At 41.5% G+C, this 142,237-nt stretch overlaps 1 protein-coding gene across 1 annotated transcript; it reads right to left on the minus strand.

The window, feature by feature from the left end:
- Positions 1-65,819: 65,819 nt before the first annotated feature.
- LOC147638319 (FGGY family of carbohydrate kinase) lies at positions 65,820-120,706 on the minus strand. Its single transcript, XM_086798245.1, has 14 exons — positions 120,555-120,706; positions 119,215-119,294; positions 102,410-102,527; positions 102,148-102,326; positions 101,975-102,057; positions 101,670-101,854; positions 101,154-101,215; positions 100,671-100,893; positions 100,064-100,183; positions 99,831-99,948; positions 98,986-99,142; positions 67,397-67,469; positions 67,182-67,309; positions 65,820-66,269 (listed from the first exon to the last, which is right to left on the minus strand). The coding sequence occupies exons 1-14, from the start codon at positions 120,607-120,609 to the stop codon at positions 66,147-66,149; spliced, it is 1,704 nt and encodes a 567-aa protein (XP_086654371.1). The 5' UTR covers positions 120,610-120,706; the 3' UTR covers positions 65,820-66,146.
- Between the last annotated feature and the right edge of the window lie 21,531 nt (positions 120,707-142,237).

Consider the following 142,237-nt stretch of genomic DNA (forward strand, 5'->3'; position numbering starts at 1 on the left):
TTCCAGACACCGGGAAGTTCTTCCAACTTTTTGCCTCCAAAGAAACACCAAGGTCCCAACCAAAATCTGGAGTCGGAGAGTTTCAGAAATGAAGGAAGACCTTTCCCTCGAAGTACTTTCTCAGGAACTCGCGTTCTCTCAAGAATGCAAAGGGAAGAGCTTTGAAGTGAGAATAGGTGCTTCGGATATCAGGGGTTTGGGCACCAGCTCAAGGATTGCCCATCTCCTTCTGTGGGCCAAGGAAGCCAGGGTCCCAGAGTTCAGAGACTGACTCCTTCCTATCAATCCAATCAGGGTGCCCCGCGCCAAAATCAGGTTAACCCCAGAAGAGTGCCAGCTCAGCCTGCAACCTCCACTCTCTGAACTTCCTCCCAGAATTGGAACAACCAGAGAGAGAGAGTTCCACCTCAGACTCCAGCAGCTAGAGCAGTCACTATAGCTGAAGAAGTGGAGGAAGAAAAAGGACAGATCTATACAGCAATAGAGCATCAGGGGAATAACCATCAATTTTCAGTCCTCTAGACTCCAGCAGAGTACCAGCTTAAGCAATTCAAGCTTTTGATTGATTCAGGCAGTACTCATTCTTTTATTTCCCCAGGATGTCTACGTAAATTAGTCCTAAATCAAAAATCCGGGAAACCTATGCAAGTGGAATTGGCCAGTGGAAAGATTCTTTTCACACACCTTGAGAGACAGACCTTATTCTCTTTAGTCTAGATGGGAACATAATAGAGTGCTAGTTCAGAGTCCTACCCTTGGGAGTCTATGATGGAATCCTTAGAATGGATTGGCTCCAAAAGTATTAGGCTGACATTCATTGTCTCACAGGAACCATCTCTTTCCTTGACCTTCACGGAAATAAAGTTCAAGGAACTGGAATTTCCGGATCCCCAGTGCTACAATTAGTCAAGGCTTCCAAATTATTAAAAGGGATCAGAAAGAGGCAAGCTGTCTATGTCGTGAAGATGAATCTAGTAGATATAAAATGCAAGGCTAAAGAACTAGAGTGGTTAAGTGAGTATGCAGATGTGTTTCCTGAAAAGCTTACTAAGATGCCTCCGTCTCTAGAAGTAGATCATGAGATCGAGTTACCCCTCGGACCTCAGCCCCAGTAGCCCAACCAGCGTGCATACAAAATGCCAGCCCCTGAAGCCATAGAACTTAAGGAGCAGTTAAGACAACTGTTAGAGTAGGGATTCTTCGGACCCAGTGTCTCACCTTGGGGTGCGCCCGTTCTCTTCAAAAGAAGAAAGATGGAACGTTAAGACTCAATATTGACTACAGAGAATCAATTAACAATTAAGAATAAGTATCCTATTCCTAGGATTGATAAACTTTCGAATCGGTTAAGTGGGACCCAAATGTTCACAAAGATAGATCTCAAATCCAGGTACTACCAGATCAGAATCAAGGAGCAGAACATCCCAAAGACAGCATTCAATACTCGCTATGAACTCATTGGATTGACTAATGCCCCGGCAATATTTAATCATCTTATGTAGGATATTCTCAGAGAATACTTGGATGATTTTGTTCTTGTCTTCTTTGATGATATCTTGGTATACTCAAAGAATGCTGCAAATCATGAAGATCATGTGTGCAAGGTCCTAGAAATCCTAAGGAAACACCAACTCTTTGCAAAGAAGAGCAAGTGTTCCTTCTCTGTTGACCAGGTGGAATACTTGGGATTCATAGTGTCAAAGGATGGGATTTCTCCTGACCCTGCAAAGATCTAATCAGTCATAGAATGGCCAGAACCCAAGACGGTAAAGGAAGCCAGAGGATTCCTAGGATTAACTGGATGGTATAGGATCTTTATACCCAGGTATGCTCAGATAGCATCCCCTTTAACTAACCTTCTCAAGAAGAGTGCCCTTTTTTAGTGGACTGTAATGTGTCAGAGTGCCTTTGATAAACTGAAGACAGCCTTAGTAACCAATCCTGTCCTTAAGTTGCCAGATTTTACCAAACCCTTTGAGGTAGTTACTGATGCCAGTGGGTTTGCCTTAGGCGGTGCTCTTATGCAGGAAGATCATGCAGTGGCCTATGAATCCAGAAAACTCAGAACACATGAGAGAAGTTATGCCGTCCATGACTTGGAGTTACTCTCAGTAGTTTATGCTCTGAAGTTGTGGAGACATTATCTTTTGGGACAGAGGTTCACCTTGATGTGACAGATCATCAAGTGGATCTTCACCCAAAGGGATGTCAACATGCGTCAAAGGAGATGGATGCAGACCCTGTAGGAATTTGATTTTGAAATTAAGTATTGAGATCGGGGAAAGAAAATGTGGTGGCAGATGCGCTCAGCAGAAAAGCCTCCTTGCTTGCAATTACAGTGATCAGTGAAGCAAAGCAGAAAATCATACAGGACAAATTCTTTGCCCCTATTGCTACCCTTCTGATGTAAGAAAGCAAGACTCCTCAGGAAATGAGTCGAGTTCTTGGGTACAAATTGGATGAAGGATACATGTATTATAATAATCGGCTATGTATCCGCAATGATGAGGAAATAAAGGGAAGAATTCTGAGAGAAGCCCATGATAGCCTGATAGATGGACATCCAGGGTTTATAAAAACCTATATGTCTGTGAAGAAAAGCTTCTTCTGGCCAAGACTCAAAAAGGATGTACTTGATCATGTGCGAAAATGCTTAATGTGTCAGAGAGTCAAGGCAAAGAGAGTCAAGATGCCAGGGAAACTACAGCCTCTAGACATTCCTTAGATGAAGTGGGAATGTATCAGTATAGACTTTATCACTGGATTACCTCCAGTGCAATCAGGTTACAACTCCATTTTTGTGGTAGTTGACAGACTAACCAAAGTTGCCCATCTGATTCCAGTGAAAGAAACATACACTATAGTGGATGCTGCCAGAGTTTTTCTTAAAGAGATCTTCAGATTGCATGGCTTACCCAGGAGGATAGTAAGTGACAGAGATCCCAAATTCACATCGAAATTCTGGACTGCATTCTTCAAAGCAGTAGGAACTTTCTTGGATCTCAGCACAGCATATCACCCCAAAACAGATGGCCAGACCGAAAGAGTGAATCAAGTAATAGAAGATATCCTTCGGTCATGCTACGGCAGGGAACCCAAGAAGTGGTTAAGTCATTTGCATCTAGTCGAATTTGCTTACAACGCTTCTTATCATCAAAGCATTGGGATGAGTCCTTTCAAAGCTTTGAATGGACAAGATTGCCTTACACTGTTGACTTGGTCTGGCCCATTGATCAGAGCTGAAATGTCCAGATAAATGCTTGATGGCATGGACCAGCAGATGCAATCAATCCGTAAAGATATAAAGGCAGCCCAAGATAGGCAAAAGTAGTATGCAGACAAAAAGAGATCTGAGAGAGAGTTTGAAGAATCAGACATGGTCTTCATTCGAGTACAACCAAAAAGAAGTTCCTTATCCTTAGAAGGGAAGTACAAGAAGCTCTCTCCCAGATATTGTGGGCCATATGCTGTTATAAAGAAAGTGGCCGATTTAGCCTATAAGCTTCTTCTACCTCCCCATCTCAAGGTACATAATGTATTCCATGTGATTTTGCTTAAGAAATATGTACCCAGCCCGAGTCACATGCTTGATGATGAACAATTGATCTCTCCGATGATACTCCAACCTGAGGAAATCCTTGACATTCGGGAGAAGATTCTCAGGAGGAGCAGAGTCCTCATAGAATTTTTAGTAAAGTGGAAGTTCTTCCCTCTAGAAGATGCCACCTAAGAGAAAGAAGAAGAGTTGTCGAAAGATTACGCCCACTTTGCGATCTCACGTTTTTCAAGTGGGAGAGGATGTAAGATTCCTCCTTAGCCTGAATAATGAATAAGCCTTACTTCAATCTCCTCCCTATTTTTGAATATAAGAAAATATTATTTTTCCTTGTTTTTTCCTAGTGAGATAAAATTTCAAGAGAAATGTAATTCAATATTGAGATATTTTTGGATATTTAAATTCTACAAATATCAAAAATATGTTTCATTGAAACGAAAAATCAAAATAAATTTTCCAAGGTGCATTAGGAATCAATTAAAAATGATTTAAAAGACCTTAGCCTAACCGTCAAGATTTTCTAGAATTTCTGGATTATGGTCCAATTAAGGTTCCTATGGACCAATAAGATTAATCCAAGTGTTGGGATGAGATAAATCTAATGAATAAAAGAAAATACCCAAAAATGAGTAAATGCCCACATAAGATGAAGAGTTGACTGAGTACAAGATTTATTAGTTAAAAATTATGAAATATTATTGAAAAAATGAGATATTTTGGAGTAATCATACAATTTTGACACCTTGGGGAGCCTTCAAGGAGGTGCCTATTTCACACATGTGAATGAGTTTTAAACTAAAAAATATTAAGATATTTTTATCTCTCCTCTCTCCTGGATCAAACCAAATAAAAAAGGGAGCTAAACTGGTCCAAATCTTATCCAAACTCAGCCAAACTGAAGCTAGAAAATTCTAGAACTTAGTTGGACTCAGTTAGTGGCCTCCCTCACCTGTAAATAGACCCTCATTCTTTTGTATTCTCATCTGTGAACTAGACCATGCCAGTACTACCTTTAAATAAGTATATTTTCTATTATCCCCTAAAAATCCTCTATTTTGGAGAGATTGGAGCTTCTCTCTCTCTCTCTCTCTTCAACCTTTCTTGGCTTTCCTCAACATACTAACCAATTGATTCGTTGGGGGCCTCTCTTAAGAATAGAGAATCAAGCAAAACACGAGGTAAGGTGTGACTTTATGGTTTTTTTTCTTAATCTTCTAAATGTTTTTCACTTCTCAACCCCTCTCAAGCTTGAGAAGTATTCAATTGAATGGTTTTTCAATGCAAATGAAGCTCTCTAATGAATTTTAATGATTAATCACATAAAGTTTACATTTATGCTTAATTTAGGATGTTTTTTATGTATATCTCTCTCTCCCCCAAATAATGGTCATTCCTATGACCAATTCTCAATTCAAATGATGCTTCTCATGGAGCAGTTCCTAATTCTAAAATCAATATCTATGCTAGTCAAGCTAGAGGCCAAAGAGATGGCTTTTTTATGCTTTAATATTCCATAAATTATGATAAACTTAGAAATTAAGTCCATAAATTGGATATTGGTCCAAATGATAGTTACTCTATCATAATCCTATTACTAAGTCTTATTCTTTTAGAAAATATTAAAAATTATCAGTAATAGCAGCGGAGCTATGGTAAAATTTTTAAAAATTAACACATAAATCATTTTTATGCATAATGAGAAAAGAGGACTTCTTACCATATTCTAGGATTAGTCATCCTATGTTAAATGAATAATTCTCATCATATCCATGGAAAATTAATTTTTGATGTTTATGCATAAATAGTTAATAAGAGAAAAAGAGGAATTTTTTAGTAATTTCATTTTTATGATAAAAGAGAAGATCCCATGATAATGGAGATCCATGTATTCCAATGGAGAAAGAGAAAAATTTGGAATACTAAAATAATCTATATTTTATTTAAAATTAAAGAAGAATTTTAGATAAATTATTTTTATGCATGAAAAATTTAAATGATGAAATAGGAATTTTCATCATAATTGGAATTCAATCATTTAAATGAAAAAAATGGAATTCTTGTCATATTTGGATTAATGGACTTTTTTTATTTAATTTTAAGAGAAATTTTAGTTAAACTTATTTTTATGCATAGAAAAAAATTAAATGATAAAAGAGGAATTCCCATCATATTTGGAATTCAATCATTTAAATGGAAAAATTGGAATTCTTGTCATAATAGGATTAATGGATATTTTTATGTAATTTTTGAGAGAAATTTTAGTTAAAATTATTTTATGCATGAATAGATTTAAATGAAGAAAGAGGAATTCCCATCATATTTGGAATTCAATCATTTAAATGGAAAAAGAAGAATTCTTGGAAAAAGAAGAATTCTTGGTATATCTGGAATATTAAATATTTTTATTTAATTTAAAGAGGATATTTAGGTAGATTTAAGTTATGATAAAAGAGGAATTCCCATGACATTTGGATTGCACTCATTAAACGAGAAAAAGAGGAATTTCAAGCTTATTCAAAAAAATAGATATTGGTATTTAGGTAAAAGAAAAGTTTTATGATATTTAAGAAAAGAAAGATTTGAATTAATTTTAGGTGTCAAAAGATGATTTTTCACCATAATTCTACCTAGGGAATTAAGGTTGAGAAATTCAATGGTAGAAAGAATATCTTTAGATATTTTATGTGATTAAATCACTAAATTGGTATTTATGTAAAAGTAGATGTTTATCTAAAGAAAATCCTTCTTAGAACTAAACTGAATGTTTAGACTATGAGAGGGACGGCCAGTAAACCTACTTGTCCATCTCTCGATCTGAATCAAGCAAAAACTTCATGACCAATTCCAGTTCCTAAATACAAAGAATAGACTACCGTTGAACTAAACTAGTTTTCCTTTGACCGAAATCACCAATAATCTAGTTGGACAATCAGTCAAATGATGGGTAGATTACCCTGATGAGAGATCAAGGATTCTCATTATGAAATTAGAAAATTAAGGAAAAAGGGGTTTTTGTGGAACCAATCTCAAACTGGGAATTTTACCTGCATAGAACCTCTGTTTTTATTTAAAGGTCTGTTTTACACCAGAATGCTGGAGAAAGCATTGGCATGTGTTTTACTAAGAGGAGGTTCGTGCAACAGCTGGCGGGGAGTCATCGAGGGACGTCGCTCTCTCGGCAAAGCCTGCCGAGGTCTTGACCAGCCTCGGTACAGTTAAAATGGTGCACTTTCGATACGATGGGTGAGGACCGACGAAGCGGTCCCTGAGTGAAGTGCTAGGACACCTAAGGAGGATCCTAGAGGGTTCTGACCAGGTGATGCATGGGCTCACAGTTGCTAGGACACCCATGCGTGCGTCGAGGAAGATTTGGATGGACTAAAAGGACAGATTTTTGTGAATTAAATTTTGATATTAGATCTCGTTGGTTGGCCAGCTGGTCTTCAACAACAGAGAGTCTAGATGACATATTTTGTAACACAATGGACTCAGAATTTTGGAGGGTGATGATCAATAATATTATGATTTCTATTAAAGGATTGTTTTAAAGACAACTGAATCTGTTATAAATAGCAATTTCATATTGGGTGTGTATGTGGAATGCCTATCTTAATTTTTGCATGCTAGGGGGGCCTAGGAACTCTTTTCCTCGGTACCCGGGCAAAACACAACCAAATCTTTTTAAAGGAATCCCACAAATACAGTGGTCGGGGGTGATTGGCTAACCCATGGGCCAGATGGGGTTAGGCTGGATCAGAGGATTCCTACGAAACAACTAAGATGCGATTAGTTACGTTAGTTAAATTAAGTCCTGAGAGAAGACCTTGTTCAGTGGGTGTGAGATCCCTGTTCCCACCGAGCAACGGATTCAGGATACTGGTAGCGGAAGTAGCACTTCTCACGTGGGACAGGGGTCCCACATTCGGAGCCTCACCCACGGATATCCGGATAAGAGACTAATCCGTCGGTTGTTCCAAAACAAAACCCGGAAAAACTTCCTTTACCGGAAAGCACGGGTGATTCCACCAGGAAAACTTTTACTCTAACGTAGTCAAACCCTTACTGATCAAACAGATCCGACTGCATCTATAAAGATTCTTGGTCAGATCAAGGAAGAAACTTGCACTTGGATCATTGGGATCAACGCTTTTTTCCCCATCAAGAGGCACAGCCGTTGATTCCTATCCATAGAACAATTACTATCCGGGATTTACTTTATCTATCGTAGTAACAGAATTTGAGTCTCGATTAACGGATCCATCAGTCCAGCCTAACCCCATCCAGTCCCATGGGTTAGCCAACCGCCCAACCACTGTAGTGATGGGATCCAATTAAGAATTTGGTTAGGTTTTGTCCCGGGTACCAAGGAAAAGAGTTCCAAGGCCCCCTAGCCGGAAGTTCATGCAATTATAAAACTAGTCACACCACTTACACACCCAATATGAAATTGCCTTTTTACAGATTCAACCAAAAACAATCCTTTAATAAAACCATAGTATCACTGATCACAATCTTCCAATTTATCCGGTTGATTCAATTTCCCATCATTCCTTCATCAGAGTATCTATGGCATCATTGGCAACTAGAACGCTCACCACCTGTCCACACAGGGGCCGTTTCAATAGTTCCTAGCCCATAATACTCGGCAATATAATCACTTATCAAGATGGACTCTCGTTGAAGATCAGCAAGATCAACCAACAGATCCATATAAAAAGAGCCATGGACTCATCCCGTTGAGGACCAGCAAGGTCAGTCAACCAGATCCATGCCCGGTTTCAGAAAACAACTCTTACTCCTTGTTCCAATATCTTCCTCGACGCACGTGTGGGTATCCTGGGCGACCCAGAGCCTGAGCACCGTATGGTCAGCACCCTCTAGGATCCTTCGCAGGTGACCTAGTGCTTCACTCATAGGCCGCTTCCTTGGCCCTCATCCACCGTACAACGGAAGCTCACCATTTTAATCGCACCGAGGCTGGTCAAGACCTCGGCCGACCTTGCTGCGCGAGACGTCCTCCATTGACTCTCCGTTAGCAGTTACAACTTTATCAGTTAGGTCTCCACGACCTTGATCACAAGACGGTCAAAATGCTTTCCCAGCATTCTTGACATAAAACAGTCATAAAATACAGTTTATATATCGAATTCCATCTTTCCACATTATCCCTCCTCAATCCACATTACTTATTCCACATTCCCTTCATATGTACTCATTCTCATCCATTCATTCATATCAACGACACATTATATCCCATACACATTCACCTTCATTATTCTTCATACACATCCATGCATACATCCATTTTCACATCCTTATTTATACATCCACATCCACATACATACATCCATACATACACATCCACATGCATACATTCACATCTACATGCACACATCCATACATACATACATCCATTTCCTCATTCCCATTCATATAACCCCATACGCCTTCTCATCTATTCTTTTTCATCACATCCATTCTCACCCTATCACAACCCATATTCATCTTATCTCATCACATACACTTCTTATCTCATCCCATACACATCTTATCACATCTTAACTCTTCTTATCACATCCTAACTTATCTCATATGCATCTTATTACATCTTATCACATCTCATACATCTTATCACATCCTAACTCATCTTATCACATCCTAACTCATCTCATATACATCTTAACTCATCTCTTATGCATACCTCTATGCAAGAATTTCAATTGTGATAAAAGTAATACTTTTATAATAATCATTTTTTTTCTGTAATATTTTTATAATAAAATAATAATTTATTTATTTTTTTCATTTCTATGCACGAAATTCAATATGATGAAAATAACATTTTTATAATAAAATAATCATCATTTTTTTCTTTACAGTTTAATAATAAAATAATAAAATATTCATCTTTTATGCATACCTCTATGTATGAATTTCAATTATGCTAAAAGTAACACTTTTATAATAAAATATTTATCTTTTATGCATACTTCTATGCATGAAATTCAATTATGCTAAAAGTAATACTTTTATAATAAAATATTTATCTTTTATGCATGCCTCTATGCACAAAATTCAATTATGCTAAAAGTAACACTTTTATAATAAAATATTCATCTTTTATGTATAACTCTTATGCATAAAATTTAATTATGCTAAAAGTAACACTTTTATAATAAAATATTCATCTTTTATTCAATTATGTTAAAAGTAACACTTTTATAATAATATATTTATCTTTTATGCATAATATAAAAATTTAATTTTTCCATGATTACTATGAAATTCTTTCAATTAATCTAGGATGATAATTCCTAGAATATGACAGGAAATCCTCTTTTCATGCTTTGAATGAAATTATTTTATGTGTAAATTTTTATAAAATTTTGCCATAGCTCCGCTACTATAACTAATAAATCTCAATTATTTTAAAAGATAGGTTATCTTTAAGGGAATGATTAGAATGATCTCTAATTGGATCATTAACCCTTAATAATCATAAACTAAAAGCATAGATAAAAAAACTATTAATTTATTCTCAAGCATAGATTAATCTTGGATTAAGAAAAGCTTTATGAAAAGCTTCATTTGGATTGAGAATGGGTCATGAGTATGACCATTTCTTAAGTGAGAGAGAGAAAAAACCATTAGAATTAAACATAAATAGAAATTTATGAAATTCTTTACTATCATTAATCAATTAACTTCAATAGCATTCAAAAACCATACCAATTAAGCTTCTCAAGCTTGAGAGGGGTTGAGAAGAGAGAAACATTGAGAAATTATAAAAAAAATCAAAATTCACCATACTTACCTTACAAATTGCTTGCTTCTTTGTTCACGGTAGAGGCCCCCAACCAATCAATTGGTTTAGTATGTTGATGGAGCCACCAATGGGAAATGAAGAAAGAGAGAAGTGTCAAAAACTAGTGAATTATTAAAGAATTCACAGTTCTTGGCTTAGGTGGAGTAGAGTAACAATGTGTAAACACTATATTTTTTTTCAACAAGGGGAGGCTTCTATTTATAGGAAAAATTGAGCTCCTAACCAAACAAACTGATTCTAGAATTTTCCAAGTCAGTTTGGTCACTTTTTGACCATTTTTAGGTTAGTTAAGCTAACTTTTTGGAACTAGACTTGAATGAGGAGAGAGGAGAGATGAAATATCTCAACTTTTATGATTTTAAAACTCATTTAAGCATGTGTTTTAGGAGCCTCATTGAAGGCCCTCCTTTTCCTTACTGATGTGTCAAAAATGGAATCCTTACACTCAAAATATCTCATATTTTTATATTACTCATAGTTTTTTTTACTATTAAACCTTGTACATTTTCAACTCTTCATCTTATGTGAGCATTTAAGGGACTCCCTTTCCTTACATATGTGTCAAATTGAAATCATTATACCCAAAATATCTCATATTTTTAATATTGCTCATAGTTTTTTACTAATAAACCTTGTACATTTTCAACTCTTCATCTTATGTGAAATATGCACCTCCTTTAAAGAACTCCCCTTCCTTACATATGTGTCAAAATGGAATCATTATACCAAAATATCTCATATTTTTAATATTGTTCATAGTTTTTTACTAATAAACCTTGTACATTTTCAACTCTTCATCTTATGTGAGCATTTACTCATTTTTGGGTATCTTCTTTTTTACAAATTGGATTTATCTCCTCCCTACACATGGATTGATGCTATTGGCCCATAGGAACCTTAATTGGACCATAATCCAAAGATTTCTAAAAATCTAGACCCTTAGTCTAAGGTTCTTTATACCTATTTCTAATTAATTCCAATTGCACATTGGAAAATTCTTTTTGAATTTCTGTTTCAGGGGAACTTATTTTAATAAGATGAGATAATTTTCTATCCAAAAATATTAAAAATCTGAATATTCTCTCTCTAGAATATTTTCTCTCTCTATGTTAAAACAGTTAGAAACAAGGTCTTTATATTTCTGAAGAGGGATTGATTACAGGGGAATATGCTGGACATTTTGAGAGGCTGGGGAGGAATCTTACATTCTCTCCCACTTGAAAAACGTGAGATGTCCTCATCTCGCAAACTGGGATAATTTCGCAAGATGCATGAATATGAGACTTAGAGAAAAATTTTAATCAAGATTCACCACCAAGAAAAGTCTTAAAGAGAGCAAGATTCAAAATAAGAACAAGATTTAAACTTTATTCATTCTCGGAACTTATACAGTAAAGATAGAAGAACTCTTTACACTTCCATAAGCCCATCCATCATATGGTCACAAAAGCAGCACTCACAAGCTGCACAAGTATAGGGTAACTCATCTATGGGAATGATTCTGCTGGTTATTGTCGCACCTATCTCAGTGGTATGAGGTGATCTAACAAAAGGACCTCTGAGAGGCAAGCCAAAAACGGGGTAAAGGCATATCTTCTCATGAGGAAGAAAACACGCTAGTAAGAAGACCCGCTGACGCCTTGATCTCATGACGCAGTAGTATCGGGGACCCAAACCCAAAGCTTCAATAACTATGGCCAAGCGGACATTATTACGAAAATGTTGCTGATCCCAGGGTGTTACCCTAGTTATGTCTTGATAGGTCCGCCATTTGGTCTGCGCTACAGAAGTTCCCAAGTGAGGGAAAAGTGAGCGCTCATACTATTCTATAAAATCCTTCTTCACAGACTCACTTGCGTCTTGAAGGTGAGGAATCATTATGGATAAAACTAGTTCTTGTTGCCAGGCCATGAAGGAGATTAAGAAAGAAAGGAGATCGATGGGAGTAAGATTACTGTGAGCGACAAGTAAAAGTTACGACTTATATAAAGGAAGGAGCTAGCGTAACTTAGAAGCCAACGGTAACTTGCCACTGAAGTTTTACCGTCTTTCCATGATTTGGGTTTGGCACATTTTTCTATAGAAGGCATTAAGAACTTTGAGATGAGGAGATAAAAGAAGTTCGTAGGCTAAGTTACCTACTTTCTTTGGTCCACAATATCTGGGGGATAACTTCTTATACTTCCCAAGAGATAAAGAACTTCTTTTGGGCCGTACTCGAATGAAGACTAAAACCTTGATATCCAAAATATCGATTCTCACTTCAGAACTCATCGTTCATAATCCTTAAAACAGGTGGGATTCTTGAGAAGTATTCTGGGGAAAGGTTCTTCCTTTTTTAAACAGAATCTTTCTTTTATTTTAGAGAGAAAATAATTATAAGATCAGAAAGGGAGATTCTTACTCCTGTATACCTCGAAGGCTGGGGAAGAATTCTTACATTCTACCCCACTTAAGAAGTGCGAGATGTCCTCATCTCGCCAAGTAGAGGACAACTCTTTTTCTTAAGATCCAATTTATTCTGGGGTTCCTTATATTCTGGTCAACCCAACAGAATACGGGGATAATCATCCTTTAAATAGAACTCATCATTAAATAACAATTCATTCAAATCATATCATTCATATCTTTAACACGATAATGGTCCATTAGACCGAAAAAATTCCTTCTGAACATTCCTCTACGGGAATTTCAGTTAAGCTAGTCCTCAATTTGTCATCCCTTAACTTGATCTACCGAGTCAAGTGTTAATAGTAGCAATCTGACAACACAATCTACTAATCTCATAGGGATTTGCTGAATTCATTATCATCATTCTAGTTATGAATATCATCACAGAGAGTCGTCCCATTCATCCTCATTGTGGTTTCGCTCAGCTTATTACATTTCAACTAAATTTCGAAAATCATCATTTTTCAATCAGAATCCAAATCAATTCATCAATTCTCAAACAAAATTAAAAATCATATCAACCACATTCGAATTCATCATCTGGATAGCATTAACGCTTATAATTTCAAGTCTTAGATTTACTCGTATATACTGTCAGTAAAGAGCTGCAGTTATGCTCTCAGTATATACGGTAGTCACGGCCCTTGGAATTATAAGGTAAATACCATCATGTCTAGGCCTCAAGCAAGTCAGGGATTCTATATAATTGCGGTATTTCCATGTGAAGACCCAATTACCAATTTACAAATTTCAGTTTGAATATCAAATTGTATGAATTATATCACACAATTACAACCTTTTTGTGCTTCTTGATAAATTTTTGACATAATTGGTTTCTCAGTTTATCTTTATTAGCCAAATGCTCTGATACCAACTGTGAGATCCCTGTTCCCACCGAGCAACGGATTCAGGATACTGGCAGCGGAAGTAGCACTTCTCGCGTGGGACAGGGGTCCCACATTCGGAGCCTCACCACGGATATCCGGATAAGAGACTAATCCGTCGGTTGTTCCAAAACCGAACCCGAAAAAACTTCCTTTATACCGGAAAGCACAGGTGATTCCACCAGGAAAACTTTTACTCTAACGTAGTCAAACCCTTACTGATCAAATAGATCCGACTGCATCTATAAAGATACTTGGTCAGATCAAGGAAGAAACTTGCACTTGGATCATTGGGATCAACGCTTTTTTCCCCATCAAGAGGCACAGCCGTTGATTCCTATCCATAGAACAATTACTATCCGGGATTTACTTTATCTATCGTAGTAACAGAATTTGAGTCTCGATTAACGGATCCATCAGTCCAGCCTAACCCCATCCAGTCCCATGGGTTAGCCAACCGCCCAACCACTGTAGTGATGGGATCCAATTAAGAATTTGGTTAGGTTTTGTCCCGGGTACCAAGGAAAAGAGTTCCAAGGCCCCCTAGCCGGAAGTTCATGCAGTTATAAAACTAGTCACACCACTTACACACCCAATATGAAATTGCCTTTTTACAGATTCAACCAAAAACAATCCTTTAATAAAACCATAGTATGAGGGAAAAGTGTTAATGGATCTAATTATGAAATCATGGATTCCAACCAGGAGAAAAGCTAAAAACTGTTAGCAAAAATCGTAAAAAAACGAAGAAACAAAAACCAAAACTCAAGTCTAAAACCAATTCAAAAGAGAATGTCGGAAGTGCAAAGATAACGGTTGAACAAAAAAATCTGATGCAAGATTGCAAAGGAGAGCTCAAAACCGCATGGTCTTCAATGAGTGAAGACTCAAGTGGACAAGAACAAGGTCTCAATGTTCCCCCCAACTTCACACAGTACACTCCTCAAGATCGGAAGATTGTTCTTCAACAGCCCATGCGACAAAAGCCAAGCATGCCAGGGGTTTCATATGATGGTCCAGAAGATGCAAAAAAAATTGATATCGCTAAGCCAGGAGAAGAGCCTCGCTATGTGTGGATTGCCACAGACTTGTCCTTAGATGAGGAGAAGTTATTAATTCAAACAATAAAGGAGTATCGCGATGTTTTTGCTTGGAGTTATAAAGACCTCAAAGGAGTTGATCCAAGCATATGTCAGCATACAATTCCATTGCGAGAGGATGCAAAGCCTTCCAAGCAACGTCCTTATACTTACAATGAGAATTTTGCACGAAAGATAAAAGAAAAAATAGACAAGCTCTTAGAGGTAGAATTTATCTATGAGATTGAACACACTGAATGGGTCTCCCCTATTGTAGTGGTGCCCAAGAAAAATGGAAAACTTCGAGTATGTGTAAACCTCAAGAAGGTAAATGCAGCTACTGTACGTGATCATTACCCACTTCCAATCACAGATCATGTTCTGGAACGAGTTGCAGGGAAAAAGGCATATAGTTTCTTGGATGGATTCTCCGGTTACAATCAAGTGTCAATTGATCCAAAGGATCAACACAAGACCGCCTTTGCTACTGAAGATGGCATCTTTGCCTATCGTGTTATGCCATTTGGTCTAACAAATGCACCAGCAACCTTTCAGCGGTTAATGAGTCATGTATTCAGGGAGTACCTTAGCCAATTTCTTGAGATCTTCATGGATGATTTATGTGTTCACTCACAAGAGCGTGATGATCATATAGAACACCTCAGACTTGTGTTTCAAAAGTGTCAAGTTTATCGTATATGCTTGAATCCTGACAAGTGCAAATTCATGGTAAGATAAGGAAAAATTTTGGGCCATATTGTTTCTTGAAATGGGATTTCAACAGATATGGATAAAATTGATATCATTGTCTCATTACCTCGGCCTATCAACCCTAAAGGGGTACAAATATTCATGGGACATTGTGGCTATTATCATCGATTCATCTACATGTATGCTGTCCTAGCTAGACCATTATATGCTCTTCTTGTAAAGTTTAATTGGACTGATGAGTGTGAGGAATCCTTTGAAAAGTTGAAGCAAGAATTAGTGACTGCACCCATCTTACGGGCACCAGATTGGAACCAAATCTTTCATGTCCATATTGATGCTTCAAACTTTGCAATTAGATGTATTTTGGCTCAATCGGGAGAACATAATAAGGATTTTCCAATCTCATATGCTAGTCGACAGTTGAACAATGCTGAGAAGAATTATACCACAACAAAAAGAGAAGGTATGTCCATGATATATGCAGTGAAAAAGTTTCGCCATTACCTTTTGGCAAACAAATTCATATTTTTTGTGGACCATCAAGCATTGCTATATTTGGTGAATAAGCCTTGTGCAACTGGAAGGATTGTGAGGTGGTTTATCATCCTTCTTGAGTTTGATTTTGAAGTGGCAGTCCGAAAAGGAACAACTAATATTAGGGCAGATCATTTGTCTCGAATCACCTCTGGCGAAGCTCCTGTGGGTGTGGATGATGATATGTTAGATTCAACACTTTTCCTTGTAGAGACAGCTCCTAAATGGTCTGAATCCATCTTAGAAATTTTGACAAGTGGGCAGATACAACTAGCGGGTCCTAATGTGGACCTACCATTTAAGTTAATCTCAGGGAGATTATATCGTCAAGGTAATGATGGAGTGTTGCAGCATATACCTAACCCTGACCAATATGAGGAGATCTTGGAATGGGCACATGCGGGTATCGGTGGAATCCATGCATCAGCTACTACTTGTGTGCCACGTATATCTCAGGATGGGCAATGGTGGCCTACCATGCATGCGGATGCTGAAAATTTTGTTCGTAACTGTGCTTCATGTCAAATTCAACAGTCAATTCATAATGTCACATTATTCCAAATTTCAACTACACCAAGTTGGAGTAAGTATATTGTGGACTATCTTCAGCATGGTCATACTGATCAAAAAATTCCTAAATATCGAAAGCATGCTATTGAAGTTGAAGTGGCAAACTATATGCTGATAGAGGGCCAACTCTACAAGAGGGGCAAGGATGGCAACTTACGCATGTGTGTATGTGAAGCTGACTACTTGAAAATCTTGACCCATGCACATGCAGGTGTTGGGGGTGGACACTTTTCGGGCAATACCACAGCTAAGTTGATTAGGTGGTCTGGGCTTTGGTGGCCAACCTTACAAATGGATGCCGAAGAATATGTAAAACGTTGTGACGATTGTCAGAGGACCAAACCTCCCATCACAAAGGACAATATGCCATTGCGGCCTATGTTAAGCACACGTGCTTTTGCAAAATGGGGTATTGATTTTGTCGGTCCCATTAAACCTCCAGCTCATCACACGCATGACGAATATATTATAGTTGCAACTGACTATTTGACCAAATGGGTAGAGGCAAAGGCTACAGTTAAAAATGATGCCAGAACCACAGCCAAGTTCTTGTATGAGTACGTGTTTACACGCTATGGCTTACCTATTGAAATAGTTAGTGATCAAGGTGTGCACTTTGTGAATGAGGTCATAGAGTTTTTGCTTCAAGAATTTATGGTAATTCACAAGAATTCTGCACCCTATCATCCCCAGACCAATGGACAAGCTGAGAGTACTAACAAGATTCTCTGCACAGCACTCACAAAGATTGTTGAGGGACATAGGATTGATTGGGAGCAAAAGTTGCACTCAATTCTTTGGGCATATAGGACAGCCTATAAAACATCTGTGGGGCACAACCCCATTTGAGCTTACTTTTGGGCTAGATGCAATTCTTCCCATTGAATTTCTTGTACCTACTCTACGAGTTGCTAAACAATTGGACTGGACTGGTCATGAGCTTTCACAATGCATTGATGAATTGGAAAAGCTTGATGAGACCCGCTTATTGGCGGTAATGGGGATGTATGCCGAAAAGAGGAGACAAAAGCAATGGTATGATAGAAATGTAACAACTGGCCGATTCAAAAAAGGAGACCTTGTGCTCTTGTACACACTTAAGAAGCATAAGAGAAAGCTCAAGAAACGTGGCCTAGGATTGTTTGTGATTAATGAGCTTACTCCAAGTGGTGCAATGCATTTAGAGACACTAGAAGGTGAGCAAATGCCTAACTTCATTAATGGAAGTCGTCTCAAGAAATACAATGAATCATTAACTGAAGCCATGCTTCAATAAATGCATGCTGCACACACACGGAAAGAAGCACATGACACTAGAAGGTGAGCAAATGCCTAACTTCATTAATGGAAGTCGTCTCAAGAAATACAATGAATCATTAACTGAAGCCATGCTTCAACAAATGCATGCTGCACACACACGGAAAGAAGCACATGACCTACTTAAACGTCAGGCTCAAGAAGAGGCTAAAGCTAGAGTTGCAAAAGCCAAGGAGCGTCGCAAGGCTTCTATGTTGGCCTTACAGTTGGCTACTGATGAACAATATGTCGATCCTTTAAATATTCAAGTGTGTCTTCATCTTCATGAGACTACCTACTTTGTCTCTGCCTTAATTGACTCTGGTGCAGATTATAATGTTCTCTCGTTTGACACATGGATAGTCTTGGGACAACCAACACTTGTGCACATTCCTATTGACTTACGAAGCTTCTCAGGTGAAGATAACCCTATAGAGGGAAAATGTGTCATTATGATGTCCATTCAGGATCACCAGATGTCAGTTCCCTTTTATGTGGCAAGTAAGTCCAAGGCAGTGGTAGAGCAAATTGATTCTGATTGCATCTTGGGATCTGCTGCTCCACGAGTTGTATCATGTCAAAAGGGTGGTAGTTCTACCTTACACAACCCACTTTCAACATCTGCTCTTCAAGCTCCAAGATAAATGATGTGGATAATCGATGAGTCCTCAAGTGAGGGCCATGGCTGGCATGTTTCAACTACTCTAGTCACTGCTCAAAGAAGGCCAGGCAAGAAGGAATTATCAATTTGGCTACCCAAAGATGCATACAAACTTGTACCATCTAGCCTAGTTGCTAAGCCTCCTAAAAAGCACATCTTTTCCAAGCCTAAACCTCAGATTGTTACTCGTTGGGTCCCAAAGCATGTTCTTAAAGCACAAGGCTATTATGAGGGTGCAACAGTACTTTGGCTTCCCAAATGCCATGGTTTGCTAGGGGTAAAAGAGTGTATCAATAAGATTCCAAAAGCCACCCTTGGTTTTCCATATCAGTGGGTGCAAAAGAAATCAACACAACCTCTTCAAGATAGGATAGGTGGTTGTGATAGCACCTACAAATCTCCTTGTGTTGACCTTCCCAAAACATGTATTGAATCACCAGTTGTCCCAATTTCTCCTTGTTACACAATTCCACCATCAACTTGTGTACCTACGACAAATCCAACTTTGCGTGAGTCTCCTTTGAGCATAGATTCTAGCACTTCAATACCTAAATCCTCTCATCTTGCTCAAATTCCTCGACAATTGCTAACCTTCCCACCTCTTAAGAAGGACATATCCAAAACCAAAGGTAAGGCATTAACACTACAATTGAAGCTCTTTGGTAGATCAGTGTTTGAATAGTCTCACATTTACTAATGTGGTGGCGGTGTGGGATATATACCAAGGGAGTATGCCAAGTTCTTATTCTCTCGAAGTATATTAGTTATCCTTAGTGATAGCTACCTCTTAGGTATGGGCTAGGTGCTAGGATTAATAAAAAATTTACGAAAAATATGCTCTAAAAAATATATACAAGTGAATCGAGACATGACGTGTCTACAGCCATGTGGAATGCTTGGTAGGACCTGGGGTTGTCTTAGCACCTTGGGGCCGATGCCTTGGTTTCCATGGGGTGAACATTGACATCTAAAAGATTCAGAAAAAGACCTTCAAGGACTCTATCGCCTTGATAGATGTTGGTAGGACTCTGGGGTACATTATGGGCCCTCGAGACCGATGCCCTCATCTTCATGGGGTACTTCCTTATGTCAAAAAGAAAGAAAAGGGTCTGTCGTCCTTGAGATACTTAGCGACCTTTAGATTCTCTTGGCGGAGGTCTCTTGGCCATTGCTTGGGTCTCATTGGGATGGAACCTTCCTCTTTATCATCTTTTACATACACACCAAAAAAAAAAGAGAAAAGAAGAAGAGGTCCAATCACCATTGCTCATATTTAGGAGTAGGTTTGCCACTTAGGAATAACTTAAATACTTGTAGGACATTGAGACTGCGGTCATAACCTGTGGTGTGCAAGCACACTTGCCTTTGCATAGCACTATCTACCACTTAGTCTCACTTTGACTAGTCTTTACTCACCTCTTTTAGCACTCTTTAAAACTCTAATCAACCTTTTACTTGTATGCTCACGTGTGAGATTGTCATTGCTTTTTTTTTTTTTCAATAAAAGGCTTTACTTGTATCCATTGTTTTTTGCAGCTTTTGCTTCTACCGCGCTCGAGGACGTGCGCAAAATAGGAAGGGGGGAGTGTTGCGTGACGAGTGGTGATCAATGCAAGGATGCAACAAAAAGATGCAAGCAGGAAAACAAGTGACATTCTTATTTAGGGCTCTTGTAAAGAGTTCCAAGTTGTAGATGAGTGTGGGAGTGGGCTTAAGAATAATCCCACATGGGAAGTTTTGGGAGTTTTAGGAGTTTTAGTATAAAAAGTGGCTCATTTAAGAGCTTAGGGACACTTTGGGCTAAGTTCATGCAAGAGCTCCTTTGAGAGAGCTACTCTCCCTCTTCTCCATAGAGGTGAAGACTCTTCTCTCACCCCATCTACATCTTTGTATGAGATAAATCTCTTCATTGAATCAATAGTAATGTCATGAGTCTTTCTCATCCTCTTCTCTAATCATTTTACTCTTATGCATGCTTTTAGTATTTGGTTTTTGTGTATGTGGGCTGATTTGAAGCTTTCATGGAAGCTTGATGCTTGAATGTGTGCATGCTTGTAGGAAGATAGGAGTGGAGTGAGGTCTTTCTCTTTGCTTGTGTGCATAGTGATTGTGTTCCTCTTTTGCTTGTATTTGTGAATGAATGGGTGTGTAGGAATGAGGACAAGTTGAGCTTGTGTGTGTGCTTAATCTAGTGTCATGTGATGGTAGCCATAAGCATTCTCTCCATTTGTGGATAAGCTTTTGTGCACCGGTACGGGTTGAATCCCTAGCTCCGAAAGGGATGCAAATCCCATTGGATTGAGCTACACATGGATCATGCTACTCTTGCTACAAGTGAGAGAGTTTTCTGTCTCTCCAGCTCTATTGCTGCATAGATCTGTCCTTTTTCTTCCTTCACTTCTTCAGCTATAGTGACTGCTCTAGCTATTGCAGTCTGAGGTGGAACTCTCTCTCGGTGGCTGTTCCAATTTTGGGAGGGAGTTCGGAGTCTACTTTGCATGGAGGTTGTAGGGGCTGAGCTGGCACTCTTCTGGGGTTAACCTAATTTTAGCGCGGGGACCCTGATTTTAGCGCGGGGACCCTGATTGGACTGATACAAAGGAGTCCGTCTCTGAACTCTAGGACCCTGGCTTCCTTGGCCCACAGAAGGAGATGGGAAATCCTTGAGCTAGTGCTGCCCAAACCCCTGACATCTGAAGCACCTGTTCTCACTTCAAAGACCTTCCCTTTGCATTCTTGAGAGAGACCGAGTTCCTGAGAAAGTACTTCAAGGGAAAGGTCTTTCTTCATTTCTGAAACTCCCCGACTCCAGATTTTAGTTGGAACCTTGGTGTTTCTTTGGAGGCGGAAAGTTGGAAGAACTTCCTGGTGTCTGGAATCTCTTAAAGGATGAGGGAGCTAGATTTGGTGGAACTTTCACGATGAAGGCTTTGGCGAAGTCCTTCGCCATTCTGACAGCTTTAGCCATGGACACTGGCTTGGCATTCTTGACCAGTGTGTCTAAGGGTTTGTTCATTCCCCAAATGAACCTGGCCATAAGTTACTCTTCGTCTAGAGGTGGTGAATACTTGAGTTGAAGAGCATATGCCTGTTGATATTCTTCGATGGTTTTGCTCCCCTGGTTTAGCTCTACCAATTCATTCATTTTGGTTTCTAAGAACCCAGGGGACAAAATCATCGTTCCAGGATTGGGTATTCCTGTCCAGATGGTTGGTGTCACAATGGTTCCTCCATGCCACCCTGGCTATTTCCATAATTTTTAGCCTGGCAGCTAGAGCCATTTTGCTCCGCTCATTGTAGCCAGTGACATCAAAATAGTCTTTTATAGCTTCCACCCATTCATCCACAGCCTCGCCCAGGTTCTCCCCTTCACCTTTGAAGGGTCTTGGGCTGAGTTCTGTGAAGAGCCTTGCGAACGTCGGGGTCAAGCTCTTCCCTTTAGAGAGAGGGTCTAGCTGACGGCCACGGTTTCCTCGCCTCATGATTCTGCCAAGAATGATATATTATTAAATTTTTATTTTGATATTGTCCATGAGATCCTAAGACTTAAGAGGTTCAAAAAATAATTTCTTAAACAAAATAAATGATCTTATTGGAGATCTATGAAATATGTCCAGTAATAGATTTTGCTTTATCAGGTTGTCCATAAACAATGAAAGATCCCTGTCCCCACCACGCAACGAACTCTGGGGTGCTAGCAGCGGAAGTAGCACTTCTTGCACGGGGCAGGGTACATTAGGGAAAAAGGGAGCTCATTTTGGGGCCTTTTACGGTTTGGAAAAATAAGCTCTCAACCAATGAACAGAGGGCCAACGTAACGTTGGAAATTCACAAAAATAAAAGAAAATAGATAAAAGAAACAATATTTTATGTAGGTACAAGCGTGCTACATTAATGTGGAGATTGGTTTTTTATTCTCACAAGATCTTTGGACATGAAGATAGAATCTAGTCTGACATTTTCTCTGACAAGGGCCTTCCCGCTTCCACCTTCCTTTGAACTTTGAAATGTTGTGCTGCCTTTCCTTCGAAAGGTCTACCATTCTACACCACTGCCTCATTGTGCAGCAACCTCTTCTTTTCCAAAACTCCTCCCTTGATCCTGTTTGGCTTAGAGTAAGATGTTTCTTGTCAACTATCTGTCTGCCCACTTTCTCTTTCTTGAAACTTCACTTTGTTATCTTGTTTACATTACTTTGCTGTGGTTACAGATTCACAAGGTCTCCATGGTGAATAAAAACTATGGTCGTTCTTGTGGAAGACGCTCTGTGGATGATAATGCTATGAAGGCAGAATTATACCACACATCCTTACCCCGTCGACCTGCTTCTTCTATTTCTTCGGTAGAGAATTCAAGTACAGTCAAAACGGAAGGAACTTGGGAAAGGTTTACTGTTTCGAAAGGAGCATGGGTGCTCATGCAACCTAGTAAAAGAAAGAGACCCCAGACAAAAAACATTTTCTTGGCATCATGGAAGGGAAGAGTACGAGATTTTAAAATCACCAGAGAGAAGATATCGGTGAAAAAAGTTTTGATTCAGCATGTGTACATGCATAAAGTACTTGTCTTGCGAGACTATCCAAATGATCTTCCGCAACACAGGCCTAATTGTATATTTTTCTATTGTGGTTTTGTTCTTTATGAGGTGCATGGATTTTTAAGACAAAGCTTTCTTTCTTTGCTTATTGATATTCTTGTGTTATTTTATTTCAGATTTATACCCTTCATCGTATGAGACATGGCAAAACATCGATTGTATTCTGGGATTTATAGATGTTTTGCATGGATCGATAGGAGAACAACAATACCAAGGTCGATGTGCAACAGAGCTAGCTCAATCCGGTATATTTTTTACTGATCATTTTTATCAGTTGGACAATGCAAACACACATGATGTGTTAAGAAAACAAGACCTTCCGGCATGGAATTCAATGGATTGGCCTCTCCCACATTTTAGTGTTACAGAGGCATATAGAGCCAAGCTTTTCAAAGAAGTACAGAAAGCTCTGAGGCCCAATATTGCCACAAGGATAATAAAAATTTCTTTATGCATGCCTCTCATAGTTTTTGTAGACTTGTTTAATACCTTTCCAGTGAAGGTTTCAAAAACAATGTTCACAGTTAAAGCAACAAGTCTGGCATGCATGCCACAATTTTTGGATAAAGGTTGGGATAAGAAGACATGTAGTTCAGTGTTTTGTGAGGTTGTCCAACCTTCTATGCAACTGAAGTACATGGTTGCATCACAAAATTTCATTTTTTCTTTTTATTATAAGCGCAGTCGAATGCTAGGTACAAAACTAGTCCCAATGGATCAAGATGAAGATTCTTTTGGTGCAGAAAATAAACTTCTTGATATTGATGTTGTTGAGAATGGTGATGTGCTAGTCAATATCTCATTAAGACAATGTTGCTCCCTAGCTCAATTGCGCAATGACATTCTATTTGAGACAGAAGGTTCTATTTCAAAGGACTTTTTATTTATCTACAACAATAAGAAGGTATACCATGTGACTTATCCTAGTCTCATTAAGCACTGCTATTAGTTTACTTTACCCTATTGTTTCATATTGCTTTTTTGCAGGTGCTCAAAAGAAGAGAGAGTTCAATAAAATGCAAAGACATTGAAAATTTAAAAATTGAGATAACACAGACTCCATAAACAAAGGTATTATATTCAATAATGTAAAATTCTGTACAGAAGTGTTTAATTATATATGTAGAACATATTCTTGACAATAATTTTCTATTTATCTATAGGCTGATCTAGAGGCTGCTCTACATGGTCCAAGCTCACCGTATCATCTTTATTTGGAGAATCTACTTTCTGCTGCTCCATCTTGTCGTGTACAGTCTCTTGGTGCTGCTCCATTGTCTCCTCTACTGCCCCTGGAGCATCTGTTTGCTGCTGCTCCATCATCTCCTCAATAACATCAGCAGCAGGCAGGTCCTTGTTCTTGTTGCTTCTCCTCATCAGCACTAGGTCCTTGTTCCTGTGGCACCACATCTGCATCATCTGTGTCATCAAGGTGTATGACACCTTCTCGGACTTTAGAGCTCACCCAACTCGACAGTAGCTGGTACAATAGGTTTGGGGGAGGCATACTTCAAAAACTTCCAAATTATATCAGCTCTGAAACTATACACATAGTTCGAGTTGAAGCTATCTTCTCTCATCTGCAATGAGATATGATGATTTAGAACACTTTGTACCAATATCAAATTTTTTGAAGCTAAATGAAAATTATTTTTTCTTACAAGCTCTGGCTGTCCTATCTCAAAATAGCTTGAAAGTATATATTTGGCACTAATCAGCACTCTCCAGCCACAGCTACTTGAATCATCTTGTTGTGGTGTCTGGATAGTTGGAAAGATATGTTAGAAACTGTTAATGTCTGAACAAAATAAAATTATTCAATAAGTTCAAAGGCATAGCATGAAATAGACATCAGTAGAGGGAACAACTTTCTACCTCTAAATCTATTGGCTCTATTGAATCCAAAAGATTGACATTAGGAGGACACTGATCCAATGCATCTAGAAGTCTTCTAATACAACTGCAATACATATAATTCAGTTAGTGTGCATTAAATCCAAATAATGAAGTTTAAAGTTAAAAATAGCACACAAACCACTTACAATTTCACCTCTCTGTGTGTGTTTCTAAGAGAGTTGAATAAAAAGCATTGCTTCTGCTGGATGTCAATAGAAGCAAAGCTCCAGTGGTCACTGCATAAGAAAAAAAGCATTAAGAAATCAAAGGCTACAAGAGTACTCAATCTTGAAGAAAAATCCCAAAAGAAGCAGCCACACACATACTTGTTATGGTATGGAAGTAGCAAAATATCAACATGATCAAAATCACAGTGTCTGAACCAATTGGAAATATCCATGGGAGTTTCCTTTGGATCTCTTAACTTGAAGGAAATTGCAGGATCAATAATATAAACTGTATGCTGTACAGCATGGTTCAGCCAGCTTCTCATCATGCTACATTGGACAAAACAATAATTAAGGTAAGGTGTAAGGGAGGAGGTACAATAAGGATTGTTTTGCAAACAAATGTAAAATAAAAGACACTTACTAGAGCATTGCAAGAATGATAGTATCTAAGCAATACTCATTCTTATGAGCCAATGCTGCCAAGCATGCTTTTGTCAAGTCAAAATTATTCTCTGAAAAATCATCTTCAATATGGACAACTATGTTAGGGCCCAGCTCCTGCAACCTTCTCTGTATCTGTAGCTCCATCTGTACAGTCTCCACATCTATAGCAGATTTGGATTCTTCTATCTGCTGCTTCAGTGACTCCTCATAAGCAGCTTTCCCTCTGGTGCTCATTGAGTGGGTCACTTCAACAACCTTCACCTTGTCTGCCTTCAATTTCCTTGTAGGTGGAATTAATAATATGTCTCTCATTTTTATGTCCTGCCATTCCACAGGATGGACCAGCTTGTCATACCTCCACCTCACTCTGGACAATGTGTTGAAGTCCTTGGCCATCAGAGTTACCCTGTGAGCATGGGCTGCTACAAGCATTGCATCTTCAAAGTACTTCTCCAAGTAATCCTCTACCATTTCCTGTAAGGAAAGAATGGCAGTCCTGTTCCACCTGAAACCAAGGTGCCAGCTATCACAAATTTCTCTCACTAGCCTCTGAAAAGGTGCCTTGGGGATTGCAAAGCCTATAGCTTTTTGTTGTTTCCTGATCTCCTTTAGCACACCTGCAGAATGTTTTAATCTCTTGGACTTTTGCTGCAGCATGCTCATTGGCTTCCCCTTCCTGCCATGTGCAACTCTTCCCTTTGGAGGCACACTAGATTCCTTGACATCAGCCCCAGCTGTTGCTGCTGTAAGCCCTGGCCCCTTGCCAGACCTCCTTGCAGTTGCCTTGGTTCTTGCCATCACTCTGAAAAGGTCCATACAAAGCAATGGAAAAAGATCACAACCATGGAGAACATGGAATGATAAAAGAAGGTGATGACAAATTGGATAAAGCAAAATTGAACAATTTGTAACAAAACGCGATTATGATAATTTGAAATTTCTAACAGCTCATCATCGCGTTTTTCTGCAAATACTTGAAACAACATGCTATTGCATCCCTACAGTGAATTCTCTGTCTTTTCAACTATAAACAATATGTATTGAGTTTATGCAAGAAGTATGCAGCCTTGAATAGCCTAGAAAGTTACAAAATCACAATGAAATGGGTGGATGAAGAAGCATTTTCAAATTTGCAACAAAATGCGATTTGGGCTGTTTGAGATTTCTAAAGCCCTCGCCTCGTGTTTTACTGCAAATTCTAGAGGCAGCATACTTGAACATGCCTTTAGTCATTTCAGTGTGTATACAGCTTGGTGCAACATGGATTGAGCCTATAGACATCAAGAAGTGATCAAGCTCTCACTCAACAGGCCCAAATAAAAAGTCTTCCTGCTTCTACATGCAGTGGAGAAAATCTAAGAAATGCATATAATATTTATTATAATATCTAACCTACATCACATCAATCAGTACCTTACCCTAATATACTATTAAACAAGAAGAGAAGGAAATAGATTGTCTTACTAACCTGGAAGCTATCTGCAGGTGTGCTGTGCTGATGATGAGTATCCTGTGCTGGGGATGAACCTCTGCTGCTGGTCTGGATGCTGATGGTGTAGAGTAGGGAGGTAGAGATGCAAGAGAACTGAGTTAGGAGAGTAGATTATTGCAAAATACAAATAAAGGAGTTATTAAATACCACACGTGTGAAATATAGTCGTTTTTTAACACGTGTGGGTCCCACCCAGATCTTTTGGAATTTGAAATTTGACACGTGTGAAAGTCACTTTTTGCCTTGGAAATTGTGCCAATTGATCGTTTTACTTGGTCTTTGATACTATCTTGTGCTTGGACATAGTATAGATATCCATTCTTTCCTGAGAAGTGAGGTGGTGGTCGAGAGTGTTCATTCTTAAACTCCTCCTTTTCTTTTTGTAGTCTCTCACGTCGTTCCCTCTCATCTTGTTTACGGATTCTCTTATGGCTCTTACAGCATTTACGTTTAGGTCGGCTTCGAGGGATCTCTACTTGAACCTCCCTTCCTCTCAAGAGCAAGCATGCCTTTCCTAACTCTTCCTCAGGGATTATCACATCATTATCAAAATCAGAGTCCCATCCATCTTCCTTATCAGCATCATTAGAGCAGATTCGAGTGTTAAATCCTCCACTGAGACTTCCTCTACATGCAGTGCTGTTGAGGATGCATCTTCATAGTACAAAACATCTAGAAGGTCACGTGGTTGTACCATTCATATAGGAATAATGTCATATCCATCTGAGTCACAAAATTGAATTGGCTTAGGTAAAGCACAGGTCGATAATGTTGCAAGGACATGACTCCATTCTAGTGGATCAATTAAGTGCTCAGGGAAGGGTTGTGGAATGTATGCCTCATATGATACACTTCGATTACCCTTAAGTCTCTCAATGTTGAAATCCCTACATGAGGCTCCACACATCCACAGATCTTCTCGCCCATCTGACAATGTAACTCTTGAGCCCTCAGATGAAGCAGAATCAAACTCATCTATTGGAGACCTTGTTACATCACGATATGAGTGATTCTTTAGGTTGACCCTTGTGATGACAGAATCATGTCAGAGGTATAAATAATTGTATCCCCAATCTTGAATCATTTGAAATTGTCGCATGAATGGTCTACCCAATATCACTTCATAGTTTGGATGTTTTCCAAAATCCACTACTGCAAAGGTGTGCTCATATTCAATCCCACATGTGGTGACCAATATGTTCTCAAGCAGCCCAAGGGGATGTTCTAAGCTTCCATCTGCTAGCTGCAAGCGCATCCTGGTACTCCTAATAGCTGGTTTGCTCCACTTTTCCCAAATGGACCTTGTCACAATGCCCACTCCTGCACCACTATCAAGTATTGCAGTTGAAGCTACTTTTCGCACTTCTAATGGGAGGGTAGCATTTCCCTGATTGTCCTCACAAAATTTTCCTACTTTGTTGATAGGAATTGGCATAACATGCTTTGTCTCAGGGTGTATAGTACAATGATGGTGACCCTTTTGTAGCAATACCTGCTCTGACAAACATGTGGCAATATCATTCCACAACTCAGATCGAAGCTTTATCAAATCAAGCAAAGGTAAGGTACAAGCCACTAGTGCCGACAAAATAGCTTGCACGATACCCATATCCATCTCCTTTGTCAACCTTTTATGCATGGAGGGTATCCTCAAGGTTTGAGAACAGTTCTCATATTCTCCCAAATATGATGGTAAGGATTTCATTGTATGCTTACTTCTAGGAGAAACAATTGTTTGAACTTCCTCCTGGATGTTTGGGCGTCTAAAGTTGTTTTCTGTGCCCCTGGTAAAATCCACCTCAGAGAATGGAGGTGAAATAATAGAGAACATATTCTCATTAACTTTCTCATGAACTGCTGCCCACATCTCATTTGCCATGTCCTCGTTAGCATCAATAACTTCATCATTGCATGGGAAGGCAAGGCTAGGTGGTGGCAGAATACCTTCTTTCAATTGGGTGGCAATTTTGGTGCAGACTTCTCGCTATGAGATTGTGAGATGAGCTCACTTTTCATTTCCCAACTTGATGACACTTCTGGTATGGTTTCTAATGTTGGCTTAAGAGAGGTTGGGCCCCGAGGGATCTTCTCCTCACGAGGGTTTGGGTATTCTTGAAGCTTCTTGGGTAGCTCAGATAAAGCTGCAATGCGACTTCTATGAGCATCAATGATGGCATCTAGGGTCTCGTTCACCTTATCCACAAAAACAGAACCCCCAGAACTATCCTCGGTCGTACTAGCCTCATCTTGTTTAGCACTAGGCCCAGGTTGAGGTTGATGCTCCTCATGCACTTCTTGGGATGTAAAAGCTTGATCCCTCATGTTTTGTTTAGAGACTTCTTGAGAACTAGTGGATGCACTCTTGGTTTGCTTGTTGCGGTTCTTTTTCCTCCTAGTGGTTCTTTTTCTATTGGAATGTAGGGTCTAGTCCACTAGATTTACCTTTGCATCCCTAGTTCGAGGTGTCTCATCAGTTTGTATTTCGGCATTTCGTGTCTGTGATCTAGTCATGACTCTAAGTGGCACGACATCCTCATTCTCTGATGAAGGTGGTGATGGAACTGCCCCTACAAAGTTGAGTGAGACCTTTGGTTGAGAGGTGCCTTCCTCATGTGGTTTCAGCAAACAATCCTTTGGGAAGTGTTCTACACAACACCCTAGACAATATCTTTCAATTGGTGGAAACTGTGGTACTGTTGTATTGGATCAAGCTGCTTGCCTTGAGCGATGTGGACAATCACGAGCCCAATGGGGTTCTCCACACTCATAAAACAGGGGCCCATTAGTTTGGCTTCTACTTTCCTTTGCTACCATTGACCTGAGGGGCCTGGAGTCCTAGGTTGGTAGCCGCCTAGCAACATCAAAGAATTTTGTTCCCCTGGTTGAGCCAGTGCTTGGCTTGGATATGCGAGACTTTCAAAAAGAGATTTTCCTTGGATGAATATGATGCATATTCCTCCTCCACATAGCCTGGGTTTACCAAGTCTCTACACATATTTGAATTGTCGTAGTCAACAAACCTCACAGGAGCAGTCCCAGGAGCAGGAGGTTGAGCTCCAAGAACAGGTCGTGCTTGCTCTTGTGCCATCGATGGCTTACATTCAAAATTAGTATACTGTTGATGCATTTGTGGAGTCACTCCACCCCTTTGCTGCTCACGCTCCTGTCTCATTCTGGCAATGCGAGTACATTCCTGTGTGGTGTGGGTAAAGTTCCAAGCACAGGCCTGGCACCACTTCTTTGTGGGTTGGTTTGTGACTAGAGAAGAAAAGGTATTACATTCTTCGGTTTTATGGTTACCGCCACATGCTCCACAAAGATGAGGACCTATAGGTAGTACACTCCTCATTCATTGCTGCTGTTGTTGTGGCTGCATGGGTGGGCGATAGGTCTGTCCCAATCTCCTTAGTACTAGGTTAGCTATCTGGTCTGGATTTACTAGCGCACTAGACCCTGAACTTTGGTCATCACCCCACTGATCTCTAGGTTTCACCTCAGGGCCAAAACCATCTTGGAATTTGAAGTTATCTGTGAAATCCATAGCATCATGGCAACATTCATTGAAATTTGTATGCTTCTTTGCATAGAGATGTGTATGCAGTGTTGAATTTTTGAGTCCTTTTAAGAAGAGAGAAATTAATCGACTCTGGGTGGGCTTCTCATCTTCTGGGCAACGATTAATGTACTGCTTCATCCTATTTACACAATCTCTAACACTCTCAGTCTCGCCTTGCTTAAAAGAGTAGATGTTTGCTACCGTGTCATGTTGAATCCCCATCAAGGAAAAAGCAGCAATGAATCTCTCTTCCAGAACTCGTAAAGAAGATTTGTCTGAAGCCTCTAGTGCCTGAAACCAAGCAAGGGCCTTTCCCTCAAGAGTGAGCCCAAATCCTTCAATTTGCGTATGCTTGTCAGTCACTTGCTCAGCTCGAACTGCTTGCCTAAATGCTGCTACATGGTCATATGGATCTCCTGACCCTTCGTACTTCTTTATCAGTTTCTGAAGAGTTGATGGCCTTACTTGTCTTGAATACTCATCATAGGGCCTACGGCCTCTCACTCTCAGTGGAAATTGTTCCTCTCTTTGGTGAGATGGTCCACATGCATCCCAAATTGGTGTGGGTCCCCTATTACCTGCCTCACCAACCCCCTCCAAAGATCTTGTTACCCGCATTTCAGGAGGTGCATTTATGGGAGGCCGAGTTGGCTCCCCTACCCTCCGATTGTCGTAGTGAGAGAAACGTTGTTGTGGTGTGATCTGTGGTCGCACTTTTGGTGTAGGATAATATCTTGGTGCTAGAGTTGGGCTACTTACAGTGGTCCACTTTGATGTTGAGGGTCCCTCTCTAGTGAACTCTCGTAGGGGAGGAGCAACAGTTTCTCCAAGAAAGGCTGTCTCTCCTGGTTTAGCTGTATTTGTTGAGAACACTTCCATGAATAATGGTTGTCCTTTCCACGTGAGCTCCCGAATCTCCTTCCAATATAAGGTTCGGTATTTATTGGCCCATTTATCAACGATTCCATTCATGTGTCCTGCAAGCTTCTCGACTACCACCACAAGTGCTAGAGGAAGATCTAGCTCTGGCAATCTAGTTGTGGCATAATATCCCTCTAAAGAGTCCTTATAGACCTCTTGAAGTGGGTCATCCTGTAAGACCTTTGTCACTGGAATTTGTCGTACAAACTCCCATTGGTTCTCAGCCCCCCCTGATCCATTTTGCTCTTGCCTTTCCTATCCCTTTCCAAATTTAGATCTACAAGAAGTAAATCATCTATGGATGGCTTTGAGGACTGGGCTTTGGATGGTCCAAGCATGTCCGACTCAATGAGCCAATCATCTCTAGACTCCCTTGCTCTGGAAAGCTTTGATAAGTCTAAGAACTCGCTTTTAGAGAGCTCCCCTAATTTGTCTACATTCTCTGGATGATAGGTGACTTCGTAGCGAACACCATCTCCACCCATGTACATGTTACCCTGGTCATTGACTAGAGGTGCTCTATCAAGATCTGAGAAAAAGTCTGCGATCTTAATAAGATACCGTTGTTGTGGATCCCTAAAGATCTCAGCTCCTTGAGCATTCGTGTAGACATATTGAAGTCTCACATTGAGTGGTAACCCCATAGTGTCGGCTTCAAAATGGATTAAAAGATCTTGTGGGTGTCCTATTTGGGGCTAAGGGATGACTATTTGACGGCCCTAGATTGTCCATGGACAATGAGCTAGTTGTTCTGGAAAGGATATCAGATTGGGATTCGAAAAAAGTTTCAGCAATATTTGCCAAATTTCCTACCGATTGGGTCCCACTTTCCTGCGTAGGTACTCTAGAAGGTGCCCTAGGCCCTATGGCAGTGTCTATATGACGTCCCGACCGCAAGTGCATAAGGTCAAATTTTAAGGTTTTTTTTGTTTTATATATATATATATATATAAACCCTACCTAACCACTAAATGCAACTAACATGAATATGTGTGTAACTATCTAATTTTTTTTTTTTTTTTTTACTAATTACACAAAAATACTAATTATGCAAAAAATTACAGAAATTTAAAAAAATAAAAAATTACAGAATATGCAAAGAATATGGACTCCTTAAAAAACACATAATTTACAGAATTTTTCTTTTTTCTTTTTTCTTATTTTTTTTTCTTTTTTTTAAATTATTTTTTATTTTTTTAATTATTTTAATTTTTTTTGTTTTTATTTTTTTATTTTTGTTTTTATTTTTTTTAATGCAAAAAACATGAAAATTTGTATGCGGGAATAGTAGATTTATTATTATTATTATTATTTTTAAATTAAAGATTAACAAAAAAAACAAAACAAAAAATAAAAAATAAAAAAAATAAAAATACTAACCTTTTTCTTCAGCCACCTTATCCTCTTCGGCGCTCTCTGTTGCGGATTCGACGACGACCTTATCTTCTTTGCAACCACACGTTCTCTGCAGCCTTCTCTTCCTTCGCCTCTGCTTCCTTCTTCTCCTCTTACAGTCAGCCAACAGCCGTCTTGCCTCCTTTTAGCCTCCTTCACAGCCTTCTTTTGCTTCACGTCTCCTCCACCGGCCACGTCAGATGCAGTCGACCACCTCCTCTGCCGGCCTTTGGCTTCTTCACGCCTCCTCGCACAAAGGCCACTTCACCACCAGCAGCTCTTCACCCCCGCCGGCTTCTGCAGCCTTCGCTTCCTTCGCCTCCTTGACCTTCGCTGCCCGGCCTTCGCTGCCCCACTCCTTGGCTCCTCGCTCGCTCGGCCAGCCCTCGGCCACCACCTTCAACGGCCTTTTGTGCCGGCCTCCAGCTGCCAGTAGCCCCACCTTCACAACCACCTCTCACCGGCTTAGCAGCTGCCTTCGCACCGGCTCACACATAATGCATTGAGCTTAATGTATTATGCAAATTTCGTTTCTATTCTATGAACAAAACATGAACACAACAATGAAAACAACCATGGAAAGCATATACATGAATGAGAAAACATTAGCGGGAGTAGATCTCAACCGCACAAGTAAGTACTAATCTATTTTTTTCTCTTCTAATCACTAGCTCCGAGATTCCACACTCATGCTAACCCTAAACCTATAAACAAAAAGAAATAGTGGTAGTAATGCAAGCTTCTCAACCGGTTTTGAGTCTTCTCCCCGACAACGGCGCCAATGGAGAGACGGAAAACTCTCTCACTTGTAGCAAGAGTAGCATGATCCACGTGCAGCTCAATCCAATGGGATTTGCATCCCTTTCGGAGCTAGGGATTCAACCCGTACCGGTGCACAAAAGCTTATCCATAAATGGAGAGAATGCTTATGGCTACCATCACATGACACTAGATTAAGTACACACACAAGCTCAACTTATCCTCATTCCTACACACCCATTCATTCACAAATACAAGCAAGAGGAACACAATCACTATGCACACAAGCAAAGAGAAAGACCTCACTCCACTTCTATCTTCCTACAAGCATGCACACATTCAAGCATCAAGCTTCCATGAAAGCTTCAAATCAACCCACATACACAAAAACGAAATACTAAAAGCATGCATAAGAGTAAAATGATTAGAGAAGAGGATGAGAAAGACTCATGACATTGCTATTGATTCAATGAAGAGATTTATCTCATACAAAGATGTAGATGGGGTGAGAGAAGAGTCTTCACCTCTATGGAGAAGAGGGAGAGTAGCTCTCTCAAAGGAGCTCTTGCATGAACTTAGCCCAAAGTGTCCCTAAGCTCTCAAATGAGCCACTTTTTATACTAAAACTCCTAAAACTCCCAAAACTTCCCATGTGGGATTATTCTTAAGCCCACTCCCACACTCATCTACAACTTGGAACTCTTTACAAGAGCCCTAAATAAGAATGTCACTTGTTTTCCTGCTTGCATCTTTTTGTTACATCCTTGCATTGATCACCACTCATCACGCGACAAGAGCATCAGGGGAATAACCATCAATTTTCACTCCTCCAGACTCCAGCAAAGTACCAGGGTAAGCAATTCAAGCTTTTGATTTATTCAGGCAATACTCATTCTTTTATTTCCCTAGGATGTCTGCATAAATTAGTCCTAAATCAAAAATCAGGAAAACCTATGCAAGTGGAATTGGCCAGTGAAAAGATTCTTTTCACACACCTTGAGACAGACCTTATTCTCTTTAGTCTAGATGGGAACATAACAGAGTGCCAGTTCATAGTCCTACCCTTAGGAGTCTATGATGGAATCCTTGGAATGGATTGGCTCCAAAAGAATCAGGTTGACATTCATTGTCACAAAGGAACCATCTCTTTCCTTGACCTTTACGGGAATAAAGTTCAAGGAACTAGAATTTTCGGATCCCCAGTGCTACAATTAGTCAAGGTTTCCAAATTATTAAAAGAGATGAGAAAGAGGCAAGCTATTTATGTCGTTAAGATGAATCCAGTAGACATAAAATGCAAGGCTAAAAAACTAGAGTGGTTAAGTGAGTATGTAGATGTGTTTCCTGAAGAGCTTACTGAGATGCCTCCGTCTCGTGAAGTAGATCATGAGATCGAGTTAACCCTCGAAACTCAGCCAGTAGCCCAACGTGCATACAAAATGCCAGTCCTTGAAGCCATAGAACTTAAGTAGCAGTTAAAACAACTGTTAGAGTAGAGACTCGTCAGACCCAGTGTCTCATCTTGGGGTGCACCCGTTCTCTTTCAAAAGAAGAAAGATGGAACGTTAAGACTCAATATTGACTGCAGAGGACTGAATCAATTAACAATTAAGAATAAGTATCCTATTCCTAGGATTGATGAACTTCTGGATCGGTTAAGTGGGACCCAAATGTTCACGAAGATAGGTCTCAAATATGGGTACTACCAGATCAGAATCAAGGAACAGGACATCCCAAAGACACCATTCAATACTCGCTATGAACTCATTGGATTGACTAATGCCCCGGCAACATTTAATCGTCTTATGTAGGATATTATCAGAAAATACTTGGATGATTTTGTTCTTTTCTTTGATGATATCTTGGTATACTCAAAGAATGCTGCAAATCATGAAGATCATGTGCAGGATATTCTCAGAAAATACTTGGATGATTTTGTTCTTGTCTTCTTTGATGATATCTTGGTATACTCAAAGAATGCTGCAAATCATGAAGATCATGTGCGCAAGGTCTTGGAAATCCTAAGGAAACACCAACTCTTTGCAAAGAAGAGAAAGTGTTCCTTCTCTGTTGACCAGGTGGAATACTTGGGATTCATAGTGTCAAAGGATGGGATTTCTCCTGACCCCGCAAAGATCCAACCAGTCATAGAATGGCAAGAACCCAAGATGGTAAAGAAAGTTAGAGGATTCCTAGGATTAACTGTCCATGACTTGGAGTTACTCTGAGTAGTTTATGCTCTGAAGTTGTGGAGACATTATCTTTTGGGACAGAGGTTCACCTTGACAGATCATCAAAGTCTGAAGTGAATCTTCACCCAAAGGGATCTCAACATGTGTAAAAGGAGATGGATGTAGACCTTGTAGGAATTTGATTTTGAAATTAAGTATTGACCGGGGAAAGAAAATGTGGTGGCAGATGCGCTCAGTAGGAAAGCCTCCTTGCTTGCAATTACAATGGTGTCAAATCCATTGATCAGTGAAGCAAAGGAGAAAATCATGCAGGACAAATTCTTTGCCTCTATTGCTACCCTTCTGATGCAGGAAAGCAAGACTCCTCAGGAAATGAGTCGAGTTCTTGGGTACAAATTGGATGAAGGATACATGTATTATAATAATCGGTTATGTATCCCCAATGATGAAGGAATAAAGGGAAGAATTCTGGGAGAATCCCATGATAGCCTAATAGCTGGACATCCAGGGTTTATAAAAACCTATATGTCTGTGAAGAAAAGCTTCTTCTAGCCAAGACTCAAAAAGGATGTACTTGATCATGTGCGGAAATGCTTAATGTGTTAGAGAGTCAAGGCAGAGAGAGTCAAGATGCTAGGGAAACTGTAGCCTCTAGACATTCCTCGGATGAAGTGGGAATGTATCAGTATGGACTTTGTCACTAGATTACCTTCAGTTAATTGGATATTGGTCCAAATGATAGTTACTCTATCATAATCCTATTACTAAGTCTTATTCTTTTAGAAAATATTAAAAATTATCAGTAATAGCAGCGGAGCTATGGCAAAAATTTTAAAAATTAACACATAAATCATTTTTATGCATAATGAGAAAAGAGGACTTCCTACCATATTCTAGGATTAGTCATCCTATGTTAAATGAATAATTCTCATCATATCCATGGAAAATTAATTTTTAATATTTATGCATAAATAGTTAATTAGAGAAAAAGAGAAATTTTTAGTAATTTCATTTTTATGATAAAAGAGCCATGATAATGGAGATCCATGTATTCCAATGGAGAAAGTGAACATTTTGGAATACTAGAATAATGGATATTTCTTTTAAAATTAAAGAAGAATTTTAGATAAATTATTTTTATATATGAAAAATTTGAATGATGAAAGAGGAATTTCCATCATAATTGGAATTCAATCATTTAAATGGAAAAAGTTCAGTTCTTGTCATATTCGGATTAATGGATTTTTTATTTAATTTTAAGAGAAATTTTAATTAAATTTATTTTTATGCATAGGAAAAACTTAAATGATAAAAGAGAAATTTTCATCATATTTGGAATTCAATCATTTGAATGGAAAAAGTGGAATTCTTGTCATATTAGGATTAATGGATATTTTTATGTAATTTTTAAGAGAAATTTTAGTTAAAATTATTTTATGCATGAATAGATTTAAATGAAGGAAGAGGAATTCCCATCTTGTTTAGAATTCAATCATTTAAATGGAAAAAGAAGAATTCTTGGTATATTTGGAATATGGAATATTTTTATTTAATTAAAAGAGAAATTTTAGATATAAAAGAGGAATTCCCATGACATGTGGATTGCACTCATTAAATGAGAAAAAGAGGAATTTCAAGCTTATTCAAAAAAACAGATATTGGTATTTAGTTAAAAGAAAATTTTTATGATATTTAAGAAAAGAAAGATTTGAATTAATTTTAGGTGTCAAAAGATGAATTTTCACCACCATAATTCTACCTAGGGAATTAAGGTTGAGAAGTTAAATGGTAGAAAGAATATCTTTAGATATTTTATGTGATTAAATCACTAAATTGTTATTTATCCAAAAGTAGATGTTTATCTGAAGAAAATCCTTCTTAGAACTAAACCGAATGATTAGACTACGAGAGGGATGGACAGTAAACCTACTTGTCCATCTCTCGATCTGAATCAACCAAAAACTTCATGGACCAATTCCAATTCCTAAATACAAAGAATAGACTACCGTTGAACTAAACTAGTTTTCCTTTGACCGAAATCACCAAGAATCTAGTTGGACAATCAGTCAAATGATGGGTAGATTACCCTGATGAGAGATCAAGGATTCTCATTATGAAATTGGGAAATTAAGAAAAAAGGGGATTTTGTGGAACCAATCTCAAACTGGGAATTTTACTTGCATACTGTTTTCATTTAAAGGACTATTTTATGCCAGAATGCTGGAGGAAGCATTTGGCATGTGTTTTACTAAGAGGAGGTTCGTTGTTGCAACAACTGGCAGGGAGTCGTCGAGGGACGTCGCTCGGGCAAAGTTTGCCAAGGTCTTGACCAGCCTCGGTATGGTTAAAATGGTGCACCTCCGGTACGATGGGCGAGGGCCGACGAAGCCGTCCCTGAGTGAAGTGCTAGGACACCTAAGGAAGATCCTAGAGGGTTCTGACCAGGTGATGCACGGGCTCGCGGTTGCTAGGACACCCATGCGTGCGTCAGGGAAGATTCGGATGGACTAAAAGGAAAGATTTTTGTGAATCAAATTTTGATATTGGATCTCGTTGGCTGGTCTTCAACGGAGAGTCTAGATGACATATTTTGTAACACAATGGACTTAGAATTTTGGAGGATGACGATCAGCAATATTATGATTTCTATTGAAGGATTGTTTTAAAGACAATCGAATCTGTTATAAATAGCAATTTCATATTGGGTGTGTATGTGGAATGCCTACCTTAATTTTTGCATGAAACGTCGGCTAGGGGGCCTGGGAACCCTTTTCCTCGGTACCCGAGCAAAACACAACCAAATCTTTATATAGGAATCCTACCAATACAGTGGTCGGGGGTGGTTGGCTAACCCATGGGCCGGATGGGGCTGGATCGAAGGATTCCTTCGAAACAACTAAGATGCGATTAGTTACGTTAGTTGGATTAAGTCCTGAGAAGACCTTGTTCTGTGGGAGGGGATCAGCGGTGGCGGCTGTGCCTTGTTAAAGGAGGAAAAAAGCGATGATTCCATGGACCAAGTGCAAGTCTCTAACCATGTGACTTCAGGTTCAGTCAGATCAGTTTAACTAGTTAAGACTTTGACTTGTTAGAGTAATTCCCCTATAAAAGATTTTCTCATGACGGAATCGCCCGTGTGCCTAACGGGCGAGGGGAGTCTTTCTGGGCTCGGTTTCAAAGGAACCGCCGGGCCAGTCTCTCGTCCGGACATCCGCCGCAAGAGAGGCCCCGACTATGGATCCCCACCCCACGCGGTGTCGACACTGCTTCCACCCCACCGGCGCCCCCCCCCCCCCCCCCGGAGGGGGATCTAACAACTGGTATCAGAGCTTTGTTGAAAGCTAATAAGGAGAAATGAAATCTTATCAGAAAATTGAAATAAAAACTCAGAAAGAGCATTTACATATTGTATTTTCATTCCGTAAGCCTCATTAATGAAGATTTTTAATCAAAGAATCTCATTTTATAGATGGAAGTTCCACACTTATCTGGTGTTCCTGACCTCACCCAGTCACCCAGTCACAAGAGACATGACTACGTTCGCCTTCGAGCATCTCATCTCTTCCGCTACAACTCGAACGAGCCAAGCCAGACTCGCAGGCCATTTCGAGGATCTATATTTTCTTGACCCAGCGGAGAGACGGCAGCACAAGTGGTTTGCAGGGCAATATGTCCACGCCTCTTGTGATAAAAGTGTGCGATGCTGAGACAGAATCTCTCATTAACCATGATTTTAATGAGGCTGAAAGTGATACATGGTGTTATTTTATATCACCCGATGCCTCGAAATTAAAGACTTTCCTGCCATATCTACAGACTCATTAGTCGCTTTATTCCTAAGGAGAAGATAGTAGCTCCCTTGGCAGTAAAGGAACATTTGTATCAGGGTATGTCTATAGCCCAGTACTATTGTCTTATGCGTCTCTCGAGGAGATTTTGACTTCTGGAGCCGAGATGCTCTATGTACATATTGCAACCTTTCTATAAATAGAGAAATGTTTTGTGGAAAAATTCCCTGTTGTATAAGTGATTGTTTATGGACAAACTAATAAAGCAAAATCTGTTACTGGACATATGTCATAGATCTCCAATAAGATCATTTATCTTGTTTAAGAAATTATTTTCTGAACCTCTTAAGTGTTGGGATCTCGTGGACGATATCAAAATAAAAATTTAATAATATATCATTCATGAGTGAGGCAAGGAAACCGTGGCTATCAGCCAGACCCTCTCTCTGAAGAGGGTCAGCTAGACCCTCTCTCTGAAGAGGGTCAACTAGACCCTCTGTCTGAGTGAGGCAAGGAAACCGTGGCTATCAGCCAGACCCTCTCTTTGAAGAGGGTCAGCTAGACCCTCTCTCTGAAGAGGAAGAGCTTGACCTCGACGTTCGCAAGGCTCTTCACAGAACTCAGCCAGGACCCTTCAAAGGTGAAGGGGAGAACCTGGGCGAGGCTGTGGAGAAATGGGTGGAAGCTATGGAAGAGTATTTTTTATGTCATTGGCTACAATAAGCGGAGCAAAATGGCTGCTGAAAATTGTGGAAACAGCCAGGGTGGCATGGAGGAACCATTGTGACAGACACCAACCATCTGGACAGGAATACCCAATCCTAGAATGATCTTAAAGCCTATTAAAGGAAGAGATTTTGTCCCCCCGAGTTCTTAGAAACCAAAATTGAAGAATTTTTAAACCTAAACCAGGGGAGCAAAACCATCGAAGAATATCACCAGGCATTTGCTCTTCTACTCAAGTATTCACCACCTCTAGACGAAGAGCAACTTATGGCCAGGTTCATTCGGGGAATGAACGAACCCTTAGACACACTGATCAAGAATGCCAAGCCAGTGTCCATGGCTGAAGCTGTCAGAATAACGAAGGGCTTTGCCAAAGCCTTCATCGTGAAAGTCCTGCCAAAGCCAGCTCCCTCATCCTTTAAGAGATTCCATACACCGAGAAGTTCTTCCAACTTTCCGCCTCTCCAAAGAAACACCAAGGTCCTAACCAAAATCTGGAGTCGAGGAGTTTCAAAAATGAAGGAAGACCTTTCCCTCAAAGTACTTTCTTTAGGAACAAGGATTACCCATCTCCTTCTGTGGGCCAAGGAAGCCAGGGTCCCAGAGTTCAGAGACTGACTCCTTTGTATCAGTCAATCAGGGTCCCCTGCGCCAAAATCAGGTTAACCCCAGAAGAGTGCCAGCTCAGCCTGCAGCCTCCATGCAAAGCAATCTCCGAACTCCCTCCCAGAATTGGAACAACCAGAGAGAGAGAGTTCCACCTCAGACTGCAGCAACTAGAGCAATCACTATAGCTGAAGAAGTGCAGAAAGAAAAAGGACAGATCTATGCAGCAATAGAGCATCAGGGCAATAACCGTCAATTTTCAGTCCTCCAGACTCCAGCAGAGTACCAGGGTAAGCAATTCAAGCTTTTGATTGATTCAAGCAGTACTCATTCTTTTATTTCCCCAGGATGTCTGTGTAAATTAGCCCTAAATCAGGGAAACCTATGGAAGTGGAATTGGCCCAATGGAAAGATTCTTTTCACACACCTTGAGACAGACCTTATTCTCTTTAGTCTAGATGGGAACATAACAGAGTGCCAGTTGAGAGTCCTACCCTTGGGAGTCTATGATGGAATCCTTGGAATGGATTGGCTCCAAAAGAATCAGGCTTACATTCATTGTCACAAAGGAACCATCTCTTTCCTTGACCTTCATGGGAATAAAGTTCAAGGAATTAGAATTTTCGGATCCCCAGTGCTACAATTAGTCAAGGCTTCCAAATTATTAAAAGGGCTCAGAAAGAGGCAAGCTGTTTATGTCGTTAAGATGAATCTAGTAGACATAAAATGTAAGGCTAAAGAACCATAGTGGTTAAGTGAGTATACAGATGTGTTTCCTGAAGAGCTTACTGAGATGCCTCCATCTCGTGAAGTAGATCATGAGATCGAGTTAACCCCTGGAGCTTAGCCCTAGTAGCCCAGCATGCATAGAAAATGCGAGTCCCTGAAGCCATAGAACTTAAGGAGCAGTTAACAAACCTGTTAGAGCAGGGATTCGTCAGACCCAGCATCTCACCTTGGGGTGCGCCTGTTCTCTTTCAAAAGAAGAAAGATGGAACGTTAAGACTCTGTATTGACTACACAGGACTTAATCAATTAATAATTAAGAATAAGTATCCTATTCCTAAGATTGATGAACTTCTAGATCGGTTAAGTGGAACCCAAATGTTCACAAAGACAGATCTCAAATCCGGGTACTACCAGATCAGAATCAAGGAGTAGGACATCCCAAAGACAGCATACAATACTCGCTATGAACTCATTAGATTGACTAATGCCCCGGCAACATTTAATCGTCTTATATAGGATATTCTTAGAGAATACTTGAATGATTTTGTTCTTGTCTTCTTTGATGATATCTTGGTATACTCAAAGAATGCTGCAAATCATGAAGACCATGTGTGCAAGGTCCTGGAAATCCTAAGGAAACACCAACTCTTTTCAAAGAAGAGAAAGTGTTCCTTCTCTGTTGACCAGGTGGAATACTTGGGATTCATAGTGTCAAAGGATGGGATTCCTCCTGACCCCGCAAAGATCCAAGCAGTCATAGAATGGCCAGAACCCAAGACGGTAAAGGAAGTCAGAGGATTCCTAGGATTAACCGGATGGTATAGGATCTTTATACCCAGGTATGCACAGATAGCATCCCCTTTAACTAACCTTCTCAAGAAGAGTACCCTTTTTCAGTGGACTGCAATGTGTCAGAGTGCCTTTGATAAACTGAAGATAGCCTTAGTAACCAACCCTGTCCTTAAGTTACCAGATTTTACCAAACCCCTTTAAGGTAGTTACTAATGCCAATGGGTTTGCCTTAGGCGGTGCTATTATGCAGGAAGGTCATGCATTGGCCTATGAATCTAGAAAACTCAGAACACATGAGAGAAATTATGCCATCCATGACTTGGAGTTACTCTCAGTAGTTTATGCTCTGAAGTCGTGGAGACATTATCTTTTGGGACAGAGGTTCACCTTGATGACAGATCATCAAAGTCTGAAGTGGATCTTCACCTAAAGGGATCTCAACATGCATCAAAGGAGATGGATGCAGACCCTGTAGGAATTCGATTTTGAAATTAAGTATCGACCGGGGAAAGAAAATGTGGTGGCAGATGCGCTCAGCAGAAAAGAAAATGTGGTGGCAGATGCGCTCAGCAAAAAAGCCTCCTTGCTTGCAATTACAGTGGTGTCAAATCCATTGATCAGTGAAGCAAAGGAGAAAATCATGCAGGACAAATTCTTTGCCCCTATTGCTACCCTTCTGATGCAGGAAAGCAAGACTCCTCAGGAAATGAGTCGAGTTCTTGGGTACAAATTGGATGAAGGATGCATGTATTATGATAATCGACTATGTATCCCCAATGATGAGGGAATAAAGGAAAGAATTCTGAGAGAAGCCCATGATAGCCTGATAGTTGGACATCCAGGGTTTATAAAAACCTATATGTTTGTGAAGAAAAGCTTCTTCTGGCCAGGACTCAAAAAGGATGTACTTGATCATGTGGGGAAATGCTTAATGTGTCAGAGAGTCAAGGCAGAGAGAGTCAAGATGCCGAGTCAAGATGCCAGGGAAACTGCAGCCTCTAGGCATTCCTCAGATGAAGTGGGAATGTATCAGTATAAACTTTGTCACTAGATTACCTTCAGTGCAATCAGGTTACAACTCCATTTTTGTGGTAGTTTACATGCTAACCAAAGTTGCCCATCTGATTCCAGTGAAAGAAACATACACTGCAGTGGATGTTGTCAGAGTTTTTCTTAAAGAGATCTTTAGATTGCATGGCTTACCCAGGAGGATAGTAAGTGACAGAGATCCCAAATTCGCATTGAAATTTTGGACTGCATTCTTCGAAGCAGTAGGAACTTTCTTGGATCTTAGCACAGCCTATCACCCCGAAACAGATGGCCAAACTGAAAGAGTGAATCGGGTAATAGAAGATATCCTTTGGTCATGCTGTGGCAAGGAACCCAAGAAGTGGTTAAGTCATTTGCATCTGGTTGAATTTGCTTACAACGCTTCTTATCATCGAAGCATTGGGATGAGTCCTTTCAATGCTTTGTATGGACAAGATTGCCTTACGCCGTTGACTTGGTCCGACCCATTGATCACAGCCGAAATGTCCAGACAAATGCTTGATGACATGGACCAGCAGAGCAGATGCAATCAATCCGTAGTAAAGATATAAAGGCAGCCCAAGATAGGCAAAAGTAGTATGCAGACAAAAAGAGATCTGAGAGAGAGTTTGAAGAATCAAACATGGTCTTCATTCGAGTACGACCAAAAAGAAGTTCCTTATCCTTAGGAAAGTACAAGAATCTCTCTCCCAGATACTGTGGGCCATATGTTATAAAGAAAGTGGGCAATCTAGGCTCTAAACTTCTTCTGCCTCCCCATCTCAAGGTACATAATGTATTCCATGTCAGCTTGCTTAAGAAATATGTACCCAGCCCGAGTCACTTGCTTGATGATGAACAATTGATCTCTCCGACTCAAGGCCAGATGGTACTCCAACCTGAGGAAATCCTTGACATTCAGAAGAAGATTCTCAGGAGCAGAGTCCTCAAGAATTTTTAGTAAAGTGGAAGTTTTTCACTCTAGAAGATGCCACCTGGGAGAAAGAAGAAGAGTTGGTGAAAGATTACCCCCACTTTGCGAGATGAGGACATCTCGCGTTTTTCAAGTGGGAGAGGATGTAAGATTCCTCCTCAGCCTGAATAATGAATAAGCTTTACTTCAATCTCCTGTAATCATTCCCTGTTTGTGAATACAAGAAAATATTATTTTTCCTTGTTTTTGCCTGGTGACATGAAAATTTCCAGAGAGTGGTAATTCAATATTGAGATATTTTTGGATATATAAATTCTACAAATGTCAAAAATATGTTTCCCTGAAACAAAAATCAAAATAAATTTTCGAAGGTGCATAATCAATTAAAAATGATTTAAAAGACCTTAGCCTAAGGGTCAAGATTTTCTGAAATTTTTGGATTATGGTCCAATTAAGGTTCCTATAAGGCAAACCCACTGGCATCAGTAACTATCTCAAAGGGTTTGGTAAAATCTGGTAACTTAAGGACAGGGTTTGTTACTAAGACTGTCTTCAGTTTATCAAAGGCACTTTGACACATTGTAGTCCACTAAAAAAGGGTACTCTTCTTGAGAAGGTTAGTTAAAGGGGATGCTATCTGAGCATACCTGGGTATAAAGATCCTATACCATCCGGTTAATCCTAGGAATCCTCTGGCTTCCTTTATCGTCTTGGGTTTTGGCCATTCTATGAGACTGCTTGGATCTTTGCGGGGTTAGGAGAAATCCCATCCTTTGACACTATGAATCCCAAGTATTCCACCTGGTCAACAGAGAAGGAACACTTGCTCTTCTTTGCAAAGAGTTGGTGTTTCCTTAGGATTTCCAGGACCTTGCGCACATGATCTTCATGATTTGCAACATTCTTTGAGTATACCAAGATATCATCAATGACGACAAGAAAAAAATTATTCAAGTATTCTCTGAGAATATCCTGCATAAGACGATTAAATGTTGCCAGGGCATTAGTCAATCCAATGAGTTCATAGCGAGTATTGAATGTGGTCTTTGGGATGTCCTGCTCCTTGATTATGATCTGGTAGTACCCGGATTTGAGATCTATCTTTGTGAACATTTGGGTCCCACTTAACCGATCCAGAAGTTCATCAATCCTAGGAATAGGATACTTATTCTTAATTGTTAATTGATTCAGTCCTCTGTAGTCAATACAGAGTCTTAACGTTCCATCTTTCTTCTTTTGATGGTCAAGACCTCAGCAGGCTTTGCCCGCGAGCGATGTCCCTCCACGACTCACGAACCTCCTCTTAGTAAAACACATGCCAAATGCTTCCTCCAGCATTCTGGCGTAAAACAGTCCTTTAAATGAAAATAGAGGTTCTATGCAAGTAAAATTCCCAGTTTGAGATTGGTTTCACAAAAACCCCTTTTTCCTTAATTTTCCAATTTCATAATGAGAATCCTTGATCTCTCATCAAGGTAATCTACCCATCATTTGACTGATTGTCCAACTAGATTCTTGGTGATTTCGGTCAAAGGAAAACTAGTTTAGTTCAATGGTAGTCTATTCTTGTATTTAGGAATTAGAATTGGTCACGAAGTTTTTGCTTGATTCAGATAATCGAAAGATGGACAAGTAGGTTTACTGTCCGTCCCTCTCATAGTCTAATCATTCGGTTTAGTTCTAAGAAGGATTTTCTTCAGATAAACATTTACTTTTGGATAAATACCAATTTAATGATTTAATCACATAAAATATCTAAAGATATTCTTTTTACCATTTAATTTCTCAACCTTAATTCCCTATAGGTAGAATTATGGTGAAAATTCATCTTTTGACACCTAAAATTAATTCAAATCTTTCTTTTCTTAAATATCATAAAAACTTTCTTTTAACTAAATACCAATATTTATTTTTTTGAATAAGCTTGAAATTCCTCTTTTTCTCATTTAATGAGAGTGCAATCCAAATGTCATGGGAATTCCTCTTTTATCATAACTTAAATCTACCTAAAATTTCTCTTAAAATTAAATAAAAATATTCAATATTCCAAATATACAAAGAATTCTTCTTTTTCCATTTAAATGATTGAATTCCAAATATGATGGGAATTCCTCTTTCAGAATTTAAATCTATTCATGCATAAAATAATTTTAACTAAAATTTCTCTTAAAAATTACATAAAAATATCCATTAATCCTAATATGATAAGAATTCCACTTTTTTCATTTAAATAATTAAATTCCAAATATGATGGAAATTCCTCTTTTATCATTTAAATTTTTTCTATGCATAAAAATAAATTTAACTAAAATTTCTCTTAAAATTCAATAAAAATGTCTGTTAATCCAAATATGACAAGAATTCCACTTTTTCCATTTAAATGATTGAATTCCGATTATGATGGAAATTCCTCTTTCATCATTTACATTTTTCATGCATAAAAATAATTTATCTAAAATTCTTCTTTAATTTTAAATAAAATATCCATTATTTTAGTATTCCACATTTTTCTCTTTGTCCATTGGGATACATGGATCTCCATTATCATGGGAATTTCTCTTTTATCATAAAAATGAAATTACTAAAAATTTCTCTTTTTCTCTTATTAACTATTTATGCATAAACATCAAAATTTAATTTTCCATGGATATGATGAGAATTATTCATTTAACATAGGATGACTAATCCTAGAATATGGTAGGAAGTCCTCTTTTCACATTATGCATAAAAATGATTTATGTGTTAATTTTTAAAAATTTTACCATAGCTCCGCTCCTATTACTGATAATTTTCACTATTCTCTAAAGAATAAGACTTAGTAATAGGATCATGATAGAGTAACTATCATTTGGACCAATATCCAATTTATGGACTTAAGTCCTAAGTTTATCATAATTTATGTAACATTAAAGTATAAAAAAGCCATCTCTTTGGCCTCTAGCTTGACTAGCATAGAGTTTGATTTTAGAATTAGGAATTGCTCCATGAGAAGCATCATTTGAATTGAGAATTGGTCATAGGAATGACCATTCTTTGGGGGAGAGAGAGATATACATAAAAAAACATCCTAAATTAAGCATAAATGTAAACTTTATGTGATTAATCATTAAAATTCATTAGAGAGCTTCATTTGCATTGAAAAACCATTCATTCGAATACTTCTCAAGCTTGAGAGGGGTTGAGAAGTGAAAAACATTTAGAAGATTAAGAAAAAAACCATAAAGTCACACCATACCTCGTGTTTTGCTTGATTCTCTATTCTTAGAAGAGGCCCCCAACCAATCAATTGGTTAGTATGTTGAGGAAAGCTCCAAGGAAGGTTGAAGAGAGATAGAAGCTCCAATCTCTCCAAAATGTAGAGGATTTTTAGGGGATAATAGAAAATATACTTATTTTAAGGTAATACTGGCATGGTCTAGTTCACATATGAGAATACAAAAGAATGAGGGTCTATTTATAGGTGAGGGAGGCCACTAACTGAGTCCAACTAAGTTCTAGAAATTTTCAGCTTCAATTTAGCTAAATTTGGACAAGATTTGGACCAGTTTGGCTCCCTTTTTTATTTGGTTTGATCCAGGAGAGAGGAGAGATAAAAATATCTTAATATTTTTGAGTTTAAAACTCATTCACATGTGTGAAATAGGTGCCTCCTTGAAGGCTCCCCCTTTCCTTACCAAGGTGTCAAAATTGTATGATTACTCCAAAATATCTCATTTTTTAGTAATATTTCATAATTTTTAACTAATAAATCTTGTACTCAGTCAACTCTTCATCTTATGTGGGCATTTAGTCATTTTTGGATATTTTCTTTTATTCATTGGATTTATCTCATCCCAACACTTAGATTAGTCTTATTGGTCCATAGGAACCTTAATTGGACCATAATCCAAAAATTTCAGAAAATCTTAACCCTTAAGCTAAGGTCTTTTAAATCATTTTTAATTGATTCCTAATGCACCTTGGAAAATTTATTTTGATTTTCTATTTCAGGGAAACATATTTTTGATATTTGTAGAATTTATATATCTAAAAATATCTCAATATTGAAATACCACTCTCTAGAAATTTTCATCTCACTAGGCAAAAACAAGGAAAAATAATATTTTCTTGTATTCAAAAATAGGGAATGATTATAGGAGATTGAAGTAAAGCTTATTCATTATTTAGGCTGAGGAGGAATCTTACATCCTCTCTCACTTGAAAAACGTGAGATGTCCTTATCTCGCAAAGTGGGAGTAATCTTTTACCAACTCTTCTTCTTTCTCTTAGGTGGCGTCTTCTAGAGGAAAGAACTTCCACTTTACTGAAAATTCTCTGAGGACTCTGCTCCTGGGAACCTTCTCCCAAATGTCAAGGATTTCCTCAGGTTGGAGTACCATTTGGCCTTGAGTCGGAGAGATCAATTGTTCATCATCAAGCATGTGACTCGGGCTGGTGGGTACATATTTCTTAAGCAAACTCACATGGAATACATTATGTACCTTGAGATGGGGAGGCAGAAGAAGTTTATAGGCTAGATTGCCCACTTTCTTTTTAACAGCATATGGCCCACAGTATCTGGGAGAGAGCTTCTTGTGCTTCCCTAAAGATACGGAACTTCTTTTTGGTCGTACTCGAATGAAGACCATGTCTGATTCTGCAAAGTCTCTCTCAGATCTCTTTTTGTCTACATACTGCTTTTGCCTATCTTGGGCTACCTTTATATCTTTACGGATTGATTGCATCTACTGGTCCATGTCATCAAGCATTTGTCTAGATATTTCGACACTGATCAATAGGTCAGACCAAGTCAATGGTGTAAGGCAATCTTGTCCATACAAAGCTTTGAAAGGACTCATCCCAATGCTTCGATATGATAAGAGTCGTTGTAAGCAAATTCGACCAGATGCAAATGACTTAACCACTTCTTGAGTTCCCTGCCACCACAGCATGACCGAAGGATATCTTCTATTACCTGATTCACTCTTTCAGTCTGGCCATCTGTTTTGGGGTGATAGGCTCAGCTGAGATCCAAGAAAGTTCCTACTGCTTCGAAGAATGCAGTCCAGAATTTTGATGTGAATTTGGGATCTTTGTCACTTACTATCCTCCTGGGTAAGCCATGCAATCTGAAGATCTCTTTAAGAAAAACTCTGGCAACATCCAATGCAGTGTATGTTTCTTTCACTGGAATCAGATGGGCAACTTTGGTTAGCCTGTCAACTACCACAAAAATGGAGTTGTAAAACAACCTGATTGCACTGAAGGTAATCCAGTGACAAAGTCCATACTGATACATTCCCACTTCATCTGAGGAATGTATAGAGGCTGCAGTTTCCCTGGCATCTTGACTCTCTCTGCCTTGACTCTCTGACACATTAAGCATTTTTGCACACGATCAAGTACATCCTTTTTGAGTCCTGGCCAGAAGAAGCTTTTCTTCACAGACATATAGGTTTTTATAAACCCTGGATGTCCAGCTATCAGGCTATCATGGACTTCTCATAGAATTCTTCCCTTTATTCCCTCATCATTGGGGATACATAGCCAATTATTATAATACATGCATCCTTCATCCAATTGGTACCCAAGAACTCGACTCATTTCCTGAGGAGTCTTGCTTTCTTGCATCAGAAGGGTAGCAATAGGGGAAAAGAATTTGTCCTGCATGATTTTCTCCTTTGCTTCACTAATCAATGGATTTGACACCACTGTAATTGCAAGTGAGGAGGCTTTTCTGCTGTGCGTATCTACCACCACATTTTCTTTCCCCGATCGATACTTAATTTCAAAATCAAATTCCTGCAGGGTCTGCATCCATCTCCTTTGACGCATGTTGAGATCCCTTTGGGTGAAGATCCACTTCAGATTTTGATGATCTGTCATCAAGGTGAACCTCTATCCCAAAAGATAATGTCTCCACAACTTCAGAGCATAAACTACTGAGAGTAACTCCAAGTCATGGACGGCATAATTTCTCTCATGTGTTCTGAGTTTTCTGGATTCATAGGCCACTGCATGACCTTCCTGCATAAGAGCACCGCCTAAGGCAATCCCACTGGCATCAGTAATAACTACCTCAAAGGGTTTGGTAAAATCTGGTAACTTAAGGACATGGTTGGTTACTAAGGCTGTCTTCAGTTTATCAAAGGCACTCTGACACATTGCAATCCACTGAAAAAGGGTACTCTTCTTGAGAAGGTTAGTTAAAGGGGATGCTATCTGAGCATACCTGGGTATAAAGATCCTATAGCATCCGGTTAATCCTAGGAATCCTCTGGCTTCCTTTATCGTCTTGGGTTTTGGCCATTCTATGACTGCTTGGATCTTTGTGAGGTCAGGAGAAATCCCATCCTTTGATAATTTGAATCCCAAGTATTCCACCTGGTCAACAGAGAAGGAACACTTGCTCTTCTTTGCAAAGAGTTGGTGTTTTCCTAGGATTTCCAGGACCTTGCGCACATGATCTTCATGATTTGCAGCATTCTTTGAGTATACCAAGATATCATCAAAGAAGACAAGAACAAAATCATCCAAGTATTCTGTGAGAATATCCTGCATAAGACGATTAAATGTTGCCGGGACATTAGTCAATCCAAATGGCATGACTGTGAACTCATAATGCCCATAGCGAGTATTGAATGTGGTCTTTGGGATGTCCTGCTCCTTGATTATGATCTGGTAGTACTCGGATTTGAGATCTATCTTTGTGAACATTTGGGTCCCACTTAACCGATCCAGAAGTTCATCAATCCTAGGAATAGGATACTTATTCTTAATTGTTAATTGATTCAGTCCTTTGTAGTCAATATAGGTCTTAACGTTCCATCTTTCTTCTTTTGAAAGAGAACGGGCGCACCATAAGGTGAGACACTGGGTCTGACGAATCCCCACTCAAACAGTTGTCTTAACTACTCCTTAAGTTCTATGGCTTCAGGGACTAGCATTTTGTATGCACGTTAGGCTAATGGCTGAGCTCCGAGGGTTAACTCGATCTCATGATCTACTTCACGAGATAGAGGCATCTCAGTAAGCTCTTCAGGAAACACATCTGCATACTCATTTAACCACTCTGGTTCTTTAGCCTTGCATTTTATGTCTACTGGATTCATCTTAACGACATAAACAGCTTGCCTCTTTCTGAGCCCTTTTAATAATTTGGAAGCCTTGACTAATTGTAGCACTAGGGATCCAAAAATTCCAGTTCCTTGAACTTTATTCCCGTGAAGGTCAAGAAAAGAGATGGTTCCTTTGTGACAATGAATGTCAGCCTGATTCTTTTGGAGCCATTCCATTCCAAGGATTCCATCATAGACTCCCAAGGGTAGGACTCTGAACTGGCACTCTGTTATGTTCCCATCTAGACTAAATAAAATAAGGTCTGTCTCAAGGTGTGTGAAAAGAATCTTTCCACGGGCCAATTTCACTTGCATAGGTTTCCCTGATTTTTTATTTAGGATTAATTTATGCAGACATCCTGGGGAAATAAAAGAATGAGTACTGCCTGAATCAATCTGGTACTATGCTAGAGTCAAGAGGACTGAAAATTGATGGTTATTCCCCTGATGCTCTATTGCTGCATAGATCTGTCGTGACTGCTCTAGCTGCTGCAGTCTGAGGTGGAACTCTCTCTCTCTGGTTGTTCCAATTTTGGGAGGGAGTTCGGAGACTGCTTTGCATGGAGACTGCAGCAGGAGGCTGAGCTGGCACTCTTCTGGGTTAACCTGATTTTGGCACGGGGGACCCTGATTGGACTGATACAAAGGAGTCAGTCTCTGAACTCTAGGACCCTGGCTTCCTTGGCCCACAGAAGGAGATGGGCAATCCTTAAGCTGGTGCCCGAACCCCTGACATCCGAAGCACCTATTCTCACTTCGAAGCTCTTCCCTTTGCATTCTTGAGAGAGACGGAGTCCCTGAGGAGAAAGTACTTCGAGGGAAAGGTCTTCCTTCATTTCTGAAACTCCCCGACTCCAGATTTTGGTTGGAACCTTGGTGTTTCTTTGGAGGCGAAAAGTTGGAAGAACTTCCCAGTGTCTGGAATCTCTTAACGGATGAGGGATCTGGCTTTGGCGGGACTTTCACGATGAAGGCTTTGGCGAAGTCCTTTGCCATTCTGACAACTTCAGCCATGGACACTAGCTTAGCATTCTTGACCACTGTGTCTAAGGGTTCGTTCATTCCCCCGAATGAACCTGGCCATAAGTTGCTCTTTGTCTAGAGGTGGTGAATACTTGAGTAGAAGAGAAAATTCCTGGTGATATTCTTTGATGGTTTTGCTCCCCTGGTTTAGCTCTAAAAATTCATTCATTTTGATTTCTAAGAACCCGAGGGGACAAAATCTCTTCTCCTTATATAGGCTTTAAGATTGTTCGGGTATTCCTGTCTAGATGGTTGTGTCTAGATGGTTGGTGTCACAATGGTTCCTCCATGCCACCCTAGCTATTTCCACAATTTTCAGCCTTGCAAGAGCCATTTTGCTCCGCTCATTGTAGCCAGTGACATCAAAATACTCTTCCATAGCTTCCACCCAGTGACATACTACCGTGCAAACCACTTGTGCTGCCATCTCTCCGTTGGGTCAGGTAAATATAGATCCTTGAAATGGCCTGCGAGTCTGGCTCGGCTCGTTCAAGTTGTAGCGGAAGAGATGAGATGCTCAAAGGCGAACGTAGTCATGTCTTGTGAGTGGGTGAGGTCAGGAACACCAGATAAGTGTGGAACTTCCATCTATAAAATCAGATTCTTTGATTAAAAATCTTCATTAATGAGGCTTACGAAATGCAAATACAATATGTAAATGCTCTTTTTGAGTTTTTATTTCAATTTTCTGATAAGAATTCATTTCTCCTTATTAGCTTTCAACAAAGCTTTGATACCAGCTGTTAGATGCCCCTCCGGGGGTGTCGGCGGCGGAAGCAGCGTCGACCTCCCCCGCGCGGGGCACACTTGGGCCTCGCTTTGCAGATGTTCGAACGAGAGACTAGCCCGGTGGTTCCTTTGAAACCAAGCTCGCAAAAACTCCCCTCACCCAGAAGGCCCACGGGCGATTCCGCCATGGAAAAATCTTCTAACGGGGGAATTACTCTAACGAGTTTAAGTCTTAACTAGTTAAACTGATCTGACCGAACCTGAAGTCACATGGTTAGATCAAGAAGAGACTTGCACGTGGTCCATGGAATCACCACTTTTTTCCTCCTTTAACGAGGCACAGCCCCCTTGATCCCCTCCCACAGAACAAGGTCTTCTCAGGACTTAATCTAACTAACGTAACTAATCGCATCTTAGTTGTTTTGCAGGAATCCTCCGATCCAGCCTACCCCATCCGACCCATGGGTTAGCCTACCACCTACCGACCAATGTATTGGTGGGATTCCTTTATAAAGATTTGGTTGTGTTTTGCCCGGGTATCGAGGAAAAGAGTTCCCAGGCCCTCTAGCTGACGTTTCATGCAAAAATTAAGGTAGGCATTCCACATACACACCCAATATGAAATTGCCATTTATAACAGATTTGGTTGTCTTTAAAACAATCCTTCAATAGAAATCTTAATATTACTTATCATCATCCTCCAAAATTCTGAGTCCATTGTGTTACAAAATATGTCATCTGGACTCTCCGTTGAAGATCAGCTGGCCAACCAACGAGATCCAATATCGAAATTTGATTCACAAAAATCTTTCCTTTTAGTCCATCCGAATCTTCCTCAACGCACACATGGGTGTCCTAGCAACCGCAAGCCCATGCATCACCACCTGGTCAGAACCCTCTAGGATCCTCCTTAGGTGTCCTAGCACTTCACTCAGGGACCGCTTTGTCGGTCCTCGCCTATCGTACTACCGGAAGCGTACCATTTTAACCATACTGAGGCTGGTCAAGAGACCTCGGCAAGCTTTGCCGCAAGAGACATCCCTCGACAACTCCCCGACAGCTATTGCAAAACGAACCTCCTCTTAGTAAAACACATGCCAAATGCTTCCTCCAGCATTTCGACGTAAAACAGTCCTTTAAATGAAAACAGAGGTTCTATACAAGTAAAATTCCCAATTTGAGATTGGTTCCATAAAAACCCCTTTTTCCTTAATTTTCCAATTTCATAAAATGAGAATCCTTGATCTCTCATCAGGGTAATCTACCCATCATTTGACTGATTGTCCAACTAGATTCTTGGTGATTTCGGTCAAAGGAAAACTAGTTTAGTTCAACGGTAGTCTATTCTTTGTATTTAGGAACTAGAATTGATCACACAAAGTTGATTCAGATCGAGAGATGGACAAGTAGGTTTACTATCCGTCCCTCTCGTAGTCTAATCATTCGGTTTAGTTCTAAAACAAGAATTTTCTTCAGATAAATATCTACTTTTGGGTAAATACCAATTTAGTGATTTAATTACATTAAATATCTAAAGATATTCTTTCTACCATTTAATTTATCAACCTTAATTCCCTAGGTAGAATTATGGTGAAAATTCATCTTTTGATACCTAAAATTAATTCAAATCTTTCTTTTCTTAAATATCATAAAAATTTTCTTTTAACTAAATACCAATATCTAATTTTTTTTAAATAAGCTTGAAATTCCTCTTTTTCTCATTTAATGAGTGCAATCCAAATGATATGGGAATTCCTCTTTTATAATAACTTAAATCTATCTAAAATTCCTCTTTAAATTAAATAAAAAATTTCAATATTCCAAATATACGAAGAATTCTTCTTTTTTTATTTAAATGATTAAATTTCAAATATGATGGAAATTCCTCTTTCTTCGTTTAAATCTATTTATGCATAAAATAATTTTAACTAAAATTTCTCTTAAAAATTACATAAAAATATCCATTAGTCCTAATATGACAAGAATTCCACTTTTTTCATTTAAATGATTGAATTCCAAATATGATGGGATTTCCTCTTTTATCATTTAAATTTTTCCTATGCATAAAAATAAATTTAACTAAAATTTCTCTTAAAATTCAATAAAAATATCCATTAATCCAAATATGATAAGAATTCTACTTTTTCCATTTAAATGATTCAATTCCGATTATGATGGAAATTCCTCTTTCATCATTTAAATTTTTCATGCATAAAAATAATTTATCTAAAATTCTTCTTTAATTTTAAATAAAATATTTATTATTTTAATATTCCAAAATTTTCTCTTTGTCCATTGGAATATATGGATCTCCATTATCATGGAAATTTCTCTTTTATCATAAAAATAAAATTACTAAAAATTTCTCTTTTTCTCTAATTAACTATTTATGCATAAACATTAAAAATGAAATTTCCATGGATAGGATGGAATTATTCATTTAACATAGGATGACTAATCCTAGAATATGGTAGGAAGTCCTCTTTTCACATTATGCATAAAAAAATATTTATGTGTTAATTTTTAAAAAATTTACCATAGCTCCGCTGCTATTAATGATAATTTTTAATATTTTCTAAAAGAATAAGACTTAGTAATAGGATCATGATAGAGTAACTATCATTTGGACCAATATCCAATTTATGGACTTAATTCCTTTGTTCATTATAATTTAGGTAAAGCATGTATTCTCTCTTCTCCCTTTTTCCCTCCCAATCCAAAGACCTCCTTGCTGAAAGACCTTCTCTTATAGAAAAAAGCAAGCTGCAACTCTTTCATACCTTCCTTCCTTCAAAGAAGAACTTGGTCTCCTTCTTGTCAAGCTTGCAAATCTACATGAGAAGGTTGATTGAGCTCTTTGAGTCGGTACCAAAAATCTTGTTGAGTTCCTGCCATGCCAACTTGGCATCCTTGATGCCAGCAATGTGACTAATAACATCATCACCAAGATTTTGAGTGATGCGGCCCAATGCTTTGTTGTTTTGTAGTGGCTCAACCTCCACTTCTTTATCCTCAATGAGGTGCCAAAGCCCCTTACGCATAAGCAAGTACATGGTCTTGCTTTGCCATGTGAAAAAACCATCACCATTAAATCTTGAGATGACTTCTACATGCTCCATGATTGTAAGGGGGTCTTACCTTGAGCCTTGATTTTAGTACTCAGGTAGTGTCTAACCCTTTTACAAGTGATTGCAAATTAGATGCTAGAGATAAGCTCAATGCGGTGAAAAAATCACTTAAGTTGAGCGGTTAAGATGGATTTTGATACAACAAGGAGTTTCCCACAATGGAATAGCACTCTAATTTTATAATTTTACCTTTGATTAAGCTCAATTTCTCCTAAATGATTGCTAATGATAGTGATTAAGTGTTAATCATTATGATTAACAAAGCTAAAAATTGGAGATTGAAATTAGGCATATGGAAGCAACCATTGAGAGGGCTTTTTGCATGAGGGTGCTACCCTAGATGAGAGCAAGAGCCTTGTATAAAAGAAATAGCTCAAATCTTTAAAAAATGAGGCTTCTGGTTGGTTGCTATTGGGATGAATGCACAAGCTCTTGTGTATGTGTTGTATGCACGAGAGAGGTTGAGTGGCGTGCTTGGTGTTGCTTGGGTCTCCATTCTTGTCAAACTTTAGGTGAAGCTGTTGGGGTTGAAGTCGGTGGTGAGGCTTTCTTCACTTTGTTCAATTTTGGCAACCATATAAAGGTATTACCATCATCATACATTTGTTGTTGAAGTACGTTCATAGGCACCCATCTTTGATGAACATTATAAATTGACGGCTGATGCTTTTGGTGCTGAGGTTTCTTTCTTTGTACAGGCTTAGGGGACTTTTTGATGCGCTTGGGAATCCAAGCTTTGGTGTTTCCTTTGTAGCACCCTTGTGCTTGCAGTAATCTTTTTGATACCCACACTTGTTGAGATATTGGAGTTCTTTGAGGAACCCGCATAGGCTTTTATGGATGGTGTTTTGGATTTTATTTTTCCTTGGCCTCTAAGTGCTACGTTGAGGAAGAGGCTTTGATGATCGAGGCACCTAAATTGGATTGATACCTTCATAGTAGCCTTGGGCTATAAGTAGTTGCTTCTCCACCCATATTTTGATACCTTTAAGATATCTTGATCTTGGTTGTCTTGGTAGAGTTTTCTTTTTAGTTGACGCGGAAGGTTTGGGACCCTCCTTGAAATTGGTTGGGCATTGAGGTTATCGCATTAGGGAATTTGAATAACATGTCATCAACATATAAAATGATGGCTAATAAAAAATCTTTACAAGGTACTCTAAGTTGGACTGTTACATAGAGGATACTCTTAGTTGGATTGTTGCAACTAAATATGCATTTATCTTCTCATGCCATGTTCTAGGAACTTACTGATTTTAAGGCCATATAAAGCTTTTCTTAAGCTACATACTTCATACTCTTGTCCTTTTTTAACAAAACCATGAGGCTAAGATACATAAACCTCCTCACACAAATCACCATTCAAGAAGGCAATCTTTATATCCAACTGATATACATTCCATCCATGATACATTGCCATTGCAATACTACACCTACTTATAGTCATACGAGATGTGGGGGCAAAGGTTTCATCATAATATCTATGCCCTTCTCCTGAGCATAACCATTTGTATAAAACCTTTCCTTGTAAGCAATCAATGGTACCATCAGTGTTATGTTTAAGTTTATAAAGCCCACTTTGTAGTAATGACCTTATTACCATAAGGAAAATCTTCATGTTCCTCTTTATTTCATATACTGGAAATGAGAGCATGATTCACAAAAGAATAAGATGCATGATGAGGAGGAAAAGCAGTAGCTAATTTTCTATCCCGAATGTCTACACCAGCCATTTTGGCATACTTGTGGATGGTTGTATGGCTACCCTTTTCTCATCGACAATTGTCTCTTCAATCAATAGGCTGATTTGTGGGCTTAAATTCAAGCTAATTTTCAAATGGTATGGGCTGATTTTGTGGGCTCAAATTCTAATTTTCAATTGGTATGGATAGTTGATTTTGCAACATCTTATAGAGCATTCATTTGCTCCTTATATGGTTGTTCTCGACATTGTACAAAGGTAGGAGTGTATCAATAATATCTTGTGAGAATACATTCTTCTCTTCTTTGCATAAAAGCATGGGATGAACTGAGTTCTCAACAAGGAAAACATCTCCACTCATCAAAATCCGCTTTGTGGTTGGATGGTAGAGTCTTTACCCTTTTCTTTATGAGCTGTATCCTACAAAAATGTATTTCACCAAAGTATTATCTAGCTTATTGTGTTGTTTGCTCAGGCATAAGAGTATAAGAAAGATAACCAAAAACATGCAAATGAGCCATGGTGGGGTAAGAAGAAGATTCATTTACTATGGATCAATCTCACAAGAGGTAGAAACATGGGGAAGCTTCATAAGAGGGAGATCCTACAACCATTCCTACCCAAGCATGCATCCATCAAGCTATGCAAGTATTTAAAAGAACACAAGCAAGAGAGTAGGGGGAGAAGAGGTAAGAGAGCTCAAGTATTCTATTACAAGGGAAATGATTATGTATTTCTTGATGTCAAAATTACCTTATATACAAATGGCTAGTTTTTACACTCGACTATAACTTAAAATAGTCAATGGGGCCACTATGTCTAGCCTTAAGCAAGTATATATATGAAGTCATAGACCTCCCAGCTTGGCATTAAAAAACACAAAGTAAGGTTGCTTCATTCTAGTATTGTCTTATAAACAATAAGCTTCCACTACAAGATGGTGAAGTGCCTTACGAAGGTAGAATGCATGGGCCAATAGAATGTTAACTGGAGTGGTTAACATACCCTCCCTTCCTAAAGGTGACCGTGTCCTTGCGTCATTGTCTTGCAAGGATAAGTAGTAGAAGAGTGTGAGGGTAGAGATAAACTTTAAGTGGACATTCAAGTATGATATTTTTTAAGATAGCAAGTGGTTACAAATATGGGGTTACGGATCTTAGTGTAGTATTTCTTGTTAAACTATAGCCACATCTCCAATTTTTGTAAGTGGATCGGGTCCTTCGAAGTAAGGAATGTTGTTGAAGGGTTCCTTGCCTTGATTTGTTGATTTTTTACAAAGACCACCTATGATTGAATTGACGACATTTTTCTAGGAAAACCTATAATTAATTGGCATGTACATAGGGTGGTTTAGAGCTTCTTATGTAGTTGCATACTCTACCCATATCGCATTGTTGTTGAAGAGATTGGGCTTCCTCTCTTTTCGTAGGTAGATTGGTGATGGAGAGATTTTGGTGTGAGGATTTGTGGTTTAATGGTTGGTGTAGTTGAAGAAGAGAGCAATGGAAAAGGAAATGGAGAGTGCAAGGAGATGTATTCACCAAAAAAATGGGTCTACAAGATTTTGTTAGAGAAGACTTGAGGATCTTGGAGGTTCTTACAAATTTGACGGTTATCTAGGTGATGGTGGGTCATACCATGTGGACAAAGCCTCTAGTCTTACATCTGCCATGGTACCCCTATCTAGGGATGTACCTAGATGGTTGTTGTTAGCTTAGGTGCTAGTGGTTGTTGTTAGCTTAGGTGCTAGTGGTTGCGAGTGCCTATTCATGTAAGATATTTCTTGTAAAGTGCTAAGCCAGTTGAATAATGCAAGTGTTATGCATAGAGGCTATGTGGTTGTTGTTAGCTTAGGTGTTAGTGGTTGTTGTTAGCTTAGGTGCTAGTGGTTGCGAGTGCCTATTCATGTAAGATATTTCTTGTAAAGTGCTAAGCCAGTTGAATAATGCAAGTGTTATGCATAGAGGCTATGTGGGGGCTGATGCCCATGTGTGTGCTCCTTCTCTTCCTGTGACCATTCCTCCAACTCATATCTCAACACCTCACTTTCTTTATTTTGCTACTCTCTTCAATGTGTGTTTGTGTACCACCAAATCATGTCTACTTTCTTTTACTCTTTTTTCTCCTTTCCTTGAGAGAAGGTTTAAGGGGATTATATGTGAAGAGGTTATTATTAAAGGAGTTAGTTTCTGACAAGGTTATTATTAAAGGAGTTAGTTTCTGACAAGGTTGGGTTATCTTATAGAATGTTAATGGGATTATTTGTTGTGATTGCACTTATTAAATGAATCTAGATAATTGGATTGTACCATGGAGTAGGTTTTTTCCCACCATGCCACCCCCATCTAGAGATGTTCCTAGATATGGTTGTCAAACCAAGCTTTCGTACATGTAACTTTGTGGTACTTTTACATCTAGTGATTGATCGTGTTCTTTGGTTTTCCTCTCTATCCTGATAAATTGATCAAGGATATCCATGAGCCTATTCTTTCAAGTGTGTTTGGTTGATCTGCTTATGGCATTTCAGTGTACTTGCGTTTGAGATTTCAGTGTGGGTGCAGGTTATGTCCTTATGCATTCCTTGTGCATGGAGGTTAGTCCTAGAACATATATCTTATGTGAAGTGCTTATGTCCTTATGCATTCCTTGTGTGTGGAGGTTAGTCCTTATGCATTCCTTGTGTGTGGAGGTTAGTCCTAGAACATATATCTTATGTGAAGCGCTTATCTAAGACTCAAGCATAAACAAGGACTCTATGAAGAGACATGAGCGAAGAGAAGTAAGATGAAGGCTTAAAAGAATTTTGGATTTTTAGGACATACACTTGGAATATCTTGACAGTAGGGTATTGTGTAAGATTAAAAAATGCCAGGTTTTTTATGATGAGAGAAAGGATAAAACATTGGTTTCATCACTTGTGTTGGAAGTGTTGATGACAAAGCCGTGTAGGCCTCGAGCGTGAAGAAGATGCAGACGAACCTACGTTTTGATGCATCTTGAGGATTCACTCAGATGGATTCTTTGAATTTTGGGACCTTGTTACCTAAAATTGAGAGATAGAAAATTGGCGGTTTGATGTGCTGTGGAAGCTTCCAATTGCCTTATGGTTTCTTTGTTGCTTCCCATTGATTGCTTGTGAAATGCAGATGGTGATGTAGATAATTTGTAGTTTGATGTGCTGTGGAAGCTTCCACTTGCCTTATGGTTTCTTTGTCGCTTGCCATTAATTGCTTGTGAAATGGCGATGGTGATGTAGGTGGCCGTGCTGCAGGAGGAGTATAGTACCGATGTTGTTACGTAAAATTGAGAGAGAGAAAATTGGCAGTTTGATGTGCTTTAGAAGCTTCCACTTGCCTAGTTTGATGTGCTTTAGAAGCTTCCACTTGCCTGATGGTTTCTTTGTTTCTTGTCATTGATTGCTTGTGAAATGGAGATGATGATTAAAATGGCCCTATAGACGGAGTATAGTACTGATGCTTTGATGTTGTGCTATTGGTGTAGTCTGATGCTACTTGCAATCCATGGCCAAGATTTTGAGAAAACCACATGTATATTTACATAATGATGTAGAAGAAGGTGAGTGGTTGAGAATTTGAGAAAACCACATGTATATTTACATAATGATGTAGAAGAAGGTGAGTGGTTGAGGAGTTTTTCTTTGTCGTATTCTTTCTCCTTCTCCTCCTCCTCCTTTTTCATCCCATCTCTTTCTACTACTTCTTCTTCTTTTTCCTCCCTTCTCTTTTTTTTAAAAAAAATTCTTTGTTCCTTCTTCTTCTTATCCTCCACCCTTTCTTGTTTTCCTCCCCTTCTTTCTCTTTTCCTTTTCTTTGGTTTGTTTTCATCTTCTCTACCCTTTCTTCTTTTTCTCCCCTTCTTTCTCTTTTCTTTGGTTCATTTTCATCTTCTCCACCCTTTATTATTTTCCTTTCCTTCCTTCTTTTCTCCTCCCTTATCCTTCTTTCCTCCTCTACTTTAGTATTTCTTCTTTTTACTTTTTTTCTTTCCTCTTTCGTCTTTGCTATTTCTTCTTTTTTCTCCTTGCTTCCCTCTCTTTTTTCATTGTGCTTCTTCTTTCTTCACCCTTATCCTTATCTTATTTCTTCTCTTTCTCCTTCTTCTTCTACTAGTTTTTTTTCTTCGCTTAGGGTTGTTTATTCTTAGCAGTTTGTTGGGTAAAGGTCAGGGGTGGGATGTGTGTTGGGATATCGAGTTGTTATGGCTCACCTAAACCTCCCTTGAAACACATCCAACAAGAGATTACCTAATGAACCGCAACTGTTGTGAGGATCTTTCCAACGGCCGAGCTCGTAACCCTGGAGTTCTCCAAGATCTAAGAAGCACTATTCACTGCGTCTCTCGCGAGCATTGTCACACCGTCACGTTGTACTATGTGTACTCGTCCCTCCTCTCACCTCACTTCACTCACACACTCACTAGTATGGATTAGAGAGAGAGATTAGCAAGAGCAAGACTCTACTACACAATGGGAGAGTTCTTTGTATTATGAGAGATATTCACTTATATACATGGCCATAAGTGTTCACACTCCCTTACTGTGGCTAGCCGGACACTTTAGGCTCATAAGAGGCCTAATGCTATTATATACATGGCTATAAGTGTTCACGCTCACTTAAATTATGGCCGGTCGAACACTTTAAGCTCATAAGAGACCTAATGCTATTACAATGACTACTCTCATAATATATCCATGACGTACATCACTTGGGACTTCATCCTAACTTACTACCGCACACTCTTGAAGCGAGAATTGTCATAAATATTCCATCAGACCATTACGGGTGCCCATCCAAGTTGTAGATTTAAACACCATTGCTTCATATCTTGAATGTATGATCTTTTGGTATATCTACCTTGACTCCTTAATGTAAGATAATGACGGTAGCTCTTGTTAACCCTAGGAATGGGTTAACATTCCCCCCTTCCTGATACCGATCGCGTTCTCATCATCGCGTTGAAGACCATTGTGTGGGAAGAATTGACAAGCTTTGTTAATAGCTTTCAATGGTCATTGTTTCTCTAGAAGAAATATGAAAGGCAAGTTAGTAAATGAAAAGATTAGAAATTAACAAAAATTCCAAATGGACTAGGAGGTGGAAGTTTTTGCGAGTGATTGCATTTTCATTTTTGTGAGCATGTTTTTTTTTTTTAATTTCTCACGTTGTTTTTGGCAATCATAAGCAAAGTTACATGTGATTTGCGTTAGTGGGGAAGCTAAAAAATGTTAATGATGGGAGAGAAGAGAAGGAAGGATCCGGAGTCAAAAAAACCTACTGTAAGTTGTAATTTGCACAAGGTCGACAAACAAGACTGTTGTCAAAATACTCAAAGTCTAAAATCTAGAGTGATATGAAGGTCAATAGCACTTCAATTTAGTTCAAGAAGTGATGATTTCAATTTTCAAATGTCATAGAGAGTCAAGGTTGGAAAATATAAAAAAATAAAAGATATTTTCTTCATATTATAGATTCTCGAAACTCTACACAAAAAACTCTTGTACTTGGCTCCCACTTGTGAAAAGGACAAGAATTTTGAGCTTTGGACACTTGAAAAAGATTAATATAGAATGCATAAATGATTTGATAATTTAAACCTATGAAAATCTCCATAAATATGATTAACAAAATGTAATATCTCTATGAACAAAAACAAAATTTTCCCTTCTTGTTAGGGAGTAGGAAATTTGTATTGCTCACAAAATCCAACTTTTTTTGCATATATGTGTAAAGTCATGGTGAAGAGAACAATATGACATTACCAAAAGCCTCTTGTTTGGGCTTAAGCCTTAACCTTTATTACTTGCTTACCCCAAGGTATTTCCCCTTAGTCCTTCTTTGTCCAAAGGCCCAAAGGAAGGTCTCAAACCTTGGTCTTTGATAATTCCTTGGTCCAATTTCCCTTTGTTCTCCAAAAAGCCCTTGAAATCCGATTTTCTCCATGAATCTTTTGAGAAGTGATTTCTTGACACAATTTAGCAACTCCAAATTTTCTCCTAGAAAAAGACCTTCAATCTAATACCATTGACACGATCTTCAACAAGGAGATATTAATTCACCACATACAAGCACAAGACAAAAGCATAAGGTGCAATCTCCCCTCCTCTCGGACATGAAAGACTCCCTCTTCTCACATGGGTACTCAAATATTGTATTGCAAACTTTACCAAAGGATCCAATAATAGCTTTCTTATCAAAATTGGGCTTTCCATTACAAAAAAAAACATATATCCATGCATGTAAGGTTTTTGCATAATATAAATAATTCCCTAACCATACATAATGGATGAAATAAATGAAAATAAAAAATGTGGCACATGGCCAACGAAAATAACACTTTATACAATATCATAGTGTGTGTTCTCGTGCTATGTACAACCCATCATCAGTGCAACACCTCAATCAGTGCCATCACGCTACCCATCAAAAAACAACTTGCCAAAGTTTTGATTAATTTAAAAAGTACCAACGCATGAAAACCTTACTTAGAAAGTTGCTCGAGCAACAAATTTGTTCACAATTAGGAGTAGGGTGAGATAGTAAGAAATTATCATTTTATGTAACCCATCTTGAGTGAGTAAAGGACTACCCATATTCAATGACACTACACCATGTGGCCTACAATTTTTAAATGTACTCAAAAGAACTTAAACCACCTCTTAGAATTAAATCTTCTCCTCATGACTAAGAGGATTCTTAACTATGCGAGAAGGTTGGTAAACCATATTTGACATGAAATTTATTCTTCGTTCATCATAGACAATGTGTGCAATTTTAGCTTTTGGATGATCCCTAAGAGATGGTCACTCATCATACACAGTGGATGGAATTGGATGACCACTATGAGATGGTCTAAACTTGGCTGTGTCTAGCATGAGCAAGGAAGCCACATTGTCATTTGGCGTTGCCTAGAGTGTTCTTAAAGGGGTGTTAGTTTAAGACCTTTGGGGGGTACGTTAGGGCAAAACATAAACCCAACATTGACATCACTTCCAAGAACAGACAAATGCCATTTTTTCATCTCTCCATTTTTCGGACAGAGGTCCTTAACGTTAAGTCCTGTTAAAACTCAAGGACGGGCTTTGGTGTTGTATATGAGAAGGCCAAATTGTTTGGTCCTCAGTAAGCTGAACTTAGGAGCATCTCAAGTGCAAATGGTAACCTTAGGGAACATCTTCTGGTGCAATGTTAAATGACTTGCGCGAGGTGAGACATTCACAATATGGTGAAGGTAAAGTGAGATATATGGGGAAACATCTGGAAACCTCATGGTTCATGATCAGCATCAAATACTCTTGCTGAATGGCTAAGGGCACCATGGGGTACAAGAATGCCCACAAGAACTTTGATTCCCCTAGAGTTTATAGGTTTGATGGGTCAGGCTACTATAATATATAAGAATGCTCAGTACGTATGGGAGGGATATAGATGAAGAACATTTTACCAGGGTTGGATGTGTTGTTAAAGTTGTGAGTTAATGGATGGTAATACATAGCAACCTGGAATAGGGTCTAGGCATGCAAATGAAGGGTTCATCAATCGGTCTAGAGCTTTGTCTCGATTACACACTGAGCTTATACATTCAGAAAGCCAAGAATAATGTGTTTGTGCAAGTTTGCATTGCATGCATGAGTGTGTGTGGTGCACGTTTGCATTGCCTGTATGGATGTGTGTTGTGGGTGGTCATGCATGGGTATTTGCATTGCATTCATACATAGGTGCAATGGAATTCTTACCCTTCCTCTCCAGGTATCAGTAGTGTGTAATTAAATCAGAATTAATGGATGATATACATCCCTGAAGCTATACAAGGCTATTATTGTCGGACACACTTGATGAGAATATGCACATACATATCAGTCACACACAGAGGCCATGGATTCACGGAAAGACACTTGTTGTTTGTATAAAGATTGAAAGATCTTATACTTCGCATCATGATATTTTTTTACACGTTCTTCTTTTGATGGCTCCACAACCTGCAAATATACCACGTTTTTGTCAACCCAGCATGATCACCCATAAGTATACGATCCAAAATATTGAAATCAACCAGCAGTTTGGGGTTAGGGAAGCCAGCTTGGCATTAAGCAAGATGCCCTCTTTCATCCAGCAGGCATTAAAGAGAAGGGACAGGCAACAAGGGCCTGGTGTAGATGCAAGAGATTTAAAATAATTTGAGAGAATTTTCCAAGCTCAGCATAAAAAAAGTTGCTAGCAATCGTGGGTGCAGACCAGTTTCCCAGCATGGTTTTGAGGAAAGCATGCAATTTGGACAGGGTGGCTGCAGCGCACAGGCATGTTAGGGTAAGCGAGCCTTGCACATTAGCTGCCCGAAGTGCTGGATAGCCTGGTGGGTGGTGCAAAAAGTTTAGCGGCTTGGAACCCGTGATAGGACCGCGAGGCTGGCCACTTTTTGGAAAGCCAGCTGAGCATTTTCAACAGCCAGCATGGCAAGGCCATTGACCAGTGTTGCAACGCTTTTTAGCAGTTTGGCCTGCCTGTGCAGAGTGTCAAGGTGTCAACAGCATGGCATGAGTAAAACCTAGGCAGCCAGCATGTCACAGCAGGGCAGCCAGATTGAAGAGTGAAGGACTTTAGAGCATGACTTGCAACAAAAGCCAAAAAAAATCCTTTTTGTTTGCACCAGCATGGCTAGAGGGCGAAAGTAGTCATGCAAAGGACCGCTTGGCTACATGTAAGCTGGTGGGTGCAAGAGTGCTTCATGGTGGGAACATGAGTGCTGGCCAGTTTGGAATGAGGTGATAGCCAATGTGGGTGCAAAGACCAGCAGCCCTGCCAGTAAGGGAAGGCCTTCATATGCAGGACAGCTGGAGAGCAGATTAGTGATAAATGTAGCAGAATGTCACATAATGCAGCTTCGAACTTACCAAGCCAGGAGCATTGAGGACTTTCATAGCATGATGTACACTCTCAAATTTCTTAGAAGCAACGGATCCTAGAACTGCCGCTCCTAGCAGTACAGTCTCCTTCTCCCTTGGCAAAATGACTGGACACCCTACAAAAAAGTATAGAACAAGTGTCAGCTTTAAGAAACCCAAGACCAAATGCTGAATCTTTCATTTGCAAAAGCATCGCTGCTCACCAATAATGTCTGCATGCTCTTGTATGAAGACTTTATTTTTCGACAAACCACCACAGGCTATTAACATCTCTATCTGTCACCAGCAGCAGAAAAAATATCTTCCATAAGTTATTGTGTCATGTTATTCTTTTAAGGTTCATAAGTTATTGTGTCATGTTATTCTTTTAAGGTTTTTCCTTTCAAACAACAGAAAAAATGTTTTGCAACCTTTTGCAAACCTGCTTACTTTCTAGCAATTTCTTCAAGAAAGAACATTAAGATTTAAGCAGAACCTCTCTCTCTCTCTCTCTCAACCTCTCTCTCTCTCTCGGACACCCTAATTAGGGTGCACATGCACATTAGCTGCAGTTTTAGGGTGATAGAATGTGCAGCGGAAAAAGGTAAAGTGGAAACACAGGAGAGACAGTGAGAGAGAAAGATGGAGAGGAAACACAGGTGAGAACCTGCTCTCAATATCATCACCAAAAGGAATACATGTCCCGAGCAAGAGGGGAGAACCTCGTATGCGAGGGACTGCAACTAGACAAGCAGTGAGATATGAGGGAGGCATCCCGGCTATATATATGCCTACCTGAAGGCAGCCGACTGGTGATAAAAGTGCCTCCACAACTGGGAAAATACCTAGGACCATAAAATGGGGAATAAATATGGGTAAAATATATGTGAGGGGTGACCAGCCCCTCTGACTAACATGGTCAGCCCTAGAGGCTAAAATAGGACACCAAATAGGAAGCCAGCAAGAAGGGGATGATGTCTAACACCCCCTCTCAGCACCGGATGCTGAGTGAACTCCAAGAATCCAAAGACGCCGTCTTCAATCAAAGATGAAAGATTGCAGAAACAGGTACCAAGAAAGCTCCACAAGCAATCTCCTCAGCAACTCAGCTACAAAAGCAATAGAACAAGCTGCCAGGTACACCGTTCCTCTGAAAGAAAACAACCAAGTAGGTTGCGACGTGCTCCTCCAAATAATGTTTCCAAACCCAAGTGTAAGAACACTCCCCGAAGTCAAATGTCGTGTATCCAGCCTAGAGAAGGTATGAAAAACCTCATAACCAACCAAGATCAGATCATGTATATAATCAATCTTGGGAGAAGCAAACTGCTCCTCACTGGAAACCTCAAAAATAGAGTCAATCTGCTCCAACTCTATACTAAGAGTAGCCAAATGCTGTACAAAAGCATCCTCTGAAAAGGTCGGCATCGCAAGATGTAAAGACATTGTAAAAAAGATGGGGTCTATCTGCTCAAACTCTGTACCATGAGTTGCCCAATGCTGTACATAAGTACACACCACTGAGGTGGGCATCGCAAGATGAAAGGACTCCACATCCCCCTCTGAAAAATGATATCGTCGGACTGGTACAAGCCCAACTTGATTCTGATCCAAATCCAAAAAACTCCGGAAGTACCACTGTGCCCCAAGCACGGTTAGCAACCACAGATCCAAAGCATCCCACTGGGTCCAAAAAACCGTCCTCCAAAACAACAAACTTGCAGAACTGGCAAGGGGAGGGACATCCTCAAAAGCATCACAGAGAGGCACAGGTAGACTCCTCACAATGAGGAAGGGAAGCAGGAATATAAACTGCAGTGGTAACAAAGTCCTCAAAAGCATCACTGATAGCATAAGACTGTTCCAGAAGTAGAACCAGATCCCAAGAATCAGCAACAAATAAATGATCCATGTGAAAGGATCACACCGCAAGGGCAAAACACCCTCCTTGTTCTGCAAACACTGCAAAGAACACAAGCTCAGAAAAAATAAACTCTGCTCAGGATCTCTGTCATGACCCTGTGAAAATGGAACAGCACAAGTGTGGGCATGGTGGTTGCAGAGCAAAATAAATATTAAATGATTCACATTTGGGGTGCCCGGACAAAGGGAATGATGTGTGGACATCTTCAGGTGTGAAGGGGGACCAGAACATTAATGAAATTTAATGTTTTATTCATGGGTGGCCCCTAGGCCCAAGTGGTCCCTAGGAACTTTAATAAATATTAAAGTTGGGAGCCTAGGATATTTTTGGAGAGAGGGGCCACTCCACTTTTGGAGTTACATGCCTCTCTCATCTCTCTCTCTCTTGCTTTTGGGAATACATGCAAGTTTCATGCGTGGAAGAGAGGAGAAGAAAAAGTCGACTGGTGGCTGCAGGTTTTTGGCTGCATACTGAAGTGCCCGTACAAACAGGCCGTACATCGCTGGTGTTTGGCTGCCCGTACAGAGCTGTACGACAGCAGGTATAGTGTACGGCTGCTGCAAGTTCACGCGGCGCTGACAGGAACTGCAGGCAAGTACGGACAGCTAGTACAGTCGTACTGTTGGCGGCTGTACAAAACTGGGTGCAAGCGCTGCTGTACGACAGCAAGTACAGACAGCTAGACATCTCCTGGTTCAGGCTGCGCAGGTGAACAGAGTCCAGTCAGCAGGCGGGTATACTCAAGTGACTGTAGGTACAGTCCGTACAGTCCTGTACGGACAGGTACAGTCAGGAATTGCAGGCCTGTACGCACAAGTACAGGCAGGTATTGACCTGTCAGTTCTGAACAATAAGGCAACGCATCTCCAGCTGCATGTGGGATTTTACCAGAGTAAAGAGGAAGATGATGCTCAGTTTAAAAATCGTTTGGCTGGTGTAATGGATGTTTTTATGCAGCTCACACAAAGTGAGAAGTTTGTTGAATTTATGAGATCCTGTTCTGAGCCTGAAAAGAAGAAGAAGAAGGTGCGTTCTAAGAACCTTCCTCAGGGTCATAGTGCTGCCTTCCCACAGGATCCATCTTTTGGACAGTTTCCGAACATGCAAGATGCTCTTGGTGCTAACTCACAGAGTTCCTTCTTCGGACAGCCATCTATTCCTCAGCAGTCTATGCATCCAGGTTACTTTGGTGGTGGCTCTGTGTTCCAATCCATGACTCGGGGTTATCCTCAGGGAGGCATGGGTATGCCAGGGACTTTTGGAGCTAATTTTCAGCCTGGTATGCATGGGAATATGTATGGTGGTATGCAGTCCGGAATGCAAGGAAACATGTTTGGGGGCATGCAACCTGGAATGCAAGCAAATATGTATGGGGGCATGCAGCCCGGTATGCATAATGGTATGTTTGGAAACATGGCTGGAATGTATGGCATGCCAGGTGTGGGAATTGGAAATGTTGACCCTATGATGGGCATGAATGCTGGGGGTAGCAATCTTGTGAAGCCACTTCCTTACGATAATCTAACGCCTATGGGTAAGGCGAAGGATTATAAGGAAGGAGGAGCTGCTGTGAAATTTGATACATTCAGTGGGGCCAAAGATAAGTTAAAAGCACTTACCTTTTTGCAGCAGTTTGATGCTGCTTTTTCTGGTGGTAATTACACGGAGTCCTCAAAGGTGAGAAAAGCTGCGACTTTTCTCAAAGGCAATGCATTGCAGTGGTGGTCTACTCTTCTTTTGTAGGGCATAGCACCATCTACTTGGGGACAATTTAAACAGGTGTGCTCTTCCGTATGGCTCACATCTACTTTTGAGGTGGATGTAATGACAGCATGGCACAAGTTGGATGCATCAAAGTGTGACAATCTTGAAGATTATAACAAGAAGTTTTGGGAAGCTTTACTCCCAGTTACTTCTTACCGTGCAGTGCCTTTGTCTGAGCAGGTAGAGAAGTATTGTTGTGGGCTGCCCAAGGAAGTGCGTGACTATTGCATCAAGACTCGAGTAACAAACATGTCACAGATGATAAAGAATGCTATGACAGCTAATGCGTTACTCACTGGAGTCTCATCTGGATTTAAAGGCAGTAAGAACTCGAGCAAGAAATCTGAAAAGTCTGGGCATGCTTCACGTGATGCAAAAGGGTCTACAGAGACGCGGTATGAGAAGTTGCCAATGCCCAAGAGAACTCCTGAGGAGAGACAGGCTTTGAGGGATGCTCGGAAATGTTTTTACTGTACAGAAGAGGGACATATGTCTTTTAATTGTCCCAAGCGAAAGTCTCAAAAGGACTCTGACAATAAAGGAGAGCCCGAGTCAAAGAAACCAAAACCTTCTGCAAGGTTAGTTCCTGATCTTGTTGGGGAACAGCCAGGTGGTGAAGAGGCTGAGTTGTGCAGGGCATGGGGCAAAGTGAGAGATCAAAATGCCTTGATATTCTTCCACATACACATACACATCCACATCTATTCTTTCACATACACATCCACATCCATTATTTCACATCATAGAGCGTTTGTGGGCACATTCTTTGATGATATGATTGTGCATTCACAAACTGAGGAGGAGCATAGAAGGCATTTGGCCATTGTGTTTGCAGAACTCAGGAACCATAGGCTGGTTATTAATGGCAAGAAGAGTGAGTTTTTCTTGCAAGAGATACACTTCTTGGGGCATATTGTGTCTAAGCATGGAGTCCGTATGAATCCATCGAAGGTGGAAGCAATTCTTGAGGGCCGTGCATGATGTACGCAGCTTTTTGGGATTGTGTTCCTATTACAAGCGGTACATACGGTATTTTGCTAAAATTGCTTCGCCCCTTCATGCCTTAACAAAGAAGGCAACTCCGTTTAGATAGGCTGATCGAGAAATTACAACCTTCAAAAAGCTTAAAGAAAAGCTTACTTCGGATCTAGTATTGGTATTACCGGACCTCCGAAAAGCTTTTGTTGTCCAGTGTGATGCATGTGAAAGTAGCATTGGGGCAGTTCTCATGCAGGAAGGACATGTGATAGCCTATGAGAGTAGAATATTGCAAGATGCCGAGAAGCATTTACAGGTTTATGAGAAAGAGATGTTGGCTGTAATTCATGCTCTTTCTACATGGAAACACTATTTGCTTGGGGCTGATTTCACTGTACAGACAGATCATCAGACTTTGCGATATTTCCTCACGCAAACTAAGCTTTCAGAGAAGCATATGCGATGGGCAAACTTTTTGTCTATGTTTCACTTCCAGATTGTGCATGTGGAAGGCAAAAAGAATGTTGTGGCAGATGCTTTGTCACGCAAGCCACAGGTATCAGCAGTTTCACTTGCTTATCATCATGAGCTTGATGAAATGAAAGAGCACTATGCCCATGATGAGGACTTTGAAAGGTTGTATGATCAGATATCTGAGGGTCAGCGGCATGAGCACTATACTCTCAGAGATGGGTTTTTGTTGATGCATGGTAGACTGTGTGTTACCAGGCCATTGCGACTCAAGGTTATGATTGAAAGTCATGCTCCACCGTATGCAGGTCATAGAGGTATTGACGCCACGGTAAAAGCAATGGAGACTTTCTTTTATTGGCCAACCTTGAGAAGAGATGTTGATGCCTTTGTTAGGCAATGCATAGTATGTCAGAAGGTAAAGTTTGACCGTCAAAAGACACCAGGGTTACTACAGCCTTTACCTATTCCAGATAGACCTTGGGAGAGCATTGCCATGGATCTTATATTTGATCTTCCACGGACACAAACGGGCAATGATGGCATTTGGACTATCATATGCAGGTTCAGTAAGCAGGCTCATTTCATTCCCGTGCGTAAGACGATCAAAGTTGATCATATGGTGAAGTTGTTCATGGCGAATATCTTCAAGTATCATGGCTTGCCTACGTCTATCATTAGTGACCGTGATCCACGGATGACGAGTTTATTCTGGAGAGGGTTGTTTGACAACATGGGTACAACTCTCAAGTTTTCATCTTCATTTCATCCACAAACAGATGGTCAATCGGAAGAGACTAACTCTACAGTGTTAGATCTTCTTAAATGTTATGTGTCAGAGCACAAGCAACAATGGGAAAAGTATCTTCCTTTGGTGGAGTTTGCATATAGCAACACTGTCCATACCTCGAAGGTCCTCCCAGCTCATCCACTCTTGACTAACCACTGTGCGCATGAGTCCTATCGGACTCTCACTACCCTCTCAACCACAATGAACATATATGCAAACCTGGTTTGTGAGGGCTTCAAAAGATCAAGGTCACTATTGGCACGAAACATTGCCAAGACCTTGTGTCATGTGCACAGTGTGTATCTACCGTGTGCTACACGCACACAAGACTAGCTTCGAGGTTTGGGGAAGCTTGGAGCTAGGCAGGCTGATTGGCGAGCTGAGTTAGGGATAGACTAACGGGCGGGCACCCAAGTATGGACGGGCGGGCGCCCAAGTGTGGACGCTCGATGACCGACCAAGAGCCTATAAAAGGGTGGCCAAGGTTAGTCATTAGTTATATAGAGAGTCTCGCGAGTTTGTGAGAGCTCTATGGTCTTGGAGCTTGGATCTAGTGCAGACGTGCACCTGCTTTATGCAGCCGAGGGCTGATCAGTATGTGGAGAGTATGGATGAAGCTTATCGAAGAGTTAAGTTGGCACTCCAGAAAAATCAGCAGAAGCAAAAGAAAGCAGCAGACCGTCACAGACGTGCATTAGAGTTTGCATTGGGTGATTGGGTTCTTTTGCGCTTTGAAAAGGCTAGGCTCAAGAAGATGAAGGGTAAAGAGCGCTTATTCCCTAAGTTGAGCATGCGCTATTACGGGCCTTTTCAAATATTGGAAAAGATTGGTGAGGTAGCCTATCGCTTGAAGCTACCAGATCACTGGAGAATTCACAATGCATTTCATGTGAGTCTCCTTAGACCTTTCCGTGGGGATGTGCCTGAGGATGTATCAGATGAGGCTCAGCCGGAAGTTGAGGAACTTGATGAGGTTCTTATTCCAGAGCAGATATTGGCACATAAGGAAAGAAAGGTACGAGGTAAAGTTTCCCATCGCTATCTTGTGAAGTTCAAGAACTATTCACCGATGGATGCGAAGTGGATGGAGGAAGGTGACTTAACAGATTCACCTCAAGTTTTGCAGCTTTATCTCGATGCCTTTGAGTTGGAGCCGACTCTTGTTATGGCTCATTCAGGTTCAGCAGAGCATGGGTCTGGAGCATTGCCTGATGCTCAAGAGGGGGGTAGCACCTCCACTCCCTTGATACATACAGGCTCAGATGACATCTAGAGGTCGCTTGGTGCAGTTTCTGTCTCACCCGAAGGTACTGATGGCTGACAGTACATCTGTTTATGGGACTTCTATGATATATGTGTACTAGTCACATTGGATGTTGTGGTTGTGTATGGTTCACAGTGGTATACAACTTGGACTACTACTACACCATTGGTTTGCAGTGAATGTTGATACATGTGCATGGCTTAGAGAGATTGGGACGCTGATCTTGCCATATTGTATATTTCACTTTCGATATTTTGCTGTATCACCAGAATGCAATCGAGGACGCTTGCCATTTTTCAAGAGGGGAGTATGTCATGACCCTATGAAAATGGAGCAGCACAAGTGTGGGCATGGTGGTTGCAGAGCAAAATAAATATTAAATGATTCACATTTGGGGTGCCCGGACAAAGGGAATGATATGTGGACATCTTCAGGTGTGAAGGGGGACCAGAACATTAATGAAATTTAATGTTTTATTCATGGGTGGCCCCTAGGCCCAAGTGGTCCCTAGGAACTTTAATAAATATTAAAGTTGGAAGCCTAGGATATTTTTGGAGAGAGGGGCCACTCCACTTTTGGAGTTACACGCCTCTCTCATCTCTCTCTCTCTCATGCTTTTGGGAATACGTGCAAGTTTCATGCGTGGAAGAGAGGAGAAGAAAAAGTCGACTGGTGGCTGCAGGTTTTTGGCTGCATACTGAAGTGCCCGTACAAACAAGCCGTACATCGCTGGTGTTTGGCTGCCCGTACAGAGCTGTACAACAGCAGGTATAGTATACGACTGCTGCAAGTTCACGCGGCGCTGATGACAGGAACTACAGGCAAGTATGTACGGACAGCTGGTACAGTCGTACTGTTGGCGGCTGTACAAAACTGGGTGCAGGCGTTGCTGTACGACAGCAAGTACAGACAGCTAGACATCGCCTGGTTCAAGCTGCACAGGTGAACAAAGTCCAGTCAGTAGGCACCCGGGTATACTCAAGTGACTGTAGATACGGTCCGTACAGTCTTGTACGGACAGGTACAGTCAGGAATTGCAGGCCTGTACGGACAAGTACAGGCAGGTATTGACCTGTCAGTTCCGAACAGTAAGGCAGCACATCTCCAGCTGCATGTGGGATTTTACCAGAGGTGCATCAGTTAAGTGGTTGCAGGAAGGCAAGTACAGACTGGTACGATTGGCCTCACGAGTGCAAAACCACGTGTTGATTTGGTAAGCTCTGAACTTGTTCATCTTTCTTTCTTTCCATTGGCTTATGTCTGTTGCAGAGTTGTGTTATCTGGCCCCTTGTGAGAGGAGGGGTATGGCAGATTGAAAGGGTGGAAACAAAGATTGGCTGAGTTGTGGAACCATGTTCATGGGATATGCCAGATGTGTGCTCAAGGCTTCCCTGCTGGTCTTGGCTGATCAGAGGGAAACACAAAGTGTTGCTTTTGTGGGACACAGATCTGTGTGTGAATCCTCTGTGCTAAGAGGTCTTTTGGGCTGCCAGATTGGACATACACGTGTATTCTCCTGGCTGGTTGTGTTGTACTCAGTTTTACATCACTTTGAATTTGAATAAAGAAATACTGAAAGGGGCGCCAAGCTTTGGGGCCAACACGTGTCGTTCTCATTTCAGTTTTGGGGCACTCTAGCTCCAATTAAATTTGTTTTTATATTTGGACTACAAGTGGAAGGGTGACTGCTAGTCTACCGCACTTTGGTTTCTACCAGAGGCCAGTTTCAATCTCTGAAAAGATCACTGCTCTCCTCCAAAATCTGTAAACTCCTGTCACAGAAGAAAGTCTCCACAAATACAAAACAGCTCCCGAAACTGATCCTCAAGTGAAGTAGCTGGAGATAGGCGGAGATAGGTCCCCTCTGAGTCTAGAAAACTCCTGTGGGAAGCAAAACGCAGCCAAAACACTGCTATCCAGCAAAAATAGCAATCCACTGCCAACAGAAGGTGAGGAACATGTAGAAACCGGGAAACCGTGTAGGCCAGGAACAAAACACAGGTATGGATGCTCCAAAATCAGCAAAACGTTAACTGAAATCTGAAATTCCTCTGTAAGTGATCTGTGTCCACTGGAGAAGAAAATGCAGCCAAACAAGGGCTACAAACCTGAAAATTCAGGTCAAACAGTGTCCACACCTCCTATGAGGAAAAACGCTGAAGAGAAAGTACCTTCGCGTCAAGCCCAGGTGAAGGTAGAGCTACAAGCAAGATCGGTTCAGAAAAACGCAACAACCGAGGCTGCAAATCTGAAAACGCAGAGGTAAAAGGGGCTGTAGAACAGGCTGAATATGGAAACGCTGAAGCCTCAGATCAAGAACTGCTGTAGAGAACAAGTACGATCGGGCGGGGGGGCAGAGGGGGGGGGGGGGGGGCGGGCACAAGATAACCAAAAGGGACAAGCGCTGGCCTAGGGCCTAGTAGAAGGCCCTTTCAAGAGGCCAAAAGGGGAGCCCAAAGAGCTCCACAAACAGGGCGTGGGAAAGCAAGCCCAAACAGGCCAAAAACGCAGCCTGTTGGCATAGCAATGTTGCTGTCGCCTGAGAACCCTGGAAGGTGCCACCAGAAGGGCAGGTATGCTGTCCTGAAAAAAAAAAACCCTGTCAGGCCACCTAGAGGATGCCAACTGACGCCCTGATGAAGAGGGACTGCAGCCCACTGAATTGGGGATGAATCAGCCATAGGCAGAGAAACGCAGAAATCAAGAGGTAGAGGAGGGAGCATCCAACGCTGACAATCACCGGCGCTCTGATACCATGATAGAATCTGCAGCGGAAGAAGGGCAAGTGGAAACACAGGAGAGACAGTGAGAGAGAAAGATGGAGAGGAAACACAGGTGAGAACCTGCTCTCAATATCATCACCAAAAGGAATACATGTCCCGAGCAAGAGGGGAGAACCTCATATGTGAGGGACTGCAACTAGACAAGCAGTGAGATATGAGGGAGGCATCCCGGCTATATATATGCCTACCTGATGATGATGCTAAGGATTACTCCTAAGGAGCTAATTTTAAAATATATGTGAGGGGTGACCAGCCCCTCTGACTAACATGGTCAGCCCTAGAGGCTAAAATAGGACACCAAATAGGAAGCCAGCAAGAAGGGGATGATGTCTAACATAGGGCTGATCAGTTTAGCAGCCCAATCAGCACATAGAAGTGCCCAAGCCAAGCGCCCATGGATGGGACAACTTTGGGGCACAGTATGAACATATTGAATTGTTTTTTTGAATAAAGGGGATAAAAGGACTGGCCAACCAAGCTGTGGGTCAGTCAGGTGATTGTAATTCATACTTGACATTAGCTGGAGCTTCCCCCCTGCACAAGCCTGTCGCCCTCCCCCCCTTGCACCATCTTTGCCCCATCGCCCCCCTTCCCTGCGAAGCCTGCCTGCTCCCCGCCTCCCGCGCCTACCACCTGCACATTCGCCACCTTCTCCTTCGCCCCCACCTGCCTGCCCCTCAGCGACCACCCGTCTGGCTGCCCACGTCCGTGCCCCAGCCTCCTGGTCGTCCTTCTCTGCAAGCCCTACATAGCCCATCGTAGCCCCTGCCTTCCCGCCGTCGCCTATCCTCCTATGACACTCTCCAGCCCCTTTCCTCTGTATTCTGCCCACCCTTCTACTTCCTTCCCCTGCATCCCACTACCTCATCATCTCGTCATTTAGGTTCCAACATTCGGATTTTTAGTTCTTTCGGTGAGGTATGGCTCCTCTGTGGTCTTTTCCCTTCAAGGACAACTCCATGGCAGCCATTCCAAGGTGGTACCAAACGTTATGTACTGTACGGATCCGTACGTACTGTACGTTGTTTGGTACGGGAAAAAAAAATTAAGGTACGTAAGAATACGTACCATTGGTAAAAATACATAAAAACTCAGAAATTTCAGCTACCTACATAAAATTTCAGTCCATGTCCACATTGACATATAAAACTTTCGAAATAGAGACACAACAAGGTCACAAACCTACTAATTCAAAAGTGAGAAATTAGAATCACAAGTCGTCAATCATACTTAATAAGTTAATCATATTTAATACTTAATACTTATTACTTAAGACAAGTCACATGGTCACAAGTGAGTCATCCACAGATGGTGGACTAAGGCTCTGAGAGAGAGAGAGAGAGAGAGAGAGAGTTATGTTGCTGCCTTGGGGGCCTGAGCAAGGGTGGGTGAGTTATATTGCCAGCCATACTGGGCGCCAGTGGGGCGAACAGAGAGGGGGCTACACACAGAGGCGCGAAGCGAACAGGGGCGGTGAGGGTAGAGGCGAACTGAGGCGGCGGTGAGCAGGGGGCGGCCCAAGGAGAAGGCGGCAGCGACAGTAGCGAAGAGAGAGAGAGTGCGACTGTAGAGAGGAGAGAGCATGGCGGCTAGCCCTTACCGGAAGGTTGAGGTTGTACGGCCTCCAGAGTCCAGACGCAAGACGCAGGCACGTCGCACAAAAAAAACAAAAAAACAAAAAAAAATCCATACGGATCGATCCGTACGTACGGATCCCCGTACGGTACGGATGTACGGTACGGATTGGATCCGTACGTACGTTTTGATCCTACCTTGCGCCATTCCGTCATCCCCGACCGAGAGCATTGCCTATTTTCCAAAGCAAACCTCCAGCTCTTGGCTTCTACAGTCTCCTCCCTCGTTGCCTCTTCACTGATTTGCAGATTGTTGGGAACCACCTGACACGTGATAAGATTCGGGATTTGCTCCAAGCAGCCCTCACTCGCGAGCCCGGGAAAATCACCGACATTCATTTTCTTGGACATGGCTACTTCCAGGTGGAGTTCGACTCACCCGCAACTGCTGATCAAGTGTTGCAGCAGAGCCCCATCATGACACGCAGCACTCGGGTATCCCTTGCTCAATAGCACCATGGCTTTGACCACGCTTTAGACCCCCTTGCAAGTGCTTCCAGCTTTTCCCCGTCACAATCTGCTTTCCACGCCTCTGAAAGAAGTACCACTCTGTCAAATCCCCAGAGGATCACCTCGTAGAACGCTCCTGGTACATGACTCGAAACCTACAAAACAAAGCCAAGCAACGTGAAGGAGGTGCAGGCTTGACTCACCTCCCAACCTTGACAGCCGTGGGGCAAAACCCACAAGTCTTGGTTGTCCCCACCGAGCCACGAGCTGAGCTAACCAGCTGGACGTACCGACCAATCTCTACCTTGTGACGTCCCATACCACCACGAAGCTACCCTCGCGGGCCTCAAGACTGCTGTCTGTTGGGGTAAAGGCATTATGCCCACCCTTATAGTGTGTACAAGCCCATAAGTTATAGTACATAGTACACTTAGTACTTTTAATGTACTAAGTGCACTATGTGTACTAGTGCAATATACATGTGTGATAGGGGAGTCACACACTCATTCCCATGAGTTGACTTATCCCCACAACTCTATTGATTTGCAAAATTTGCAGCAAATTGCAGTGCAAATCAAGGGGCTTTTGTGCCGATTGGATTGATTTGCATGCAGGCAATCGCATTTGATGCTGTGGATAATGTGTTGATGCCTTACAAGCACTCAATGTGCCTGTAAATCAAGGGGCTTTCATGTATTGGATGTATACGTGGCCAGGGGGAAGCACTGTGAAGACTTTGGATGCCTTCATGTGCGTCAATGTACCATGTATGATCAGAAATTGATCTTAAATCAAGGGGCTTTTCAAGTTCGTATGCTTGTTGAGCTTGGCAAAGCAGCAGGCAAGACTTTTATGCCTTGAATCCTCAGAAATCAGCTTGCAGTCAAGGGGCTTTTGCCCAATTTCTGTTCGGGACTGTTTTATGCAGTGTTCGGGACTGTAAAAGTCTGATTTTTACTCATTTGGACAGCCAGGAGAGCATTTATTGCTACTGTACCTGCTGGTACAGATTTGGCACAGCTTTGTGCAAGTTTTGGCATGGCTGTACACTGATTTGAGTGAGGAAAAGGTTCAATTTCAGCTGCTGTACTTGCCGGTACAGGTTTGGTACATTATTGGTGAGCACTTAGTATTGCTGTACAGTACTTTGGAAGGGCAACAAAGCACATTTAAGGTGCTGTCCTAAATCTGCAGCAACCAGATTTTGGTGTTTTCATCACATACAGTGGGAGAAAAGTTGCATTTGTGCTTCCGCAGTGGGAGATAAAGCTTGGGAGAACAATTGTGAGCACTTTGTGTGCTTTTGGTGCAGTGTTTGCACACTTGCAGGGAGTCAGGCATTGACAAGTTGCATATTGCTATGGCAACCACAGGTGAGAGCTCTTCATTGCTTCACATCAAGAAGCTTGAAGGCTCACATAACTATGATATTTGGCAAACCCAGTGCTATAATGTGTTGCTCCAGAAAATGCAGCACAAGCCTATCAAAGAAAGGGGTGTAATGCCCGCTTCTCTTACTGCTGAAGAGTGGGAAGATATGGATGAGCTGGCAAGATCTACTATCATGTTGTCTGTGTCAGACTCATTACTTTTCAGCATTCGTGAAGAGAAGACAGCTTGGGGAATGTGGCAGAGATTGCAGGACTTATATGCCCAACAAAGTGCCTCAAGCAAAGTGTATTGGTTGAAGAAACTCATAGGTCTTCAGATGAAGGAAGGGGCGTCTATGACAGCCCATCTAAATGAGTTTAATGGTATTGTCAGCCAGGTCATTAATCAAAAGTTGGCAATGGACGATGAGTTCAAAGCCACTTTTCTGTTATGCACTTTGCCAGAGAGTTGGGACACATTCAGGACAGCCACTAGCAATTCGCATGCTATGCTGTCATATACAGATGTTGAGGGTGCTCTTCTTCAAGAAGAGATGAACAGGAAAAACAACTCTGTTGGAAAGTCCAATGCAATGAATGCACGTGGGAGATCCCAGCAAAGGGGAAAAAGCCAAGAACGGGGAAGGAGCAAGTCTCGCTCCAAAAAGGATTTGGAATGCCATTATTGTGGCAAGAAGGGACACATCAAAAAGCAATGCTACAAATGGAAAAATGATCAAAAGGAAAAGGGAAAAGGCAAAGACAAAGACAAAGATGAAGCCAAAGATGTAAAGCCAAAGGGCAAAAGTGGAGTCAAAATTGAAGAAATCAATGTGTCACATGCAGGTGACAGTGAGGATGAGGTCCTATTCACGTCTTCACTTGATGCCCATTCACTTCTTACAGGTGGTCATGGTATGCACTCATGGATCATTGATTCAGGTGCCTCCTTTCATGTCACAGGTTGCAGAGACTTGTTTGTCAGGTATACTGCTGGCAATGAAGGAGTGGTTTATTTGGGTGATAACCATGCATGCAAGATTCTTGGCAGAGGTGATGTGAGGCTTGTGTTTTCAGATGGCTCACAGCTTATGCTCCATGATGTCAGGCATGTGCCTGAGATCAAGAAGAATCTGCTTTCTACTGGACAGCTTGATGATGCTGATTATGTTACCACATTTGGTAGTGGAAAGTGGAAAATTAGTAAGGGCTCACTGGTTGTTGCCAGAGGCTCTAAGGTGGACACTCTTTACTTCATGCATGCAGGTGTTTGTCACCATGCTAATGTAAATGCAACCGAGCTGCCAGAAATCTCTATGTGGCATAGCCGGTTGGGAGACACGAGTGTCAAAGGAATGGAGCAATTGTCTCGTTTGGGTTACTTGCCTTCTCTAAAGTTTTCAAGTTTTCAGTTTTGTGAGCATTGTATATATGGTAGGCAACTACAGTGCCCCCACAAGAAAGCTCTTGGACAGAAAGATGCTCAGTTAGAGCTTGTGCATACAGATGTATGTGAGATGCCTCAGCTTTCTTTGGGAGGGGCAAAATATTGTGTGTCTTTTATAGATGATGCCACACGCAAGGTGTGGGTTTATCATCTTCGTTTGAAGAGTGATACATTCTCAGTGTTTCAGAAGTTTGTTGCTCTTGTTGAGAATCAAACTGGCAAAACACTGAAGGCTTTGCGTTCCGACAATGGTGGAGAGTATATGTCCAAACAGTTTCAGGACTTTTGTGATGCTAAAGGCATCAAGAGGGAGCTCTCTACTCCTTATGATCCTCCACAAAACGGGACAGCAGAGAGGATGAACAGGACCATTCAGGAGAAGGTCCGTTCTATGTTGTCACATGCTGCGTTACCTCATGGTTTTTGGGCTGAAGCTGTTATGACAGCCGTTCACCTTATAAACAGGTCACCTAACACGAGGCTTGGTGGGAAAGTGCCAGAAGAAGTATGGACAGGGAAGCCTCCGTCATACAAGCACTTGAGAGTGTTTGGTTGCGTTGCGTACGTGCACATACGCAGGGAAATGCGCACCAAACTTGATCCTAAGTCTCACAAATGCATATTCCTAGGATATGGTGACAGAGGTGAAATGGGGTATAGACTTTGGGATCCCATGAATAGAAAGATTATACGCAGCAATGATGTCATTTTTGATGAAACATGCATGTATAAGGAGCCTCCAAGGCAACAGGAGCCTAGCAGAGTCATCTTTGATGATGATGGACATCATGGACAACAACAAAGGGCTGTAAATCAGCCATTACAGCAGCAAAACCAGCCCTTAAATGGTGCTGAAAATGGTCCAAATGGACAGCCAGAGATGGCAGAAGATATCCCTATGGATATGCCACAGTTAGAGGAGATACCGGGCATGATATTTCAGCCTTATGGCATGGAACAGGAGCCACCAATGGGTGATATGCAGGCTGGACAGCAACCTGCAAATGATGGTCATTGGGTACGGAGGTCCACAAGACCCTCCAGAGCCCCTGACAGGTTTGTTCCAGGGGTTGACTACTTGATGCTTACTGACTGTGGGGAGCCCTCATGTTATAAGGAGGCTTTACAGAGGGCAGACAAAGCTCTATGGGAGCGTGCCATGAAGTCAGAGATGGATTCTCTGCACAAAAATGGAACATGGAAGTTGGTGCATTTGCCTACAGGCAAGAAGGTTTTGCCATGCAAGTGGGTTTACAGGCTCAAAGTTGCACCAGATGCAAAGCCAAGATACAAAGCCAGGTTAGTGGCTAAGGGCTTCAAGCAGGAATATGGAGTGGACTTTGAGGAGATCTTCTCTCCAGTGGTCAAAATGACCACACTTAGAGCTGTGTTAGCTTTGGTTGCGCATGATGATTCAGATGGATGTGAAGACTGCTTTTCTTCACGGTGATCTCCATGAGGAGATATATATGCAGCAGCCAGAGGGTTATGCAGTGAGTGGAAAGGAGAAGCTTGTATGCAAGCTGAAAAAGAGTCTTTATGGGCTCAAACAGGCACCAAGAGAATGGTATCATAAATTTGATACATTCATGAAATCTCAGAAATTCAGGAGAAGTGACATAGATCACTGCTTGTACACCAAGAAAGCTTTGGATGGCAGTCTATTGATCCTCATCTTGTATGTTGATGATATGTTGATTGCCGGGAAATCTCGTAAGGAGATGGATGCCTTGAAGCAGAGGCTGCATCAGACCTTTGATATGAAGGATTTGGGTGATGCAAATCACATTTTGGGTATGCGGATACTTCGGGACAGAAATCAGCATGTGTTGTATTTGTCTCAGAAGGAATACATTGGCAAAGTTTTGCAGAGGTTCAATATGGACGGGGGGAAGAAGACTAGTACTCCTTTGCCTCCATATGTGAAACTCAGTGCTATGGACAGCCCACAGTCAGATAGTGGCAGGGCTGATATGGCCAAGATTCCGTATGCTTCAGCTTGTGGCAGTCTCATGTATGCCATGGTTGCTACTAGGCCGGACATTGCATTTGCAGTGGGAGTGGTTTCTAGATACATGGCCAACCCTGGCAAGAAGCATTGGGAAGCAGTGAAAGGTGTCATGAGATACCTGAAGGGCACACAGGATATGTGCATTTGTTTTGGCAAACAGGATGCATTAGTGCATGGTTACACGGATTCGGATTATGCCGGTCATCCAGATAACCGGAAGTCTACTACTGGTTATGTATTTACATTCACAGGAGGTGCTGTGTCATGGATATCCAGGATGCAGAAGTGCACAGCCTTATCTACTACAAAGGCCGAGTATATTGCAGCCACAGAGGCTTGCAAGGAGGCGTTATGGCTATCTCGGTTAGTGGTTGATTTGGGCTATACAGGGGATATTCCATTGTTGCCTTGTGATAGTCAGAGTGCCATCCAGTTGGCAAAGAACCCTGTCTTTCATGCAAAGACGAAGCATGTGGATGTGAAGTATCACTTCATCAGAGAGGTTATAGAGAACAAGCAAATTCAGCTTGTTAAGATTCACACGGATGACAACCCGGCTGATCTGTTGACAAAGAGTTTGCCTCCGCTCATTGCACACACTTGATGGGCATTGGATGAGGCTAGTTTCAGCCTTGATATGGCCTTGTATATTATCATGTACATGCTGATTTTTTCTTTTCTTTCATTTAAGGGCACTTTGCCTTTAAGTGGGAGGTTGTTGGGGTAAAGGCATTATGCCCACCCTTATAGTGTGTACAAGCCCATAAGTTATAGTACATAGTACACTTAGTACTTTTAATGTACTAAGTGCACTATGTGTACTAGTGCAATATACATGTGTGATAGGGGAGTCACACACTCATTCCCATGAGTTGACTTATCCCCACAACTCTCTCTCCCTCTCTCTCTCTTGCTTCTCTGTGTATGTCTCCCACATGAATAACTCTAACCCTAATTGACTCTCCCACACACTGTCGGCCTTGGCTGCATAAAGCAAGTGCACGTCTACACTAGATCCAGGCTCCTGACCATAGAGCTCTCACAAAGACACACGAGACTCTATGAACTATTGACTAACCTTGGCCACCCTTTTATAGGCTCTTGGCCGGTCACCGGGCATCCACACTTGGGCGCCCGCCCGTCCATACTTGGGTGCCCGCCCGTTAGTCTATCCCTAACCCAGCTCGCCAATCAGCTTGCCTAGCTCCAAGCTTCCCCAAGCCTCGAAGCTAGTCTTGTGTGCGTGTAGCACACGGTAGATACACACTATGCACATGACATACTCCCCTTCCTCTAAGAGCTCACTCCTGAGCTCAGTAAAAACCGAGGATAATCCCTCTGAAGGGTAGTCAATGTCTCCCATGCAGCGTCCTTCTCAACACGATCCTTCCACTTGATCTTGTATTCGGTGAGAAGTATATTACACAACCGTCTTTCACGAAATCCAAGGATCTTTTCCAGTTCGTGTGGAACAAATGTCATGTCCTCGACATCTATGATTTCTTGAGAAGTAACTAACTGGTCTGTTCCGCCCAATACTTCCTTAAGTCTACTGACATGAAATACGGGATAAACTTTCACATGAGAAGGCAAATCCAATTCATATGCTACTGAACCAATCCGTCGTGTAATACGAAATGGTCCACAGTATCTAGGGGATAATTTCGGAGATCGACCTGTCCGTAAAGTCTCGGAATCTTTGGGAACTCGCAAATACACCATCGTTCCTTCAGAGAACTCTCTGGGTGAACGATGTCTATTAGAATAAAATGTCTCTGTCTTGAGCACTGCTAATAGATTCCTTCGCAACTTGTAACATTTCTTGCATATCTTGCAAAAAATTGCATGCTACATCATGCTGAAGTCCTGAAAATCCCACTGTAACAGGTGATCTAGGTTGAAAACCATACATAAGCATAAAAGGACTAAAACCTGTACTCGTATACTTAGTACTATTATATGCAAATTCTAACATAGGAAGATAATCCTCCCATGAACTCTCTCTTTTGGAGACACATATCCTCGAAGCATATCCTCCAAAATCTAATTAACTCTTTCAGTCTGGCCATCAGATTGAGGATGATCTGAGAAACTCAAATTCAAAGTTGTTTCCAACTTCTAAAAAACAAGCCTCCAAAAGTCACTTCCCTATCATCACTGACTATGTCCTGCGGTAACCCGTACAGTCTAAACAATTGCTCGATAAACCGCCTTGCTAATTGCGTAGCTATAATGGTCTTCCGTATCGGTAAAAATCTAGCCATTTTTATTAAGCGATCCACCACAACCCAAATAGAATCATGGCCTTGACGTGTTCTTGGCAATCCAGTAATAAAATCCATGGAAATGCTTTTTCATTTATTACCCGGGATTTGCAAAGAATGCAACATCCCAACCTGTCTAAAGCGTTCAGCTTTATTTGCTTGACAAACCTGACACTTATCTTCTATATACCCTTTCATCTTTGGCCAATAAAAAGTGTGTTTCACTAAAGCTAATGTCCTGTGTACCCCAGAGTGTCCAGCAAAAGGGGAGTCGTGACACTCCTTAAGAATCTTGGACCTAATGTCTGGGATCTGTGGTACACAAATTTTGTCATTACAGAATAGTAAACCATTCCGAATCATCCACTGGCCTCCCACAGCATGAATGGTAGGCTACTCAATCACTGAGTCTTGGTCAATCAATGAGCTCCCGTCCTGGACCTTCTGCCAAAATGGACCAAAATAACTATCAGTCCTGCAAAGCCCTCTCAATGACTAAAATAAGTCAGTAGAAATCTCGGTGAATGACAAAGTATTCACCTCTCTAATTCGACTAAGCGCATCTGCGACACTATTCATGGACCCCTTTCGATAACGAATCTCAAAATCAAAATCTTACATTAACTCAGTCCATCGAGCTTTCCTTCCTCTCAAATCATCTAAATCACACACATACTTGATTAACTGATGATCAGTCAATACCACAAACTTGGAGCCATATAAATAATGTCTCCAAACCTTGAGAGCGTGAATAACAGCATAAAGCTCCTTCTCAAGGGTTGGCCAACGAGATTGAGTGTCGTCTAGCTTTCTACTCTCGAAAGCAACAGGTCTACTATCTTGGAATAGAGTAGTCCCGATTGCATAGTCATTGGCATCAATCTCAAGAACATAAGGCCTACTAGGGTCGAGTAGTGCTAAGATAGATGCTTCTTTAACTTTATCTTTCAAAAGTCTGAAGGCCATATCCAGATTGGTATTCCAAGTGATAGGCTGATTCGACTTACGTCCACGACCTTTCAACAAGTCGGTCATCGGTAGTGTGAGCTGAGAGTACTCCTGCACAGATTTCCGAAGAAAAACAACAAACCGAGAAAAGAACGAAGCTGTTTCACTGTCTGCGGTATAGGCCAGGCTAGAACCTTCTGAGCTCGGTCATAGTCAATGCTCAATCCATCTCTAGTTATCTTGTGTCCCAAGAAAGTAATTTATGTCATAAAAAACTTACATTTACTTAATTTAGCATATAGTCGATTATGTCTTAAAATAGTTAAGACAATCGTGAGGTGTCTAACGTGATCCTCAAGAGTACGACTATATATTAAAATATCATCCAAGAACACAACCACGAATTTCCCCAAATGTTCACGAAAAAGATCATTCATCATTTGCTAGAAAGTGACTGGGGCATTAGTTAATCCAAAAGGTAATACGAGAAACTCGTAATGGCCATACCTGGTCCAAAAGGCGGTTCTTTCGACGTGCCTTTCATGAATACGTATCTGGTGATAGCCAATGCATAAATCTATCTTTGTAAAGTACTTCGCTCCGGCTGAACAGTCAATCAGGTCATCTGATCTAGGGAGAGGATAACGGTTCTTGATTGTCAGCTTGTTCAATCTCTTGTAATCTACACACATTCTCCAGGTGTTGTCCTTCTTTCTTCTAAGTAACACAGACGCAGCCCAAGGTGATTTACTTGGACGGATCTGACCCATCCTCAAATAATCTACGAGTTGTTTGGCCAACTCATCTTTCTCAGCTTGGCTCATCCTGTAAGGTGGAATACTAACATATTGAGCTCCAGGGACCAGGTCAATACGATAATCTACTGCTCTTTCAGGTGGTAAGCCCGATGGCAATTCCTTAGGAAATACATCTTGAAACGAATCAAGTATCTTCTTTATTTCTTTGCTTTCAAACTGTAAACCGGCCTTCAGAAAGCAAAAGGGCGGTGGAACAAACACTCGCACATAAAACACTTCAACACCATTTGAGGACCTAGAAAAGGAAAACAAACAGGGGGAGCTAGAGTGCTCCTGCAAATAGTACACGGACACCGATTGGCCCCAAATCGCAGTGGCGCCCCTTGCGGTATTTCTTTAATTGATTTTAAGAGCTTTGATTACAATATAAGGCTGGTAACTCAGCCGTCCCAGTAGAACTCCTGAAGCCTGCAAAGAACCTGCATCTGGCTTCTTGTCCACACGGCATCCACAAACAAGTCCAGCCATTGTTCATATCAAAAGACCCTTCACATTGAGTCTGCATACAGAAGCTTTCTCCCATGGTCAAGGCTGCCACAACCATCCATAGCCTCTCACACTATGAACAGCATCACACCCTGACACATCCAGTGCTCCTGCATCACAACACAGACTCCCGAACTGTTTCTCAAAAGAGAACTCGCATCACAGCACAGCATACCGTACAGTTGACACACCTGTACAAACCCTCTCTACCATCCAAGGGTACTATCCATCTCTGTCATGGATTCCCTGTCCCTTGTCCTATCAGTTGCAAGGCTGTACCAAGCATGTGTCCATTCCTGTACCTTCTGCCTGCATGTGACCTATCTCCTGGAGAAACCCAAAAACATGTTTTCTCGCCAACAACGGCATACATCTAGTTACCTGTTCCCTCATGAAACATCTGGCAACATAGAGATGCCCATAGCTGTAGGTCCCACTGTTCCTTTCTAGCAGGAAGAAAACAATCTGCTCCATGAGCACGCAGCCATGCGAGCTTGCATCACTCCCATGCCAAGAAACATAACCAAATGACCTGTACTTTGCAGCCCAAAACCCAAGTACATAGCTGAATTTGCAGCCACACAAAAACAGCCCATAAACTGTCCCAAAACAGTCCCGAATCAAAGCATAGAAAAGCTGAAAGTTCCATCAGATGAACGCCATCGACATGATGTCTATGTTCATGAATATCCAACCTCTGTCCACCTTTGTGTCAAGAGAAACCAACCCTTGTCTACTCTTCAGCAGAGGGAGAGAGAGAGAGAGAGAGAAAAAGGAGGCCTGTGTCTCTGTTCTGTAGCACAGCACAGCAGCCAGCCCTTTCATCTCCAAAAAGCATGCATAGATAGACACCCAGATGCGCCTATATTGCCTGTAGCGCAGTTCCTGCTGTCCATACAGGCCTGCATCTATCACCTGGATCAGCCGCCAACCAATCTGCAGCAGCTGTACAGTTCTGCCACGTGGACTGTACCTGCACATGCGCCGCCTTCAATCTGCAGCAACCTGACCTGCGCCGCCTGTACCTGCATCGCCTGAATCTGCACCTGCAGCAGTCTGATCTGCCACGTGGACAGCACCTGCACAGCAGCCGTACAGTCCTGCAGCAGTCGTACAGTTCTGTTCAGGTGGTCCTGTGCGCAGCCAGCATGCAGACCACCTCTCCCCAGAAAAGCACACGCTTCCCCATCAGATAGGCGCCTGAATATCCAGATGAGCAGCCCTCCTCCACAAGGGTTAGGCGCCTCCTTTTCCTGGCAGCCCCTCCTTTGCCCCAAAAAGCACACGTGGCCCCAAAATAGCTTATGGGCCACGTTTTCTTCATAAATGGCATTAAAATTTACTTTAAAGGTTTTTAAAACCTTTTAAGTTAAAATTCCTTTGCTCCCTTTCACACATGGGGTTGTCCACACATGGGCTTCCATCTTCACTCCAACCTGATGCCATTCACACTGTCCACCATGTCCCCGTGCACATCTGCATCTTGTCCAGAGAAAAACACAGGGTCGTAACATACCCCCCTCTTGAAAAATGGCAAGCGTCCTCGATTGCACTCAATGGCACAGTAAAGCATCTCATGAGCAAAGATACCCCATATGGCAAAAATAATGGCCCTCCAATGCATCTGGGTGATAATACAATCATCCTGCACAATAAGCCACACTGTCCTCTTGCTTGTTCCTTCAGAACCTACAGCAAAAGTCTAAAACCAAATGGAAACACGTTAACTGTGTTAGCCAAAAACAAAACCATGCATCATTCTACATATGACACACATATGCATTCGCAAACAAAATGCTCCTCAAGATGCTCTACCTACTCCAAGGTAACAGTCTAAGGGCTGCTCGCAAGCCTTACGCCCATGGGCATCCCGCAGGACCCACGACTGAAGGTAAAACATGAGCATATGCAAACACTCAATGCATCCAAACACTACATCTACCAAGTACTTTCCCACATATGTCTCATGGCCATCCCGCAGGAGTTACACCCAATGGTGCATCCATGAACATAATAAAGCACTTGATGTATCATACCAACATACATGCAGCACATGACACAATGCAGAGTATTTCCCAATGTATTCTCAGTGGTACCAGGATCCAATGGCACCAGAATACAAAAATACCTCTACCTCAAAAAGTGTATGCATACAGCACAAACAGAGTTCGATCCATATTTCCATGAACCAAACCAACTCTAGGACTGCTCGCAAGACTTATGCCCTCCATAGAGTTATCCATAGTTGCAGTTAGAGTTCCAGGTGCGCGCGACTGTGAACCATACCCAACTTTTCCATCATCTCATGTGTCTAGAACACAAAATCATAGAAGTCCCATAAGCAGATGTACTGTCAGCCTCAGTACCTTCGGGTGAATACAAAGATGTCACCAAGCGACTCCTAGATGACAACTGAGCCTGTCTGTAACAAGGGAGCGGAGGCTATCCCCCTCTTGAGCATCAGGCAATGCTCCAGACCCATGCTCTGCTGAACCTGAATGAGCCGTAACAAGAGTCGACTCCAACTCATAGGCATCAAGATAAAGCTGCAACTCCTGAGGTGAATCTGCTAAGTCACCCTCCTCCATCCACTTCGCATCCATCAGTGAACCTCCTCCATCCACTTCGTATCCATCAGTGACCAGCTCTTGAACTTCACAGGATAGCGACGGGAAACCTTACCCTGTACCTTTCTTTCCTTATGTGCCAGTATATGCTCAGGAATAAGAACCTCGTCAAGTTCCTCTACTTCCATCTGAGCCTCATCTGATACATCCTCAGGCACCCAAAACCAGCTTGCACTCCACCCAAGTGATAAGCACAAGTCCTCGATGAAGCATAGTAGATCACCACTGCTAAACATAGAAAGAAACTGTCTTCCGAACCCATGAAGCCTCTATGAAGATACCACCGGTGACAAACTGTTGAAAGCCATAGCCTTCAACGCATCTCCTGCACCATAACACTTCAACTGCTTCTTGTTCCTGGCCGACTACTTCTTGTCCTTGGTGTCTTTTCTCCTGAGCTTCATCTTCAGCTCTTGCTCTTCACCTCATATAGGCAAAGACACAAAATCCTGTACTGTGTCTTGCACTTCCTTTTCACTTTCCTCATGTTGAAGCTGTTGATGTGACTCTCATGAGACAACCACGAGCTCGCCCCCTTAGGAAAGTTGGCGATTGTCCCGACCAAAGCAACCACGGACTCGCCTCCTTGAGAAAGTCGACGATGTGTCCCGGCAACGGAACCTTGTAAACCGGCCTTCAGAAAGCAAAAGGGCGGTGGAACAAACACTCGCACATAAAACACTTCAACACCATTTGAGGACCTAGAAAAGGAAAACAAACAGGGGGAGCTAGAGTGCTCCTGCAAATAGTACACGGACACCGATTGGCCCCAAATCGCAGTGGCGCCCCTTGCGGTATTTCTTTAATTGATTTTAAGAGCTTTGATTACAATATAAGGCTGGTAACTCAGCCGTCCCAGTAGAACTCCTGAAGCCTGCAAAGAACCTGCATCTGGCTTCTTGTCCACACGGCATCCACAAACAAGTCCAGCCATTGTTCATATCAAAAGACCCTTCACATTGAGTCTGCATACAGAAGCTTTCTCCCATGGTCAAGGCTGCCACAACCATCCATAGCCTCTCACACTATGAACAGCATCACACCCTGACACATCCAGTGCTCCTGCATCACAACACAGACTCCCGAACTGTTTCTCAAAAGAGAACTCGCATCACAGCACAGCATACCGTACAGTTGACACACCTGTACAAACCCTCTCTACCATCCAAGGGTACTATCCATCTCTGTCATGGATTCCCTGTCCCTTGTCCTATCAGTTGCAAGGCTATACCAAGCATGTGTCCATTCCTGTACCTTCTGCCTGCATGTGACCTATCTCCTGGAGAAACCCAAAAACATGTTTTCTCGCCAACAACGGCATACATCTAGTTACCTGTTCCCTCATGAAACATCTGGCAACATAGAGATGCCCATAGCTGTAGGTCCCACTGTTCCTTTCTAGCAGGAAGAAAACAATCTGCTCCATGAGCACGCAGCCATGCGAGCTTGCATCACTCCCATGCCAAGAAACATAACCAAATGACCTGTACTTTGCAGCCCAAAACCCAAGTACATAGCTGAATTTGCAGCCACACAAAAACAGCCCATAAACTGTCCCAAAACAGTCCCGAATCAAAGCATAGAAAAGCTGAAAGTTCCATCAGATGAACGCCATCGACATGATGTCTATGTTCATGAATATCCAACCTCTGTCCACCTTTGTGTCAAGAGAAACCAACCCTTGTCTACTCTTCAGCAGAGGGAGAGAGAGAGAGAGAGAGAAAAAGGAGGCCTGTGTCTCTGTTCTGTAGCACAGCACAGCAGCCAGCCCTTTCATCTCCAAAAAGCATGCATAGATAGACACCCAGATGCGCCTATATTGCCTGTAGCGCAGTTCCTGCTGTCCATACAGGCCTGCATCTATCACCTGGATCAGCCGCCAACCAATCTGCAGCAGCTGTACAGTTCTGCCACGTGGACTGTACCTGCACATGCGCCGCCTTCAATCTGCAGCAACCTGACCTGCGCCGCCTGTACCTGCATCGCCTGAATCTGCACCTGCAGCAGTCTGATCTGCCACGTGGACAGCACCTGCACAGCAGCCGTACAGTCCTGCAGCAGTCGTACAGTTCTGTTCAGGTCCTTCTGTGCGCAGCCAGCATGCAGACCACCTCTCCCCAGAAAAGCACACGCTTCCCCATCAGATAGGCGCCTGAATATCCAGATGAGCAGCCCTCCTCCACAAGGGTTAGGCGCCTCCTTTTCCTGGCAGCCCCTCCTTTGCCCCAAAAAGCACACGTGGCCCCAAAATAGCTTATGGGCCACGTTTTCTTCATAAATGGCATTAAAAATTACTTTAAAGGTTTTTAAAACCTTTTAAGTTAAAATTCCTTTGCCCCCTTTCACACATGGGGTTGTCCACACATGGGCTTCCATCTTCACTCCAACCTAATGCCATTCACACTGTCCACCATGTCCCCGTGCACATCTGCATCTTGTCCAGAGAAAAACACAGGGTCGTAACACAAACACACTTAATTCATTGATATCCATAGTAGGTATGAGAAATGAAGAAAGTGGAATCAAGACACAGTGAAAAGCATTATACAAAGAAGAATCCATTATATTGCCAAAATCAAGGTTATTGACACACAAGAGGTTCCTGAGAGGGATGTATACAATCACCTAAGATACAATATTGGGTGTTCCTATGTTCAAAAGAAAAAATATGACTACACCAATCTATCTAGACCTGAAGGGTCTTAAACCACTCAATCCCTAATAACAAGTCTACATGCTCTAGATGCGTAACATACTCCATAATATCTTCGTAGTCCTGAATCCGGATCGATAGCTTCTCCACCTTTCGATCCCATATTTGCCGACCCGCAGGTAAGCGTACTTCATAGGTATGATCGCTAGGTGTTATGTCCAGACCCAATTTCTGCACAAGTTTGTAATTAACAAAGTTGTGTGAGCTGCCAGGGTCCAGAAGAGTGGATTCTATGCCATTCACTTCTCCATAAACTCGGAGAAGATCATGCAAGCCAAAAACTTTAGAGTTTAACATACAATCAGAACATGAACTAGGGCGAGAAAGTACAGTGACTGAAGTACCTGCTAAAGTCCACTGGTTAGCTGCCTTCGGCTTGGGTCCTACGTTGGCCTTTGCACCCTTCTTCTCGTTACGCATATGTCCTTTTTCTTCGCAGATGAAGCAACGTCCCTCCTCCTTGAGCTTCAAAGCCTTGAGAAGATGGTTTTTCTTTGCTGAGATCGAAGTAGAATTCTTCGAAGGTTGGTCCGAAGACTTTCCTTCTATCGTGCTAGCCAAGGTTATTAGAGGCGTCAGAGGCGTTTGGTACAAGGCGGGTATGACACACACCTCGAAAGACTCCTATTTTTTAGAGATGTTAGGCGTCTGTTTTATATATATATATATATAACAGACGCTTCGTATCCCTGAAGGATATATATATATATATATATATATATATATATATATATATATATATATATATATATATATATATATATATATATATATATATATATATATATATATATATATATATATATATATATATCCTTCAGGGATACGAAGCGATCAACGCTAAGCAGCAGCTTCGAGAATACGAAGCAAAGCCTCGATTACCACAGCTACAGCTTTGAGAATACGATACGATCAGCAATAATCCAGGCATCCCTGCTAGGATCACCTCGCTCGCAATCCTGAAGTGAGAAGGTTCTTAGTGTTGACACAGGTTTACCTCTTGCAGACACAGATCTACTTCTTAATACTGAATATTCTCTGCATCAAATCCATCAGTGCCTCGCGCAATTCGATCGCTCGCTCCCATCCTCGGAATATCGCTAAGAAGTTGAGAGAGAGACTAGAGTGTGTATGTATGAGCCTTGACGGAGGAAGAGAGAGGATGTGTATGAAAGCGGGAGAGAGAGGGAGTGTATGTGAAAGAAAGAAAGCTGTATTAAACGTCTGCAAAAGGCCAAAATGGCCTATGAGACCAAAAGAGTCTATCCTCATCATCTGGATACATCATCAAGATTCAAGGGTACAAAGTAAAATGAAATGAATTGAAATGAACCGGTAGAGTATAGAGAGAGCACCAAAAGCGGGTATAAAAAACATCATCATCCTAGTGTGTTTGAACTTTGAACTTTGAACTTTGGGTCTTGAGAAAGGCTTAAGGGGAGGGAGGGAGAGAATGAGGGAGAGAGAGTGTGTGTGAGAGGGGCTGCCTTGGACCCTTAAAGCCCCCGTCCAAAGACTCAAACCAACAATATATATATGTGTGTGTGTGTGTGTGTGTGTGTGTGTGTGTATGTGTGTGTGTGTGTGTGTGTGTGTGTGTATATTTATTTATATATATATATATATATATATATATATATATATATATATATATATATATATATATTTTGGTGATCGCCTCGATCAGACAGTCGTATGCTTCGAACGCCTCGAACTGTTAGAGGCGCGCCTCGTAACAACTCTGGTGCTAGCCATCGGTGCGGAGAACTTCCGTTCGTGCTTGTTCCCCTACTCGATCACGGGTTTAGATTTGGAAGAGACCATTGTATCGTCGTAAATACGAGCAGAATGAATGGCCTCGTCCAAAGTCAGGTAAACCGGCTACGAAGAAACCCAAAAGAGTAGTAGAATCCATCTTCGTAGCTTTCATCTGCAAGTCTCTAAATTTTTGGAGGTAGGTCTCATAAGTGAGGTTCTGCGAGGTCATGGTCAAACTGGCAAACTAAGCAACGATATCGCAGTCATCCTTCTTCTTGAGGAATTCTTTTTTGAAGACTTCTTCAAACTGTGCCCAAGTTGTTGGTTTAGGTTTGAGTTCTTTCCACAAAAGCAAAGCTTTGCTTGAGAGGAAACCTACCGCTAAGTGAATCTTTTTGCCATTGTCATATGGATGAAACTGGAAATGGACTTGCCACTTATGTGGCCATGTGTCCACTATCTCCTTGGTACGCTGCTTTTGCTCACCCCCAAACTGTTCCAGAGTAATGTTGGGGCCTAAAGCACATGCCAAGGTATCCATACCCAAGAGAGTAGACAGGGTAGTGGTCAATAAAAAGATGGAATTCTGTAACGCCTGCATCTACGCGGCGACTTGTGCCTGACGTTCCGAGAAAGCAGCTTTGAGAGCAACTTTAAACTCTTGAAAATCAAATTTGGATACAAAATCGTCAAAAAGATCGCCATCGGTGGCCTCAGTAGCTCGCAGGTCTTCACGTTCGGGAATGGGTTCCATTTCGGATTCTTGGGTCGACATCTTGAAGAGGGCAAGATGAGAGAAAAGCTTGGCTTTGAACAAGAAAGAGTGCTAGAGAGTATAAGGAGGAGTGTGGTAAGAAGCCTTCTTGAGGGGAATTTTATAGACCTTCCGAAAAGCATGTGTTTATGCATTGCTTTTGTGTTTTTTTTTTTACCATGCTTGAGGGCTTCTTCTTTTTTGTTATTTTTAAAATAAAAAAAAAACCACCCATAAAGCTTGGTATAAAATTAAAAATTAAAAACTTAAAAAAAACACATAAGCTTCACAAATTTAGTCACATAGAAGCTTTTTTAAAAAAAAAATCTATATGCTTTTAGTTCTTCTTCCCTCATAAGGACTACGCAGCCACACATTCACCAAGTACACAGTCGCTGACCAGCACTCCTGCGTTAACTGCTCACGTACAGAAAACAACAGCCGTCGATACTTCCTCTCTCTCTCTTTCTTACGGATTCGGACAGCCGACAGGCTTTTCTTTTTTTATTAAAATAACCCCTCTTCTTGCTTGACAAGACAACCCTTTACAAGACCAAAATCCCCAACACGGGTTCCAACAAAGCAAGAATAACATGCTGAAATCTGAAAGAACAGCAGTGTGCACGAAAAAACAGCAGTCTTCTCTAACTCATACCTTTTCTTTGACCTCTTTTTTCTCTACCTACAGACTTGCTCGTTCTCGTGGCTTGCTCTGATACCACTGTCAAATCCCCAAAGGATCACCTCGTAGAACGCTCCCGGTACATGACTCCAAACCTCCAAAACAAAGCCAAGCAACATGAAGGAGGTGTAGGCCTGACTCACCTCCCAACCTTGACAGCCGTGGGCAAAACCCACAAGTCTTGGCTGTCCCCACCGAGCCACAAGCTGAGCTAACTAGCTGGACGTACCGACCAATCTCTACCTCGTGATGTCCCATACCGCCACGAAGCTACCCTCGCGAGCCTCAAGACTGCTGCCGGCCTTGGCTGCATAAAGCATGTGCACATCTGCACTAGATCCAGGCTCCTGACCATAGAGCTCTCACAAAGACACGCGAGACTCTATGAACTATTGACTAACCTTGGCCACCCTTTTATAGGCTCTTGGTCGGTCACCGGGCGTCCACACTTGGGCGCCCGCCCGTCCATACTTGCCCTACCCCAGCTTGCCAATCAGCCTGCCTAGCTCCAAGCTTCCCCAAGCCTCGAAGCTAGTCTTGTCTGCGTGTAGCACACGGTAGATACACATTGTGCACATGGCACACTCCCTCATTTGGTCGATTGGACAAGTTGTCCTCCACTATTCACTCTCAGGTGGTTGCTCTCTCTCACCATATTGGAGACAGGAGTCTCATTGTCATTGCCTCCCATTCTAGGCCCCTAGCTTGCATGGAGCTAGGAGGGTATAGTCACATGGAACGGGAATGGACAGATGGAATGGGGGTTTGTCCTGGAACGGGAACGGGAACGGGAACCCGAAAGAAAATGGGAACGCTTCTGTAATTTGCATGTTACGTTTCGTCCCGTAGCAAGGGTCTTATGAGTCATGCACGCATGTAGTTTAGGTTTTCTCAACCATAAATGCTAGGGTTTATCTAAACCAGTCTAGGTCTTGATAGTAGGCAATCAAGAGCTGCACTCTCCTTCATGGCAGACATGGACTCCATAATAGAATGGTACTGCTGAGAACACACAATCTGGAAGGAGCAGCACCACCAAGAACATCGAGAACAGTAGGCAAGGGAGGCTGCTGGTGAAGAATGCCTTTGGGAATTCAAAGGAAGGTCACAAGCGAGCAGTAGATGACCTGGAGGAAATGGAGCCACAGTGGATGATGATCCTCTATGCTCCACGTTAAGCAAAAGGGGATGCCATGTGCACACCCTGATCAGAGTGCACATGAGTGGCTAACAAAATTTGTTATTTTGTGCACTCGTAAATTGTCTTATAGGTTTTGTGATCGATAAGTACCATTCCTAACCCATGTGTATCCTAGCTTTGTACATATACTATTATTAAAAGAAGAAAGCACACTTAAGGGTTTTAATGTGGAAAAATACCAATGGGCGAATTTCTGAGAAGCAAGAATCATTTTTTGGTTGAGCACTGATCTCCCAGACTAAAACCACATACCTAAGAAAGTTTAGGCTCAGCAAAGCCCTTGCTCAAGTGTAGTACATGAACGCCATCCAACTAACCTCCACAAAGTGAAGACTGAAATAGGAGAGCTGGCTAGCTCAAAACCCAGAAGCTCCTGCACAAGCTAAGGCTAGACCAACACCAAGCCAGGTTCTCCTGTGTCCATACCCTTGGAGCCCATTATCTAAGTATGTGGTTCCTGGTTCCCTACGTATCCACCTGGTGGAAACCCTGATTATGAGCAATCTAATTATATAGGCGTTGGGAATATTTATCTCCTGGAGACATACCATGACCTGTAATGACAAAAGTCCAGACTGCCTTTTAAAAATTTGTGTACTTCTCATGCTAGAAATACACAACCTTTCATTAATGTTATCCTCTTTGAGTGTTCCCTTTATATTCAAAAAAAAAGTACCTTGTGCCCATGAGCATTGCAATGCTCGATAATATGACGGGTTCCATATGCAATGCTTTGAACAACAGCGAGGTAAAGCAATGCCAAATCTTTCTCGCTGCTACTTAATGTCAGTCCACAGATCATTCCTTTGGATTTTGGATCTGCAAGCGGCGACCTGGTATAGAGTAGAACACAGTGCATGATTTATACCATTGCTCACACATACATGGATGCATGCATGCCATAGTTACCTGGTATAGAGTAGAACACAGTGCATGATTTATGCGATTGCTCATACATACATGGATGCATGCATGCCATAGTTACCTGGTATTTCAAATAACACGTTTCAAAAACATTTCATACAAGTCTAGGAAGCTTCATGGGGGGGGGGGGGTACAAGTCAGAAAAATGCCAGATTTGGCTCGTATATACTTGGAACAGCCTATGGAATGTCAAAACGTGCCCAACATGCATATCTTTAGCCTTTAAAACATGTCAAAAAGGTTTGAGAGCTGCCAGCTGTGCCTTGGCAGCTCAGAGTTGAACTTTGGCCTGCCCAAGACAACTGACAAAAGAGAAATATGAACCATAATTCATATTCCAAATGTGTTGTCAAAATAGCCAAACTTGAAGAGAAAGTTTTGAAGAAGACTCCAAGGAACCTTAAAAAAGTGCTGAAAAAGTTTGAAAAAAAATGTTTCAAAGCTTTGTATGGGTACTCAAGGTATGAAACATGTTGTTTGGCAACTATGCATTGCCTGCATACTGCATGCAGCATACATATGTGCACATGTGTGCGTGCACTTACACATACACATATTTAACTATGGACAAGATGCATGATCTTATGTACAAAATACCTGTTACCATGAAAATCAGGAAGAACATGCAGATCCTTAGTTAAAGCGCTTTTGAAAGGAATGGAGCTATCAGCAAGGGTTTCCAATAGATTGTTGAGTAGTTCATAGATCGAAAGCTCTGCCATCAGCTTAAGAGCTCAGAAAAAAGAGTGATCGCACTCATAGCAGAAGCATTAAAATTTTCAACAAAATTGCAAAGACCAACTAGCAGAAAGGCAAGTGCTTTATTTTACTCTGTGAAGCTGCGCGATTAGCCAAAATTGGAGCTGCCGCATGATTCTCTATGATGTACTCTAACAGAGCACCTGTCGCACTTTGGCCACCTTCAGTCAACCAAAATTCTGGTATCATGGCTGCAAAAAAGAACTTGGTAAAGTCAGTACAACATCCTTGCTATAAATCTTTAAATGCATAATTGAGAGAAACACCCCAAAACGGGAATCTCCAACTCTCCAGGCCGAAACACCCATTTCAAGGGGTTCCTAAGGCTGAGACGCATTTCAGGCAATCGTTTTTGTTTCTGCAGTGGCTCATTTCCCATTTGCGTCCCTTTTTCAGCCTCCATTTCAAGTTTAGTTTGGGTCAAATAGCTTGTTTCGAGATTCTTTCTCTTGTATCTCCTCTTTTTTCCTTTCTTATCTCAAGTGCATGCACACACGTACATGCGTGCGTGCGCATGTATGTGTGCAAGTGTGCGTGTGTGCATGCGTGCATGAGTGATTGACCTACACAGGGCAAACTTCTAGTGCATTTGCCTACTAGATAAACAATATTGCAGCCTCTTTTTCAAAACTAGCACTTAAAAGATCTATTGCTAAAGTTGGAGGTCCAGTCTTTTACCTGACCAATAAGGTCCCCATACACCTGGAATGAAGATCTTTTTCTTTGAAACAGCCATGTGGCAAGTGGAAGTCCCACAGACAAGTACCATTCTATTGCAGAGTGCTTCATCTGACTCTACGATTTCCTTTGTAAGAGGCACGCCTTCCATGACTCCGACACCACCAGCATGAGCATCGATCAGTGCAGTACCAACAGGTGTTCCCTCCAACAAACCAAGCTCCTGTTTTAAAAAAAGGCAGCAATGATGTTTCAACACTCCATCACATTCTAGAGGACCTGTAAATTCATGAAGCCCCATGTTGCATCATGGTTCTCTCATAAAGTTCTAGGCTACCAAGCATAGATTATACACTGACATTCCTATCCATGCCCACTCTCACTTATACTATAACAAATAAGTCAAAAGTTCTCATGGAAGCTGGACCTCATGAACTGCACAGCAGATTTCAAGTCCATTTGTTCAGATAAAAAGGTTCTTGCCTTCGCAGCAGTTGCGGTGAGGCCAGAGCCTAATGGATGACCCGGAAATGCAACACTCCCCCCTGCCATACAAAGTGACCTTTGTGTTAGAGAGAACTTTGGACTTACTTCCCCCTCATACAAGGGTTGCAGTGGGGGTTCCAAAAAGTGGCAAATAGAGGTTTTGACGAGCAGCAAAAGGTGAGCTATTAAAAGTAACAATTGGATTTTGTCCAGTTCTAAAAATGATAAAAGACTCTTCAAAATCCATGATGATAATTGTCAACAGATTTACTCATGTTGGGGACTATGGTAAAAGCCTGATTATCTAGCAAACTTAATGACAAATTCACCAAGATCATTTAAGACAGTAGTATAGACAAAGCCCACCCTTGCATGCACGTGCAAAATATACCGCCCCCCCCCCCCCCCCCCCCCGCGCCCCCAAAAAAAAAAAAAACACACACACACACACACACACACACAAAAGAATGCCAAACTCGTTAAAATATAATCAAAATGAACATTGCAACAAACCTATTTTAGCATAGCTCCCTTCAACAAGATCGCCAAGCCCAATCTCTTGCCAAAAAACATCATCCCATCCACAAGCTTCTGTAGCTAAAGTATCCTTGCTGGTCATTTGTTGCATGTGAGCATGTCCCAAATATGTCCACTTGCACACGACAGTGCAAAGACTTCGTGTGTCATCGCCACTAGCCCTGTGTCAAAGAAAGCATAAAAATGAGAAAAATCAACAAAGAATCTGACCCTATCACCAGCAATTGAAGAGATTCAAGCCTTCAAATTCAAACCATTTGGGAACCATTGTAAATGCACACCTATATGTGAGCCAATCACTCAAATCCATCCATCGAAATGCAACTGCCCAAGATTCTTGAAGATTCTCTTTCACCCATAGAAGCTTTCGGAAACACACAGTGATTTTGATCAGAAAATCCATGAACACTTACCAATCGAAATCCAATATCATATAATACTAGCAAAAAAGTACCTTGGGAGGTTGCATCTCTGGAGAGAGGGCTCCCCCAACAAACTGTAACACTGGCGAATGTAACGCGTTTATGCGCTCAGTCTGCTCTACAGCCCTGTGATCCATCCAAACAATTACATTGCGCCTTGCGTCACCAGTCAAGGATACAGTGACTGGTGAGTCATCTGCTCCTATAGCAACTGCATGCATAGCAAAGGAGAGCATCAAGGCTAAAGAACCAAATATCAAAAAAACCCTTGCATGAATGTTGGGCGGCACAAACCAAGAGAGCATGTTGCACTGAAACCTATGCCGCATATATCTGCACTGGTTACATCTGCATTCTGACACGCTATCTTCACCGCTGCACACACAGCATGCCAGATGTCTGTCGATGATTGCTGTTTAACCAAAAAAAAAACATTAGGGTTCCGGTCAAGCATATATGCATAAGTTCTCCACATGAAGATTATGGAAGGCATGCTCTATACATACAAACATGCATGTATGCACAGACACAGATATATCTCTCTCTCTCTGTATATATGTATGTATGAATGTATGTATGTATGTATGTATGTATGTAAGCATGGCTTCACACACAGCAGGACTCAGACATTTCACCATGACCGGTCAACGGGCACCTGACCAAGTGGTCTAACAAGTGCCCCAGTGCCCAACACGACACATTACATCATACAAGAGTGAATGCAGGACGTGCAAGACTCTTAACTACCCCTTGGCCGTACACTAGTGACTCGTCCCCAGACGGGCTCACAAAATACTTGATGTCCGGCCTTAGGGGAGCTCAAAGATGCAAAAGAGAAAATAATCAAACAAGTTTGAACCTTTAGGAGAGGAAACACCTGATTTTTCCACTCTGGGGCTAGTGGAGATTGTAGATAATATCAATAGAGAAATTATGCAAAAAGAGGAAGTACACGAGAATGAAGAGGAGGATCGCGTTCCAATTTCTAAATCATCCTTGCACCCCTTTCATTCCCTTTGCTCCCTCCTTGCTCCTTCCTTGCTCCCCCTTGGTTCTCTTTTCTTCAATTTTGTTTTTTCCCCTTTGTCCTCCTCTGTCAATTTTCTTCTTTCCTCGTGGGCCTTTGTGCTCTTTTTCCTTCCCTTGAACATCTGTCACGTGCATCCCGCACTTGGATGCCACGTAGACATTTCTGTACAGTAGGTGCAGGACCTGGGATGGTGAACTGGTCCCATGTGAGCCCAGTCCGGGACGAGTCAGCCAGGGATCCATCTCAGTCGTCCAAGGTCAGGTGTGCAATGTCCTGCACAAGAAGCAGTGCCAGTCCGCGCTGTGAGTCTCCCTCTGGAATGATGTCAGATGTGCTGTGTATCTGGTTTGCAACTGGATGCCAGACATCTGTAGGCATGTAGGTTTGCATGTAGAGATGGGGCCAGCCCATAGGGCTACCCCAGTGCAAGGATTTGCAGTTTGCATACTTAGTCTGGGCATGGGGGAGGTGTAGAACCACCCCCAAGGGGCCAGGAGGGCCCAAGATTTGCCCACCAGCCAAGGCATGGGTTGGAGGGGCTGTCGGCCAGCTGTACTACTGCTGGACAGGCAGCCGTCTGGGTCCAAAGCCCTAAACAGCAGGCGGCCAGATGTAGGGGCAGTCCCCACACCCATGCGTAGCATGCCCAGCAGCCAGGGTGCTGCCCAGAAGCATGCGCAGAATGGCCAGATTATTGCATAAGTGTGAAAGCAGCAGTTATTAAAGTGTGAAAGTATTTTATTAAAATACTCAGTCGTGGAGCTTCCTGAAGCCAGCCGACTGCATGAAGGGAGGTGTATAAAAGCCCAGCCAAGATCTCATTGAATCCATCTCATAATTCACCAAGTGCTCCAAGCAAACAAGGGCCAGGACAGCCAAGAACTTGCTAAAGCAAAGGGGTGAAGGACTGAAGGTCAAGGGCAGGTTTTCCAGCCAAGAAAAGGTCAAGTACTTTGTATTTGTTTTCAGATTTACATCATTCTAATAAAGCAAATACACCATCCGTGGTGGGGGCCCTACAGAGGGTAATTGGGACCCAATACTGTGTCCTTCTCCATCTTCCCCCTTCTCTCTCTATTTTTCTGCACATCGTCTTTCAGTTTGTGCGTTAATTCCGCCGCGAAAAGAGTGCTGTTTTCTGAGTTTTGAAGTACCGATCCTTCTCCGAAGCTTCCGCATATTACAGTGGTATCAGAGCTCACTTCAAGGACAAAGATTCAGCAAAGAAAACCAGAAAATTTTTTCGCTCGTGTGGTTGGTTTTTAGACGCCGGTGGACTACCCCTTTCGGAGTGACTCCTGTCCCTCGAAGGACGGTTGGTTTTTAGCCTCCGGAAGCCTCCGGAAGTCTCCCACACAGATAGTGGATGGTCAGATTGCGTTCCGGAAAGGAATTGCATTTTCCCGCTATGGCGAACTTTGGCGACGAGAGAGAACCAGAACCATGGGACCAGAGTGCACCAGGCAGCCCAGCGAGGGCACCCGGCTTGAGTGTACAAGACATGTTCCAGCAGATGATGCGAGCAATCGCAGACCAGACAACCAAGTTGGATGAGCAGAAGGCGCGGATTTTGGCTCTGGAGGAGCGTTCTCGCTCTCCAGCGTCGCGTTTTCCATCTCCTCCTCCCTCTCCTTCCGTACCCCAAATACCAGATCCTCGTCACAAGGACCCTCTCGAGGGGTCACAGCCGCAGCCAAGCTCCTTGCTTGAGATGCAGATGCGTGCATTGGAGATTCGACAACGAGAAGACGAAGCCATGCGACGAGTGGAACACGGGCGTTACCTCAGAGCTTTGGACGCCAGATTGACACCGGCGGCGCCCGCGAATCATTTTCCCGAGAAAATGAACTTCAGTAAGTATAATGGTAAACTCGATCCCACTACTCTGTATTCATGGTTACATCAATTTGAAGCTTACTTTGCCGCAGTTAGGAAATCAGATATTGACAAAGTGATCTTAGCCAGTTGGTATTTGGAAGGTGAGGCCATTCCTTGGTGGACTCAGTGGGCTCATGCCCACACCAGATCAGGTATGGCAGCTTATGGGTGGGACGAGTTCGTCCGTGACCTTAAGCAGCGGTTTCTACCGCCCCACTACCTTGAGCGACTCGAAGACGAGTTCAGGGGTGCGCGTCAGAACGCGCAACCAGTCCTTCAGTTTGCCAATAAAATTTCGACCTTGTGTCTACAATTAGGCTTATCTGATTCGGACAAGAAAGGGCAGTTTTTGTATGGCCTGGACACGCAAATCCAATGGGAGGTGCGTATGTTTAGGCCAGCCACCTTTGAGGACGCACTCTCGCTTGCGCAGAGTGCAGAAATGAAACACAATGGTGGCAAGCCCAAGACTTCCCAGCCGGCTTCTCCCAAGGCTAACGCCTCGGGGGGCAAAAGCCAGAACCAGACGGGGTCTTCCCCAGGACAGAGCCCGGGAGCCTCTGGCTCCAAGAACTCGAACAATGCGTCTAAGCTTACTCCAGACCAGAAAGCGGAGGCAGGCAAGACAGGTGGCAAGTTGAGTGCTGAGGAGCTTTCTCAGTACAGGAAGGAGGGTAGATGTTACTTTTGTCACACAAAAGGACATACTTCTCGGGATTGTCCGAAGAAGCCTCCAAAGGCCGCCGCCGCCTCCACAGCTTCCGTGGTGAGCACCGCTCCCACACAGACCCCAGTGGCTACCCCAAGTTCTTCAACCCCCGGTGCTTCAGTTGGAGCAATTATTAGCCGGGAGCTCGAAGATAAGCAGAGGGGCGCCCATGACCAGGAGTATGAGCGCAACGAATTGCTCAAGTCCTTTGGCTACATAGGTCGCCAGAGAGTCGTTGTCTTGTTTGACAGCGGCAGCACGGAGGATGTGATCACGGAAGAGGCCGCTAGGCGTGCCCGTTTCGAGCTGACTCTGGTGGACAAACAAGTTGAGGGTTTTAGCACAGGTATGACAACGAGCGTCAAGTATGAAGCTCTAGGTGCTAAGTTAGTCATTCAGGGCATAGAGTTTGTGCGTGACTTTATGGTTGCCCCTCTTGTAGGAGCAGACATAATTTTGGGTATCCAGTGGTTTCACAAGTTTCTCCCAGATGTCAAGTGGGACAAGCACACGTTCCAGATCGATCGGAATGTGTCAAACACCCCTGTGACCATTAAGTGTGAGCCAGGTATTCCAAACTTTCCGCTCATAAGCCACTTGCAGGCTAAGCGAGCAGTTAGGAAAGGCGCACAGTGTGCGATGATTTACATCCAGACAGCCCAGACGGTGGCCAGTGCTTCCGAGAAGTACTCGGTTCTCCATGAAAAGTTCCAGAAGATTTTTCTTCGGGACAGTCTCCCTCCCCAGCTTCCCCCGTCCAGACCGGAGGATCACAAGATTGACCTCCTCCCAGGCTCGGAACCCCCGAGCAAGTTTCCGTATCGCCTTTCTAAGCAATAGAATCGGAGTTGGACCGCCAACTCCAAGAATTGTTGCAAGCTGGCTTCATCCGCCCCAGCGTGTCGCCATTTGCAGCACCGATCTTATTTGTCAAGAAGAAAGATGGGTCTTCTCGGTTGTGTGTCGATTATCGTGCACTCAACAAGCTGACTATCAAGAGCAGATTCCCGATGCCTCGAATTGACTATATTCTCGAGAGGCTGAATGGAGCTAAGGTGTTCTCTAAATTGGATTTAAAGAGTGGGTACCACCAGGTTCGGATTGTTGAGGGGGACATCCCCAAGACAGCTTTCCGTACAGAACGGGCCCACTATGAATTTGTGGTCATGCCATTTGGTTTGACGAATGCCCCAGCTACATTTAACCGCATGATGATGCGTATTTTCCGGGAGTTGATTGGAGTGTGTGTGTTCATATTTCTGGACGACATACTCATATTTTCAGCTACAGTTGAGCAGCATGACATTGATGTGGAGAAAGTCCTTAAGTTGCTGGAAAGCAACGAGCTCTATGTCAATGAAAAGAAATTAGAATTTTATCTGTTCCAGGTACATTACTTGGGATATATTATCAGTGCCGAAGGCATTCGACTTGATCCGGCTAAAGTGGCCGAGATTGTTAACTGGGAAGTACCTCAGACTGCTTATGACATTAGATCATTTGTGGGTATATGCCAGGCATATTCCACCCACATTGACAAGTTTTCTGATCTCTCGGCAGACCTCACCGATCTGCTAAAGGGAGTGAAAACCAGGAGGCAAAAGATTCGAATGACTCCACGAGCGTTGGAGGCATTCCAGAACCTCAAGGTGGCCTTGTCAGAAGCGCCTTGTTTAGCCCTTGCCTCGTGGGACGAACCGTTTCAAGTGATCACCGATGCGAGTAACATCGCAATTGGAGGTGTATTGCAACAGAATGATCATCCAGTAGCTTACATGTCTCGTAAGTTACTGCCCGCCAAAAAGAACTACTCAGTCTATGATCGTGAACTCCTAGCAGTTATACAGGCCTTGAAACATTGGAAACATTTCCTGTATGGCCGTGACTTCGAGGTTCGCACGAACCATCAGGCATTGCGCTGGATTCAGACGATGCCAAGTGCACAGTGGAGTGATCGACAACACCGCTGGAGTCAGATATTCCAGCAGTTCGGTGGCATGATTGAGTACCTTCCAGGAAAGGCCAATCCAGTGGCCGATGCTTTGAGCAGGAAGGGACAAGTATCTGCGATTCAGACCACTAGATTTGACCTTGTTGGTACAGGACTAGAAGACATGAAGCACACGTACGCGGATTCTGAGGAATTCGGTACGCAGTGGGAACAGGCATTGGATGCCACAGGACCATGCCATTTTCTGATACGCGATGGTTGGCTTTACTACAAAGGCCGACTGTGTGTCATGAAATCATTCCGGGCAGCTCTTCTCCATGATGCCCATGACGCCATTACAGGTGGTCATAGGGGCATGAATTCGACTCTGGAGAAATTAGAACGGCAATACTATTGGCCAAAGATGAGGCGTGATGTGTTTACATATGTACAACGCTGTGACATTTGTCAAAAGGTGAAAGCTCCTCGTGGAAAGAAGATAGGGTTGTTACAGCCTTTGCCAATTCCTGAGGGTCCTTTCCAAGACATTTCGATGGACTTTGTCACAAATCTGCCTCCCAGTCCGAGTAAGCGTAATACACAGTGTTTAACTATTGTTGACAGGTTCAGCAAATTTGTGATGCTTATTCCTTGCAGGGCCAATGTGACCGCCGAGGATGTTGCCCAGCTATTCATTCGGCATTGGTACCCGATTGGTGGGATTCCTAGGACCATAGTGTCAGACCGAGATGCCAAGTTTACCAGTCATTTTTGGAGGGCATTGTTTGATAATTTTGGTACTAAGTTGAATTTTTCCAGTGCATTCCACCCACAGACAGATGGCCAGACAGAGATATACAACCAGTTGGCCTTTGATGTGCTGAAGTGTTATGTCCACGATCAGCAAGGTAAGTGGGAATCGTTTTTGCCTTTAGTTCAAGCTGTTTTAAATGACTCTTTTTCTTCAGCTATTGGCAGGACTCCATATGAGGCAGCGTTTGGAAGACCTTTCCAGTCGTCGTTAACCAGGACTTCGTCTTCAGTACCGGAGGCGAACAGAGTGACGGAGTCTTACCAGGAGATCCTAGAGTCCGTTAAAGACAGATTGGCTAAAGCACAAGAGGCCTACACTCGACAGGCCAATAAAGACCGAAGGGACATGAAGTTTTCGGAAGGAGATTGGGTATATCTTCGGATTATGAAGCAAAGATTAAAGCAGGTGGGCAAGCGATGCCCAAAGTTGTCTTTCAGGAGCTTCGGACCATTTCCCATCCGGAAAAAGATTAATGAGGTGTCTATGCAGTTAAAGCTACCTCCGAGTTGGACTATGCACGATGTATTTCATGTCAGTTGGTTAAAGCCATATGCAGGTCCACCCCCTTCAGAGGTCAAAGACGAAGCAGAACCAGACATCATTGATGAAGCAGAAGTAATGGTTCCAGAACAGATCCTTCTGCACCGTTTCAAGCATGGCTCAGGCCGAAGACTACGACAGTTCCTCACGAAGTTTCAGGACCGAGGAACTCATGAAGCGGTATGGCTCGACAAAGAATTTTTCGAAGACTATCCGGCATTATTGACGGATTATTTGGAGGCTATGCAGCTTCCGTCAAGTTAAGCAGAAGGGGATGTCACGTGCATCCCGCACTTGGATGCCACGTAGACATTTCTGTACAGTAGGTGCAGGACCTGGGATGGTGAACTGGTCCCATGTGAGCCCAGTCCGGGACGAGTCAGCCAGGGATCCATCTCAGTCGTCCAAGGTCAGGTGTGCAATGTCCTGCACAAGAAGCAGTGCCAGTCCGCGCTGTGAGTCTCCCTCTGGAATGATGTCAGATGTGCTGTGTATCTGGTTTGCAACTGGATGCCAGACATCTGTAGGCATGTAGGTTTGCATGTAGAGATGGGGCCAGCCCATAGGGCTACCCCAGTGCAAGGATTTGCAGTTTGCATACTTAGTCTGGGCATGGGGGAGGTGTAGAACCACCCCCAAGGGGCCAGGAGGGCCCAAGATTTGCCCACCAGCCAAGGCATGGGTTGGAGGGGCTGTCGGCCAGCTGTACTACTGCTGGACAGGCAGCCGTCTGGGTCCAAAGCCCTAAACAGCAGGCGGCCAGATGTAGGGGCAGTCCCCACACCCATGCGTAGCATGCCCAGCAGCCAGGGTGCTGCCCAGAAGCATGCGCAGAATGGCCAGATTATTGCATAAGTGTGAAAGCAGCAGTTATTAAAGTGTGAAAGTATTTTATTAAAATACTCAGTCGTGGAGCTTCCTGAAGCCAGCCGACTGCATGAAGGGAGGGGTATAAAAGCCCAGCCAAGATCTCATTGAATCCATCTCATAATTCACCAAGTGCTCCAAGCAAACAAGGGCCAGGACAGCCAAGAACTTGCTAAAGCAAAGGGGTGAAGGACTGAAGGTCAAGGGCAGGTTTTCCAGCCAAGAAAAGGTCAAGTACTTTGTATTTGTTTTCAGATTTACATCATTCTAATAAAGCAAATACACCATCCGTGGTGGGGGCCCTACAGAGGGTAATTGGGACCCAATACTGTGTCCTTCTCCATCTTCCCCCTTCTCTCTCTATTTTTCTGCACATCGCCTTTCAGTTTGTGCGTTAATTCCGCCGCGAAAAGAGTGCTGTTTTCTGAGTTTTGAAGTACCGATCCTTCTCCGAAGCTTCCGCATATTACAACATCCATCTCCTATCTCCCATATCTCCAAAATTTTCAACATTCCCCTATATTTCCTAACTTCACACCTCGCCAAACGCCAGTGATTCTACTCATGATGTATGTCGCCAAACACCGGTGATTCTACTCGTGATGTATGGAAAGACACTATTCCAATTCATATATATGGTGCTTTCAATACAATTGCATAAGTGTTGACATTATACAGCTATCACCACCAGTGGCAATACTCTTAAGCTTTGATATTTTTTGGCATTTGAAGTTTGAAGATTGGGCTTTGAAGTATTGTCATGTGTATCAAAGAACTTGGATGCCACGTGGGCATACATCACCAACGAGTGCAAGGCCCCAAGGCCGGACACCACGCATTCATTGTGAACCCTTGTCCAGGGACGAGTCACACGTGTACCGCCTAGAGTTAGTCAGTGTTGTGCATGTCCCGCACAAGTCAACGTGATGCCCATCAAGCGCACAATTGTAACCCTCATGTATGGCGTAAACATGTTTCGTCTCTCGGGTACTTATTAGACCACTTGGTCGGGGACCTGTCGTCCTATCAAAGTCATTTGGCAGCATATAAGTGTCTGGTGTGTGTAAACCCTTGTAGAAGGTACTAGCAACATCAGTGGTTGAGGGGACATGGATAAAGGCCAATTAAGACTTTGGGCAGCCTTTTGGACACCTAATTTGGGGGCCATAGGGTATTTGGCTGGTCATGGGACAAATTCCCCTTTTTTATGCCTTTTGATGGCGCCTACACACTGAGCCCTAGGCCCATGGCTTTGGGCACCCTGCTGCCCTAGTCGGCCTGGCCGGCCAGCTTCCAAGCCCCAGAAACCCTATATATTCAGTCCCTAGGCCTCAGCTGTCATCATCTCTCAGAAGTTTTGCATAAATCTATGGTGCACACTGTCTGCTAAAGCCTACAATCATTAACACGAGGAAGAGGAGGTCTAATTGTTGTTCCATCTGGGCCTCTCAGCAAAACGCAAGCATTCACTGCTCGCCAGGTGGAAATGCAGCATAATCAGGGGCAAATCAGCAAAATGCAACCCTCACCAGCATCAAGAAGAAAACGCAGCATCTTGCTGTCCACCTATGTGCACAGGCCGGCCAGCACAACAGCTCCTGCTGTCACATGCAGAAGCTTCTGTGGCCAGATCATTACTAAACGGAAACACAGCACTCCCACTGGATGCTTGATGCACAAAGAACTGGAGAAAACGCAAGAGAGAAAGCAGTTTCCTAAACTACTCAAAATCTTATTTATATGCTTGTATTTTACAATCCATGATGGAAGCTGAGCTTCCCGTGAAAAGGTAACTTGACTTGTACTTCTACATGACTAACTACCTAATGACCCAAGTCCCAAGTCGGCACGTGAATGAATGACTAAGAGACCTGGCCCTCTTCATATAGGCCCTTATAATCTGGCCGACTGGACCCAAATCTGGCCGACTGCCCTTGTCCTCTGCCGACCAGCACTTCCTGGCGTTTTCCTCCTGTCGGGCTGCTGCTGGCTGCCTACCGACTGTGGGCTGCACTACTGAATGCTCCACGCTGCCCTTCACAGCCTTGTGAGGCTGCCGCCTGGTCCACGCCTTCTCATCTACTGCTGCTGGTCACTGGCTACAGTCCTCTTGGTCCCACTCAGCCCTAAAAAGGTGTCTGACCCTGTCCTACTGCCTGTCCAGATCAGAAGAAGCATGTCCACGTGGCATGCACGTGACATCCCGTCCTGCTAAACTTGATGACGGGGATCCAACCTGCCTCTTTGGATGACTGTCATCATCCCTCATTCCTTGCCGTGTCTCCTCACTGTCATCCTTGGACGTCTGGCAACTTGACTCGACCTGGAAACATTGCTGTCCTCCGCAACTGCTCCACTTGAAGAACTTGCATCCTGATCCACTGAGTCCCCCTGCCTTCATGCCCTGTCCCTTGAACACGTGGTCTTGGTGTCCTTCCCTGAGGCTGATCACCGGCATCTTCGCTCCACCCTTGGATGACTACCATCCCTTGGAACCAATATTCCTATGGGCTCACCGGTCTGCCCTTTGGCATCCACCCACGGACTGCCTTTTCCCTATGGCTTTGCTGAACACCGACCATCCTCCTTTGGAGATCTACCCTTAGCTGTGTTCCTTGCCTCGGACTGTGCACCATCTCTTGGGATTGCTCTTGGAGCATTGGAAATCATGCTGAGTGCTGGCGCTCTGATATCAATGTCACATGCGGAAGCTTCTGTGGCCAGATCATTACTTAAAGGAAACACAGCACTCCGGGCTCCCACTGGATGCTTGATGCACAAAGAACTGGAGAAAACGCAAGAGAGAAAGCAGTTTCCTAAACTACTCAAAATCTTATTTATATGCTTGTATGTTACAATCCATGATGGAAGCTGAGCTTCCCTTGAAAAGGTAACTAGACTTGTACTTCTACATGATTGACTACCTAATGACCCAAGTCCCAAGTGGGCACTTGAATGAATGACTAAGAGACCTGGCCCTCTTTATATAGGCCCTTATAATCTGGCCGACTGGACCCAAATCTGGCCGACTGCCCTTGTCCTCTGCCGACCAGCATTTAATGCTGCCGACCAGCACTTTTTGGCGTTTTCCTCCTGTTGGGCTGCTGCTGGCTGCCTACCGACTGCGGGCTGCACTACTGAATGCTCCACGCTGCCCTTCACAACCTTGTGAGGCTACTGCCTGGTCCACGCCTTCTCATCTACTGCTGCTGGTCACTGGCTACAGTCCTCTTGGTCCCACTCAGCCCTAAAAAGGTGTCTGAACCTGTTCTACTGCCTGTCCAGATCAGAAGAAGCATGTCCACGTGGCATGCACGTGACACCTGCCCCAGGTATCTGTAAGTTACCTTGGTCGTCCACATCAGGTATATTCAGCCCTATCGTAAGTCTTTACATTCATAAAAGCAAACACACTGCATGGTGGGTGTAGGTGCCACGTGGACATTCTGCACAATCAGTACACTTAGGATACCTTTTTGATGGGCACTAAGCATGTTGTGAGCCCTTGTCCAGAGAAAGTCCGCCATGCACCATCTAGGTCTAGGAGTCCCATCAGTGACGGAAGGTCATATGTAACCCACTTGCAAGGTGTAAATGTTGTACATGGGTTTCAAGCACTACTTATTAGACTCATGGTTGGATTCCCGGAATACCAATCAAGTCATTTAGGAATTTTAGAGTCTACCTATGTGAAAGACTTTTTCTGTCCAAGGCCACTAGCAAGGTAACGAATGGCCATGGAAGTGTGATGAAAGAAGCATGGGCAAGGCTGTGGGCACCCATCGGGTTGACCAATTCATAAAGGGCAGTGCCCATCTGGTAACAGGTTAGAGGCGCCCAAGCAAAAAGTGGGAAAAAGCATTTAATGATTTATTTGTCCTCTTTTTCCTGGTTGGCCATTTTCAGCAAGCTGACTTGCTCATGAGGTTGGTACGTATAGGTGGCCAACATTTCATCAGTTCCATGTGCAATAATATCAAGCATATGCATGTGCTTCAGCCCTTGGACAAGCAAGTGAGAGAAAATGTGATCATCTAGAGGTCCTGCAGGCATCAGAGTTTTTCAGCCTGCCGTGAGAAGAGGAAAACACAGGTCATCTTTTGAGTCAAGAAAGAAGGGCGACTTCACTATCGGAAACCCTAATTTCAGGTCAGTCACAAGTCGGTGCAGATTCAGCCCATTCTTTGTATTCGTTCAGTTGCAACAATATAGTTGGGACCCCACCGGGTGTAGTGTGTATGCTCCATCTTTCTCTCTCCATCAGAGTCCACCACCCATACCACTGCCTCTACTGCGACATCAGAGCCACCACACATGCTCGCACTCCAGCTCCGTGCCCCAGAGAAGAATTTAGCCAGAGATCTCCATCCATTCTACAAGCCAAATGCCCCCAACCCAGAGCTTCAAGACCCTCCACCACATTTAGACAAATCCCGGAACTTCTCCACCGACATAACATGTTCCCATCACAGAGACCTGACCCTCTTTCTGCTCTGAGATTGGTACTGGCTCAAGAGGAATCATAGGATCATCATCTGCTATCTAGATGAATGTATACACACATCGGTGTTTTTCCCATTTTTTTAGATTTCCTTTTCAGTTCTTCCATGGCTCAGTATATCTTTCCATGGTACCATTGTATTACTTATGGTCTCATCGACCCTTTGGATCTTCTATAGACGTTAATAAAAATCAATATCTCCCTCTCTCTCTCTCTCTCTCTCTCTCTCTCTCTCTCTCTCTCTATGCTCCCATCATAGAGGCCTGACCCTCTTTCAGCCCTGAGATTGGTACTAGTTGAGGAGAGATCATAGGATAATCATATGCTATCTGGATGTATAAACATATTGGTCGTTTTTTCCATTTCCTTTTCAGTTCTTCCATGGCTCAGTATATCCATGGTACCATTGTATTACTTATAGTCTCATAGACCTTTGGGGTCTTTCATAGACGTTAATATAACTCTCTCTCTCTCTCTCTCTCTCTCTCTCTCTCTCTTTCTCTCTCTCAAGGCCCACTATATGTTCAAATGCCCAGCGTATTATGAGATACGAGGGAGATTTCACTACCTCTTACGGGAGGGGTTCAGGCCATTGGTACGGGTGATGCAGTATGAAGATCAGAGATGTCTCAGGATGCACCTCATAGAGCTCAGACGACATAGGGACAGAGTATTGAGAGGACATACTCTGAGACAAAGCCAGCCCATACAAGATGTTGCCCAGTCATCCATCACTGATTTCTTCATGGCACGAGCATCCACATCAGCCACCCATGCCGACACTGCCACATCAACATCAGCTCGTACCAACTGTAGACAGGGGTCATCACTTCCACTACAGCACATATAACAGTGGGGCCCTTCTAAGCGTTATTGGGACCCAATGTCTCTCTCTCTACACTCTCTCTCCCTCTTGCATAATTCAGTTTTGTGAAGTGCACTCTATTCATCAAGTAGAAAGGTTCCTTCAAGCTACCACATGTAACATTGGTATGTGAGCTTTGAGGTTTATCACCCTTGCAGAGCACGCAAAGAAAAATTTCCTTTTGCAGACAGTTTATTTTCCTCCAAGGCAACCTAACAGTAGCGATCCTCCACACACAGTGGATGGTTTACTTGCATTCTGGAAAACCCTAATCGTTCCCACTATGGACAAGCAACAGGAGATAAGAGAGATTGGCTAGTGCATCCGATAATGGTGCACCATCTACATCGACTGACACTATGACAACAACAACAACATCATCATCTTTGATGACACGAGAAACATGAACAAAAAGTAGCTAAGGTCGTGGAACGGCTTTGACTGCCCAGGCAGCCACATTATTGGTTTCACAAACACAACCTCCACCCCTTTCTTCTATTGTTTCCCATGTCACACCTCCATTACCACCACTTCAACCCCAACCTCCCATGCTTACCTCTGAGCAACTCCTTGATATAAGGACAGCACGACTGCAGAATGAACAAGAGCTTCAACTTGAACAATTAGAGATGACTTTCCAGCTTAGTCTTGAGAAAAATTGAGGCAAAAGCAGACGCGTCGCACAAAATGGGAGGCTCGCCTCCATGCAGACGATGCGACTAAAGGATCAACAACACGAAGAAGCGAAGCAACGAAGGGACCAGCAAGAGGTGGAAGAGAACCCAAGAGAACCCGCATGCCAATTCTCTCCTATTGAGACGGCTAGACATGGCCTCCATGCTTGCTTTGAGTCCTTAAAGTAAACTGCAAGCTGTGCAAGAACCGTAACAAGTCACCCGAAACCAAGGATAAAGAGTGATAGTGAAGGTTGTAGCCTTTCACATTGAGAAAGAGTGGGTGAGATGATGGGGAAGTGGCCCTACACCCAAAATACCAGAAAGAATCTAGATAATGACTTTTTCCAAACCTGGACTTGTGGTTCACTAGGCTCTGATACCAATTGTAGAACACTTGTGCCTATGTACTAGGGTTTTCTGAGATAGAAAAGAGTGAGCGAAATCACACATACAACACACACGAGTCCTAAACTACCGATTTCTATTATGTACAAGAAAGAAGTGTCACAACTTTACTTTAAGTACATGGGGTGATTGTGCATGAAGACATCACCACACAGTCATGCTTTGTTGAAGATCGATCTCAACTTGTCCTACTTGTAGAGAAACGCTTTGAAGACTCTAGTACTGAGGTGAATGGAGATGATTATGATGTTTTTCCAATAAATTAAATATAGGTACACCGTTGTTGGTCAACTTGGACTAGCACTATCAGTCTGCTCTGTGTCATGTGCACACAGAGCAGACTGAAGAGAAACGCTTTGAAGACCCTAGTACTGAGGTGAATGGAGATGATTATGATGTTTTTCCAATAAATTAAATATAGGTGCACCGTTGTTGGTCAGCTTGGACTAGCACTATCAATCTGCTCTGTGTCATGTGCTAATCTCAGGGGCTAATCCTAGAGGCAACATGATAAAGACTCACTAGAACCAGATGTTTTGGAGCATGGAGTGCAAGTTTAGGCAAGGGATGGACTGGAGTGGACTCAAGGACCTGTCGGCTACATCAGGCAGGTCGGAGTTGGCATTTATTGTGTTTGGGTCCAGTCGGCTAGATCTCTGGCTGTCCAAGGCCTATAAAAGGCAGGTTTTGCTCATTGTTTTTCTCATTCAACTCCTTGTTGAGTTGGGTCTAGACATAGACTAGGGTTAGGGTTTGTTTACCTTTTCCAAAAGGCAGCCCATGGCTGCAAGGGATTATGTAACTTTTTGTACCATATGAAATACCGAATTTCCAGCCATCTCTCTCTCTCTCCCCTCTCCCTTCTGTCTGCATTTTTGCATCAGCATGTTCTAAGTGGTGTTTAGGGCTAAAAGAAGCATCTCAGAGCTTCCGCATGTAACACTCTGCCCGACTTGCCATGTGCCAAGGGCTAGTATGTGGCAGTACCACATTATCACCTGCCACACATGGCACCTAAGCTAGCTAGTCTACCCCGCCTATTGTGCATGATTGCTCTCACGCGTGGTGCTTGACTCCAGAGTCCACGCGTACCTAAGGTGAGGTGTGATTGTTCAAGCGAGATCGCGTGGTCAAATGATGTGGGTTGAAACATCTGTTCATCCCAACGGATGCTAGAATCAAGCCCGTACACAGGAATACCCCCTTCTTGTCATCATCGGGTTTCCGTGACATTCTCCCCCACTTGCATTGCAGTTGTCCTCTATCACATAGTGTCCATATAAAGTGCCCATCCATAAAAGGAAAAGATTCAACTAAAGCTCATCCAAGGTACCCAAGATCCCGAACATTGCGAGACCACTTTGTGTCTAGTGCAAAGGCTCACATTCTGTCCTTGCTGCGTCAGCACAAAGACCTGCAAAGAAACCTATAGATGACCAAGTTCTGCCTAGTCCAGCACTTTCTACATGTTCGTCTATCCATGAAAAAAGGTTGCAAAACCACTAAGTATCTTCCAATAGCCCACAGGAAGTACATTGCAAAAAATGGCCTAGCAAAACTCCGCTATCCAAAATCCAGCCACTAATGCATAAGCTCATATGGAGCACAAGAACTGCTTGCACCGGCTCCAATGCACCCTAAAGGAAAAAGAACAATACTCCTCAAAAACGTTGCACCAAATCTGTATCCCCCGGTACTGCTTGGCACCTGTATGTCTAAACCACCCATGTCCCATGGAACATACTCCAAGTAATACATCCACTCATACACCAAAGTCAGAATCTCGGTTGTTGTCGGTACAATCTCCAAGGAATCTGTGTACTATGAAGATACACCCACTGGCCTATCCTCGCCCAAGACGAAATATGTCCTCTTGGCTGGTGCCTCCATGACATCAAACACCGAAGATACTATGTCGAATGCAAACAACAAGTGAGAAGATTCCTCTTAAAAGACCCAAAAGCTCAAGGCAATAGCCAAAGATTCTCCACTAAGTGCAAACGACAACTGTGAAAACTCTCCATCGGGGACCTAGCTGAAAACTTCCTCTATTCGTACATGTGGCCTAATGCAATGAAGCACCCTGGGTGTGTGCTCAACCCAAGAAATGAAAAAAGCTGAGACGCGCACACATAGATCTCCTTCACACTCATCCTCCACCAAATCTAAAGAAGCCTCCTCCTCGGACTACTCCTCCAGTTCCGAAGAAGCAGCCTCCTTGGGTTGCTCCTCCAAGGTCCTCGGACAATCCTTTGCAGTATGCTCGGTGGAGTCACTCTTGAAACATTGACCGACTAGTCGCTTGGTTCAAAGCAAAGTCATGTCTGCGACTTTCCCCCACTATAACTTTTGCTATCCTCCATGACCTAAACAACTCCATCTTTAGGAATCTCCTTAACCTTTTGCTTTGTTGGACTTTATGCAAAGTTCCAAACTTGAAACTCTCCCACGTCTCAAGGGTCATTGCAAAACATTCCTACAATGACCCACATTTCAAGGAATTCCATCCAATTTGTATGCAATTTTTTTAGCCCTAGCACACAAAAAATCAAATCAAGCTAAAATCCATTAATTTGGTCTTGTCATGCAAACACTCTCAAAAAAATACAAAATGAAGAGGTGACCATTATAACTTCCACAATACCTTTTCCAAATAAAATGTATGCATCTATGAATGCATGTGTTCATGTATTTGCATAGGCAAGGACATCTCCTGGTGCAAAATCAAGCTTTAAGCTGAAGACCATGTTGGTCCCCATCCCACAATAAAGCTCAACACATCAATGGACCCAAAATGAAAAGTTTTAAGTAGAAAAGTTGCTTTTATGAGCTTTGATTAAATAGAAAACTACCAATTAAGAGTACAAGCCATAGCAAACTAACCTCTACATAATCTCCCTCCTTCCATATTTGCAAAGGACTGGTTCCAACACCTAACAGTTTTCCTTGTCCATCAAAAATTCCTGTATGATTCGCACCAAATGTAAATGAATGACAACTTGTTGTATCATGTGCATTGTGGCAAGGTGGAAAGGTACGTAAGGTGCAATACGAATCAGGTACGTAAGGTATGCATTCAGGTACGTGTTGAGATTTTGAGGTACGTTAAATACGCAAGGTATGTAAAAACATTTAAAAAATACTATATAGTGTATATATATACAGAAAAATGAATGAAAAACTGCAAATTATTGTGTGTTGATGTGACTTGCATTTGCTTATAAAACACATAAAACTTTGCATAAGTAGGCTAAAATTGGTGATGGCGGCCGGCTTAGGGTTTTTTTTGGCCCAAATGTTTTTAAAAACTCCCAACGTAGGGATCCATACCGTACACTAAAATGTAACTTATCATAAGGTACGTACATAGGGATGCAACCTTGCATTGTGGCTCATCACTCTATATCAAAAACAAATAAACTTTGTTAGCTTATTTGTTTTTTAATTAACAAGTCATTATCTCAAACACAATTAATCCAAGAAGGATGGTGGGTCAAGCACAACACCCTCACTCACACCTTGGCAGAAATAACATGCATCACTCTTTCCCAGCAATGCATGTGGATATATCACGCTGTGGGTGGCTAGATAGGAAGAGATAAGTATGCCCAAATCTTCTAGGGTTTTCACCAAATGTTTATGCATCTCAAAGGTTTTCACACTTCATATTGTCCTCCCTTGAGATGTGGCTGAACACATGCCTTTTTCTATGCATCGCAGCAAAAGGATCAAGATAGAGAAGTAAGCAAAACCACAACCCTACTTCTCCAAATTGCTTAAGAGGGGACAAATCCAAATTTATCTTAGGCCGCTTTCTTCACCTATTTATGCATGCATATATCAATCACGTACATACAAACATGCATGCATACATCAATATGCATACATACTTTGCATGCATATTTACGATGTCTTTAGTGCATTGTGTGCTCTTTGATTTTGATTGGAGAGTTTCCTAGTTCAAAATCTGTTTTCTGTTGTGCCTTCTTGCTTTTGATTGATTAAGCATCTGTTGCTTCTTGCTAAATATATTAATCAAAAATAAATAAACAAATGATTTCTCTCCAGCAAAGAGATCAGAGAGGGTTTTTGCAAGGCTCCAATATATGATTCAGATTTGCAGAACGGAAACAGTTAAACTCTGATTACAGGGGAGAAACGTTGATGCATTGAGATCGTGGACTGCTGCAAAAGTTTTTTAAAAGAAAGGTAGGGAAAAGTACCTGCGCGGGCACTGCCAGTCCCAACGTCCACGCCTATGTATCGTGAAGGAGCCATTGCCGAGCCTCGGACACAGTAGGCTCAGTATATACATATATATATATATGTCAGCGTGGACTTTATCTTGACTAAAAATTCTCGTTTGTATCCATTTTGTGAAACGTTCATAAAAAGGGTTAAAAAGGTGTGTGGCTACAAACTAAGCTAACTCTCTCTCTCTCTCTCTCTCATTTTGGCCCGCCACCGCCCGCCCATAGAAGACTTCTGCCTAAACATCTCATGGTATCACCCTGACATAGGATACATGGATGTACTTCTAACCATAGAGGAGGTCACAAAGAGTCCAGAGAGAGGAGACAAGAACCACACAAGCCAAAGGAGGGTGTGGACACATAGAGGATTCACCCTCTAGGCCCTCAAAAGATGAGATCCTTTGTTGGTTTTCTAATCATATTCTTTGGCACAAAGTGAACTTGCTGCCTTGGCAGAGGAGTATATCACAATGCTTTTTTGGCACTTACTAGTTTAGAAGTCATGTAACACATCATTCCTTGGTTGCGATAGGATTTAGGGAATGTTGTAGGTATCTACTATTAGAGATTGTAAGCACACAACCCTTATTTGCTCTTGTAGGAAGTAATTGAATATTTCTTACTTTTTATCTTCTTGTTCTTCTTCATCTCTTTCTTTGTTGTAGCCAACAAAGGCATGCCCCTTATAGAAAATTCGTCTCTTTATTGTTTAGGGAATGTTTGTGAAAGAAATTATTCTCTCTCTCTCTCTCTCTCTCTCTCTATATATATATATATATATATATATATATATATATATAGGCATCCTTATTAGTTGATCATAGCTAGTTTCTCCCATGTTAGATCACCTGATGACATCATGTGATCACATGATGATATCACATATGTATACACTAATGATCACATAGCTAGTTTCTCCCATGTATCTCATGATGACCTCACATCTGTATACACTAATGATAGTCATTTTTCCTTTTCTTTTAGTTACTTTTTCCATGGCTTAGTATATCCATGGTATTATTGTGCCACTCATAGTCTCATAGACCCTTAAGACCTTTTGTATGACATTAATATTTATTTCTTTGTTTCTTTTTTTCTCTTTCTCTTTTCTCTTCTTGTCTTGCTTCGTCTCTCTTCCTATAGCTAGCAAAGGTAGGCCCCTTGTAGAGAAATTCTTCTCTTATTATTATTAAGTCAAGTATCTCATGTTGATTCCAAATGAACTTTTAAAGAACGCCAAACCTTACTCAAGCATCTAGTAAACATACCATGTGTTGCCTTCAAGTGGTCCTCCTCCTTGCCCTTATATCTCATGCACCATCATCCATCCACTTCTACTTTCCATAAAATGTTAAGCATCTTCCCTCATAAATCATGGGTCACCCATGCTTTCCCACTTTTAACTTTCAAGCACTTCTCCATTTTTATCTACTATATCTCTAATTAACATCCATGGATCAACTTTAATCTCCTCATACACCCTAGCTTGGCCTACTTGAAACCCTTTAATCTTCATCATATCCCTAAATATTTAGCACCTTCCCTTAGAAATCATTGGTCACCCCTTCTTTTCCTTCTTTTTTTTTAAATTACAAGCCCTTTTCCATTTATTTAATGTGATATCTACTATATTCCTACTTCAGCCTTTAATCCCCTCATACACACTAACTTGACCTACTTGAAACCCTTTAAACTTCATTCATCCCCTTGATTTTTAAAAAATACATGGATGTCTCTTAAATTAAGCTTAAATCCATTGAGGGAATTCATCAATTGTCCTATAAATATGTATCAACATTCCATTTCAATAAGTGGTACAACATTCTATCTCTAATTCTATAGGTTTTATCAACTCACTAATAAAAGTAGTATCTGATTAACGTAGTATCAATCTACTCATAAGTTACATTATAGAACCCCAAATCCTCTAAGCATCTCTACACCCCCATGTGTAATAGTATTGTCTCTCAAAAGCTACCATGTTGGGTAGGAGGGGTCTACACTAAGAAAAGGCCGTAAGCGCGCCCGAGGGGGAGGGGGGGTGGGGGAGGGGGAGAATGCTCCAAGGAGAGATCCATCTCTCCTTTGCATTCTCGAGGAGAAGTATATTCCCTTCTCAAGAATGGGAGAAGGGGAGCATAATATATCATCATCATTACAATCCAACTACAATACATAAGTGAGAGAGGGGGGATGCTCTAAGGAGAGGGAGAGGTCCACCTCCCCTTCCCATTCCAAGGAGAAATCCATTCCCTTCTCGAATGGGAGAAGGGCAGCGTGATGTTTTATCATCATTAGTGTCCAACTGCAATAATGTATAGTGCAACGTATCATCATAACATAGTCTATCATGTATCATCATAGCACAGTGTATCATGTATCATCATCATCATTACATTCTAGTTGTAATAGTGTATTATCATAGCACATTGCATCATCATCATTACATTCCTACTACAGTGCATCCTCATCATTACATTCCTACTACAGTGCATCCTCATCACATTGACAACCTAAGTGCATGCACGAATGCAAAGGGGTTAGGATGATACTCAATTGCTGGCGTAGGGGTGGGGTTTTGAGTTAGGGTGATACTCGAGTGTGTCAGTGTAGGGGTGGGGTTTTAGGATGCCTGCCATCCTATTATTATTACGTAGTCCACTGAGGTGTAGAGTGGCTATAGGTAAAGTTGTAGAGGGAGACATCTAATGAGCACATCCACACTGTCTCCTCATGTGGCCTCTAGATCAAGTAAAAACGTATTAAAGGAAGTGCACAGTTAGTTTTAATAAGAGGGTTGAATCTTTAACTTGCGAATCGGAGAGGTGAGAGCCATAGAGACTTCTAAGCTAATCTCTAGCTTACAAAAGAGAGGGGTAAGAGCCATAGACTCTTCCAATAAGAGTTGTCTTTATTTCATTGTTGATGTCACTTTGGAGGATGAGGGGCTTGTCTCTGAAAATGGAGAAGTATTAGCTTGGGTAGAAGCCATATTACCCAACAAGGGATGGGCTGCTAACTTAAACACAGATGAAAGAAAAACATACTAGTAAAAGGAGAGGCAAGAAAGAAGGGGGGAGGCGAGGAGACAACAAGGACAAGTAAAAGGTGGGAGGGCAGAAAGAAGGCAGGAGATAGCAGGAATGTAGAGGGCAAGAGGGTGGAAGGAAGGAGGGGAGGTGGGAGGAGGTGGATGGCAAAAGGCAACGAGGTAGGACGGTTCAAGGAGGAGGAGGAGGGGGGGTAAAAGGAGGGAGGCAGAAGTAGATGGCAAATCAAGAGCAGGCAAGTTGGAGGCAAAGAGAGGACTACGAAGAGAAAGAAAGTGGGAGAGGGGGGAAAAAGTAGGAGGCATATGAAGAGTAGGCAAGAGGAAGACAAAGAGAGGACTACGAAGAGAAACAAAGTGAGAGAGGGGGCACACACTAGCATGTTCCTTATTCCTTCAATAGCTATTTTTAATTTGCTTTGCATTTAATTCATGTTTGAGTTTTGAAATAACCCAATTTAGTTACATAAAACTTTGTGATGGTATTCATAAAGACAAAATCATTATACTTTTTATAATGTCTTATCTTAACTATTAAGTTTATTATCTTCCAATGAAGTCATCTCAAGGGTCAACCATGTGATTCATGCTTTTTATTCTAATATATAGCTACTAAATATGTAATTTTCCACACTGGAACCTCATCCAATCTTTAACATTTATATCCTGCTTGAATTATTTTTCCCATACTAAATGTTTAAACATTAAAAAATATCGATTCTAATTACCTCTACTAGGGTAGATTATAGTAATTTTCATCCATCAAGATACTTTCCATTAATTTTAGATAGATGCAAATAAAACTAGCATGTGACATCATTATAGAGTACTCTACTCAATGCAAAGAAATTGCACAAACAAAAATCATGATTTTAGAAAGTCATCTATCAAACAACTTTTAAGTAATGGTAGCTTCTTCATCTCAAGATATTGTAATCTAAGAAATCCTAATAAGGGCTCTTTTATCATTGTAAAGTTCTTAAAAGCTTCTTTGAACTTTTCTTTTAGAAATCTCTTATTGGCACCTCGACTCTCTTGTTAGCCTTCATAAGGTCATTCAAATCACCAAACCATGGTGATATAAGTAGCTCCATTGGTGGTTTGTTGAAATTAGGCTACTCCACCATTGGGATGCTATGCCAACAAGTGGTATTTTCGACCCCTACTAAACTAGTGATACCATGCATGGAAAGGTCATAACACAATGGTGTGCCACATTTGAGAACTACAATTGACGCATAGTTATAGGGCTTTAAATCAAACATTCATGTGAGTAGATGGATCACAAAAGATTTTTAAAAAAAATGAGAAAACATTACTTGATACACCCAAAAGACATGCCACATCTTGGGCATCAAACTTGTGGTCCAAGTAAATAACTTGTCTTTTTTAGGTTATTGCACCCCCTCATTCTCGTCTTCCATGAAGTTTGTTGTACCATGCTACTTGTCATGCTTTCTTCGAAATTCTCTTGGAAGTGTGTCCTAGCTTCTCATAATAGAAGCACTTTACTAGAGTTCTTTTATTCTCGGGTGAAGTATGCTTCTTCTCCCATTGTCCCTTGAACTTGCTCTACCTTTGGATGTTGCTTTCCTATTTGCCACTTCTCTTCTTCCATGAGAGATCTAAAGTGTTAAGGTTTGGTTAATTACTCAATGTGGCTCTGACACTACTATAGCCATGTTGGAGTGGAGATCAAGGTAGTAACACACACATACATCAAGCACGCAAGGAGAGATAGATAAAAGTATAACACTCAAAGTATATGGATGGGAAAGAGTGAACTACAAGTGAAGTGACATGATCATATCACTTACACACACTCATAAGAGTGCATACATACACTTCGAAAAAAACCTCCTAGAGAGTGAAAAAGTGTTCGGCCCATTATTAGCCTACGTCCACACATCACTACTATATAAACACGGCTACAAATCCCTCCTATAGTGATGATGTGAACATGTACAAGGATCATGTGGTCGATCAATTCCCAAATGGAAATAAGCCCAAATCTTTATGAAAAGATTCAAACTTCTCTCATGAGAGAGCCTTCATGAACATATATGCTACATTGTCATGTGTAGAGACATAAACCAGGCTAATCTCTCCTACAAGGAGCCTCTCCTTCACATAATGATAGTGCACCTCAATGTGCTTTGTGCAAGTATGATGGGTTTCTCACAGTGGCTAATGCACTCTTGCTATTAGTGAAGATAAAAGTGGTGGACTATTGTCTAGCACCAAGTATGATGGGTTTCTCACAGTGGCTAATGCACTCTTGCTATTAGTGAAGATGAAAGTGGTGGACTATTGTCTAGCACCAAGATCTTCCAAAAGTTGCATGAGCCATATACACTCCATAGCCACTGTAAAAGCTACCTTGTACTTAACGTCATAGCTTGAAATGTTAATTGTCCCCATTGAGCTATGATATACATGAATCACCAAGATGAAAGCAAAATCCACTAATGTGGACACTTGCATGTTATAACATCCAGCCCAATCGGAATTACTGAAAGCATGCAACTGAATATCACCCCCTTAGTATAAAGAGGCCAAGGGATTGAGTGCCCTATAAGTATCGGAATACTTGCTTGGCAGCTTGCCAATGCTTACTCCCAAGACTACGCATAAACCTGCTCAATTGGGAGACCCCAAGCTAAATGTTTGGCCTCGTATTACATAGATAGATGAGGCACCCAATACCTTGCTCTAATAAAGTGACGTGTTAAATGGTTTGCCTGTATCTTGGAGACTAAGCCTAGCACCTACCTCTACTAGTGTAGCAACATGCTTATAGTATTCAAGACCAAACTGTGTAATAAGCAGCCTTTATATATACCTTAACTGCAACATCACAATACCATCATCACACTACACAAATTGTATGCCCAAATAATAATGCAACAAACCTAAATCTAACATTTCAAATAACACATGTAATTCATCCTTAAAGGCTGAAATTTTCTCCTCATTAGGGCCTATGAGCATAGCATGTCATCAACTTATAAAATGATGACCAAAAAACAATCTTTACTCCTCTTTAAATAGAAGTACTCTCATTTATCTTCTCATACCATGTTATGGGAGCATGCTTAAGGCTATATAAGACTTTTCTTAGCTTGCATACTTTAGACTTCTGTATACTTTTCTTAGCTTACACAGTTTAGACTCCAGTCCCTTCTTAATAAAACCACAAGGTTGAGATACATAAACCTCCTCATGCAAATCAACATTCAAGAAGGGAGTCTTGATATCCAACTAATTTGTATGTTGCAACCATGATTCATTGCTAATACAATAATACACCTAATTGTAGGTCATACAAGATGTGGGTGTAAAGGTCTCATCATGATCTATGCCCTTCTCTTGAGCATAACCCTTTACAACAAGCCTTGCCCTATAGTGATCAATGCTACCATTAGATTTATGCTTAAGCTTATAAACTTACTTCATACTAACGGTCATTTTACCATAAGACAAATCTACTAAATACCAAGTGTCCATTTTAAGGATTGAGTCGTACTCATCCTACATGGTGTTAACCACAATTGCTAACATTACTCCAAATACGTGGTGACATTTTAAAGATACTTTTTATACCATGCAATGCACTTCATGTAAATGATTATGGGAAATGACTAAGCTTACAACCTATATAATGCCAAAAGATAGTCAAAACCGAGCTTATGACGTGTAATGCCTTGTAGTGCATACTTAAACTAGGAAATTAACCTAGACTAGCTTTTAGGCCCCCAAACATTACTTGGGTGGCCGAGCATTTTAAATATGTCTTGTAAATAAGGTAATTTAACTAATGAGAAATATATAATCCTATTCTCACAATTAAGTTTGATTCCTTTCCCTTGTGATTGATGCTTGCTTGTATGCTTTCTTTTCTTGGTTGCATGCATGCTTGAGGATTCTATGGATGAGTGATGGTGTGTTCATAAGTTCTCTTATCCCTGTCTCTTTCTCTCCCCTTCTCCTCCATGCTCTCTCACCCCACCGAGGCATTGAGATTGAGCTTGAGCTTTCCATAGCTGGCTCTCTCTTTTCTCCCCACCCATTTTGCAAAGCTTCCTTGTGGTGAGGCAAGGTTCTCACAATTGAGTTTGAGTTAAGTCTCTTTCTCTTGTGATTGTTGCATGCATGCTTGAGGATTTTGTGGGTGAGTGATAGTGTGTTGATGTAAGTTCTCTTATCCCTCCCTCCCCCCCCCTCTCTCTCTCTCTCTCTCTCTCTCTCTCTTACATTCTTCTCCATGTTGTCACTCACCAAGGCATTGAAGTAGAGATTGAGCTTTCTATAGCTCTCTCTCTCTCTCTCTCTCTTCTCCCCACCCATTTTCAAATCTTCCTTGTAGTGATGACGAGGGAGGCAAGGTTGAGGACCCTAGCTCTCCACAAGAGAGGGTTGCTTAACTAAGAGTGGCTAGAGGTGCACTTTGGTAAGATTGTTGCATTTCTCCTCTCTTCTCTCTGTATTGCAAGGCTTAACTATTCTCAAATCGGTGAACATATTTGGTACAATAGCTTAGGACCCCCCTACTATACTTTGCATTTGGAGTATTGTGATAGCCCAGTTGGAATGCAAATCCATCAATTGTTATTGTTTAACTCATGTTTTGTTGTTTGTTTTTTTGTTTAATTGATTACCTTGGTACAATAGAGCATGTAGAAACCCTTCAAGCTTAAGCGAGTTTAGAAGTAAGTATTCTTTTCCATTTCCTTTGATTCCATTAATCTTACATGCCTATCTTGCATTTGTTAAATTTTTGAGTTTTGTTCATTTTAGGCATTAATCTCATTAATCCTTATAAAAATACCATTAGGTTACATTGAGCATATCATGATAGAGTAGGAATAGATAAAACATCCTATCAAACCAAAAACCCAAAAATGCACCATGAAGCAGGAATCAGAGGAGCAAATTTGGATTTTATAGCCAAAACCATGAAAACTACTCTCTCGTTTGCTTGCATCATACATGCTTGATTTAGCTTACTTTGCAAATGCACGCTTGCAAGTAGAAACGTACGTTCCTACATTCGACAAGAAAAATCTATAAAATATTCTCATTAAGAAAAGATCATAAAATATTTCCTCCATAAATGACCATTAAGGAAAATTTGTAAAATATTCTCATTAAGGAAGATCAGAAAATAGAAATGACCATAATGATAAAAACGGTGACCAAACTTCCACCACTAAAATTGGCAGACCTATTAGATAGATGTATGCACGTACTCAATTGGAAGCGCACGTTCAAAAGGCCAATAGAGATCTAGCCATGTACATTCCTATCTTCTCTGAACACACACGTTTATACATTCCCACATACGTTTGCAAACTTGCGAAAAGATATTCTCAAGTCCAGCAGGACTTGGCCATGCATGTTCCCATCACACCTAACCATGCATGTACCAAAGTGGGAACGCACATTCTCACTTGTGAACGCATGTTCTCAAGTCCAATAGGGACCTAGCCATGCACGTTTCCATCAAACCTAGCCATGCACATACCGAAGTGAGAATGCACGTTATCACTTGTGAATGCATGTTCTTAAGTCAAATAGACACTTGGCTATGCACGTTCTCCCTTGTGAATGCATGTTCTTAAGTCAAACAAACACCTCGTTCATGCATGTACCTAAGTGGGAATGCACGTTCTTAACTTGTGAGAATGCATGTTCGCAAGTCAAATAAAGACTAAAAACTTAAAAAATCTAACTGAATCTAGAATTTTCATGGCCACCACGACAACTTATCTAAAGCGGGGTGTGCTCTAAGCTCATCACCCTTTCATGTACATAAGATCATGAAGGATTTTTAGATTCAATCCCCCACTAGAAGAGAGTGCCTTGAACGATGTAGAATTGAGGGCACCATCATAAGAGGAATCACTACATGTTTCACAATACATGGGACCTCACAGGATAGCCAAGGAACCTAGTGAGTATTTGAGCAATAGCAAAGATGCTATCTTGAGTGAGGCCTATCACAAGGAGCCTATCATTGTCAAACCTCATATGGACCATGAAGTCGGAGTACCTAACTCCCCTACAACCACTCAAAGTGTGGATGTGATTAGAGACATTGTCATGGGAGGTCCAATCGACAAGTGGGAGTTACAGAATCATCAAACCACCCAGCAAGTAAGTGACCTCTAGCTAGAAAGGCCAACCATGGAGCCATCTGTTCCTGATATGGACCCGAACCAGTCTAGTTTAGGAATGAGAAGCACCAATCCTGTGGAAGGAGTAATCCTTCCTGATATGGACCCGAACCAGTCTAGTTTAGGAATGAGAAGAAGCACCAATCCTGTGGAAGGAGTAATCCTTCCTAGAACCATAACTAGCATGACCGTAGTAGGGACATCGGATACATTAGCATCTTTTGGCTTAGTGAGCTCTCAAAACACAAACCTTGGAGTGTTTAAAACAACTCAATGGCCTATTGCATCTTTGGGCTTCGCAACATTAGACCCTGGTACAAGCAATACTATAGGGGATTTCATGTTCAATTTTGCCACTAGAGCGCTGCAACAACAACCTAGGCCACTAGGGCCAAAGAAATGACCCAAGCTACTAGTTATAATACAATGGGAACCTTATAACAAGAGCAGGAGGCTTTCAGATAGGTCTGACACTAGGAGGAGCCCAAATCCCATAGTATGACCTAGCCTTACTTCGTAATATCACCCCAACTTGCCTCGAGGGAAAGTTCAATATCCTAGATATGCCATGCCACCCACCAACCTACTAGTACGTGTACTATCCCTCACGATCATTTCCTCAATCTCCTCCTACACCATCTTGGGAGTTGGTGGGATGCTCAAGAGATGTGTGCCAACTCAAGAACATAAGAAAACTATTGAGAGTGGCTAAAAGACATTTTAGTAGTGAAATGAGTAGTAGGAAAATTCTCCAAGCCAAAATTTAGTGGTCAATCTTGCATCAAGACAACAAAAAATAATGCATGTCAAAGAACAGGAACAAATATGTTTAAAGAAATGATGCTAATGAATACTATTCCATCACTAGAGCCTTTTCAAAGGTGGGTCCGTTCAAAAGAAGACACTCATAAGAAAACACTAAGAAGAAATAATGCCAACAATGTGATGGAACATGTTTGTAGACATGATGCCATTGAATACTATTCTACCACTGGAGCCTTTTCAAAGGTGGGGCCTAAATTTCATGGGGCCATTCAAGAAGAAGACATTGAGAAGAAAAAACTCAAGAAGAAGAAGACATTAAGAAGAAAACACTCAAGAAGAAGAACACACTCACAAGAAAACACTGAGAAGAAATCAATATATTTTAGTGGGAACTATACAATCAAGTGGACAAAAGCAAAGTCTTTACTAGGTAACTCTTTCAAAAACATCATAGCATTCATGTATAAGAACATTGTAGTATTCGTGTATAAGAACATCGTAGTATTTGTGTAGAAGAACATTATCACAAGAGTTAGATGCCCAAGTTAGTGTCACTTCAAAGTATAAGAACATCGTAGTATTCATGTAGAAGAACATTATCACAAGAGTTGGATACCCAAGTTAGTGTCGGTGCAAAGTAAGCATTTCATCAAACTATTGAAATTCTCACCAAAAATGTATTTATTTCTCATAGAAAATTATCATTAATATACATATTGAATATTAACAATGTTATAATGTATACATATATAGATTATGTGTGTGTGTGTGTATGCGCGTGCATGCGTGCATGCATGTGTGTGTGTATGTGTGTGTGTGTGTGTGTGTGTGTGTGTGTGTGTGTGTGTGTGTGTGTGTGTGTGTGTGTGTGTATGATATGTATGTATGTATGTTTGAATGTTCATATGTATATATATAATCTTAAAAAACATGTTTATTATAATCTAATATACTAATTTAGGATTAGATTATATATATATATATATATATATATATATATATATATATATATATATATATATATATACACATCTTAATAGCCCATCGTAAAATTCATCATAACTTTTGATTGAAATTATTTCAATGAGTTGTTTTAACCATTGTGATACATGCCATAAGCTCTAAAAACTAAGGAAAAAGCATTCATATAAAAAAAGCGAAGAGGTTTTAGAATTATGATTATTTTATCTAGATATGAAAAGCTCTTTTTATAGAGTTTCATTAGTGAAGACGTTTTGACATTTCCATCTATGGATTAAAAGATGCTCATTTTTGTATTTTTTGACTTATTGAGAAAAAAGGGGAGAAGATGGGTTTGGTTAGGGAGGCCATGGTGGTGCCTCCATGGTCTCTTCCTCACCCATTTCCCACCTTTTATTTATAAGTGCCAAAAGTAAGTGGTCCCACTTTTCATCCAAAAGTCAAAACAACAAGTCATTGTGAGCTTTTAATTTGTGTGACAAGCTCTACAATCTAAGCAAAAAAAACATTTATAGAAGAAACACAGAAGACCATGTTTCTTAAAAATTTTAATAACTTTTTAAAAAACTTTTTTTTGGTTCTAGATATGTAAATCTCGTCTCAACGTCCTAACAACAGTAAAAGAGGCTTGTCATTTTGATCTACTGATTAAAAGTTATGGTCATTTTTTTATTTTGTGCTTTATTGAGAAAAATGGAGGGGGGAGGGGGGTGGGGAGAGGAATGGGGGGTGAGGTTAGTGGGGAAGCCATGGTATTACATGGTCTTATGATATTTCCAAATGTTTAAACTTGGCTTGTATCCCTAACGTACAATCCATGGGCTCGAAACAATCAAAGGAGTTTTTGACTCTTTGGACTTCGCTTGCATCCCTAGTCTAGAGTCATTGGTTCCAAATATTTTAACTTGGCTTGTATCCCTAACCCACTATCCTTGGGCTCAAATGAATTAAAGGGATTGGACTTTACTTGCATCCCCAAGCTTAGAGCCCTTAGGCCCAAATCAATTGAAGAGGTTTTGGATTTGAGTTCGAGTCTTGGGACTTTCTTGCTTCGTTGGTTTAGAGTCCATGGGTCTACATCAATATAAGAGATTTCATAATTGAGTCCAAATTTGGGGACTTGAATTATCTAAATAGAGTCCTTAGGCCCAAATTAGACTCAAGCCCAAATCTTAAGACTTAGTCTTGGGCGGACAAGGCAATTTCGAACTACTCATCTAAATCAAAGAAGATTTGAACTTGATTCTGAATCTTTGAACTTGGCTTGCATCCCCAACCTAGACTCCTCCAAATCAATCAAAGGAACTTGAGTCAAAATCTTGGGACTTAACTTGCATCACCGAGCTAAAGTCATTGGGTACAAATTAATTTGAGGGGTTTCGAACTTGGACTTGAGACCAAATCTTCAAACTAGTCCTTAGGTCTAAATAAATCTAAAGTTGTGATCTTAGGATCTCCTTGGGTCTATATAAATCTAAAGTTGTAATCTTAGGACTAGTCCTTTAGATCTATATAAATCTAAAGTCACATATGAAAGAGGAGGAGGGAATTGGGGGAGGAGGAGACCATGGAGGGCCTCCCCATGTTACCCCCTTTTCTCTTAATAACTTATAAAATACAAAAATGACAAGCCATCTTCCACGGGCATTCCCAATGAGCCTTACCTATAAAAAATAGAGAAAAGGAAGACTAGTAGTCCTACATATCAAAACTAAAAAAGGAGGAAGAGTAATGGTCCTACATAGCAAAAATAGAAGAGGAGAATTAGAATTAAAAAAAGGAGGAGCAACGATTGGACAATAGCATAGGACCGTGTTCTCTAGAACACCCTAATTGGCACGAACATGTGGAGGAGGAGGAGGAGACGGGAAACAAAAGAGGAGGAGAACCAATTTTAAGAACAACCTAAGAGGAGTAAAAAAGAATAGTGGTTGTTGTGACATGAGAGACATCGTAGAGAAGGAGTGGAGGATGTGCAATAATAGTTACAACATTAGAGAAGACGTAAAGAAGGAGGGGGATAATGAGAAGCAATAGTAGTACAGGAGAATGAGAAAAAGCAAAGGAGGAGGGGGAGGAGTAGGACGACAAGTAACAACAACGATAGTGAAGGAGAAAGAGGAGTAGGGCGATAGGTAACAACAATGATATTGAAGGAGAAAGAGTAGTAAAGTTCTATTTAACACTCAATTAGACTAATTTAATAGTAAATTAGTAGTAGAGGACAATGAGAAGCAATAGTAGTAGAGGATAATAGTAAATTAGTAGTAGAGGGTAATGAGAAGCAATAGTAATAGAGGAGTACGAGAAAAAGCAAAGGAGGAGGAGTAGGGCGACAGGTAACAACAACAATAGTGAAGGAGAAAGAGTAGTGCGACAGGTAACAACAATGATATTGACGGAGAAAGAGTAGTAAATTCCCATTTAACACTCAATTAGACTAATTTAATAGTAGATTAGACTATTATTCAATAATAAATTACACTAAACATAGTTTACAATAAGTTTTTTTGACCAATTTTTAAAAGCAAAGAAGAAGCTATTTTATAGAAGAAGAAATAAATAGTGAAAGAAGCAGCTAAGCAAAGTATGGAGAGAGAGAGAGAGAGAGAGAGAGAGAGAGAGAGAGAGAGAGAGAGAGAGAGAGAGAGAGACACGAATACCAATTTTAAATAACAAAAGAGGCAAAGAGGGCTGAAAACAAAGTTATTGTGTGTGTGTGTGTGTGTGTGTGTGTGTGTGAGAGAGAGAGAGAGAGAGAGAGAGAGAGAGAGAGAGAGAGAGAGGGGGAACAAGAAACAATAAAGAAAACATGTTTAGAGATTCAAATATACACAAAAGAGGAGGAGGATGCAAAGTGTCGACAATGGCACATACACACATAAAGATATTAAGATATACTCACAAGAGGAGGAGAATGCAAAGTGTTGACAATCGGACACACACACACATAAAGAGGATTAGCTCAACACAAACCACATTAATCTTTTCATTACATTCTCTCTCTTTAAGAGCTTAAGGATATCCTTTTATAGCTTAGAGAGCATTGATGATGCAAACATTCTAACGCTTACATGTGACCCATGACATCATCTCAATTACATTATTCATGGCCTATGGAATCTTTTTTTCACCCATTCGAAACCAAATAATTTCTAAATCAAGGTCATTTAGATCACCCAAGTCTAAACAAATAGAAAAACCATGCTTCCTCTCAAAATTACACAGCATCCATCACCTTAATTTCTAACAAAATTAAAGTAAACCTATTAGAATTTTCTCCAACACGTCCTTTTGCAAGGATTCTTAGTCCATGTTGTTAAACAAGGACAATCCCAAACTTTGATTTGGAGATATTACTTTAATAATTGTGTTAATTGTATTTGTACTTACATATGTGCATACATGCCCTCTCAAACTATGCTCTTCTATATCCCTTTCTTCTTTTAAGGTTGTTGACCACACTATAGTTAACATGGTTTCACCCGCTCGATGCACTTTGTCATCTTATAAAACAACCTTACCTTGTGCTTAATGTCAAATAGAGAAAGTCTAAGGACTTCCTATACATACTTACTTAACACTAGTAATAGAGGCCGGATCATTTTTTACTTTAGCGGACCTAGTGTAAAAATATTCACTTGTATATTTCACAATAACCAGCACACAATCATGCCCTTATAATAAATGCCTGTGAGGTTCCCTTCTTCTCTACTCTTGCTTGCTTGTGCTCTATTGAATCTTATATACTTGATGGATGCATGCCAGATAGGATTGGTTGTAGGTTTTCTACGAACATAGGCTTCCTCTTCTTTCTTGCCTTTTTTTGAGAGAGAACCATCACAAAAGACCATCTCTATTCATCTTCATCTAGGCAGTGCGAGAAAAGACCAGATTGGGTACCAACAAACGTTGGCACCCAATCTAGTCTTCTCTCACACGCATTTCGAGGCTACGACTTTCCGTAACATGATAAGACAAGGCAAGGATGAGTTCTCATAACTTGAACAAAGGTTAATGGTCAATCCTAATACCCATGTATAAAAGATCACAATCCATTCTCTCCAAGAAGCCCTTAAGATCTATACAGGATTAAGGGAGACTGGCCCTCCCTCCACGTGGGCAAAGGAGGGGGGCCTATTTCAAAATACTCCCTCCTCCTTGCAAGCGTGACGTTCACGCTTACTCCTCCAGCGCGTTCGGGTCCAATCAGTTCCAGTCGCCTGCTGTTCCACGCTTCTGAGTCGCCTCGAGCTCCACACAGTGCAGGTACGTTTCGAAGGTTCCCATCCGTGTCCATTGTCTGCTTTTACTCCGTGTCCATTATCTGCTTTTATTCCAAGACGTCTTTCATGTCGGGACTGGGATACAGAGAAACATAGGTGGTGTTAGTGAGGATGGAGAGTACAGTAGTTCCACATACGCTACGATCTTCTCCTTGAGGGCTGTGATTTTTTCGGTGGGCATGGAGATGTGGACGGCGAACTCCAAGACGTCTTTCATGTCGGGACTGCGATACAGATTGCTAATGGGCTTTACGGCCAGCACTGAATTCAGCTCGCAAGAAGACCGTGGACAGAATCTTCATCTCCTCCACCACCATCTGCAAATCATGGCCACAAATCATTACCATGGCAACGCGGTTGCCAAATCCGAAAAGCTCACTGGCATATTGGCGCCATGTTTGCTCTACCTGGACCCCGTTGATGATACACCTATCGCCCACGTCGTAAGGGTGCACCACAAACAAGAATATGATAGCCTCAAACACCTGCTTCACCGTGTTGCCAAACATGAAGCCCACCAGCAGCAGCAGCAGCATGCAACACAGCATGCAACACACACACACACATAGAGCAACGAGAGAGCATGCAACACAAAGAGAGGAAAGAGAGCAAACACTGGCATATTGGCGTCGTGTTTGCTCTACCTGGACCCCGTCGATAATACGCCTGTCGCCCACGTCGTAAGGGAGCATGCAACACAAAGAGAGAGAGGAAAGAGAGCAAACACTGGCATATTGGCGCCGTGTTTGCTCTACCTGGACCCCGTCGTCGATGATACGCCTGTCGCCCACGTCGTAAGGGTGTCGTAAGGGTGCATCACAAACAAGAATATGATAGCCTCAAACACCTGCTTCACCGTGTTGCCAAACATGAAGCGCACCAACACCTGCTTCACCGTGTTGCCAAACATGAAGCGCACCAGCAGCAGCATGCAACACAGCATGCAACACACACACACACACACACACACACATAGAGCAACGAGAGAGCATGCAACACAGAGAGAGAGGAAAGAGAGCATGCAACATAGGGAGATCTCAGGAGCTGCTTGGTCACCAGGTATGTGGAGCGTGAAGGAGAGCTAGATTTCAAACTGCGAAGGAGATGTGGACGGCGAACTCCAAGAAGACTGCGATACAGATTGCTGATGGGCTTTACGGCCAGCATTGAATTTGGATAGAACACCTTCTCATTATCAGCTCGCAAGAAGACAGGGACAGAATCTTCATCTCCTCCACCACCATCTGCAAATACGGCGGTGGCATATAGACAGCATGCCAGACTGACACGACTGCGTGGAGAGGCGATGCATGGAGAGAGTACATGGAAACATTTTGCCACATGGCAGAGGAGAGGATTCCCTATTATACTATAAATAGATAAATAGATAAATAGATGTGTGAATGTTGCATTCTTTCTTGAAAACACGTGCGAATGTATCATACGCTAGGTTGCATTATTCCAATTCGAAATTTGAATTATACGTTTTATTTAGGAGAATCGTATGTTTTCAGTAAAAATTTAATCAAATAATTTGGAGATATGTCATCAATTTGAAGAAATTTATTGTACGATAGAATGTTACTAATATATAAGCCAGCCATATTTGACATTTTTGTTGTTGTGGAACTTTATTGAACTTTTTCCTCTTTGTAGAGTAAGAATGTAAAACTTAAAAATGGATATTTAAACATTAAAATTATATATTTTCTTAAGCATAATTTTTCAGTTATTATAAGTAAATAGTCTATTAAATATTTTTAATATTCTAGATTACATTTTTGAAGTGTCGCTTGTACATTTATTAGATGGCGAAGATGAAAGAGTGGCTGTTGAAAGCCCAGAACACGCGCACGCCCACGTGCTGTTGCACGGTAACGTGGATGGAGGGGCGGGAGGGGAGGGAGGGGAGGGAGGGGAGGCCACTAGAGGCAGGTCGTAGTATGTGGTGGTGTAATTGAGAGGCGGTTGAAGCTAAAAGACAATGTCTCGGGAAGTCATCTTCTCCACTATTGATGACAATTGGATCAGCCGCAGTGTTTCGGGAAACAGCATCATCATCTCGCCACACTAGAATCAAGGGTCTCCAAACATCCGTCGCTTAAAATATTGCTCGCTTCTAAAACCTTTGATCGGTTGAAAAAGGATTATTTTATTTTATATATTTAATAACAAGGCCCTAACACTGGAAATGTCATGACACCTTTGACCGGTTGAAAAAGGATTATTTTATTTTATATAGTTAATAACAAGGCCCTAACATTGGCACCTTTGACCGCTGGGTCGTCGTCTATCTATACAGGATTAAGGAGAACCCCACCTCAGACTTATTTTCATCCATCTTTTTAAATTAGTTTCCTAAGAGTTCTAAAAGTGTATTTTGTAAAATGATTTTGGACTCTTATATATATATATATATATATATATATATATATATATATATATATATATATATATATATATATATATATATATATATATAGAGAGAGAGAGAGAGAGAGAGAGAGAGAGAGAGAGAGAGTGTAGAATAATTTGGGTTTTTTAATTAAAAAATGATTTGTTTTGTTATACACACACACACACACACACACACACACACACACACACACACACACATATATATATATATATATATATATATATATAGAGAGAGAGAGAGAGAGAGAGAGAGAGAGGGAGAGAGAGAGAGAGAGAGAGAGAGTGTAGAATAATTTGGGTTTTTTAATTAAAAAATGATTGAGAAAAAGTGGTTGCATTTTAGCTAGCCTTCAAATTTTTAAAAATTTTGGTTATTCTATGTATGCCAGGCACCTCAGTCTGCTAGCTTTGAGCTCCACGTGGTCGTGCCTTCGCCTCCTCGAGCTCCTCGACCGCCTTTGCCTCCTCCAAGTGCAAACCAGAACTGGTACTGCGCTGTTACCTTGAACTTGATGCAATTGTATACATGAGTGTTGTAATGAATTGTTTTATAATTAGTGATTCAACCTAATATAAACATCAATTCAAAACCTTCCTAAAAAGTCAAAGACTGATGACTTTTGATTAATGTTTGATAAAGATTTGGATTGTGTTGTAATGAATTGTTTTATAATTAATGATTCAACCTAATATAAACATCAATTCAAAACCTTCCTAAAAAGTCAAAGACTGATGACTTTTGATTAATGTTTGATAAAGATTTGGATGGTTTTGTTTTAAATAAAAGATTTATTTATATAGAATATATATATATATATATATATATATATAGAGAGAGAGAGAGAGAGAGAGAGAGAGAGAGAGAGAGAGAGAGAGAGAGAGAGAGAGGACTACCTAAAGATTTCAAACAAAATATATTATATATATTTATCTATACCTTGAACTCGATGCATTCATGGATGGGAGAGGAGGCTATTCACATGAACGGCTTGATGTCAACGGTGTGGCCAACGGCAGCCCCTTCGCCATGGCAGAAGGAAACGATCGATCACTGTCTTGGTTTTTGTTGTCATACCTGAGAAGCCCATGGGACCAAATCCCTTATGCTCGAATTATTGACATGCACGCCTTCAAGAACAGATTTCTTTATGAAAGTTGGCACAGTATGTGTCCTCTACATGGGGAACATGCATGTTGTTCAAACAATATGTGTCCTCTACATGGGGAACATGCATGTTGTTGAGACAAAGAGAGTAGTTCTCACGATAAGTGTAAGGGAGTTCACTAAAGGAGTAGTTTAAAACTCTTTGATCTATGAAGCTTGATGTTTTAAATATACCCATTTTGTTAACTTCAAGGTAATAAACTACGGTTAAACTTACAACTTTTTTCATTCTTTGTATTTAAAAAATCGAGGATATATATAAAACTTTATGTAAGTCGATGAAATTGTAAGCTTCTTTTGTTTAACTTACATGATATTTTACATATTCCTAGGTGAATCCCTTGGGCCCGCTGTTACCTTGAACTCGATGCAATTGTATACATGAGTGTTGTAATGAATTGTTTTATAATTAATGATTCAACCTAATATAAACATCAATTCAAAACCTTCCTAAAAAGTCAAAGACTGATGACTTTTGATTAATGCTTGATAAAGATTTGGATTGTTTTGTTTTAAATAAAAGATTTATTTATATAGAATATATATATATATATATATATATATATATATATATATATATATATATATATATATATAGAGGACTACCTAAAGATTTCAAACAAAATGTATTATATATATTTATCTATACCTTGAACTCGATGCATTCATGGATACGAGAGGAGGCTATTCATGAACGGCTTGATGTCAACGGTGCGGCCAACGGTAGCCCCTTCGCCATAGCAGAAGGAAACGATCGATCACTGTCTTGGTTTTTGTTGTGATACTTGAGAAGCCCATGGGACCAAATCCCTTCTACATTGCATTGCCCCTCATACCTCTTATGCTCGAATTATTGACATGAACGCCTTCAGGAATAGATTTCTTTATGAAAGTTGACATAGTATGTCTCCTGTACATGGGGAACATGCATGTTGTTCAAACAATATGTGTCCTCTACATATTATTCATGAACGGCTTGATGTCAATGGTGTGGCCAATGGCAGCCCCTTCGCCATGGCAGAAGGAAACGATCGATCACTGTCTTGGTTTTTGTTGTGATACCTGAGAAGCCCATGGGACCAAATCCCTTCTGCATTGCATTGCCCCTCATACCTCTTATGCTCAAATTATTGACATGAACGCCTTCAAGAATAGATTTCTTTATGAAAGTTGACATAGTATGTCTCCTCTACATGGGGAACATGCATGTTGTTCAAACAATATGTGTCCTCTACATGGGGAACATGCATGTTGTTGAGACAAAGAGAGTGGTTCTCACGATAAGTGTAAGGGAGTTCACTAAAGGAGTAGTTTAAAACTCTTTGATCTATGAAGCTTGATGTTTTAAATATACCCATTTTGTTAACTTCAAGGTAATAAACTACGGTTAAACTTACAACTTTCTTCATTCTTTGTATTTAAAAAATCGAGGATGTATGTAAAACTTTATGTAAGTCGATGAAGCTCCTTTTGTTTAACTCACATGATATTTTACATATTCCTAGGTGAATCCCTTGGGCCCGCACTCTCATCCATCTTTTTCAATGAGTTTCCCAAAAGCTAAAATTAGGTGAACTGCCTTCAGACATATATAGATATATATACAAATACATATACATATATATATGTATGTATATGCATATACATATATATATACATATACAAATACATATACAACCATATATGTATGTATATGTATATGCATATACATATACATATACATATAGATACATATACATATACATCATGTGGATACCTTTTTACCATTCATTCACTTGAGCGTAGTTGGGTCTTAATCTATTCTACGTACATGTGATTTAGTTTGTGATTCACCGTTTCGATTATTTTCATAATCCATAATTTCTTCTAGATTAAAAAAAATTTAAAAAATATTTCATTAATATATTTCTTAATGATGTACAGTATGGATAACGAGGAGAAAATTGTGAGGTGTTCCATGGACGTTCAGGATAGAAGCCATTGTGCAGAGTATTCAAGACCTCAATAATCTGAGGTAAGAGAAGATAATGAGAAGACTCAATGAATAATTCATGCTTTTAAGCAATGCCGGAGGAAACTAAAAACCTCTACTAAGTGGGTGCGACGTAACCATGGTAAGAAGACTCGAAATGGAAAGAAGACAATAAATGTAACATCAGAGAATATACTCCATTTGGTCAACGACACAAACTCCCATGTGTTAAATGTGGAGAGCTTGATTGCTGGTCTTGGTCAGTGCATAAGAAATCATGGAAGTGGGGAGAGCAGTTCAACTCGAGAATCAGTTTCTGCCATTATAAGTGGCAATCACGAGATCAATCACGAGATCAAGGATATTGTCGAAGCTACCTATCTCGTGATTGCCATTATAAGTGGCAATCACGAGATCAAGGATATTGTCGAAGCTACCTACCTCCACATAATGGATACATGTGGTGCTTTCGGAGCACACCTTTGTGATATTGGTTGTCGAAAGACAATTGATGCTATAAAAGAGCAACAAGACAAGTTAAGTGTCCATGTTGATAGGCTTGGAATGGAAGTATCAAGCCTTAAAGTAACATTGAATAGGTTTGGGGCTTTACTTACCCAAATGAGTCGTAGATTGCAAACACGTGGAATGTAATTACTCAATTGGTTCACCAATTAGGAGTTGATCTTATGATCCTTTTGTAATGCTTATGACACTATTATCTTTTTGTAAGTTTGGGCTCTAAGTACTCTAATGATAATGATGGTCCTTTACTTACCAAAATGAGTTATAGATTGCAAACACGTGGAATGTAATTATTCATTTGGTTCACCGATTAGAA

This window comes from Cibotium barometz, chromosome 5 (genome assembly GCF_041138505.1).
Source record: "Cibotium barometz isolate CiBa-2024 chromosome 5, ASM4113850v1, whole genome shotgun sequence".
Classification (NCBI taxonomy): Eukaryota; Viridiplantae; Streptophyta; class Polypodiopsida; order Cyatheales; family Cibotiaceae; genus Cibotium; species Cibotium barometz.

Coding starts and splice junctions, on each gene's coding strand:
- LOC147638319 (XM_086798245.1), bottom strand. CDS start 120,609: ATGGCTCCTTCACGATACATAGGCGTGGACGTTGGGACTGGCAGTGCC. Junction 102,058..102,147: donor CAGAGATGCAACCTCCCAAG/GTACTTTTTTGC, acceptor TGTTTCCGAAAG/CTTCTATGGGTGAAAGAGAA. Junction 67,470..98,985: donor GCAATGCTCATGGGCACAAG/GTACTTTTTTTT, acceptor TGCTGGTGACAG/ATAGAGATGTTAATAGCCTG.